This window comes from Melitaea cinxia, chromosome 14 (genome assembly GCF_905220565.1).
Source record: "Melitaea cinxia chromosome 14, ilMelCinx1.1, whole genome shotgun sequence".
In the NCBI taxonomy this organism is placed as follows: Eukaryota; Metazoa; Arthropoda; class Insecta; order Lepidoptera; family Nymphalidae; genus Melitaea; species Melitaea cinxia.
Window position 1 is genome coordinate 6,246,570 of NC_059407.1, and position 142,688 is coordinate 6,389,257.

At 34.2% G+C, this 142,688-nt stretch overlaps 17 protein-coding genes and 2 long non-coding RNA genes across 22 annotated transcripts in view; 12 read left to right on the top strand and 7 right to left on the bottom strand.

The window, feature by feature from the left end:
• Positions 1-5,543: 5,543 nt before the first annotated feature.
• Positions 5,544-15,679, top strand: LOC123659527 (splicing factor 3B subunit 3). The gene is made up of 16 exons (XM_045594738.1): positions 5,544-6,003; positions 6,255-6,425; positions 6,509-6,703; positions 7,188-7,662; positions 7,989-8,146; positions 8,226-8,402; positions 8,884-9,191; positions 10,365-10,520; positions 10,712-10,896; positions 11,088-11,254; positions 11,631-11,835; positions 12,286-12,425; positions 12,854-13,080; positions 13,274-13,721; positions 13,931-14,205; positions 15,486-15,679. The coding sequence occupies exons 1-16, from the start codon at positions 5,778-5,780 to the stop codon at positions 15,624-15,626; spliced, it is 3,654 nt and encodes a 1,217-aa protein (XP_045450694.1). The 5' UTR covers positions 5,544-5,777; the 3' UTR covers positions 15,627-15,679.
• Positions 15,680-19,930: 4,251 nt separating this feature from the next.
• LOC123659874 (myb-like protein X) lies at positions 19,931-27,623 on the top strand. The gene is made up of 5 exons (XM_045595038.1): positions 19,931-20,086; positions 24,017-24,425; positions 24,913-25,069; positions 25,277-25,428; positions 26,060-27,623. The coding sequence occupies exons 1-5, from the start codon at positions 20,020-20,022 to the stop codon at positions 27,621-27,623; spliced, it is 2,349 nt and encodes a 782-aa protein (XP_045450994.1). The 5' UTR covers positions 19,931-20,019.
• Positions 27,624-27,796: 173 nt separating this feature from the next.
• Positions 27,797-29,009, top strand: LOC123659875 (putative nuclease HARBI1). The gene is made up of 3 exons (XM_045595039.1): positions 27,797-28,060; positions 28,143-28,424; positions 28,509-29,009. Exons 1-3 carry the CDS (start codon positions 27,797-27,799, stop codon positions 29,007-29,009), a joined length of 1,047 nt encoding a protein of 348 aa, XP_045450995.1.
• Positions 29,010-30,011: 1,002 nt separating this feature from the next.
• LOC123659753 lies at positions 30,012-32,051 on the bottom strand. The gene is made up of 6 exons (XM_045594934.1): positions 31,554-32,051; positions 31,202-31,311; positions 30,862-31,087; positions 30,462-30,576; positions 30,318-30,375; positions 30,012-30,229 (listed from the first exon to the last, which is right to left on the bottom strand). The coding sequence occupies exons 1-6, from the start codon at positions 31,602-31,604 to the stop codon at positions 30,034-30,036; spliced, it is 756 nt and encodes a 251-aa protein (XP_045450890.1). The 5' UTR covers positions 31,605-32,051; the 3' UTR covers positions 30,012-30,033.
• A 487-nt stretch (positions 32,052-32,538) lies between these two features.
• Positions 32,539-37,877, top strand: LOC123659814. The gene is made up of 4 exons (XM_045594984.1): positions 32,539-32,679; positions 32,764-33,014; positions 36,634-36,788; positions 37,660-37,877. The coding sequence occupies exons 1-4, from the start codon at positions 32,539-32,541 to the stop codon at positions 37,875-37,877; spliced, it is 765 nt and encodes a 254-aa protein (XP_045450940.1).
• Positions 37,878-40,715: 2,838 nt separating this feature from the next.
• On the bottom strand, positions 40,716-54,286 carry LOC123659931 (uncharacterized protein At1g10890-like). Its single transcript, XM_045595094.1, has 5 exons — positions 53,928-54,286; positions 53,170-53,655; positions 51,780-51,920; positions 51,549-51,654; positions 40,716-42,573 (listed from the first exon to the last, which is right to left on the bottom strand). The coding sequence occupies exons 1-5, from the start codon at positions 54,117-54,119 to the stop codon at positions 42,512-42,514; spliced, it is 987 nt and encodes a 328-aa protein (XP_045451050.1). The 5' UTR covers positions 54,120-54,286; the 3' UTR covers positions 40,716-42,511.
• A 193-nt stretch (positions 54,287-54,479) lies between these two features.
• LOC123659903 lies at positions 54,480-57,598 on the top strand. Its single transcript, XR_006744097.1, has 2 exons — positions 54,480-54,514; positions 57,083-57,598. It is a non-coding gene; the product is annotated as an uncharacterized LOC123659903 (long non-coding RNA).
• On the top strand, positions 54,751-55,758 carry LOC123659900 (uncharacterized protein C7orf50 homolog). The gene has a single exon (XM_045595063.1). It carries the CDS (start codon positions 55,052-55,054, stop codon positions 55,742-55,744), a length of 693 nt encoding a protein of 230 aa, XP_045451019.1. The 5' UTR covers positions 54,751-55,051; the 3' UTR covers positions 55,745-55,758.
• LOC123659901 (thioredoxin, mitochondrial) lies at positions 55,753-58,278 on the bottom strand. Its single transcript, XM_045595064.1, has 2 exons — positions 57,993-58,278; positions 55,753-56,114 (listed from the first exon to the last, which is right to left on the bottom strand). Exons 1-2 carry the CDS (start codon positions 58,175-58,177, stop codon positions 55,850-55,852), a joined length of 450 nt encoding a protein of 149 aa, XP_045451020.1. The 5' UTR covers positions 58,178-58,278; the 3' UTR covers positions 55,753-55,849.
• A 3,510-nt stretch (positions 58,279-61,788) lies between these two features.
• Positions 61,789-63,534, top strand: LOC123659877. The gene is made up of 3 exons (XM_045595040.1): positions 61,789-61,847; positions 62,757-62,963; positions 63,356-63,534. Exons 1-3 carry the CDS (start codon positions 61,811-61,813, stop codon positions 63,532-63,534), a joined length of 423 nt encoding a protein of 140 aa, XP_045450996.1. The 5' UTR covers positions 61,789-61,810.
• A 4,821-nt stretch (positions 63,535-68,355) lies between these two features.
• LOC123659912 (eukaryotic translation initiation factor 3 subunit L-like) lies at positions 68,356-69,485 on the top strand. Its single transcript, XM_045595077.1, has 3 exons — positions 68,356-68,496; positions 68,875-68,970; positions 69,044-69,485. The coding sequence occupies exons 1-3, from the start codon at positions 68,470-68,472 to the stop codon at positions 69,233-69,235; spliced, it is 315 nt and encodes a 104-aa protein (XP_045451033.1). The 5' UTR covers positions 68,356-68,469; the 3' UTR covers positions 69,236-69,485.
• A 146-nt stretch (positions 69,486-69,631) lies between these two features.
• On the top strand, positions 69,632-76,870 carry LOC123659911 (eukaryotic translation initiation factor 3 subunit L-like). Its single transcript, XM_045595076.1, has 7 exons — positions 69,632-69,849; positions 69,962-70,094; positions 72,679-72,819; positions 73,263-73,550; positions 73,858-74,043; positions 74,530-74,766; positions 76,680-76,870. Exons 1-7 carry the CDS (start codon positions 69,632-69,634, stop codon positions 76,812-76,814), a joined length of 1,338 nt encoding a protein of 445 aa, XP_045451032.1. The 3' UTR covers positions 76,815-76,870.
• On the bottom strand, positions 76,871-87,045 carry LOC123659909 (pentatricopeptide repeat-containing protein 1, mitochondrial). 3 transcript variants are annotated; one of them, XM_045595073.1, is made up of 5 exons: positions 87,035-87,045; positions 78,296-80,346; positions 78,054-78,223; positions 77,527-77,698; positions 76,871-77,137 (listed from the first exon to the last, which is right to left on the bottom strand). In XM_045595073.1, exons 2-5 carry the CDS (start codon positions 79,826-79,828, stop codon positions 76,898-76,900), a joined length of 2,115 nt encoding a protein of 704 aa, XP_045451029.1. In that variant the 5' UTR covers positions 79,829-80,346; positions 87,035-87,045; the 3' UTR covers positions 76,871-76,897. The 3 variants fall into 3 exon arrangements, with proteins under 3 accessions (XP_045451029.1, XP_045451027.1, XP_045451030.1); XM_045595071.1 differs by lacking the exon at positions 87,035-87,045 and having other exon boundaries at positions 78,296-80,677; XM_045595074.1 differs by lacking the exons at positions 77,527-77,698; positions 87,035-87,045 and having other exon boundaries at positions 78,296-80,677.
• Positions 85,526-89,114, top strand: LOC123659910 (glutamate-rich WD repeat-containing protein 1). The gene is made up of 7 exons (XM_045595075.1): positions 85,526-85,956; positions 86,032-86,200; positions 86,417-86,635; positions 87,710-87,846; positions 88,184-88,338; positions 88,553-88,770; positions 88,954-89,114. Exons 1-7 carry the CDS (start codon positions 85,643-85,645, stop codon positions 89,089-89,091), a joined length of 1,350 nt encoding a protein of 449 aa, XP_045451031.1. The 5' UTR covers positions 85,526-85,642; the 3' UTR covers positions 89,092-89,114.
• On the bottom strand, positions 89,104-97,451 carry LOC123659908 (mismatch repair endonuclease PMS2). Its single transcript, XM_045595070.1, has 8 exons — positions 97,215-97,451; positions 96,861-97,020; positions 92,490-92,633; positions 92,197-92,398; positions 89,877-91,394; positions 89,599-89,797; positions 89,370-89,519; positions 89,104-89,249 (listed from the first exon to the last, which is right to left on the bottom strand). Exons 1-8 carry the CDS (start codon positions 97,302-97,304, stop codon positions 89,169-89,171), a joined length of 2,544 nt encoding a protein of 847 aa, XP_045451026.1. The 5' UTR covers positions 97,305-97,451; the 3' UTR covers positions 89,104-89,168.
• Positions 97,452-103,461: 6,010 nt separating this feature from the next.
• LOC123659363 (WW domain-binding protein 2) lies at positions 103,462-109,058 on the top strand. Of its 2 annotated transcripts, none has more exons than XM_045594582.1 (7): positions 103,462-103,668; positions 103,984-104,158; positions 104,229-104,388; positions 106,076-106,206; positions 106,775-107,021; positions 107,590-107,672; positions 108,486-109,058. In XM_045594582.1, the coding sequence occupies exons 1-7, from the start codon at positions 103,613-103,615 to the stop codon at positions 108,531-108,533; spliced, it is 900 nt and encodes a 299-aa protein (XP_045450538.1). In that variant the 5' UTR covers positions 103,462-103,612; the 3' UTR covers positions 108,534-109,058. The 2 variants fall into 2 exon arrangements, with proteins under 2 accessions (XP_045450538.1, XP_045450539.1); XM_045594583.1 differs by lacking the exon at positions 108,486-109,058 and adding an exon at positions 107,083-107,129 and having other exon boundaries at positions 106,775-106,898.
• Positions 109,059-114,585: 5,527 nt separating this feature from the next.
• Positions 114,586-115,150, bottom strand: LOC123659937. The gene is made up of 2 exons (XR_006744100.1): positions 114,883-115,150; positions 114,586-114,767 (listed from the first exon to the last, which is right to left on the bottom strand). It is a non-coding gene; the product is annotated as an uncharacterized LOC123659937 (long non-coding RNA).
• A 13,006-nt stretch (positions 115,151-128,156) lies between these two features.
• LOC123659878 lies at positions 128,157-133,600 on the bottom strand. The gene is made up of 7 exons (XM_045595041.1): positions 133,375-133,600; positions 132,636-132,735; positions 132,191-132,267; positions 131,273-131,458; positions 130,725-130,896; positions 130,564-130,643; positions 128,157-128,386 (listed from the first exon to the last, which is right to left on the bottom strand). Exons 1-7 carry the CDS (start codon positions 133,598-133,600, stop codon positions 128,178-128,180), a joined length of 1,050 nt encoding a protein of 349 aa, XP_045450997.1. The 3' UTR covers positions 128,157-128,177.
• Positions 133,601-134,176: 576 nt separating this feature from the next.
• Positions 134,177-142,688, top strand: part of LOC123659879 (muscle M-line assembly protein unc-89) — a 10,542-nt gene continuing 2,030 nt past the window's right edge. The window contains exon 1 of the mRNA XM_045595043.1: positions 134,177-135,755. Within this exon, the coding sequence (XP_045450999.1) occupies positions 134,201-135,755 (1,555 nt within the window). The 5' untranslated portion in view covers positions 134,177-134,200. The remainder of the gene's footprint in view (positions 135,756-142,688) is intronic.

Sequence of the window (142,688 nt, forward strand, 5' to 3'; positions counted from 1 at the left end):
TATTATAATAAACCTTGTAAAACATAGAAAAATGCAGATCAAATTCTCGTAGCCTCTCATAGCTCGGTATCCATAGGATAGTCAACTGCAGGACTAAATATTTGTTGATACACACCTTGAAGTGTTTCCCGAATAGTTATTAATTATACGATTTGTTATATTATGACTCAATATATAGATCAATCAATGATATTATTCAATTTCTAAAAAGGACTGTCCTCCCTTGACCATGGTTGCTGTAAACTGTAAAGCATCTGGCATGTAAAAAACCTGATAAACCGCGATAAAATCCGAAAAAAATCTTTCATTATAGTAAGTTAAATTCGCGTAGACATTAGAAAACAGCAAATAACAGTTATTGATATATCAATGTTATCTATTATTAACTAGTGTCGATGCTGCACTCAGACCGGTACGTATTATTTACCAGTCTTCCACCGATGGGACACCCGATGTTAACTAATTGACATAATCAGTAAGATCGCAGCTGCGATAATTGCACCCGCGCTTAATTATGCCTACCACTGCTTTAAACACTTCAAATAAAACCAAATAACGAAGTGATTATGTACTCTTTGAAAGTCTGCAAGACCATATTACACTGAGTAATTACCCAGAATATAATTATAAAGATAGCATGTCCTTAGACATCTCGAATTTAAATTTATTTTGATGCCGAGACACGAATGAGTCAATCACACGAAAATAAAATTAAATTAAACGAAAATGTTTTGATAGACGTAAATTTTTAAAGCGCTTTTGAATCATCATTTCATGATACGAGTAATAACAATTATAACGCCTCAGCCTGTAATATCCCACTACTGGGCATAGGCCTCTTTCCCCACGTAGGAGAAGGATCAGAGCTTAATCCACCACGCTGCTCCAATGCGGGTTGGCGGATATATTCCCTACTATGAGTAACGATCGCTATCAGGTGTACATGATAACAACCGGGACCGACGGCTTAACGTGCTCTCCGAGGCACGGTGGGGAGACCCACAAGGACTGCACAAACACCCAGACCACGGTAAACACTTGTATGGCCAATACAAATGTTTGTCATGTGCGGGGATCGAACCCGTAACCGCCAGCGCAACAGATACAATCCATGGCTGTAACCGTTGCGCCAACGCGGCGTCAATAACAATTATATGGTATTTATTATTTTTGTAAGGCTATCATGTTTTTCAGTATTACTTCAGTGATTACAAGCAAAACGACAATATGGTAAATAGGAAAATAAAATAATTTATTACCTACCTATTTAAATTAAAAACATGACATATTGCTGTGACAATCCGCGATTATCAGCTAGCAGTAACAAACATTGAGTAGGTACTATGACAGATGACAATAACAATTGGATAATATTCTTCGATATTGACTGATCTTCAAAATAATATAGAACTATAAATATGAGAATTACATATTTGAAAGGAAAGGAAATACTTGTTCCAAGCAATTGTTTTTCCTAATTGAAAGTGTATATTGTATAATAGCTAAAATTTCTCAAATTTTAAACACTAAGACAATACTTTTGATTGCAACATGGCCTTACATTAAAATCTTATTTTAATAAGTAAACGTTTAGTTATAAATACTTTAAATGTAGAAGTCTTATAAGAAGATCTAAACGAAGTCACTAATCCTCTTACACTAATAAAATATAGCTTAAAAAATCTCAATAAATACATTCTCGAAGTCTTCTCAAAGGGACACGAAAATATAAATTTAAATACAAATATGTGTAAGCGGACATAGATCCCATTTTTAAATATGCCCAATATTTTACAATTTACACTTTGTACGATGCTGAGATATTTTTATTGTAGTTATTGGTTGGGAGTACCGTGTAGTAAAGATTTTTCCCGTTTGAGGCGCGCACACGTGCAGACTGCAGGGTCGTCGGCTCGTGATTCATGCGCGTCAGGTATACAATAAAACGGAATACGCTAGAGCTAGTTTCTTTATGTGGCTCTCTGCATTTTCATATTCAACGTTCGTTTTATATGCGCTGCAAATTTCTACCGAGCTTTTAACACTACTATCATATTGTTATTATGTTATCGTCATAATAGAAACCATTTACTAAATTTACCTAGCTCAGATAAAACGTAATCGTCGTTAATAGTAATTACCGAAAGGTGACTTATGGAATAAAACAACAAAAGAAAAGATATAGTACAATGCGACTCCTGATTTATATCTAATAATTATTAATTACTTGAGTAGGTAATTTATTACATGACGCAGCTACTAAACATATTTATAATATTAAACTAATAAAAAAGAAAACAAACACTAAATGTTTGGACGGTGACCAATATTATATAAATATATAAAATTTCTTGTTGACTGATGATCCAATAAAGAACGCGGCGTCTCAAAGTGAAATGGGTCCAAATACTCAGGTGCGCCGGCGCAGCGAACGGATACATTGTGATGCCGCGCCGCGTCGCACCGCGCGCCCAGAAAATAGAATTAAAAGACAAGCCACAATGGACTCGGCCCTTACAATACACGTACAAATACGGAGCTAAATCCCACCAAAATACTTTAGGTGTTCGTGTTTATAGTTAATGCCAAGGTTATACAGCTCTGAATGTGAAGCCGTTGTTGAGACATAATAATATACGCAAATGTTTTCATTTAGAGAGGTAATAAAATACTATTATGTTGTGTATTGTTTTTACTGTTTTGTTTTACAAACTTACCTAAAAGTACCAATATCTTAAAGTATGAAAGTATGATCTCTAATAATGAAAATTGAAATATGCGTACAGAAACTACTATGATAAAATAGGTACTAAATACTATACTTAATGAACTGCCAAAAAAATGTTTTTGTTTGTATCTCATACAAATAACTTCGTTACTAATGATGCATAATATACGTGTTTGATCTCATAGGTACCTATAATATTTTATTGCCTTTTTTCTGTGTATTATACATAAATTACTAGTAGTTCCTGAGATTAGCGCGTTCAAAAAACAAACTCTTCAGCTTTATAATATGATTTATATATTTTTTATATATTTATATATGTATTATTCATAAGTATGTTTATAAAAAAAAATGTAGCTATATACCAGTCGGCTGTTACCTATAATACAAGCATACTTTAGGAACAGACGACCATGTGTGTATTGTGTAGATATTTATTATTATTAGTACAGATGATAAAACTTAAATATAATAGGTACGCCAACTCAGAAACGAAAAAAAGCGTAGCAACGCACGCAGGGTACACAGCTAGTTACGTACATACATATAATGGGCAACGGACAAATATTTTCGGTTTCTAGATTTACTGGATATTAAATTTTTGAACTCAATTATTAAAGATTCCACCCTACAAACATACATACATACATAAATACATACATAAATACATACATACCTACATAAATACATACAATAAATATACATACATACTTGTATACATTGCAAATAAAATAAAAGCTATAAAATATAAAAAATAGGACAAAATGTAAAAACCGTATAAAATAATTTAAAAAATAGGTTTATTTACTTTTCTTCGGTGTGCAGAAGTTCTTTATTTATGCGAGGTGACGATGTGCAATCTCTCACAGCACGTATAGTATCAGTTCAGCCTATTGCAGTCCACTGCTGGACATAGACTTCCTAAAGTTCGCGCCAGACATCTCGGTTTTCCGCAATCCTCATCAAGCCTACACCAGCAATCCTACGTAGATCGTCGGTTCAGCGAACCGGAAGACCTCCCACACTGCGTTTACCAAGACACGGACTCCAGGACACGTCTGCTCCAACGGCCATCGGTCCTGCGACACAGGTGACCAACCCACTGCCCCTTCAACCTCCTAATTCTGTAGGTACTTGCTAATTCTGTACAGATCGTTTGAACCATTTTAATTGCTTACAAATTAAAACAAAGCCGCGTCAACCCTAACAGTCGTGTCCCGAGAAACTAATTCGGGCGATATTAGACGACTAAGTAGACTGTGCCCAGGGGCTCTGGTCACTCTGGTCACAGTCTCTGGTAAGGTCGAGGTACTTCTCCAGTCGGGCTGCTCCAAATTTTGAGCAAGATATTTCCCTACGTCAGATATTAAAAAATCTAGGTATTTGTTAACAAATTACGGGTGTTGTTTTTTTAACGCGAATCTTTATTGAGTACAGAGAGTAATTAAAAACAAAAATTTCTTAATTTAATTAGGTTTCAAAAGCATTTATTAATAGATTGAAATTTGTGATCTTGACTTGTTGGTAGTTGGTAGCACTAAATCTCGCGAGGTTATATGTCCTAAATAACGTAAAATATGCAACAGGTTTTTCTTTATTGTTTGGCTGGACTTGCTTTAACACCGCTCCAATACCTTCTAATAATGCATCTGTGTATATATTTATTGGCAATTCCTGATCAAATATTTCTAATATTGGTTGTGAACATAGTAGCTGTTTTATTTTTTCAAAAGCTTCTTGACAGTCCGTTGACCAAATTAATTTTTGATTTTTTAAATTGTACAAATTATATGGTTTTGTCGATTAGGACAGAAAGACTTGTTTATATAACTTAACTAGAACATTTTACGAAGTGTAGTTACAAATATTTTAGTAAATTTTAGCTTTATTGTGTGTTTATTAATAATTGTGTTTGCAGGCAAACGAAGAAAAACCGACTTCAATTATATCGACAAGTAATACAACGTACGTAGACGAAAAAATAGTCAAGTAAATACGCATTATCAAAGATTACTCCAAAAGTTGTAATCAGATCTCAATGAAATTTAAATGTGACCACATGATTAACATCGGCTTTCGATTAAATTAAAAATCATCAAAATCGGTACACCCAGTAAAAAGCTATGCGGATTTTCGAGACTTTCCCTCGATTTCTCTGGGATCCCATCATCAGATCCTAGTTTCCTTATCATGGTACCAAACTAGGGATATCTCCTTTCCAACAAAAAAAGAATTATTAAAATCGGTTCATAAGAAAAAAAAAGCCACAAAATTTTAAATTTTACCATGCTTAAGTGAAAGCTGAAGATTGTATTGTTAATTGTAATAAAATGAATATAAAAGCTAAACTTTTGTAATTACAAACGAGTGACGTCGTTGAATTCACTGCCATCTCCTGGGTACTAGAAAATATTTTCCTGTTTAAGTGCCATCTTTTATCGAATAGCTAATAATATTAATACGACTCTGGCGGCTAAAAATAAAACAAGTGTGTGTAAGTAGAGACATCTATTGGTAAGATTTAAAATATTTCTATATGCTTAGTTTTCATTATATGGCAACCCTATCACTATAAATATCAGCGCCATGTTAAATAATGCTCTATTTTGATTGGTCACTTCAGTTGGCGCTATACTTCAATTCACAAGTTGACATGCATGCAGTAGCGTCTTTTAAACCGGCGGCGGCCATCTTGCCGTCATATCCCATTGAAGGCGATACTGAGAAAATTTATCCGGCCGTACTGCGGCGATCGGATTCTTGTTCATTACCCTTGCAAGTAAGTTCTATTTTAATGCATTTCGTCTAATGACTCCATACAATATTTTTATTTGCACTACTAGGTATCTCCACGAAAGATTTTAGGTGTCCATCGTGGTCGTTGTGAAGTGCTAAATCAATAAGCTCACCCATTCGAAAACACCTACGCATTCTGTTTTCGTTAGTTACGAGCCTAACATTTCTCTTAATAATGTCTTGGAAAAAACGTGTGCGCACACATCCTTCACTAATGTTCCAATTGTTCCAGGGCGGATAAGACTGATTCAAAATGTATTTGTATAATCTTACATTGCAAGGCTCTACGGCCATTACGCATGCTGTGCACGGTAATTTTTCCGGCACTAAGCAGCAGGAGATCATTATATCTCGTGGAAAGACGTTAGAATTACTGAGACCAGATCCTAACACTGGAAAAGTGCACACCCTGATGAAAGTAGAAATATTTGGCGTCGTACGATCCATGATGGCATTCCGCCTAACCGGCGGCACTAAAGGTAACTGACCTTTCATACCACGTGGTTTCACTTATTGCATTGTCTTGCTTCATACTCTTTTTATATAAAGGTGTATGGTATAACTAAATGCATAGATGGAGTCCATTACGTCGCTCTTGACCGCTCCGTAGCGGCCGGGATGAATCATGTTATGGGACATTATACTATCCAAATACTGTTAGTTTTAAATTAAAATAAAATACAAAAAAAAAAATTATATTGTTAATTCTACAATGAAACTTTTTTTACAGATTACATAGTTGTAGGATCAGATTCTGGTCGAATCGTTATATTAGAATACATTCCAGCAAAAAATATACTTGAAAAGGTTCACCAAGAAACATTCGGAAAGTCTGGATGTAGGCGAATTGTACCGGGACAGTATTTGGCTATCGACCCTAAGGGCAGAGCTGTTATGATTGGTGAGATGTAATTCCTATCATATGTATTAATTTGCCATGCTATTTTATTGCTTAAGATATTTATTGTTGATATGTATTTTTAGGTGCTATTGAAAAGCAGAAGTTGGTCTACATTCTTAATAGAGATGCTGAAGCAAGATTAACTATTTCATCTCCCCTAGAAGCTCACAAGTCAAATACTTTAGTTTACCACATGGTCGGAGTAGACGTTGGATTTGAAAATCCCATGTTTGCTTGCTTGGAGATAGACTATGAAGAGGCTGATTCGGACCCTTCAGGTAATGACAGGAAAACTATTATTTATTTATCTTGTTTTGTAAATCAAAGCAAAATGCAAACTTGTCAAATGGGCATATGCTTTTTAAGTAAGTTTTAGTAATCCCTTAAAACTTGAATAAATTCTTAACTTGTGATCTATGTCAGCCAATTTAAAATTTTGTTATTAGTGTGCATATTGTATAACATTGAATGTTATGTGGCTAACATAACAAAATATATTCACTGAAATTATTTTCTGTTGTGCAAATAATTGTATTTTCTTGAGAATCTGTAAATAAAGCTTCATTCTTTGATAAGAGAAAGATTAAAGAGAGAAAGCTTTTGCGATGGGCCCACACAAGAACAATGCTGTAAATGATTATTCTGAGGTCCGTGTTTCTGACTGGCAGTGACGTAAAACCCTCATTTTATGATTTATTTGGTGTCAATCTACATACTTTTATATTGTCAAACAAAACTAATCATTTTATTAATTTTGTACAGGCGAAGCAGCTCAAAAGACGCAACAAACATTGACATTCTATGAATTAGATTTGGGTTTGAATCACGTAGTAAGAAAATATTCAGAACCTTTAGAAGAGCATGCAAATTTCCTCATAACAGTACCTGGAGGCAATGATGGGCCTTCGGGAGTGTTGATCTGCTCGGAAAACTATTTGACATATAAAAATTTAGGTGACCAGCATGATATCAGATGCCCAATTCCCAGACGGCGAAATGATTTAGATGATCCAGAAAGAGGAATGATTTTTGTGTGTTCAGCTACACACAAAACAAAGTCAATGTTCTTTTTCTTAGCACAAACAGAACAAGGTGATATATTCAAAATTACCATAGAGACTGATGAGGACATGGTGACTGAGATAAAACTGAAATACTTTGATACTGTCCCTATAGCAACTGCCATGTGTGTTCTTAAAACTGGTTTTCTGTTCGTGGCATGTGAATTTGGTAACCAGTAAGTATTTTAACATTATTTCAGATTGAATTAAAGTAATTTATGAAATTTTAAGAATATTTAGTTATGAACAAGGATTTAGAAGAAATATGCATGTGGTGTTTGTGTGAACGAAATATTTATTTACACTATTGATCCACATGCAATATAATGTATCTCTGAACCAAGGTCCTCCCTTTATAATGGGGTGAGTGCACACTGATATGAGATAAACAAAATAATCACATATTAAAAGGGAAATAAAAGTACAATAAATAAGTTTAGGGACAACACTATTATTTTTCTTTCGATTTAATATGAATGCTTAAAGATTATTTTTTTTACAGTTATTTATATCAAATTGCACATTTGGGTGATGAGGATGATGAGCCGGAATTCAGTTCAGCCATGCCACTAGAGGAAGGAGACACATTCTTCTTTGCTCCCCGACCTCTTAGGAACTTAGTCCTTGTAGATGAATTAGAGTCACTTTCACCAATTTTAGGTAAGATAGAATAACTAGTTATTTTCATTTCATAAAACTACTAAGTAAAGTCGAACATTAAATAGAAATGTTATTTCAGCGTGTCATGTAGCTGACTTAACTGGTGAAGATACCCCACAAGTTTATTTAGCTTGTGGGAGAGGACCACGCTCTTCCCTGAGAGCTCTTAGGCATGGTTTAGAAGTGGCTGAGATGGCTGTATCAGAACTGCCGGGTTCTCCTAATGCAGTATGGACTGTACGCCGACATAAAGATGGTAAGTTACAATAAAAATACACTTATTGCCTAGTTAGTACAAGCCAAGCCAATCAATACAAGAAATGTTGAACAACAGTTTAGTTCATAGTAGTATCATTTTACTCATTATTTTTATTTTATCTTATAAGGGACATGCAGGCATACTGAGAACATAACCCTCAGAATCAAGGGAGCTTAATGATTATATTTCTGGTCCGTGTTACTGACATACTGTGACGCTACAATAACCACTTATGAATGCTCCTCTTTATCAACAAGTTACTAATAAAACCCTGGTTGTTTGTCATACATAAACACCAGTGGTTTTTCTTTTCAGAATCTGCTAACGAGCGATGACCAAATTGAAGTCCTCTGATGCACAGGTAGGCACCGATACTCCATGCACTTCACTGGAGGCTGTCACCATAAGAAGACACTGCTTAAGTCACTACTTAGGACTGTAGAATAAAGTACTATTAGTGTTTTTTCTTTGGTTGCAGATGAGTATGATTCATACATCATAGTATCATTCGTAAATGCTACACTTGTCCTCTCTATTGGTGAGACTGTTGAAGAAGTGACTGACTCTGGGTTTCTGGGAACAACACCAACACTCAGCTGCCATGCACTGGGTAGTGATGCCTTAGTACAAGTTTACCCTGATGGTATCAGACACATTAGAGCGGATAAAAGAGTTAATGAGTGGAAAGCACCTGGCAAAAAATCAATAGTCAAATGTGCTGTAAATCAAAGACAAGTTGTTATTGCACTAACTGGAGGGGAATTGGTCTATTTTGAGATGGATCCTGTAAGTAAACAAGACAATTTTATTTAAGCTTTTACCCGACGTGTTTGCAAGATGTGGCTTTCGGGCTGTGTCTTGTGAGAGTGGAGTGTAGCTGCCTACATATGCAGTGATGAGCCCACAACGTCGTAGATCATGTCTGTAGTTGACTCACACTTGTGGTTGACAAAGGCACTTGGCATATTCCATAGCCAAACTGGAGTCTATCAGACTGTGAAGGTGGCAAAACCATGCCATGGACAAACAATTTAAAAAAATTGTTATATAAACTCCATCCAAAAATAAGTCCTATTTTGTAAACAAATATGGTGGAATGGGTAACCATAGACTACTATAGAGCTGTGATGTATGTTGATAAATGTCGATGTCGGTAAATTTAAATTTAATTGACAAAACGAATGTCAAATTTGGCGCGTAGCGACTAGCGCGACGCTGCATTTCCCGATCTCAGTGTTACCAGACCAGAATTTAGATTTAGAGGGTTGGTATCGTTTATCAGGTTTTATTCATTCTTAAGGATCTTTTTCATTTCTAGCCAAAACCATGTATGTGCATGGTATACTAGGAAATCCATATAATATTATCTGATATATGTTTTTATATTTTCCTGTATTTTTTATATACAAATAGTTTTTTTGATAACCCGTACGAAATTGAATGAGATTTAAAGAAACTGTTACCACAGATAAAGACATACGGTCTTATCAATAAAAAATGAAGTAATGCCTCTCTCAGAGTCTCTTTAAGTAAGACACTATTTAACTTTAGTGGCCGTTTTAACTTTTTATATTTATAAAAAGTTCGAGCTAAAATGCTGTTTTTTTTTAAGTATTTTTTATTTTTATCGATATCAAAGAATGTCCCCGCCCTAAAAACCAAAGACAAGGCAGAGTAATGATAAATGTCACTTGTAAGTTTGAGGTTACAGCAAATTCGTTTTTGTGCAAAAAATATTAGTTTGACGATGAAATACACGTATAATTACAAAAATAATGATACTTCATGTAATTATCCAGATACTACAATAATTATCTAGTAGCCATTGTGTGTGATTACACAGGGAATGCGTATTTTTCTTCCGGTAAGGGGTTTGTTTACATAATAAGACTTATTTTTGGATGGAGTTTACCTATGATATACTGTTGGAGTTGTACTAATATAACATTTTATTTACAGACAGGACAGTTAAATGAATATACTGAAAGAAAGAAGCTGTCATGTGATGTATCTTGCATGGCATTAGGCTCTGTAGCTACTGGAGAGCAACGAGCATGGTTTTTAGCTGTTGGTCTCATAGACAATACTGTCAGAATAATTTCTCTAGATCCAGCTGTAAGTACTAATCGTGATTGCATATCAAACTTAGCAAATTTTGTGTTTAAATGATGATAAAAGGACACCACTGAATTGATGTGATTACAAACACCCAAAAATGCGTTATTCTCAAAATTTCTGATAGTATTAATTGTCTATTTAAAATTATTGCTATTGTCTACACGTCTAATAGAAAGCAATTTTTTTAGGATTGTTTAGCCCCTCGATCAATGCAAGCCCTACCAGCTAGTCCAGAATCTTTGTGTATTGTTGATCAACCCTTTGAATCTGGTGCAAAGTCAGCCTTACATTTGAATATAGGTTTAAGTAATGGAGTGCTTTTAAGAACCACTTTGGACTCTGTTAGTGGTGATCTTGCAGACACCCGAACAAGGTAAATATTGAGTATTTTACTTGATTTTTCAACTGGCACCAAATTCTATTTTCTATGATGTCAACATTTTCGCTCCGTGTTTCATCTGAGAGACAGTGACGAGTTTTAACCAGATCTGAGATAAAAATACATAAGCTTTTCAAGAGTACATTCATTATCTTTTCCTATTGAACACAATTCTTTGTTTTAAGGTACCTCGGATCTCGTCCTGTGAAACTTTTTAAAGTCAAAGTACAGTCTACTGAAGCTGTATTAGCTGTTTCATCAAGAACATGGCTGGGATACCAATATCAAAACCGTTTTCATCTAACTCCACTATCATATGAATGCTTAGAGTATGCAGCTGGCTTCAGTTCTGGTATTTATCTAAAATAGTCACATAACTCCTTATGAGCAAGTTAAAAGTAACAATTAAATATTTATATCGATGTATTATCAAAGAGTGCCCTTTAGGGTGCACTTTGGTAGTGGCGGTATGTAGCTGTACTATGCAGTGATTGAACCCGCAGCATCGTACATAATGCATGCACTCTTAGTAGTGTAGCACTCGGCATATTCCATAACCAAACTGGAGCCGCTCAGGTTATGAAGGTGGCAAAACCATGCTGTGGACAAATACACAAAAAAATCTTTCCTTTGTTTCAAAAGGATTTAAAGATTTTAACATCTTTAAGTAGCTTAAAATTCTCTTTTGTCCATTTCAAATTCAACCTAACTAAATATTTCTATTTTAGAACAGTGTACTGAGGGTATTGTGGCAATCTCTTCAAATACATTGAGAATTTTGGCATTGGAAAAGTTAGGAGCTGTATTTAACCAAACCTTTGTACCATTGGATTACACACCTAGAAAATTCATTATTAATTCTGACAATAATCAAATCATCATCTTGGAAACTGATCACAATTCCTATACAGAAGAAATGAAGAAGCAAAGGAGGTAAAAATTATTCTTTATATCGAAGTAGTTCTATTATAAATATATATATATATATAAATATATATATAAATTTCATGTCACGATGTATGTGGGCCATAAACTCCGAAACTACTGAACCAATTTTTATAAAATTATGTAAGCATCTGTAATTTGGGCAAACTTGGGAGATGAGGTAGTTTTTATCTTAGTTGGACCCGGTAGGTGGCTCTGCTATAGTGCTGTTTTCCGGTCAGGACAATGTCTGCTGGGTCTACTAGTATATATATATATGTACTAGTGGTTAAAAATGTGTCATGTATTTTTTATAACCTAAATATTTAAATGATGACAACATCACACTATCTGAAAGCAATGCTGATACCCCTGCAGTGCTGATTTTAAATTTAGAGAAAGAAGATATTATGCCTTTTACAAGTAACAATAAAATTAACTCTTAAAATTTTTGTAAAGAGTTCAAATGGCACAAGAAATGAGAGAAGCTGCTGCTGGTGGGGGTCCAGAAGAACAACAACTGGCCAACGAGATGGCTGATGCCTTTCTCTCGGATGTTTTACCCGAAAATATATTCTCATCACCAAAAGCTGGAGCAGGTTGGTTACCTTATACACATTGAATGTGTTACAAGTCCATTTCTCTCCAAGTTAATTTCATATTTCTTATATAGCCACATTCTCTGGGCAAGAGCAGAATATGTTAAAAGCAGTCTGTCTCTAATCGGATGTGGCCAAATTAAATCCATGCATTAATCCCAGATGGCTATTTCTAAGCCATTTGATTCAAGCATTGGTAACATTTATTTTACATGATGTGACAAAGTCAAATATGTCTATTAAAAACAAACATTAATACATTTTTTTTTTCATACACAATATTATTTATAAAATACTGTAGTGCTGTTATGTATTAGCCAATAGGGGAAACTGGACTTATTATCGTAATTAATTACAATATAATAATGCATTATAAAATTGTATTTTTTCCAAATAAAAATATAAAAAAATACATCTCTCTATAATAGGTATGTGGGCATCCCAAATCCGTGTGATTGACATGAGTGTGAGTGGTGCTCAGCCAAGTACAGTGCTAAAGTTACCGCTAGAACAAAACGAGGCAGCCGTGTCTCTATGTGCTTTGCGATGGGCGGCCCATGCAGAGCACGGTGCTTTACATCTTGTTGTCGGTGTGGCCAAGGATGTATTACTGTCACCACGCTCCTGCACTGAGGGCAGTCTACATGTCTATAAGGTACATTAATAACTAATTAACAAAGCTGAAAAAATGGTTGTCTTATTATTAGCATTAAAGATTTTACATTACTACCTAAAATTATTTATCTAAAAAATATATATAGAAACATTGTAAAAAAAATTCTACTGTATCTTTTTTACTTAAATGTTTCAGCAAAAATTTTCACTTGCATTAATTTTTTTTTTTACAGGTGTACAATACAGGCAAGTTAGAGCTTGTTCACAAAACCCCTGTTGATGAGTACCCTGGGGCATTGGCTGCATTCAATGGAAAATTGTTGGCTGGTGTAGGTCGCATGTTGAGACTTTATGATATCGGTAGAAGAAAATTATTGCGAAAATGTGAAAACAGACACATTCCTAACCTCATAGCCGATATAAAAACTATTAGACAAAGGATTTATGTCTCAGATGTGCAAGAATCCATATTCTGTGTTAAGTACAAAAAGAGGGAGAATCAACTCATAATATTTGCAGATGACACAAATCCTAGATGGATAACTAATACCTGTGTACTAGATTATGATACAGTAGCAATGTCTGATAAGTTTGGAAATATAGCTGTGATGCGATTGCCTCAGTCAGTCACTGATGATGTAGATGAAGATCCTACAGGAAACAAAGCACTTTGGGATAGAGGTCAGTTTTAGTTCTTTGGATCTAGTTTTTATCTCTGTAAATAACAGTAAAAAGAAAGTATTAAAATGATGAAATGAATAAAAATCACACATGCTAGACTAATGAAAATTAATGATTAACTTATTCTTTATCTGAATATTTCCTTTTACAAAGAATTTTACTATAAATAATATTGTATTATGTTATTCTAAGTTAGAAATTTATTTCAGGTCTGCTTAATGGAGCATCACAAAAAGGAGATATAGTTGTAAATTTCCATGTTGGTGAAACTGTTACATCTCTTCAACGAGCGACGTTAATTCCTGGAGGCTCTGAAGCACTGCTCTACGCTACAGTCAGTGGCTCTCTAGGAGTGTTTTTGCCTTTTACATCGAGAGAAGACCATGACTTCTTCCAACATTTGGAAATGCACATGAGAAGCGAAAACCCACCTCTTTGTGGCCGCGATCACTTATCGTTTAGGAGTTACTACTATCCAGTAAAGGTTAGTAAAGTTAGAAATTGTGGTTATGTTTTAGGGAAAAAATTTAAGTAAAGTTGTTGGTGCTGTGTGTGAATAATAAATAATGTTACTGCTAACCCTGTATTTAGCATCGCAGCAATAACATAATGTTACCTTATATCTAAAAATTTCATGTCACAATGTTAGAAACGGCTGTACCGATTTTTATGTCTGTTAGTTTATTGTCTGAGAATCTACAAACAACTCTTTTTTCACCTAAGTTATAGGGGCAGATTGAGGGGGTTAATAACATATATATGACAAAACAACATTTGCAGGGTCAGCTAGTTGTCTAAATAAAATTAATCTATAGCAATAATAAAACTTAATTATTGTGTCACTGTTTTGTTGCTCATGTTAGCCAACAACACGAGAAAACCTAATATCCAAAGTGTAGTCAACAAGTACTCTTATGGAGCATTTGTGTTACAACATTGGTAGAGTGAGCCGCCGAACGCCGCACACGCGCGCTCCGTACTGGACGCGCGCGTGCTGCGGCGCCGCCGGCCGTTCCTGAGAGTCGGCCGCCGTACTACGGCGCGCCGTAGTATTTGGAACACACATTTACTTGGTCTAAAATCTGGCATGTACAGTACTTCTCCAGTACTTTGCAAAATAATACATATTACATCGTATATCCGATATCTATCGTATAGGTTGTCTATTTAATTCGCGTCCAGACAACATCACATAAGTAGTAAATAAATTAAGAAGGTAAATTAGTTTTGAATAAACTGTCGTTTTGCATTGCTTACGCGCTATTTGGATGAAGGACTTTCTTTACCTTAGGACAAACGGCGTAAGTACCTGGGTATCCAAGCTGGTTACGCTGTTCAGGGTCGCTAGGGTCAATATAGCACTAGTTATTCCGAAGAAGAGAGAATATAAATTCATTTTTTATATAGTTATCTAACCCTTTTACTTGCTACGCAATCAGCATAATAAAATAGTAATTGTTTTTTTTTTCTGAATTGTTTGAGCAGCAGTCAAGATAAAATTTATGAAGTTTTTTCATGTTACGTAATTTCTTTAATTACAAGTTTATAGTTAAAAGTTCGAATATAAATTTTGGTTACTTCAGCTGGAATAATATAATAAAAAAACCTAAATTATTTTTGTCACAAATAATAACTTACCTAATTCAAAACTAATTAATCGAAATCTATAATAAATTACACTAAGCTACCTATTCTAGTAAGTTTAAACTCCAAATATGTAATTTTAATAATTTGATTTATTAAACTTTGGTTGTGTTGTTTCAGAATGTGATCGATGGAGATTTATGCGAACAATTCAACTCGCTAGATCCTGCAAAACAGAAGGCGATAGCAGGCGACCTGGAACGTACACCCGCCGAAGTGTCAAAGAAACTGGAAGATATAAGAACTAGATACGCATTTTAAGTTTAGATTCGTGATTGTACTAATTATAAGCAATAAATTATACCTCATTGGTATTTTGACTTTTTTTCAACAACCTTACGTTTGTAAATATATTTAACTCTAACCGCCATCGCAGTAATATTATATTATTATGTTGACTGCTTACTGAATATTAATATATTTCGTATTTTAATACTTTATTCTTAACAGTATACATATTTTAGCTAATGAAGTAATTAATGATTCTTAATTCGTGATACGTCTAAATATCTACCTACTTCACCAAACCCGTGATTTTAAGTAGACTAATTTTGTACCACACATAGTAAACTTGATGCTATATTTGTAAAAAATATCCTATTTTTTATCAGACCATCAACTAAATATTCATTAAAATTTCAAAGTAATAAGTTAAAATGAAATAATCTACAGATATCAACAAAGAAATATAAATTATCGACTAGTTAGTTGTAACTAGTCATATTTTGAATAAACGGCTGCACTAGCGCCGTCGCCGTGATAACGTGCTTACTTTATGATTAGTTCTTTACTAGAGTAGTCGATGATGTTATACGATGACGAAGAACTAATAAATATATTTCAGCAATCAAGATGATATTTGTAGTAGGATTTCAATTGCAATTCAACGGAGTGATAACGAATCAGTAGGTTATTTTTTTTCACGTCTGATTATCCTACTGTCGAAAAGACAGCTAGTATGTCAAATAACAGGTAGCTGATTACATTTTTAACCGACTTCCAAAAAAGGAGGTTCTCAATTCGACTATTTTTTTATGTATGTTACTTCAGAACTTTCGACTGGGTGGAGCGATTTCGACGAATTTTCTTTTAATCGAAAGGGTGTGTGTCATTTGGTCCCATTTAAATTTATTTGAGATCTAACAATAACTTTTCGAGTTAGGTATATCTAATAATGCGTTATTACTTGACGCTTTTTTCGTCGATCTACGTTGTATTATACCGCATAACTTTCTCTGGATGTACCGATTTTGATAATTCTTTTTTTGTTGGAAAGAGGATATCCCCCTAGTTTGGTACCATGATAAGGAAACCAGGATCTGATGATGGGATCCCAGAGAAATCGAGGGAAACTAGAAAATCCGCAATAACTTTACTGGGTGTATCGATTTTGATAATTTTTAATTTAATCGAAAGCTGATGTTTATCATGTGGTCACATATAAATTTTATCGAGATCTGATAACTACTTTTTGAGTAATCTTTGATAACGCGTAGTTACTTGACTATTTTTTCGTCGATCTTCGTTGTATTACTCGTCGATGTAATTGAAGTCGGTTTTTTTTTCGTTTGTGAGCAAACACAATTATATATAAATAAAATATATTGAAGATTAATTTATGTGCACTTAATAAGGAATTAACCTTTGTTACTATACAGTACTGTAACATATACAACATTATGCTAAATTGTACCTAAAAGGTTGCTGGCGCTAGACGCATTCCACGCGAATTATGACATGGCGGATAATGGGTTAAAATACAAAATTGAGCAACATTCAATACAGCAAATTCTCTTTCAAAATAGTTTTACATCATGTAATGTTTTACTCTTTGATGTAATGTAACTTAGATGATTAATTATTATGTCACTGTCAAAAAAAAGTGTAAAAATAATAGTGAACGTCTCACACTCATCAGCTAGGTACCAGTAGGATTTACTCCTGTGTCGAAAGTCCGGAAACAAGCACAAACATCTGTATATCCCTGTGGAAAAACTCCGATATAAAATGTTGAGTTCCATTGGGGATCCTGATGTCTGGATCGAAAAATGCCCTGATAAAATTTTTATTTTAACGTATCAAATTTAAATAAAGTATTTGGAATCCCTGTTTCAAACACAATAGTTTACAATAACTTCCCATCAGTCATAATTTCTTGTTTGAATCTATCTGGAACTTTCAGCTGGGTAGCCAATACAAACGCACGCCATTAATTTAAGTAAGACTAAATGCCTATATAGCTGACTAAATCAAACTTGCTCCGTGTCACGATAACAAATTTAAGTATTTTTATTGTACACTACAACTAAACGAAAAGTGAATGAATGGCGATTATTGATATTGCGAAAAGAGCGATGTCCCGGTCGAGACATGGGTGAAAGACATAAAAGAAGCTATGTACATAATTATGTTTGCTTACAAACGAAAAAAGAATGATTTCAAATACAATGACCTATAATACAAAGTAGGTACATAAAAAAATAGTCAAGTAAATACTCATCATTAAAGATAACTCAAAAATACACAATCATATCTCTTATTAAATTTAAATGCAACCTAATGACAAACACCAACTTTCGATTAAAAAAATAATCATCGAAATCAGTCTACACAGGAAAAAGTTATTAGGCAATAACACAAAAAAAAATACAGTCGAATTGTGAAACTAGTTCTTTTTTGAAGTCCGTTAATAATCACTTGAAACAAATTTGTAAGCAGAAAACTTACCTGAAAACAAAAACAATTAAATATTAAAACTGACATTGTAATAATGAAAGGCTTTATTTAGTATTATGAAATATGTACATTTACACTTACGTGGGTAATAATAGTGTTAAGTACTTAAATGTGAACTTAAAACGAAACAAAAGGTATTTGGTTACCAAGCGCATATCAGTTTATGCTGTCTAGAAATTATGTTCGTACTCCTGTATAAAAAAGTTTAAAATTCACTTATCATCATAATCTATAACTAGCTTCTGACTGCGACTTCGTCTGCGTGGAATAGGAACAATTTTGTCATACAGGATATTGGTGAAACACTATAGTATTTACGCAGCGCACGCAGCGGAAGCTCTCAAAAGGAAAAAAAACGCCCGATTTTGAAACATTCTTAAATGGTGCTCCGCTCCTATTGGTCTTAGCGTTATGTTATAAGGAAGAATGATACAAAGACTTTTTAAATCGGACCAGTAGTTCCTGAGATTAGCGCGTTCAAGCAAACAAACAAACTCTTCAGCTTTATAATATAAGTATCAGATATCGGAAACGTTGAACATCCAATTAATTTTCGTTGGGGATGGGTATCATCGGTGATCATCATTTCAGCCTATCGCAGTCCCCTGCTGGACATAGGCCTCCATAAATTCGTGTCAAAAATGGCGTGAACTCATGTGTTTTGCCCATAGTCATCACGCTGGGCAGGCGGGTTAGTGACCGCAGGGCTGACTTTGTTGCGCCGAAGACGCTGCTGCCCGTCCTCGGCCTGTGCATTTAAAAAGCCAGCAGTTGGAATGGTTATCCCGCCATTGGTCGCTTTTTAAGTTCCAAGATGGTAGTGGAACTGTGTTATCCCTTAGTCGCCTCTTAGACAGCCACGATAAGAGAGGGGTGGCTATGTTGTTACTGCCGTAGCCACACACCGCATCGGAGATCAAGGGCGATGAACCTTAATATGCTGTGTGGTTAAAGCAGTAAAAATCTGTTTTATGTATTATCCCCCCAACCCTGGAGCTGAAGGCTCATTGCTATTATATACATTGAGTAATTTTTATTTCGTTTATACTGTCTTATTATGGCTGGTAAAAATTAGCACCGACTTGATCGTACCTTTGTTGTTGATTAGGGCTATAAGCTAACAGGCGCAGTTTACGAGTACCTACATAATTATGTGTTTTGTCGTTTCAGAAAGGTTGTATAATGGTCTAGTTATCTGTATTTTGATTTACGTCGATATGTATGTTGTTTTCACATTAACAACAGTCTGTCTTTTGTCTTTCTAAAATTCTGGTTTAAAATTCGCTATAGATATGTTTTATTTTTTCTCAAGTAGAATTGAAGTTATCATGTAATGGATAATAAGGATTGTCGAGTATACCTAGTTTTAGTTTTATTCCATTATTTTCTTAATGAACTTAACATTGTTTTTTATGTAATAATTATAAACTTTCGCTTTCGTGGCCTAAATGCAAATGAGAAAAAGGCACATTTCCTTACTCACACGTAAAACAAACGTTACTATGACAATATCGACCGGGGGCTTTACCGAGGCTTTCGTCTAAAGTATCCACATTGCGTGTCAACCGCTGAAATAATAACGCCTGAAAATGTCTAGACATCGTGACTGTGGATAGAGGAGGCGTAGCGGGTGGTGGTGCCAACAGTATTAAATTGCCCAAAGAAACAAAACGCTGCTTATATAAAAAACATTGTTATTGTAGTATTGTCTGCGTATTCAGTAGTTCAGAATACGCAAACAATGAGTGCACGAGTGAAGCGAACCGCGTCGCGCACCCACCTATGCGCGGGCGTCTGCTTTTAAAGAGCACTCCGGAGCACTCATTAGCCGGTGCACCGTAACTGTGCTGTGATTGGGAGGAAACGCACCGCGTGTACAATACAGAGCGTTAGAAAGTGTAATGTATATTGTAGTGCGATGCTGTCAGTGGGCAAGCCCGTGTCTCTAGTACAGCAAAAGAAACAGCAGTGGGCACAGGAAAGAGGTGCGTACCATATGTACATCAAGTGCTTTGCTATTGAGCTATGCGCGTGCACGCTGGCTTACGCTATTTTGCAACAATTCACGATCGCGATTTTGTCTAGAAGAAGCAGTCAAACTTAAACTTAACTTTACTTTTACTGTACCATTGTCGCGCTTAACTTTTACTGTACCATTGTCGCCGTCATAGTGAAGCTGCTAGCACGAAGCACGTTGTTGAATTACGCTTGATAAGAATCTTTTATAAAATTGGGTCGGTACGTACCTACATATATACAACTGTGTTGAACCAAAATAATACTGCTACTTTTTTCAAAAGATTTTTTAAGAAGTTTACTTTCTGTAAAATATTAACCTAAAAGCGAATACAAGTGAAATATTATTACTTTTGTTTTTTCTCAATAAAAGTAACTTCATGTGAGTGAATGCATAAAAATAGGTAAAATCATTTTTTTTTTTTTGATAATTTTATTAAAAATATTTTTTTAAATATAAAAAATAAAACAATAAAAAAACTATAAATTCTGCTTTAAATTAACTTCAATTTTTTTAACATAATCTAAATGAATATAATTTTTTCCTCTTTACTTACGTATTATGAAAGAAAATTATCAGTAGGTACTTAGTATACTCGTAGTACAACAAATCGTTAATTTTGTCGACTTCAAAAAAGGAGGAAGTTACTCAATTCGACTGTATATATATATATACTAGCTGACCTGGCGAACTTCGTATCACCTTATTTTTTTCTGAAATATAATAATAACATAATATATCAAAGTAAAATATAGCCTATCTTTTAAGTTGGATCAAACTGCACACGGTATGCAAATTTGACTAAAATCGGTTAAGTAGTTTAGGAGTCCATTGAGGACAAACATTGTGACACGAGATTTATATATATTAAGATGTTAATGTATGTTCGGGGTTAACTTCGTCGTTTATGAACCGATTTTGATAATTTTTTTTTTTTTGTTGAAAAGAAGATATCCCAAGTGTGGTACCATGATAAGGAAACCAGGATCTGATGATGGAATCCCAGAGAAATCTTGGGAAACCCTCGAAAATCGTAGAGACGACTAGTGCGCTTGTTAATTTTTTTCGTCTACTTACGTTGTATTACTTGTCGATGTAATTGAAGTCGGTTTTTTTCGTTTGCGAGCAAACACAATTATGATAACTAACATGATCTAGGTTTCTTGATAATATATAAAATATATCTATAAGTCCGATCACGCATCAATTCTATATAAAATACTTAACAATTAGAAAGCAAATCATAAGGCTACTTGTTACTAATTTAAATCTTTATCATTACTCTCATATTATTATTTTTTTCCTCATTTACAGTGTTTGTTTTTGTTGTAAAGATTTAACGTCAATGCCAATTTTATTCTTAAAAGCCTTAAAATTTACTATTGTGACACTTCCCGTCATTTATTTGAATGACAATTGGTAACTTCCGGGATTAGAACCGGAAAAATCTCGTCACAATACTCACAATTCTTGCCAATAAGAACAAAATATATTTTTAGTCGCTGTGACATTTAAACGAAAATCAAATAACGTTGTTTTGCAAACATAAGCCTAATTGATTGAAATAAATGTGACCTACATATTATTTTACTTAGCAATAATAAAAGGACCTGGGTAGGTATATAAAATGTAATTTATTTGGATTAACATAGGTATACTATGTTATACTATACTATGTTATACTATCCTATGTTCTACTCGTAATTAGGTATATGTCCTAAATTTTTTCGTATGACAGTTTTAGATGATTTTAAATGAATTAAAAAAATACATATTCGAAGTCCAGAATATAAACGACCGTAGATCTTACACATAAATATATAAATACTAGCTGTGCCCGCGGCTTCGCCCGCGTTGAAATTAGTGTGTCACAAAGTTTTCCCAGCAAACTTCCAGTGAAACTCTCATTAAAATTGGCTTAGCCGTTCCGTTGATTCGAGTTGATTTCTAAAGATACATCATTTGGTCACCTTTCTACCATATATAGAGTATACATTTTAAATTTCAAGTCTCTTACTTAAAAAACATAGAACTTTCATACAAACTTCCAACCCCCGTTTTACCCCCTTAAGGGTCGATTTTCGTAAAATCAACTCTTAGCGGATATTTACGCCCTATATGGAACTTTCCTGCCAAATTTCAAGTTTGTAGGTGTTATAGTTTCGGAGATTTCGTGAAGAGTGAGTCAACCTACCATCCCCCGTTTTAACCCCAAAAGGAAGTTGATTTCTCAAGATACATTATTTGGACACCTTTCTACCATCTTTAGAGTATACATTTATATTTCAAGTCTCTTACTTCAAAAACATAGGACTTTCATACAAACTTGCAACCCCCGTTTTACCCCCTTAGGGGTCGAATTTCATAAAATCCGTTCTTAGCGGATGTCTACGTCTTATAAGGAGCCTACATGCCAAATTTCAAGTTTGTAAGTGTTATAGTTTTGGAGATTTCGTGATGAGTGAGTGACCTTTCGCTTTTATATATATTATATATAGATTATAGATATAATGTACTTCTAATAAACTTGAAGTGTAGGTTAAATATGATATGCTGATTTATGATTGATTAAAATTAGTGTCCGACCAAAAGTTCGGTTTCGGTTTCGGCCGAGTTTCGGCCCAGCCCCAGCACTTGGCACAGCGGCCGCAACAGCCGTGCCCGGTCAGTATCTGCGCCAAATGGAACGACATCGCACCATGTCGTCTTTCGACCTAGCCACGTAGGTTGAGCCGAATTGCCACCAGCACCCGAATCACTTCCGGGTCCTCCAGGCTCGCCGACCATTTCCGAAAGAGGTCGTCGCGAGCCGCTTTCCTCCATCGAAGATACCTAAAGCCTTGTACAGACAGAGACACTAGTCCTAGCAATTTTTATATCCTTAATCGAAAGACCCCATTTAAAAGGAACCCTTAATCCTATTTTTTTTTTGCTGTTTTATGCTCATAGCATCTATATATTATTGGTATACTGTTTACGTGGCGTGGTAGATATACATAAAAATACTTAGATATAAGCGTTTTAATACAAATTAGGAACCTAAAACCAATCTAAGAAAATAATAAAGAAAATAAGTATTCGAGAAGAATGAAGAGGTTTATTATGTACGATTTTATTTTTGTGTTACCCACACATTAGACGGCGCCACGGTTCGCTTAAACCGAAAATAAAATCATCATATCAAAAGTTTCGATATAGCGGGTACATCGTTCCATAGCTTATTTGGCTAGAGCGCCGACACAGTCAGTCGGAGACGCGGGTTCGAACCCCGCTGGAGCGGTCAATTTTTGATATGATATTCAAAAAAGGGGTTTATCTCAACTAAATAGCTAACAATAAGTATCTATTTCCATTAAACATATAAAATTTGACGTAGCGTTAAAATAATAATTCTTACAACAATTTCGCTCGTAAATTTATTGCGCGTGAAAGCGTAGCGAAATGTAACTAACAAAATATACCTACCACAATCTAGTTGATCTTAAAATACATTCATCTAATTAAAGTAACAAAGACGTATTTTTAAACATAGAAAAATTAGATGGAATTTTTTAACGTAATTTGAAAGTATATTTCTATTAATTTTTAACTTGTGTATTTCGAAATTGAAATAGAAATGGCAATTAAAAAAATGTTTTGAGTAATAAAATCTTATCAGTATAAGTCCATTTTCATAAGTAGGTAACAAGTTGGCGTGCATTCCTTCCGTTGTTCTACTTACATGCTTTATCGACAAAACATAAGACCCTTAAGTAACTATGTAAAGGGGAAAACTTGAATAGTTTTCTTTACCGAATAAAAAAAATATTCATTTGAATACCACCTTTGGATCCGTCTATACCAGGAGCACATACATACATTCGGTAGATTCTATAACCAAAATTTAAATCTTTCACAGAAGAGATGTCACATCTTTACCTACCCTGGGGATCTGGCGAACGGTATAAAAATCGTTTGCAAGTACGAAATCAATTTGCTAGTTCTCTCGAATTACATAAACAGTCCTCATACGAGTACCACGAGCCAATTCAACGCCAAAGAAGTCCAAGTCTGCCACCAATTCATAATATCGAAATAAAAAAATCCGAAGAAAATAGAAGGCATAAGGAGGTTGTAAATAGAAACGTTTCAAGCGCAAAGAGATTTGCGTTTTATGATGAAGATGGGGAAGGAGATACCTCAGGCTACGGCAGCGAAACAGTAAATAATATGAACATCAGAAATCAGTGCAGAAACTTCCATGACTTTACCAATAACAATAATAATAATCCCGTAGTGGCTTGGCAACAAGAAGAAAAGGAGAACAAGTAAGTTTTATATGTACATACATATCTACTTTTTAAGCATCTTTAACTGATTCTAATAACGTACTTGGTTTACGGTATATTTAAAAATGAACAATTATTTTTTTATTTAGTAACGGTTAGGTAATAGAAGTTTCTTGGTATTCGACCTTAATTGATATTTCAAATTGAGAACAACCCTTTCCAGCCAATGGAAATACTGAAAACAGGGCCTAGACGGTCAAGCGATTAGACCGTGTAACCGGTCATTGCACTGTAACAATTAGTAGCTTAACTTTTATTTCGATATTTTTATTTTATTGTTTCGTAGATAACAAACGCAGTGGTCAATGTAAAAAAATATCCAAATAATATAGGTATTAGAAATACATAGTTGGGTGTCTATTACAATAAACATAACGAATTGTTATAGAGAGTAGTACGTATTTTTAAAAATGAATATACCTATCGTATAAAAAATTGCACTTCAGGATGCTTTGTTTCTTGCTAGAAAACAACCTTCAAGCGGGCGGTCAGTTATGACAGACGGTGCTCTGTCTGCGCGAAGTACGTCTGGCCTAGACGAAGGTCGTCCTCGATGGGGCGACAGGGGAGTCGCTACTGGCCGACTATGGGAACCCACTGCCCCCACAGCTAGATTACCACAGGTAATCACAAAAAATGTATTGATTATTACTTTTATTAACTCAATGTCAATGTTGACTCATGTCCATTTTAAATTAATGGGTTAATGAAACTTTTAGAAACTAAGTTTTTCTACTGCTTATAATATGAATAAGGGAAATATATTTCAAATAATACTACCTCAATTATTATTTGTTCATAAGAAACCTTAAGTCTCCGTAATTTTTTAGATGCAAAACCAAAAGAAAGGTACACCATCGTGGGTAGAACGTGGACTTAATATGATAGACAGCGCATCTGACGTCTTAGTCGTGGATCAAAGTTCCACAAATTCTGGATTGGATTATGATCGATCTTCATATAATGGTAGTGACGAGGGAAGGTTCGTACTCGTATACCGAGTGAGTTTTTGAAACACTTGAGACGTTGAAAGAGGGCATTCAGTAATCTATTATCGTTCTAAATAATTAGAATTTATAGGAATTCAAACGTGGGAAAATTAAAACATAAATACAGCTCGCTTGCTATTTTTTTACCGACTTCAAAAAAGGAGGAGGTTACTCAATTCAACTGTATATATATAAAGTAAGTTCGGCGATAACTTCGTCGTTTATGAACCGATTTTGATCATTCTTTTTTTGTTGGAAAGGAGATATCCTAAGTGTGGTACCATAATAAGGAAATCAGGATCTGATGATGGGATCCCAGAGAAATAGAGGGAAACCCTCAAAAATCCGCATAACTTTTTACTGGGTATACCAATTTTGATGATTTTTAATTTAATCGAAAGCTGATGTGGTCACATTTAAAGTTCATCGAAATCTGATTACAAATTTTTCAAACAAACACAATTATATTCTTAACTGACAAAAAAACAATTTGTTGTAACGAGCTAGACATTAATGGACAATGTTACATATTCAAATATTTGTAATTTTCTAAATGGTTAAAATTTTCGGTCACTGTAAATAATTTCATTAGTTGTAATGACTGTTATTTTATCTTATTTTTAGAACGTTTCTTAGAGGACAAAATGTACCAATAGAACCAGAAATTAAAGCACAAAGAGAAACAAAACGTATTAAAGCTTTGGAATTACAATCTGCTATATTGAATCAATTAGAAGAACAAGAAAAACGACGACAAGAGGAAAGGGAAAGAAAACTGAGAGAAGAGCGTATTGAAGAATTGAGAATTCAAAGACAGCAAGAGGAAGATCGGTTAAGATTGGAAGAAGAAAAAAGAAAAGCGAAAGAGAAACAACTCTTTGAACATCGCAAGTTAGAAGCCTTAAAAAAGGCACTAGAAGATGCCGAAAAAAAAGCAAGACAAGAAAAGGAGAAAAAGTTTAACTGTCACCGACAATCGAGTAATTTGAATGAAAATGATTCGAAGGAAGGTAATAAAGTTGAAAATTGTGAGACAGAACTACCTAGTCCAACAAACACTTGCAGTCCGACAAAGACTAATAGAACTTATAACGTACAGTCATGTCCAAATAAAGAAAGTAATTCGCAACAAACGACAGCGTTTAACTCGCCACGATCCCTGCCAGCAAGTAACTTAAATTTATTCATCCATAATGTGCCACCTCTTACTTTAACAGATAATCAGTATAATATTGTGCCAATTGGAATTACAAATGCTGCTGAATTAATGAATAATCAGTCAAACAATATACAACTTGCCGTTTTAGTGCCACAAAATAAAAATGTGTATAGTGTGTCGTTAAATTCTATTAACAATTTGCACGAGTTAGAGGAATTAGAAAAAATACTAACTCCTAGCAAATATCGCACTCTTAGGACTAAAGACGCTTATACTCAAACTGATATTGATGCATCAACGCAAATATATGAAAGAATAGAAAATGACGATATCACACGATACGTTGATAAAAATTATTCTAAAATCGATGAAAACGCACCTCAAGATTTTCATAGAAACGCTACTAAAAAAGATCGCCGCTTAAGGTCAGAGGAAAGGTACAAAAAAGATATAGAAAATCGGCCTAAATGGGGCGCAAATAAGCCGGTTGCACAGTATAAAAAGCAAAGCGAAAAAGATCCTTTTTATACTCAAAAAAGAAAAATACGTCAGAAATACCGACAACAAGCAAGACAGTATATGTCACAATCTAGTGATGATAGTCGATCTCCAAGTCCCCCTACAAGAAGCGATAAGACCTTTGAAAATAATAATAAGCAACGAAACTCACTAAGTCAATCATATTGGAGAAATAAGCGATCTAGTCAAGATTACGCAACTATTGTAGGTCAAACTAATAATACGGAACCAGAATTTACTTCGTTAGCGCAAATTACTGGAGACGAGAGGGTTGATCAAAAAAAGTCTCCAAATCTGTCTCCAATAAAACGACTAACTTTGTCTCAAAAATTTATAAATGACAAATATGGTAGCAAAAAGCTATGGATAGATGATATTAATGATCGAAATTCTAGATACACTTTTCGGGACCTAGATAATAATAAGCGAAACACTGTCCGCCTTATTCCAAAACGAAGACTAAATATAGTACCGAGTTTAATACCAACTTTAATTCATGGACTAAAATAAATGTTATTACAAAAACGAGTTTAACGCTAATACGAGGATTATCTGTAGTACTAAAGTTAAACCACTGTGACCCCTAGTTTAACTTCAGTACTAACCTCAAAACGTCAAATTCTCATTTCTCAGTTGTCGTAAGCGTTGCATTTGTATTTTATTTTAAATAAAAATCGACAAAAATGGACGTGAACTCGATTGATTCCATGGATTTCGAAGACTTGGATGTGTTGGAAGCATACCGGCGATCTAACATACCTCGTAATCGCGTGAATCCATTTGATTTAAATGATGATGAATTCCGGTATAAATATAGGTTCAACAAGAGGTTTGGATTAAAAATAATTGATTTAATACGCGACGATTTAGCTTACGATACTCGTGGACAGGCTCTTAGTCCTGAGTTGCAAGTAGTTTGCGCGATACGCAACTGGGCTCGTCATGAAGTAAGTATAAAAACATGATATATAATACAAACAATGCTAGCATGTCTCAAAGGCTAAAAGGTAATTTTTGTATTATTCACAGATTCAAGACGATACTGGTGATTTGCATGGAGTATCCCAGTCAGTAATAAGTAAAACATGCAAAAAAATAGCAAGCATTTTAGCACATATGTCTCAAAGATATATAAAAATGCCTACAACTTTGGATGAACAAGAAGAAAGCATGCGGAAATTTCGTAGCATTGCCAATTTCCCAAAAATAATAGGCGTAATAGACTGCACTCATATTCAGATTAAAAAAATAAGAGCTGATGGAGGTCTATTGTACATTAATCGGAAAGGATTTCCATCAATTAATGTACAGGTAACTAAAATAATTCACTTTATGAAATAACATTATTTAATTTAGTGTAATTAAAAAGTGTAAATAATTATTTACAAATTTCAGGTAGTCTGTGATGCAGATCTCAAAATCATGGACATTGTGACACGATGGCGTGGCAGTGTTCATGACTCTAGAATCTTCAGGGAGTGCCGTTTGAAACAGAGGTTTGAAGCTGGTGCATTCTCTGGCTTACTCCTAGGTGATAGTGGCTATCCCTGCACACCATATCTTTTTACCCCATTGTTGAACCCACAAACAGAGGCAGAACAAAGGTACAACAGGAGCCACATTCGCACCAGGAACACCATTGAGAGATGCTTTGGTTTGTGGAAACAACGATTCCGCTGCCTGCTAAGAGGCTTGTATGGGGATATCGAAACCGCCAGGAAGACTATTGTTGCATGTGCTGTTCTTCACAATATAGCCATTGACATGAAGGAAGACCTATTTCCTGGTGAAAGGCATGTTCATACTGAAAATAATATACCAGTGCAACCATATGTTGCAAACCCTATTAGAGGAAATATAAGGAGAAGGCAGTTTATTGAAACATACTTTTCATAACTATAATAATTAATAACATATATATATATATATATATATATATATATATATATATATATATATATATATATATATATATATATATATATATATATATATATATATATATATAAAATTTACAATATATATATATATATATATATATATATTGTAAATAATAATTATAATTATGTACCTTAGTTGTTATTTTTTTTTCTTTTTTATAATTATTTTGTTTGATATGTTATGTTTTAATGTATGAAAATTGAATTTTATTTATCTCTGGACTAGGTTTTGATTAATTTAATGTTTTAATTCATGACAACTTGACTCTGACTTGTCCTACTTAATTCAGTTTCACTTACAGTTTAATATCTTTTGATTTGATTTGATTTGATAATTTTTGATTTCACTGATTAATTCAAACCATTATGTATCTTGTCTGAGCTAAGTGTAATTTGAGTTCATTTTATGAATTAAGTTCCACTGATAAATGTTCTTGTAAGCTTTACTATTTTGGCTTAGTCAAATACTGGCTTATACAAATTTCTGCATACTAATCTTGATAATATTTCTCTTATAATAATATGTTACTGTTTGGCACCACAAAATTTAAAGAAAAAAAAATTCATCTTAAAATTTTATGCCTTATTTTTGAGCTCTTGCTACTGTTTGATCAAGTTCTCTACTATTGTTACATTAACAGGATAACTATGCATGTCGTGTTTGCTTTAATATGGTTGTGCATTTAGAAATGTAGTCTATGATAAAATTAATATTGTAATGTATTATAAATGTAGCAACTGCTAGCAAACCTTATTAAATAAATAAATAATATTTGTACTTAAATCTTTATTTATATTTATAATTATTTCTTTTGCTTTAATTAAATACATACTTTAATCACAGGATAAATCTTTTCAAATATAAGAACCCAGCATTTATTATAAACAGTAGTAAATGTGGCTACATGTTATGGTACTATTAAATTTTTATTGTTATCTGAAATTTTAGTTATAATTTTACATAATCACATTTTATTTTTCTAACTGTTATTTTTTTCTTGTTCTTTAGCAATAGATATTTTTTGATTTTCCAAAAGTTCAATTTCTAATTCAAGTTTCTTAATTTTTAATTCCGATATTTTTACACTGAATTTGTGCTCCACCTCCAACATTTCCAATTGTTTTTTCTTAAAATCTATGTTACTGTTTATTATAGCTTGACGGCCTTGTTCACTTCTGTAAAATTAAAATATTTCATTATTAATTGTTTTTATATTTAAATTTAAAGTGTGAATATATTATTTATTCAAACACATGTACATACCTATTATGAGAGACCTTTTTGTCCTTCTTTTCAGTATTTTTAGGCATATCTATAACAGCTTGAAAAAGAAAAACAAAGATAAATAAAACCAATTTTCTTACAAACATTAGTCTAGGAATATAGTCTAGTAGGAATCTAGTTTACCTTTAATTTCTTTATTAGTTGAGTTAATTGTATTATCTGCAGATAAAATTGGTTCTTTGTACTCCGAACTAGAGCCAGGCATAGGACTATCATCTATCTCGGGTGGAATTGTAATCTGAAGGAGGTATTACCACAAAGATTACACTTGGATATATGCAAATCATTTCTGTTTATAAAAAAATTATCAATTGAATTGAGGAGATTGGAAGTTTTTGGAAACACCAAAGAGATATGCATATGTATATATTGTACAGTACAGCATTTTTTAAACATAGACATATATTGTGAGTGCTACTCACATTTTTTTATTATATATATATATATATATATATATATATATCTTTTGTTTTTATAAATAGAATAGAAATTCTTTTTGTATGCTTTAACACTTCTTACTTACCACAGCATCACTGTCATAATTATTTACGTCTACGACAAAGTCACAGGGAGCAATCGATTTAATTTCCAAGTCCACTGGAGAAGGTGATGGGGGCTTTTGACCACCTCCTGTCTGGAACTGTTCTCTTCTGTGAAGAGACAAGTTAGCCTTGGCTGTCAACTTCATTCGTTTCCAAGCCAATTTTACTTCTGTGTCAGTTCTTGCTTTTCCTACAATTTCATTTAGCCTGAAAACATGTAAAAAAAAAAAATAATTATTGCCAAAGTAACAATTTCATACATAGTATAGCCAGGTATTTACAGGTAGGCCAGTTAAATTACATACGTTACACATTACTTACTTCATGGTTACATTTTTCCATTCTTTAGATTTCAACATATTTGTGTTCGTTTTTGTTGACTTATCTTCTAATATATGTGCAGACTGGGAAACAAGTTGACGTAATATTTCCTAGTATAACATGAAAATTCGTATTAATTATATTGAGAGGTTATTAAATGAACTAGATGTATGTTGATTTGAACATTAAAAATAATTCCTGTGACATCCTTAATAAGTAATTTAACATTCTATTTCTGTAATTTTGTTGTATTGTATTTTGTCATTGATATACTTATTTTTATATAATATATAATAACTCTATTTAATTCTGATATGTTTCATGTATGTTTGTATTAAATAAATAAACTAACCTTTTCTTCAGAAGTCCAATTATCACCCCTTTTTTTCTTTTGTTTATCCATTTTACAGCACAAGTAACGTTCGTCGCACACAAATTCAGAACAAAAAATATTATAGGTACTATTCTTAAGAACAACGTACCGTCTATTAAGAATCAATCAAGAATCAATGAACAATAGCGGCTGTGTTTTTGACGCGACACGTTACAATAACAATATATAAATTTTCGAAAATTTTCGTTAACATAAAACTACTCGCGCTTTGTATTTCATTCCTTCATACGCTAGCTATCTAAAAAACAACTGAGAAATATACGTGTGTCATAAACAAGAATTAAATTCAAACTATTTCTAAGTACAAAGTAATAAAGATTTCAGATGTTTTAAATAACATAATAAATTTTATTAGCAAAAATATTGATGTATTCTTCATTATTTTTATTACACATTAGCAAGTTTTGAATGAAAAGGAACGGTGTAACATACTAATCAAATATTGAACGAACGAATGAATGATTTGTTGCTCATCAATCTGTGGATACAATTTAAGCCAGGGCGATCTTTGGTACTTGATAGACCACGATTGGTACTCGATTTGTAATAAGAATGAATTTTAGTCCGAGGTCTATCGTTAATACCGTAACAAATCAGGACTTCTTAGTCTTGATTTAATCTCGGTACTAGGTCAGTTTTTTGTAATAAGATTATGTAGGTTTACAAGAACACAACTTTGAGCACGAAAATTCAAAATTAAAAACACAAAATATCAAATTTTAGTTTATAATTTTACAGTAAAGATAGCATTTGTTTTCTTTTAATCTTAAGAACTTATTTATACTATATAATAATTTAAGTAAGACTCTTTTGAGTTGCTTATTGATTCAACAGTTACTAAGCTATAGAGCAAAAGCAAGTTAAATCAATAACTGAAGGCTGCATGCCTTAAGTTACGGGTTGATTGAAAATTGGGAAAATTATTCTCATTGTAAATTAAAAAATGTCCAAGCTGGATGACTTATTTGATAAAAAGAAGGATGAAGCTCCTATGCTCGACTTATCTAAAGTAGTAATAAATACCGCCGAGGAATATCGAGAAGTTTTAGACAAAGTACCGGACTTTAAAACAAGACCAGAAAAGGTGGCCATTTATTATTTAATATTTATTTATTTTTTGTTTTTTTTTATTTTTGTTTTTAAGTAATATTTTAAATCTTTTATTAAGGTTAAACCCGAAGATGTCAAAATTAAAGATAGACCAGAAGATCATAAAACGAAAACACCTAAAAAGGAGATCAGGGCGTATGAAAAACTAGGTACACGTGGATATGAGGAAAAGCAATTTACGTTTATGGATCCGATACCAGTAGAAATGCAATTGTTAAAATTCGACGAACTTTGTACAGTACCTATCGAATGGCGAATGCTCACTTCCATTAGACCCAAGTCGAAACTGGACGAGGAGTATTTTAATAGGTAAGTGATTAACTTGCTGGTAATAAGAGTGTCTTTCTTTTAGTTTATATTGCCTAGTGTACCTAGATTAGACAAAAGTATTCCGCAATTACTCCACAACTTACTACTTCAATATTTGTAGGTGGATATTTTTGTCTAAGAATTTATTTTTAAGCAATCTGTTTACATTATGATATACCACCACCACCGAATACGAGATAAATTTATGCACAAAACTAAAAATAAATGTACCTAATTAACTTGAAACTATCAATCGTTGTTTTCCGATCTGTTGCCGAGCTCTCCACAGTTACAACTCACAAAGAACATGTTGCTTTAAATATTAAATTATATCTTACTAAAAGCATCTTTCTACTGAGCAAACAAAGAAAAAATTAAAACAAATTATATTATCATTAAAATTAAGTCTATATAAGATTATTTGTCTATTGTTGTGAGAGTACAAATTAATATACTTGCGTTTACTTGCGCTACTCTAAGATTGCGTTATCAAAGAAATTTATTAAAATTAAATATTTTAGCATTATTTAAGGATTACAATACACTATAAATGTTAATCGTACAATTTTTCCGTAAATTAAAGAAATGACATTTAAAGTTTATTATTCTATTAGTACTCTTCTCCACAAATTCTAATAATTATAAATCTTATATATAAAATTCTCGTGTCATGATGTTAGTTACAATTCTCCTCCGGAACGGCTGGACCGATTTTCATGAAGTTTTGTGTGCTTAACCAGTAGGTCTGAGAATCGGCCAATATCTATTTTTCATACCCTTAAGTTATAAGGGAGGGGGAGGGGGATTAAAGGGTTTAATAACATATATGGCAAAAGAAAGTTTGCGGGGTCAGCTAATAACTAAATAAGTTTTACAACATTCCGTCTGACATCGTTTTATCTCTTTTAATTTAAACTTTAGTGACAACCAGCCAGGCGTGCCATAATTTTACGAAAGAGATTCTATAAGAATTGCTTTTATTTATGAAGTACAAGCGCCTATTAAATCACGCTTAATTTCAAAACCTCATAAAATATTTTACATAAGTAAAATAAAGAAAAATGATATCGAAAGTTGTAATATATTTATTTCTGAAATAAAATAATAAAAAAAAAACGTAAAACGCTTCTGCTATTATGCCAAAAAAATAAACACTAAAAAGTTGATCTTAGGAAACTGGTCGCTCAAGATGGCCCGAAAAAATATTAATAGTAATTGGTAATGTAATCATAATCAACACTTATACAATTTTGTCTAAAAATATCTAAAGAAAAACACACCCTCCATTCAATATTATACATAAAAGTCAAAAAATGAACCAGAAATTTAAATGTGAGCTATCTTAAATCTATGAAAATAATAATGACTTATAAAATAAAAATAAACTTCTGAATTAAATATATATTAACTTGTACATCAACTATGAAAATAACTTATCAAAAATAAAAATAATTCAGTTCTTTATTCGAAATTTTTTTTTAATGATATTCGTAGGCTGGTTATCTTAGGTATATTGAAAATTAAAACATACTCTGGGATACATTATAATATAGGTATTGACTTAGTTAAAACATATAAGACTCTCCTGTTTATACCTACACTCGTAACAAATAAATTAATTCAATAAATAAAAAAACTAGAATTAAAAAATAAAACAATCTAGAGAATTAACTTATTAGCTTAAAGAGATCTTTAATTATCTTACTCCTCCTCTTTGGTTAAACTCACACAGATCACTATAATAATTTAATTTTAACCGTGTTTATGTCCGTTCAAACATAATACAAAACAAACATATACACGCTACATATACCAGAATAATATTTTTTACACTTTTTTTCTGTGTCTGTCTGTCTTTCTGTCTGTCTGTTTGTTCTGGCTAATCTCTGGAAAAGCTTTTATGAGATAAATAATAAGATTATGACGGAATATATACATAAATAAATATGTTAGTATAGAGGCAATTTCAACAGTTGCAAAGCAAAAATGAGATAAACACCGATATTTTTTAAATAACATGAGTTCAAGATTTTTTCATTAAAAATGTAACTTAAAGGAAAGTCCCGTATTATTAAAATGTTCAGTGAACTATTATATCAATAATCCCTGAAAGGCCCGGGATATGTTGGGGACCTATATAGTGGGCCATGATGGTAAAATAAAAAAAAGGTAATAAAATAATAATATCAGTTTGAAATACCAAGCCTAAGTTTGTACAGTCCAATGCAAGCGAATCTAAAAATTATTAGACTAAGCATGAATAAAGCATGAAAGTGTAATTCAGCATTTCGTAAGGTATTCTTATTTATAACCTGACCGGAAATATATAAAACCTGCAGGTGTCGCCAGTGTTTCTTTTATACGGTATCACTAGCTTTACCCATGATTTCCCTGGATTTCCCCTATTCATGTCTTTTTCCTTTTTCTTCCCCTCTGGACCCTGATTTCCCCTCAAAAGGTCACTGTCTGTACGTCCTAAATTCTAGCGCAGCTAGTGGCAGAAAAAAGAACTAAGATCTGGTTTTATTGTTGTGTACAATGAACATGAGAAGTAATAACAAAATTGTAACTCCAAGTTTCCGACTGCGCAAAGTAAACGTCTCCTTTCGGGGTTATGGTATTCGCATGTATAAAAAACCCTACAAACAATTTTGGAATTGTCTCAACATAAATTTAAAGTTTTTATCAAAAAAAAAATAGATTATTATTCGGTGCAGGATTACATAGTTGATAAAGATGTCTGGACTGTATTTATGCAACATCACAACATGTTACTAATTTTGTACTAAAACACAGTTTATATATTATTTTTGAAAAGAGTAACTGCGGAGTTTCTTGCCGATTCTTTTCCGCAGAATTTACATTCCGAATCGGCGGTAGCTTAACTTTTGCAAAAATAATAATTTATTTGTAAAGTTTTAATTTGTAAAATGACGATTCGAAATTGCTCTTGGGGCCTATTTAAATAAAGCTGTTTTTAATTTTGATTTTGAATACTATGGAAAAGTCGTTATATGATTTTGATTTTGAATACTATGGAAGTATACCGTTCGGACTCCTTGTCCTCCTTGGTCCTTGGCCTTCTTCTGCGACAGTACCTTGTAATTACTGAAATATCTACAGATTGTTCGACTTCTAATTACGTTTCTTCAAAAGGAGGGTTCTGTAGATGAATATGTTAACTACATTCCACGTGAAAAAAATCCTAGCCCTTTTTAAAATTTTACTTTGTCCTAATATACGAAGTGCTCTGTCCAATACTATTTTTCTTAACCCTAAAAACGTAGATAAAACGAAATATTAGTAGTAACTGCCGCATACAACTAAGGAATCACTTATGAAAACGATTTCTTTTTCTAGTAAAATGCTTTTTATTGTAAATTATAAATATAATGTGCCTACGCGCTCACAAAAGGTATCATACGGAACGAGTCTATCAAAGTAGCTCGTCTATTTAAACAGTCAAGTTTAAAAAAAGCGTTTAGGATTTTTTTACACGCAACTTCATCTATTACACCTACAGAACCCGCCATTTCAAGGGACACAGCCGTCGAACACCTTATATTACCGACTGTGTGTTATTGTACAGAGTCCATGTGTAATACATATTTTATTGTAGATTGATAGAACTAGGTAAATCTGAATTAAGAACCAAAGCGAAAGACAAAAGGGAGTATGCGAAAAACAATATGATTAGAAAAACGAAGACCCGTTCAGGTGTGACAGAAACACGCATCGTGTCATGCTCCGAGTGCTGCGAAGAGTACTGTAATGGTGCGTATTATTCCATTTTTATGTTAAGTTTGTAATGCGATGCTTTTACCTGATATTAAAACAGTTTTACTTATGAGGAACTTATTGTCGTTGCCATTTTGAAATTGTTGATATTTCGGTGAGCGTATTTAAAAAAGTCTTTTTAGCGACCGTGATAGTTTAAAAACACATAATATTTAAATAGGTAGTCAAAGAAAGACACTTGAAGTAAGTAACCAAAACGTATTCTTACGATAGAAAAAGACAACAAAATAAAAAAGTAAATCGTCCATTCAAATTTTTTTTAATAAAATAAAAAATAAATAATTTATCTAAAAATTAAAAAATAAAATTTAGGGGTGGACTACCCTTAACATTTAGTTGGATGAAAAATAGATGTTGCTCGATTCTCAGACCTACCCAATATGCACACAAAATTTCATGAGAATCGGTCAAGCCGTTTCGGAAGAGTTTAACTACAAACACCGCGACACGAGAATTTTATATATTAGATTTTGCAGCGGGATCTTAGGGTGAGGACAAACGAGCATAATTTTGTGAGTTGTCAGTCGCGTAATTTCGGTCGCAGAAATTCTGACTCATTTTGCGTCGCCGTGTGGCACGAACTGGACTGTTGTATGAAACACTCACTCACTATGACAACTCACAAAATTACGTTCGTTTTTCCTCACCCCTAGGCTATTAAAGCTTTTTGTGAAATAGACAAAATTTTATTTTGTTTATGTTTATTTAAAAAAATCTGTTCATAAAATTACCTACCAATTTCAGGTATGCTTACGTCTTATTACTTAATGGGATAAGGTCGCCTTCTGTACTTTTTCTTGTTGTTGTAAATTTTTTTAGTGTCCAATAAATACATTATTATTATTAGGTAAAATGTGCACCATAACGAACTACGACATGTTCGCGCGACTGAAATTGGAAGTAGAGACAAAGAGCAGTCGCGTACAGGCGCCGCCCGCGCAACTAAGCAAGCTGCGTCGCATGCGCCGCCGCACACGCCGCAAGCCGCGCAGCAAGAGCGCCGCACCTACCTACCACAAGCCTGGAGCCGCTAAATCAGGTGCCAGGAGCGATACCGAATTATAAATCACATCACTTCAGCCTATCGCAGTCCACCGCTGGACATAGGCCCCCCCAAGTTCGCGCCAGACATCTCGGTTTTCAGCCTACACCGGCAATCTTACGTAGATCGTCGATCCAGCGGGCCGGAAGACGTCCCACGTACACTGCGTTTACGAAGACGCGGTCTCCACTCCAAGACACGATTATACATATATTTTTTAAAATTTTCAGAAGTAAAACTTTTTACGCACGCTTGACTTAGGGAGTAAGCTTGTGAATGCGATGAGAGCGTTACGAAAAGTGTGATCGGGTGAGGCGAACGGTAGTTGAGAAGGAGATATAAGTTAGATGGAGCTAAAGATATTTTACTTCAGTCGTTTTTACCAGATGATGAGTTAAAAATTTCGAATTGTAGTCGTTTTCTACGAACCAAAATTAAAACGCTATAAAGATTATTATCTATTTTTTCAGTACGTACAGCTATGTTCATCATATTATGATAATGTCATAGTTCCAAATAAAATACAAACCTTTCGTCTTGAAATCCCTGTAACCTAACTACAGATAATAGATATAAATGATATATAATATTATGATTCCATACCTATTGTTATTTATAAAAAAAAATTGTATACATAATAAAAGAACACAAAAGGTTGAACGGGCTATTAGATACAAATACTATAAAAATATTCCTAACATACCTACGAATTTGTGAATATTCATATCTTTTAATAAAGCTTCAGTCCGTGTTTTCATATTATATCATACCTGCTCACAAAACCCGTCGGACGTTTTTAAATATGAAAATTACATAATGAATTAATAATAGCCAGAAAAACTTACGTTTAGATACTATTATACAAAATTGGACAAAAGTAAATTCTAAAAAACATACTCAATTAGGTATAAGTAGAAACTCATTATTTTAACTTCTCGTAAGTAGTTTGTAAGTATAAAAATTACCAACTTACGTATTTAAAATTTATGCCCCAAGTAGACAGTGGCGTAGCGTGAGGAGACGGGGCTTCATGGCCTTGGGGAGAATTTTAGTAAAAACAAAAAACGGCTAGATTTTTCCATTAAAACTGCCAGTGGCATATTTTGTCTGATGTGGCTGTGTCACAATGTGTAAAGCACACAAATTTTCAATCGAAAATTCTCACGTCAAAATAACAGCTTTTTTTAAAAAGTCGGTAGACTAAATGACTCTAAAACTCATTTAAATCTCTTCTTTCTGATGGTGTAAAAAATATACATTACTAAATATAAATAAATGTATTACTAAATATGGTAAATGTTTTTAGAAAATACAATGTCATCGTTAAGAGGTAATTTAATAATGAGATTGTTTCTATTTTTTCAACTATAAGTGCAATAAACATATATAACAACGTTAAACAAATGAAGATTTTTTAAAGTAAATTGTCCATTTCAAATTGAATAGCCTAAGCCTACTAGAGGCATGCTTGTAAATCCGCCTCTGAATCCTATTTCTACTCAAGTAATGTTGATGAAATAAATTAGTCCGGTCAAAATAGTCATTTATAATAACAAACATTTCGACAGACCTGAATTTTGATAGACTAGGTAAAAAAAACTATTCAAGGTCAACGGTCAATAATTTAGTTTTTTGTTGTCTCGAAAACGGCAATCTTAATTAAAACTATAGCTCAGGTAATAATTGTAACAAAAATAAACGCATATCTTTTCGGTAGCCCTGCGGCAAAAATCTACGCTACGCCACTGAAAGTAGGTAGGTCTAATTATAGGTAATTGTTAATATTTAAGTTACGTATTTTTGCTTTTTATTAATTATTACCTCTACATTACTCAGTTTTCAATAACAGTATTTACTACGATTATTTATTGGTTCTAACAACGATACCTACATATTAGTGTTTTTTCATGTATTTGAACAAGCGCTAATTTTATTATATTTTTAAATTTATTGGCATTAAATTAACAGTAAATTAATAAATAAAAAAATCGATATTTAAAATTATTGAAAATACATATTAAAAATATTGAATATTTGAAATACACATAAAATTTATATTAATTTCAATGTTTGAAAATTGATTTTAATGTAAATTTTGCGACGTTTTCGGGTCAAAAGTTAGTTATTTAAGTTGAGCGTAACCAATTACATTGATATCAACAGTGTAATTACTTATCAATCAACATTAAAGGTGACTGTTAAAATGAACTTATGTAGCATTCAACTATGAAACCTGCCTTTAGCATTAGATAGGTTTAATGATAAGACCTCGCACAATTTTTTTTACGTTAAGATTAAGGGAAATGGTTTTTAAGTCTAGTCGACATGTAAATTACCTTTATACAGTAATTTATAATTTCAATTTTTGTACTAATTGTAAGATACTTTTGCGAACATAACATGTAAAGTCAATATATTCAAATTAATAAATACCTACTACACCAAAATTCTTTGTTTCTTTATTATCTTTTCGCTGACCCTGATCTCGCTTTTATTGCATATTTAAATATAATACTTTTTAATATACAATTTTTTTTCCAATACTATTAATTTTGTCTTATAAAAATAATTACGAAACATAAATAGTTTTGTAAGTATATGATATTTATTGAAGCGTTAGATATTTTTAAATGTTTCTCAAGTGAGTGGTAACTATTTTTTGTGAATGTATATAAAATTGTAATGTGATTTATGTGTCAAGGTAAAAAATGCAACACAATTTGATATTAATTTTCAAGCATTTGATTTCGAACAATTTTTTTAATAAAAACAACATTCTTTGTTATTAGTAATTATTTAGTCAGCAGTTATGTAACTATTTCAAAATAAATTAGGTAATGAATGATGAATAAGACATTAGATTATTAATATCACTCTTTATTGATTTTAAAAAAATATTTATATTACGCATTCATTACATTTTAGAGCCTATAGACAACATCCCACTATAGACAACAGTGATAGTACGACAAAACTCTCTAACTGAATCGTATAGTCTGCGAATACAAAGTCGACAGTATAATTAATCTAACTTTTCTAACGACCAACCAATTGAATGAAGAATTTCTTTAACTAAAAGAAAAATTTAGGCCCTAAATACAAATGTCTAGAAATAAATAACTGAGCACAATTTTAAAGAAATACAAACAACTGAAAATAAACCTCTTCAAATAAATTCCCTATTTTAAATTTACCTATAGCAATACATATAATTAATTAACAATAAAAATTAGTGGTTAAATTCCGTAAGTGCACTCAACGGAATTTCACTGTTACAATAATAAATCTTACTTAAGTTACTTATTGCAACAAACAGTTTCCTACAAATTACCCTCTGACACAAACTGATATCACAAGATAAAGAACGCGAAACCAAAAACAATAAATAACATTAGACAATCCGAGGTCAAGATCATTGTAGGTCACAGAAAACACAGGTATTTAAGCCTTTAACAGTTATAAATGGTAAATCGAAATAATTACAGTAGGTAACAGACAGTTTTAAAACGAGATAAATAATAATATAATAGAGGCTTAAACGTGAATTTATCCAAATTTTGATCATTTAAAATAAATTAAGTATATTCTTCAGACAGGTAAAAAAGATGTTCCATTGTAATTACTATTCTTAACATTATGCTTAAATCTAATATACAAAACAGGAATCTGCAATACAATCATTGATGTGTCGCTACGTATTAAGAGCTACAATGACTTCACAATAACAAATTATAGATAATACAGGTATTGTGTCAACACTGCAAGAATAAAGCTGTTGGAATATGGACGGAAAATCCGAAATATGCTTCTAAGGTGGAAAAAATTGTATATTATTTCAAGGAATTTATAAAAACATATTGGTCTATTTATTTGCACTAATAAATGTTACATATATTTTTTTTTTTTCTTTAAATTATAATTATATGTTAGTACTTTATTACAAAATAGTAATGAATTTAATTCATAGGAAAAATTCGTTTCATGATTATTAGAAAAAGAAATATACAAAAATGGAATGGAGTCAAGACACTTACCGCTATAAGCACCAGGATTTTAAATGTTATATTGAAAGGTTAAAAATTATTATCTACGTAAATGCTAAATCTAAAGATCTACAAAACTGTTACTTTTTACACCATATTTCACTTGAAAACTTAGAAATCCTTTAGACATTGCTTCAAATTGAGTCACATTAAAGTAGTAACACCAAAAATATTGCAGATTCCGAAAGATTTCTCTCATAAAAATATAATGACTCTTTAAAAATGTATAAAACAATTTGTATTATGCTTCAGTGAAAACAAATAGTTAAATTATTATGAAAAAAACAAGTCATAACATAAAATATGAAACTAAAACATGGACGTAATTAATCTGAATGTGTAAGAACAGTTACATAATTATAACTTAATATAAATTCACACCATATAAAACTACAGTTTGAAAAGTCACATTCACATTATCATTCAATTAACATTAATTTGATAGTTCAATTCTTTATAAAGTAAGGATTTTCAATAATAAATAAGATAAAAAACATTTTAAGTATGTCACATAAATTTTATGAAAAATAAAAACCAGGATTTGTAGTTTTATGGGTGATGTGAAGCATTGAGCTAGCACTAGGGAGGACACCCGGCTTAACCCTGTTGGCACCTCACTGGTCTTTGCGGGGTTTCTTTTTACTCTTTTTAGATACTTTAGCATCTGTCCAAGTATCTGAAAAATAAAAATAATTAATCATGTGAATCGTTCAATAAGTCAGTCTTCTAGTTGTATCTACAAATGAATTTTGTCTTTAAAATATATCTTGTGCTTAACACTGAAGAAAAACTACACATGTTAGAATAAATTTCGAAATAATATGGGCCATATTGAACAAAAGACGATAATGAAGTGTGATAAGATGAACTCTTATTTCCATGAGTGGCTTTGCCTGTATAAATTATACGAAACATTTTGAATATCATATCAAAAATTGACCGCTCCAGCGGGATTCGAACCCGCGTCTCCGACTGACCGTGTCGGCGCTCTAGCCAATTAAGCTATGGAACGATGTACCCGCCAGAGCGAAATTCTTGATATGATGATTTTTATTTTCGGTTTAAGCGAACCGTGGCGCCGTCTATAGTGAGTTCTTTACAGAGACCCGTAACTATTCAAAGTTTCATATTACAATGAAAATCTTTGACAGGAGACGACACCATGCTATTCTTAATATGTACGATTTTATTTTTATGTTACCCACACATTATGGATTCTAAACATTTTGAATATCATATCAAAAATTGACCGCTCCAGCGGGATTCGAACCCGCGTCTCCGACTGACCGTGTCGGCGCTCTAGCCAATTAAGCTATGGAACGATGTACCCGCCAGAGCGAAATTCTTGATATGATGATTTTTATTTTCGGTTTAAGCGAACCGTGGCGCCGTCTATAGTGAGTTCTTTACAGAGACCCGTAACTATTCAAAGTTTCATATTACAATGAAAATCTTTGACAGGAGACGACACCATGCTATTCTTAATATGTACGATTTTATTTTTATGTTACCCACACATTATGGATTCTAAACATTTTGAATATCATATCAAAAATTGAACGCTCCAGCGGGATTCGAACCCGCGTCTCCGACTGACCGTGTCGGCGCTCTAGCCAATTAAGCTATGGAACGATGTACCCGCCAGAGCGAAATTCTTGATATGATGATTTTTATTTTCGGTTTAAGCGAACCGTGGCGCCGTCTATAGTGAGTTCTTTACAGAGACCCGTAACTATTCAAAGTTTCATATTACAATGAAAATCTTTGACAGGAGACGACACCATGCTATTCTTAAGAGGAAAGGGTACCGAAGAGACTTTTCAAAAATAGGTATTTGAATAAAATGTTTCTGTCGCGCTGCATGCCGCTACCGCGCCCCGCGCCATCTCCGCCCCGTTTTTTCTGTGTGACTGTCGTGTTGTTAGTGTGCGTGTGCCGGCTATTCAGCTATTAATTGTTGACGATATTTTAGTATTCGCATCTTTCGTTTGTGATTGACTACGAGTACATATAGCGCATAGTGCTATTTTTCTGAATTTGGCTTGTTTTATTGAATTTGTTCTGCATCGTATTGCTGTGACTCGGCTTACTATTATTGAATTTCGTAAACTACTTATTATTTATGTTTTATTATTTTGAATTGGATACTCTTTGTGACTTGATACATGTCTATATTTTTGTGGGTAATTATCGAAATACTTAGGTAGGTACTTTATTTATGAATTAGGTATGTAATTACATGGTTGAGGTGTGTGTAAGAATGGGTAATGAAATACATACATAATTATAGTGTATACATGTAGTACATAGTATAAGTGTAAGTATAGTATATATATGTAATGTAGTACATACACAGTATAAAATGTTTGCCTTAGTACCTATATAATTTGTAATGTCTCACGTTTGTCGCAGTTATTAATACATGGGTATAGGTTATATATATTAATTACCATATAATTGCGGCGATATAACAATGGTTAAAAATAATATTATAAATAAAAAAAAAACAAGAAACGCCGCCTGCGTGAAGAACAACTATTAGAAAGTCAATTGAAAAAGCTGGAACAAGATAAAAATTCAATAATTACACAAAGATAGCTAAATAAATTACACCAATTTCAAACATTATGTACTGTACACTTACAAAAATCATGAAGGCGACTTTTTCAATTATTATTTTATTTATGTTTTTTTAGTTAGGCAAATTACGTAATCGATTGAATTTTTTTAAAGAGTGGTTGATTAACATGACATAACATAACAATACACTTTATTGAACACCAACAGAAAATAATAATACGTATCAGATTGATTTTTAACCGACTTCCAAAAAAGGAGGAGGTTCTTAATTCGACTGTATTTTTCTTTTTTTTTTGTATATATGTTACTTCAGAACTTTTGACTGGGTGGACCGAGTTCGACTTGTACGCAAAGGAAAAAAAGCCGACTTCAATTACATCGACATGTAATACAACAAAGGTAGACGAAAATATAGTCAAGTAAATACGCGTTATTAAAGATTACTCAAACATTTGTTATCAGATCTCGATGAAATTTAAATATGACTACACGATAAACATCAGCTTTCGATTAAATTAAAAATCATCAAAATCGGTACACCTAGTAAAAAGTTATGCGGTATAATACAACGTAGGTCGACGAAAATAGTCAAGTAAAAACGTATTATTTATATTACTCGAAAAGTTGTTGTTAGATCTCAAATAAACTCAAGTGAGACTAAATGACACACACCACCTTTCGATTAAAAAAAAATTTGTAGAAATCGGTCCACTCAGTCAAAAGTTCTGAAGTAACATACATAAAAAATACAGTTAAATTGAGAGTTTCCTCCTTTTTTGGAAGTGGGTTAAAAATAGAAACCGATTTTACACGTCTATAGAATTCCTAAGTCGCCAAGCTTGAACAGTGAAAGATTTAGTATAAACGAAAGAGGAGTGAGAGGGAAATTCAAGAAGTAAGCTTTCCTCAGAACGAAAACTGCGTTCATTGGAATCACTAAGAAACTTAAATCGTCTTGACGTGAATAAGACTAGTGGACCTGACGGTATACCTGCGCGCGTCTTAAAGGCCTGTGCACCTGAGCTGTCTCCTGTTCTCACGCGCCTGTACCGCCTCTCTCTTCAAACTAGAACGGTGCCAAAATCTTGGAAGCTGGCTAATGTGCAGCCAGTGCCCAAAAAGGGTAGCCGAGTGAATCCCTGCAACTACCGACCAATCGCCATCACCTCCATGCTCTGCAAAGTCATGGAAAAGGTACTTAACAGCAAGTTGCTGAACTACCTAGAGGACAATGAACTCCTCAGTGACCACCAATACGGCTTTCGTCAGGGGCGGTCTACTGGAGATCTTCTGGTGTATGTCACACACTGCTGGGGCGAAGCCATTGAGAAACATGGTGAGGCGCTCGCTGTATCACTAGATATCTCGAAGGCCTTCGACAGGGTTTGGCACGCAAGTCTCCTTAGCAAACTTCCTGCTTACGGCATCCCTGCTGACTTTTGTAGCTGGATTTCAGACTTTCTGAGTGAACGGTCGATCAGAGTGGTCGTGGACGGCTGCTCCTCTGACCTGATGGATATAAACGCCGGCGTCCCTCAAGGTTCTGTTCTCTCTGCAACTCTTTTCCTGCTCCATATTAACGACATGCTACGACCAGGCATTGTTGGATACGCAGATGACAGTACGATTGTTGAGAGATATTTGTCCAGCGCAAAAGACAGCAGGGACGTAATACGTTCTCAGAGAGAGGCCATGGTGGAACGAACAAATTCAATACTGGGGCAAGTATCCCAATGGGGTGATTGCAACCTGGTCACGTTCAACGCCGCCAAAACGCAGGCCTGTTTATTCTCCACCAAACGGAGTCCTTTCAACTTGACTCCTACTTTCCGTGGTACACCTGTCCCTATGTCCGATACCCTCGACCTCCTTGGCATAGAGTTGAATTCTAACTTCAACTTTGGCATTTACATTGAGTCCAAAGCGCAAACTGCGGCCAGAAAGCTTGGCATCTTAAATAAGGTTAAGCGATATTTCACGCCTAAACAGCTTCTTACGCTATACAAAGCTCAAATCCGATCGTGCATGGAATATTGTAGTCACTTGTGGGATGGCTCAGCTAAATATCAACTCGCCACACTGGACTCAGTGGAACGCAGAGCCAAGCGGCTTATCGGTAATGCCAGTTTGGTGAAATCTCTTCATACTCTGGCTCACCGAAGAAAGGTTGCCAGTCTAACGGTCTTTTACAGGTTGTACTTTGGAGAGTGTGCCCTGGAGCTGCACGAGCTCATACCCCCATCTCCTTTCTTCCATCGGACTTTCAGACGTACCGCAGGCTTTCATCCCTACCTGATTGATATACCTTTCATACGTACAAAGCGCTTCGAATCATCTTTTTTAATGCGCACAGCCAAGGAATAGAATTCCCTGCCGGCGTCTGTATTTCCGAGTTCATATAACCCGAACATGTTTAAAGCGCGAGTGAACAGGCTTCTTCTGGGCGAACTCGCTCCATCTTCGACCTCGTCTGTGCTCTAGAGCTAGACTGAGGTCAAGAGTAAGCCCATATCGTAATAAAAAAAAATCGTCGTTTTAGATAAGCAGGTACAACAGGATTAAAAAGAATAGAGTAAAGTAAGTTGAGAATATACGTATTCCCGAAGTAGGGAATTGGGTGCCACTCAGGGCGTAACTACTGCCGTATCAGCCGTATCAATGATACGGGGCCCCCTATTTACAGGGCCCCTAAGGTGTGTAAGCAAAAATTAGTAAAATGCTATCCACAATGTCACTTAATCTTGTGCTTCCTGGAAAAAAGAATAAAAAAACTGTCATACATACCTATAGAGTTTTAACTTCAGAAATACTGAAGTCTGAAAAGCAGTCCCCTTTTATCCGAGTCAAGCGTGCGCCCAATTGTTGATAACATTCTGTATCGTTTATTTCGGGATTCAGTTAATCATTATGAACAATGAATTAATCTTTTTTATATAAGAATGGGGCACACAAGCAGACGAAGCCATCTGATTTATAACGGCTACCGTCGCCCATGGCCTTTAGAGAAAAGATGTAGACACTAGACGCTTTAAAACCCCCAAATTTTAGCAAGGTCATTCCACACTTTGAGTGTACGCGGAAACATTGCGCACGAAGCTCGCACATTGGTTGCAAACCACTGGTGGATACAATTAGCACCACTAGACTTCTTGACATCGAAATAATGCAGAACACGACACTGCTCATAGTGCACATTACGCATCGCGTGTTCGCACCGTGGAATGCTCGGTGGTGCTTTTCCCTCATCGTCAAGAGTTGAATTCGACGCAAAAAGAGTGCAAAGAATTTCGCTTACTTTTTCGCATAATATGCCAGAGAGCCTTCAGGTTCGCGCAATGATGGAAGTGTAGACTAAAAAAAGTTACCTTCGACAGCTTTTGTAAGAAACAAAAGGCATGGGTTCCATTTGGATAGCCCAATAGTCTCTCGCCAATTCTGCTGTGTTTGAACTTTGCCCTAGCGATTTACTACCTGTAAGACCTGGAGGCAGCGTTGAATCTCTTCTTCAGGTTATGCGCCTGTGAATCCCCCATATAGATGCGGAAGATTCATAGGAATTCACTAATAGTATTGGCCTCACAGGCTGAAGCGAACGATCCCCCGCATCTATTGCTGCAGGTCAAGGCTAATAACTCTCCAGCTTGGAACTACAAGCTCTTTAAATTAGCTTAAAATCCGAAATTCAAAACATTCATTCCATTAAAGAACTCATGGAATTATTAGTGATAAAATTCAATAGCCTTGCATCCAATTTTCCGGAGGTATTAACTTGATGTTTTTCAAAACTAAAACTGATAAAAAATTACCTAAGGATTTCGATGGAACAGGAACAGCTACAGCAGACTACACTCACTATTGTCTATTCTAGGAGGAAGTTATAACTTATAATCAATAAACATTTATTTTAATTCAATGCAAGCATTTTTTGTGAGAAATCTTTACCCATCATTTGCCTGCCCCCCCACTAATTTTGATACAGGGTCCCAAAGTTCCCGGAGTTCCAAGGAATGCTACGCTAGTGGGGCCACTTGAGTTTTTTACGCAATTCAGAAATATGATTCTATTTGCGAAGTCCAAATACGAATCGCATAGGTACATAGATTCGACCAAATTTAATAATCTGCTCCTCAGTAATGTCAAGAAAACAACTAAGCAATTTTTTACCGATGAAAAAAAACAGAGAAGGTTCTAAAGTCGCTACGTACCTATATTTATTTATGTTTGACCATGCATAGCTTTTTACAAAGTATTCCGAAATTGATAAAAAAATATATTGGAAAGAGTAAACCCCGAAGTTGTTTTTCGCCTAGGAGGCGAGGAAGAAGCGCGGCTCGCAGCTTGCTTGGCATAGGCATGGGAAAGAGCAGTCCTAATTTTTTAAACTTTCTTATTGTATTTTTTATTAGTATTACGGTAATAATAATCATAATATACTTTTTTGAAATCCTTGTATTGAGCCCTTTTGATACCAAAAACAAACAACACAGTTATTTACCATAATTATCATTGTTATTTGTTAGCGAAACCCTTCGTTAGCCCAGGTTTGCACAGTGTTACAATAAAAACCGCATATACAAATACGGTTTTATTGTAGTTATGAAAAGAGAAATTATTTAATTTTGTTAATACGAATTTTAGAAAATATCGACTAAAAATAACATCACTAGTGTATCGATATAATTGTCGACTATGAGGCATCACTTCGCTGGCGTATATACGTATTGCTTTGACCCTTCCCTCCCCCAGACCTATCCCCCAAAAAGCAAGAAAGGGACAACTGCAGCTCAGACCGTTTTAGGTATATAATTTTTGACCAAAACAGTGTTTCGTAGTCGACTGTTTTCTCCTCAAAACATGGCAATTTTTAAAAAATTTTTTTTTTAGAAAATAAAAGAAGACTTCGGCTATGCCCCTATGTTTTCATTTTTTTGAAAATATGCATATATTTTTTTTAATGAGTGTCTGAAAATGTACAAAAAATTATGCAATATTTCGAGTTTTTGAAGTCTCCTAATTCCTATGATAATAAGAATATGAAAAAAATCAAAACATAGGGGCATGGTCATGGCAGCAAAGAGTTCTATGTCACAAAAATATTTGATCTAGTGTCATTATCCAGGGAGAAAACAGTCGACTACGTTTGTATGGAGAAAGACCCGGTACCCTTTCCTCTTAATATGTACGATTTTATTTTTATGTTACCCACACATTATGGATTCTAAACATTTTGAATATCATATCAAAAATTGACCGCTCCAGCGGGATTCGAACCCGCGTCTGGCGGGTACATCGTTCCATAGCTTAATTGGCTAGAGCGCCGACACGGTCAGTCGGATGGTTAAATGGATAAGGTTATTAACAGATGTCGATACAGCTATATTAGTTTACTTCAGCTACTTCCATAGTATAATGTCCTATGGCATTTTGCTATGGGGCAATGCGGCTGATATTAATGATAATAATAATAAATAACTTTATTGCACACAGTAACATATAAAAATTACATAAGAATAAAGCTTAAAGGGAAAAAAATTACGTCGCATGCAACAGGCGGTCTTATCACTAGATAGTGACCTCTTGTAGACTACCCACCAGAAAGGGGCTTGTTGAATTTAAGGGCTTGTGCAGCTTAAAAATTTAATATAATCTATAATTATATAATATATACAATCCATATAAATACATACATATATCCACAAATGCACAATACTCACAGTGACCTTGGAAATATAATGTACATACGGAAAAATAGGCATTTATTTGTTAGTCGTAGTGATCAACATGCCTCACATATGTAACACTCGGAAACGACCACAAATTAATATTTCCTAAATGCCGGCTCAGGAAAAAAAGTAGTTCCTTTATAGGAATGTCTATCTTATTATACAATAAGATTCCGGCTGCGCTTCAATCTCTACCTTTACTGAAGTTTAAAAAAATTATTAAGCGAATTTTATGTAGTAAAGCCTATTGTAACATCCATGAATATCTTAATAGATAAAAAGGCATGGGATTGAATAAAGCTTGACCAGGCTATGTCTTTGATCTCAATCTGTAAATAGATATAATTAAAATATTGTGAGCAGGTGACATGTGGTGGTTTTGACGCACACGATTGGCTGTCTCGTGTTTGTCCTGATCATTTCATGGTCATACTGTTACTTTTTGTCTTGTATACTTTTTGACTTTAAATTTTTAAAAGAGTACCCAGTTTTTTCTTCTATCTTTTTTTTCTCTCGGCCTACACTAGGGACATTATTTTATCTTATTTATTGTAATATTTAATAAAGCCGATGACATAGTGGAAAGGTAATGTCTACCAAGACATTAGAAATTTAAATTAACTTAATATTTTGATTATTTCGACTAAATTAAGGTTGCACATAACACTGGGTATATTAAGTAAGTTTGTAATGTACCCAATGTTGAGATATAAATTTTTATTTTATTGTCTGTTTTTTTGCTGCCTTAACTTTCTTTTATTATTGTCGAGTTTTTTTTTTAATTTATTTGTATTTTTATTTTTTAAATGACATTATTTTGGCTTTCGTTAAGTGTGTATATCAATTTATGAAGAAATAAATGTTTTCATTTCATTTCATTTCAACGATTTTCATGATATTTAGTATGCAGGTGATTTTGGGGGCGATAAATCGATATAGGTAGGATTCATTTTTAGAAAATGTTGTTTTATCCCTATTTTTAGGCAATGAAAAAATGGCTAAAATATCGTTAGAATACGAAGGTAAATTTCGCAATTGTCAATCAAGTTTAGCTCAGGTGGAAAATCGGCCGGTCGGGATTGATCGAGAAGACCACAGTTCAAATCCCCGTGTCTCCAGATCGATCGTTTTTTCTTTTTTTTTTTTCTAATTGCACTCACGATCTTTGAATAGCCAGTTCATATTTTTTATTATTATGTCGGTAAAATAAGAAAATATTTTCAAATTTCAATTTTATCAATATGTAATTCGCATTTAAATAGGATTTCCCAAAAACACGATTTACTAAAAATACCGAGATAAGCTCGGTCACCCAAGTACTTATTTTAAAATAAGCTATATACTTTACCTCCAAGCTCATCAAACACTGGACCACTTGGTTTATCTTCTTGCTTATCAGAAGATTCCAAATTTTCATTTTCCTCCTGTTTCATGTTCTTAGCGACTGCAGCAACCTAAAAAAGAGTATTTTTTTTGTCAATACTTTTTAATATTACAACACATCTCAGCAAATTTTGCAGGAAATGATTAAAATGTACAATTATTATACAAATAAAATGTAAATAATTATGTAATTTACCTCATTTGCCTTTTTCTTGTTTTGTTTTTCCTTGTTTTCTTTTTTCTTGTTGCTTCTGAGATCTTTTACTTCAGTCAATTCATTTTCTGGCACATCATCCTCTTCAGCTGCCCCATTTTGTGCTTGGTTACGACGTTCTGCCTAATGAATAAACATCACCAATATTATAAAACTTATGTGACATATTGTGCGAATGTCCTGTTTTATGTTAAAATATGGTAAATTATAATCTTAACCAATAAATAGGCTCTCTAACATAAAATACATTTTTAAACTTAAAGAATCTCCAAAATTAGAAAAGCATTCAAAAGCAAACACAAGCTTTTCTGTTAATAATTAGTGTAAATTAATTAAAACAATGAATTTGTTTAAGGATAACAAGACAAACTAAATAGTAACCTGCATTCAAAATGTTATCAATAATTTACTAATTATGCTGCTACATAAGTGATACAAGTTGAAAATCATTTTCGACTTGTATCATTTGTCACATTTTACAGGAGAGCAAAAACAGTGTTAAAAAAAAATCCTAGTTCATAAACTAGGGTTCTAGTTCGTGGACTAGGTTCGATTGGAGTATCTTCTTTTGTAGAAAAAACATTCTCTTTCAATACACATTTAAGTTTTTTTGGTAAACATTTAATTTTAAAGGTAATATATATACAAAAAAAAAACTTTTGAGTTGTATCTTTTCTCACAATTTTATTAATTGCTTAATTTATGATAAATGATATTGAAAATAGTGTTAAGTCACTTTATAGCTATAACTTTTCTTTGTGTAACTCTAGAAAAATGACTCTAGCAGAATGTTCCTCAAATAGAAGATAAAGATAATTAGTTATATATTTTTAAAAAGTCTTAAATTTTTTTTTTTTTTTTTTGTTATCACTCCTATTCACTTAATTTACTTGAAATTTACCTGATTATGAAAGTTTTAGGTTTAAAAGGATCTAAGGATATAACTCTAAATAGATTCATGAATCAGTATTCACGAAAATAAACTGAAAGTTGTGAAATTCAATAATCACACTTAAATCACACAGCACAAAAAATAGTGTTGAACACTTCCAATGATTAATTACTGACAAAGTTCCAGTGATTAATTACTGAATTTTTTTTAAGTAGTTACAAAACTTGAAAAATATCTATTTTCACGAATTTTTTTAACAGTTATAAAACTTTGCCAGAAAAATATTTCCATAACTATAGCAGATAGATAAATGTGTAAATGTAATGTGTAACTCGACTATCACTTATAACAGGAGACACAGATATTCTTTCTGAACAAAGTGGAATTCTTCTAATCTAGAATGTAAAAACTTGTAATAAAAGAATGGGCCATAGGATTCTATCATTAGTGTTCTACATTAATGAAAATTGTATAAATTACCTCTCTAAGGACTCGTTCTACCTCCTCTACTTGAGCCTGCAAAGCTTTAGCAACATCGTCATCTACATCAGGGCCTTCAGCACTCAGAATTTTAAAAGATTCAACTTGCTCGACATCCTCAACTGGCTGAGCAGCTTCAACATCTGCTTCCTTAACCTTCTTTTTATTTTTCTTTATTGGACTTTCTTTCTTCTCTTTTTCCTCCGACTTTACTTTTTTCTTATCACTCTTTTTAGGAACCTCCTCCCAAATTCCTTCATCAAAGTCAGCTGGTTTCTCAATCTCAATTGTCCCTTTCCCTTTCTTAGATTTTTTTGCCTCTGATACCACTTCCTTCTTTACAACCTTATTCTCTACCTTTTCTTTAGGCTTAGGTTTTTCCACTTCTTTTACTTTCTCTTCTTTTTTCTCCTTTGCTGGAGATTTTTTAGTGCTTTCAGACTTCGGTTTGGTATCTTCATTAGATGTACGATTTGGAGAAGATTTCTAGAATAAATTATACAGATTTATTATACGCGAGCTGCCTTGCAAATTTAATTATATTATTAATACTACACTTGCACGTTTTCATTTACATTTAGGAATAATTAAAGTAGTTAAAATTAATAGTTGATTACTAAAGTACTAATTATCTAAAGAAGTTTTGTAGCTGTAGCCTGTATTTTTGAGTTACCGTCATATGTTAACAAGTTAAAAATAAAACGAGTACAAATTGCATGTGCAAGATTGTCGGCAAGATCAATTATTGTATTACTAACCTTCTCCTTTGTTTTCCTCTTCTTGTTTGAAGATTTCCTGTCATCGACAACAAGAGGCAGTTTATCGAATTGCGGCTGTTCCGCCGTGTGGAACCCGAATATAAATACAAGCGCAGCGCATACTAAAACAACCGCTACAGCTGCCGCAGGAAACAGAAACTGCGTATTCGACACTTGCTGTAATAATTCCATGTTAAAAATAATTTTGGGACAACCTTTACTTTACAGTCCACATAAAAACGTTTCGATAAGGTATGATTGTCGAATAAATTAATTCCCAAGCGATAAAAGCAGACACGGAGACATGATGACGCGGCTGTGACGTGCCAAAAAATTGCGACCAGGGTGGCCAGTTAAATATTAATGTTATTCTTATTCATTATTATTACTTTAAAAGTCCCAAAATCAAAATAGAAATAAAACCGAATACCGTTAATAATTCGGTAGCGTTAATTTTATTCGGCAGACTTATATTTTTATTTATATGATATATTAATATTAATTACAACATAAAGTAGTAAGAACCATTGTAAAACAAAACGTGGATAATTTATTCTCAACACAGGCTTTTCTATCAACTTATCAAGGTATATTACGATGCTGTTATTTTATTATAATATCTCAATTTACAAATAAGAATTATACAGAATATATACCAAATTTTACACGTTCTCATTTAATCTATTTAATTAGAACGTTTGCAAAAGTTAACAAGTGTATAAAATTATTTAATAATATTTATAATTAATATAGTATCACAAAAAATAACGGTTTATTGCTAATTAAAAACTATACCTAATTTTTTTCAAAAATAATAATAAGTTTTTTTTTGGGATTTTATATAATAATAAGCAATGGTCAACAACAGACTATTGTGAAACGATATCTACGATTTTGACATTTTGAGGTTATGTAGTATATACCTTTAAACACTTTTTGGTACTTATCGAAGAGTATTTATCGTATTTATCTTATGGCGTGTCGTGAAAGACGTGGTTGTATTGAAAAATCGAATTAATGGAAAAATAAATTAAATAACTACTAGAACAGTAGTTGCTATAAATAGTTCTACTTGTATAATTTTATTGTAAATTTACAATTTAAAAAAATCACATTTGATAACCATGGGAGGAAATAAAAATAAAAGTAAAAATCAAAATGAAAACGAAAATGCAGAGTACGTAAAGGTTAAGGAACAAAATATTGACAGCCTTGAGGATGGGTTACACCAAAATAATGAAATTTTTAAAAGTGAAGCCGCAAAAAGACCTCATACTGATGATGACTCAAATTCAGATTCAGAAAAGCCTAAAAAAGCAAAGAAGAAAAAGAAAAGGCAACTGGCACCTGTAGAAGAGACATCAAATAAAAAAGGTATAAAATCAATACGTCAAATGAAAAAAGAAAAACATCTTCAGCGACAAATTGACGCGCAAGCGTCCGCTAAGGATCAACTGAAATCTCAGTGCCTCAATTACTTATCACAATGGAAACATGACAAACAAAATTGGAAATTCATGAAGGCGAAACAGGTGTGGCTTTACAAAAATAAGTTTTCAGCACAACTTGTACCCAATGAGGTCTGGCCAGTGTTCTTAGAGTACTTTGAATCAGCTCAAGGAAACATTAAAAAGATGCTGCTTGATGACGCTCATAAAATTATAAATCAAATGGATCAATGGACAGAAACACAGAAAGAGGATAAAAGTGGAGATAACCATGAAGGAAATATTGAAGACGAAACTTCAGAAGTAAATAAACCTGATGAAATAATATACAATAGAGCAAGAAGCCTAATACAATGTTTACAAGAATAAAACGGTTGTTTTAATTTTTCTAAATTTTATTTCAACTACATTATTAGAAGTAACAAGAACAATAGATTATATTAACAAGTATTTCAGATTTGTCCATCAGACAAGCTAGGCATTAGCTTTGACCTCAGATTCCTCAGAAGAAAACTGCTCAATCCATTTTCTTAATTTGTCAGTATCTTGCAATCCAACCAGTTTGTGTTGCACTTTTCCATTCTTGATTGCCACAAGAACTGGTACAGAGCTCACTTCATAGTCAAGAGCTAAATCTGTTTGTTCATCAATGTCTACCTTTGCTAAGAGCACTTTGCCTTTATTTTCTGAGATAATTGACTCAAGTCTTGGTGTTAGTAGTCTACAGGGATTGCACCACCTAAAACCATCATATCAAATATTATGTCTATGTTGAATTATTGCAAACATCATTGTACTTCAATATATCCATTAATCAATCAAACTGCAATATTTATAATGATAAAAACTTGTATATCTATTAATTTAAAATATTTTTTGCTCACAAATCACAATAGTTTTTTTTTTTTAATTTTGATCCACGGGCTCTAAATGCCCATGCCTTTTGTTAATCATGCATGCATTATAATATTACCATGGTCGATATTTTTTTATTACTACAGATCGACAGTCCTGTGACTGTCTAGTAAAACTAAGACGTGGTCCGACGCTGACGGTTTTTTTTTCATTACTAAATACTGTTTATGGAGAAGTATACACATAATTCCTTTCTAATTTCTGAACATTATTATTTTTCTTATCTATGTCTATATTTACACTTACTTGCTAGTTATCATATATGTACACTTATTTCCTAGTTACCACATATGTACACTTATATTAATAATAACCACTTACAGTTAACATAGATGATTAATATATACTATTGCACTCAAAACACATGTAGAAACATAAAATAATAATAGGGTTTTGTCAAAGGAGGACTTAACTCTGAAAGAGATTTCTTCCGGTCAACCCATGGTCATGAATGTTTCATATAGCGAGCCAAACAGTGCAAGAAGCATTTATTTAAGAATAAAAAAAAATGTAACATACTAACAAATACATATAATGATACATAGCAAAATACAAATACACTTATACATATACATAAACATATACATTCTCACTGTAATATAAATTATAAGTAAATACATACATATTCTGTACAGATGATTACACATTAACTAGTGAAAGCAAGTGTTTCTTTAATTTATATTTAAAGGAACGAAGGAAAGGACTAATTTGAATGATTCTTGAGAGTTTCTTCCATGGTATGGATACTGATGAATTTAACTTGAATTTTATATTACATTTCTGTACTTCTAGCACGGCTGCAATGCCACCTAGGACACTTGGGATTGGTAGAATAGGGCAGTGGATGAAATTGGGATCGAAAATATGACGGTGCATTTGGATCATGAAGGGTATTAAAGAGAATGGATAGGGTGTGCATATCACAGGAAAGACGAATACGGAGACAGTTAAGTGAGCACGATGGCGAGAGATGCATTCAAATTTTTGCTGGCCAAAAATGAATCTTATGGCAAGATTTTGGAGTCACTCTAATTTTATAAGTAGCTCCTCAGTGACATCCAGATAGCATACATCAGCATAATCAAGGGCAGACAGAAGAAGGGTTTGCACAAGCATAATTTTGGAGTCGCTCTAACTTTATAAGTAGCTCCTCAGTGACATCCAGATAGTATACATCAGCATAAACAAGGGCAGACAGAAGATGGGTTTGCACAAGCATAACTGATTTGTAAAGGAAGAGTATTTTTCTGAACAACATGGAACTTGAAATGTTAATTAACAATACCACATTACACAATTTTTATTTTATTAAGTATCTCATTAGCATGACAACTTTTAAATTAAGTTTTTAAAATTAGAATTCCTATTAATGATCTTCATTAATTAAAATATTAATGATCTTAAATTTCAGCATTGTCTACGGGTGATGAAATAATTTATCAAATATCATTAAAAAATGTCTTTCCTATAAAAAATTCAGACTAGGCTGTATGGATTATAGTCCTTTGCCTTTCCCTATTGGGGATAAATTTTAAAACAACAACTGTCTTTCCTATAAATATAAACATAAACGTCATTATGCAGTGGTGACGAAATAATTTTGAAAAATTTCATTTAAAGTAAATGTATGTTTTCATATTATTTATAAACCATCTTACAAGGACTTATTAAAAAACTATTATCTCTAAGCCTTAGTACTTACGTAGCAAAGAAATCAACAACGACTGGAACTTTGCTATTGATGACTTTATCCTTAAAATCTTGCGTGCTTTGAATTTTTATGATATCATTTTTTACTGGCGTTACAGATATATTTCTCAAAATTATAGAAGGCTTATGAAAGTATGGAGATTTTAATAAAAACGTAGTTGCACTTCTTCCAATCATTTTAATACTTTGAGAAAAATCTGCGAAAAATCGTGAGAACAAATGACAATATGACAATTATTTTTTCCACAAACGTCAGGCTTACCGCTTATGTCATGGGGTTGTCCCTGACCTTGCTATCAATAATATTTAGTAAATTGTGAAATTTCGTTAATGAGAATGAATGAATGATTGAATAAATTCTATTTCAAGTTTCAATTCATTTATTAGCGCCTCCTTTCTCGCGATTACTTGAGATAAAATGTTTAAAAAAACGAGTGTGCCTTAGACCACACGACTAAAACTTACGAAACGTAACTCTGTCTTTCCATTTTCATTAACTTACACCTCCTTCAAAACTTCACGCCTTCAATAACCGAACCACGCAGGACATTCCACTAAGAGAGAGATTTGTAGGGCCGGAAGTTTCGGCCCATTTTTAGCCTAAATCGAATCTAAACTAAGGCTGAATCTAGATTTTTTGCTCGAAAAATACTTTCAAATGCACAAATGGTCAATCAAAAATCGTCTTACATCTCTATGGTCAACCAGTGTCTCACCTTCACCTCCCTGAACCTGGCGGCTGAAAAGTTATTTTTACTATTTTTGAAGTGAAACTTCTTTATGGGCATCAGGGTAAATTTTTTTACGGATGAAACGCAATAATAATAATATTAGCGTCACGAAGACTTGCAACGTTTTTGTCTAACAACAGAGCCACCTAGCGTGTACTATAGAAATTACAGAAGTTGTTAGATTACTATCGATTGTATTACATTGCAAACTAACTAGATGGCGCTGGAACGGAAATATAAAGCTTTAGATTTGTATAAATATAAACGAGACTTAAAAATTAGTTTCCCAAAGAAGTGTCACTTCTGCCATGTGTACTTTGTGTTTGTATGTACGCACTTTTTTTATAAACAAATCGTTTGTTCGTCATTTGTTGATTTGTTCTTATTTGTTCGTCAAAAGTTATTATTTGTTCGATTGAAGTTTATTTTTAAAAAATTTAAAAAATTCACTCTTATAAGTTGGCGCAACATAAACAAAATCTAAATTTTTTTAATGTATAACTTTTTTATCGTTTTCTCGATTAGGGAACATCCATTAACTACATGAGCTGTTTTTCGATCAGCTTAGGTGAGATTTGGTTGGACCCCCCTTCCCCTTACGTGATATAGATTCTAAAAATGATTTAAACTAAATTTATTTTTATTATGCGGGAAAATAATAAGCATTTCAGGTATACTATAGTTAATTTAAATTAAATAAAATACAAAGAAAAATGAGGTAAAACGACACTTCTTTTTAATTTTTACTCGATCCATAGAGACTCATGTACTTTTACGTGTAATAATTTGTATTGTTACGTATTAGGGTTCGAAGGATTTGGAGAGAAAGACCTGTTGACTCTTTTGGAGACTTTATTTACTAGCACTAGGTCCAACACAAAGCACTAGGTTCAAACACTAAGCACTAACGATGTCCTAAGTCGTAGCCAATGTCGTAGGTTTCGCTGGTATCATTCTTGATCACTAATTTTCACTTTGAAGTCGCCTCGAAGATCGCTCAAACTCAACCAAAGAGTAAAATAACTTGCTTATACAAAACTCAACTGAACTCGCTCTTTTTTTTTTCGAATTGTGGAGTGCTGTTGGCCCTAGCGGCCTTTACAGCGTCACCGGTGAGAGGGGCCGGGCACTTAGGCAAGCCGGCCGCAAAGGAAGAATGGGAGCCCTCTGGGAGGGGCTCGGGGTAAAAAACGCCCGCCCTAAGGGTGTCTCCTAGCGAGATCGCACCTCGGCTTAGAGCGTCGTCGGAGTGGAGGAGGCGCTATGCGGAGCACTGAGACGGCTTACGGACAGTCAGCTACGCACCTAGGCGCGTGCGAGCCGTCAGAACGCAGGGACCTCGCCCTCGCCGGTGGGGGCGGTATGTGTGTGTCTTGTGTGTGGTGGTGTATATGGCGTTAAGCGCCGTGATCCTATCGTCAGGGTCGGTTAAGACGTGCATGGGACGCCTTTGTACGGTCTGTAAGTTACCTCTACCTACGTATTTGCAAGCCTCTGCTACAAGAGGATTTGGGTGACTGCGTGCTCTCTCAAAATACGCTGTAGCGAGCATTTTGAGGTGTTTCGCGATTGAATCGACCTTAAGGTCGCGATGTAAGTCGACATTAGGCACGTACCACGGCGAGTACGTGGCAGTGCGTAGAAACTTGTTCTGAATGATTTGGAGCCTATGGATGAGGGTTGGCTCCACATGAGCGAAGACGGGGCACGCGTAGGTCATAATAGGTCGTATGCAGGCCTTGTATAATGTCGTCTTATTTCTAAGGGACATTTTACTCCTTCCGCATAGCAGTGTGTGCAGTCGGCCTAATACGAACGCTGCCCTGTTTCGGACCCGGTTAATGTGGGCTTTGAATGTAAGTTTACTGTCGAGTATAACGCCTAGGTATTTGGTTTCCTTTAGCCAAGGAATCGGGGTGCCAAATAGGGTTATTTTTCCGGGTCGACCTTTTGTCCAGAAGACGCGTCTGGTGTGCTTAACAAAGTGCACTGCTGCACTCTTTTCGGGATTTACTTCGATTCTCCATTTCCTAAACCACTCGCCGAGGGCGGTGGCCGCGGATTGGAGTCGAGAAGTTATAGCCTCGACGGAGGTGCCGGTCGTGAAGATGGCCGTGTCATCGGCGAATAGGGCCAGCTTGGTGGCTTTATTTTTTTTTTTAGTACATACTTGTTACTTTTTGATAAAAATTAATGATAAATATAAAATACTTTTCACACTTTTTCCACCAATTTATTAATACAAACTGTTTATATTAATAAATAAGTGGAAAAAGTGTGAAAAGTACTTGAATACTTACTATCTTTCTGATTAATACTAAACAGCGCCATCTGTAGTATTATTATAGAAATAAAATTGTACGTGCACGCCATCTGTTGGTGGGGGAGGTCGTGGTACATCAATTTTTATTTCTGAGTGGCGTATCTATACCAGTATATAAGTGTATAATCTATGCCCTGACCTACTACCAGGGGGGTGACACTTCCATAGTAATTGAATTTTAGATAGATAGTAGCGTCCTCTATTTTTTGGCCCCTAAGTTACTTTGTTCTCAGTTTTTTCTTATCGTCAATAGATGGCACTAAAATCATGGATTTTGGGAAAAGTAGATGATTTATAGTTATTGAATCACAATTTTATGACTATGACATTTTATCCAAAAAGTGAATATTTTAGAGACTACAAATAATTATTTTTTTTTAAATATTAAGGTGTATCTAATTTTTTTTATGCAAAGAGCACTTAATTCCTGGCTTGCAACTTCCATAGTGGCAACACAGGCAACATCGGTCATCAACAAAATGGCGAATTGTTGTGTTTCGGTGTTGTGTGTTGCGTATGCGCATTTCGTTGGTTTTTGTGATATTGTGATCTTCCTTGTGCCAATTCCACATCTTACGTTGAGTCGAGCCCCCGCTCCTCCGTGGTGTTGAGTTCTGCCTTTGGATGAATTCTCTGTCTGAAGATTCTGACGTTGAGTTGAGCCTGGTGGCTTCTCCGCTTTGCGACAAGACGCTATTGTATTGTGCAGTTATCGTGCTAAAGACGCTTTTGTGTTCGTTTTTGCAACATTATAACATGCCGAGATTATGTGCATTAAAATGTCCACCCTTGGGTAAGCCATGCTTTACAATATTTACATTTTTTGATATGATAATAAAAATATTAATATTTACATAGTTTTATACAGTGTAGAGCCGGCTCAATGCTCTATAGGTATTAGGTTATGTTCTACTCATTTCGAGATGCTTACAAATAAAAACAACTCATGTTCCCCTATAGGAGGAACGGATTTTCTCGTAGACTCTGTGTGACATAAAATATGGCTCGGTAATGATATACAATCCCGGCGAGAAATTTATGGGGTTGGGAGGAAAGAGGGGGTGGGAGGGAGTGTGGGTTTTTCATCCCGCCGTATAACTATTTTCGTGTAAACCCCGCTGTTACAGAGATATCGTGGTTGAAGTTTTGAGGTTAAAATTAACCTATCACCTTTTAGGTTAGAGTAACGCTTGGCTCCGGCTTAAAAAAAAACACTAGGGGTAGGGCAGACCAAGACCACGTGGACAGCGGGGTGCTCTGATTCGGTTTTGGGTATTTTTCGAATTTCTATTCCTATATTCCAGCACACAATGTTATTATAATTAATGCACACAATGTTATAATAATTTAATTTTATTAGAATATTATGTCTGACGCGTTATTTTGTTTAAAAGTGTCTATTTGTCAGTCGTTAAAGGTCAGTTCGTATCGTATTTTGATCTTGCAGTAAAGATCGTTTTTACGTAAATTTGTTCGAAAATAATGTGTGATAGTCACACTATGGAGCATGAGTACACTTACCGCAGAACCGGAATTAAGGTAGAGTCAGAAATAACAAAAATTTAACCTCCCAAAAAAAATCTACCTGTATTGTACATTAAATCCTATGGCTCATTTATTCCTACTTACCCCTTATAGAAAAGTTCTTAATCATAGTGATCACTTTATTGAAACTATAACTTTTATTTTTTATTTTTTCAAGGTATCCCCATGCATCGATTCCCCAATCCTGAGAAGTATCTGGAGAGATTTAAAAGTTGGGTCACTATTGCTGGTGGAAATCCAGAAAGTGTTTCAGACTATGAATACTTCCAAAAGCAGAGACTGTGTGACAGGCATTTCACCGATAAAGATCGACTCAGATTTAATCGATTGAATGCCCTAGCTGTCCCATCACTACATCTTACTGGTAAGTTATCTAATCATGTTATTCAGGCTTTTTTTAGGCTTGGCTTTTATTTTGTTTGTTTAAGCCGGTTGTGGCCAGTAACCCCATGCAGTCAACAGAAAATAATGGAAAAACCATATTACATTCCAATTTATAGAAAGTATTTTCTACTCTGGACTGTTTATAGTATTTTTCTTACTGCATACTATGAAAAATTGTATTTAGAAAATATGTTTCCTTGATATAGGTGGTTTTCCTAGACGCTTAATTATTATAAATAGAAATATAAAATGAAAATTCTTCAGAGTAAAGTAATAAATAGATAAATGAAGCCTAAGACCCAAAGATTGTCAGTTACTAATATGGCTATGAGCTACTGCACAGAACATTAAGTTATTCTTCTAATTTTACAGGCTTTACTCCAGCGGCTCCTGCCATGGAAGCAGAAGCATCAACATCCCAATCAATGGATATAGGTAACACGAATTCTTTATTTAAAGTTGCTGAGCAAATACTAAGTTTTAATAAATCCTCAGATCGAATCTTAGTTTTTGCTACCTACAGCTTTATGATAACTGCACAGAATATTTAGTTATTCTTTTAATTTTATAGGCTTTACTCCGGCAGCTCCTGCCATGGAAGCGGAAGCATCAACATCCCAATCAATAGATAAAGGTAACTACAGATTCTTTATTTAAACTTGCGGGTGTAAATTACTGACCTACTGGCCATAAACTCTGATGCTATGTGGGAGTGAAAATTGGAAGCAGTAATAACCAAACAAAAAATGTGACATGTCTTTCTGGTTCCCACAACATAGGGTATCCTAGAGTGCGGCTAGAAGTACTTTATGTGCCTGTATGTAAATGTTAAAATTTACTTAATTTGCCTATGAAGCAGAGCATTATCCACTTGACAAAAGGTATAAAGCTGAAGCATTCTTTGTTTTCATTTAGTCGACTGCTTTGTGCATTGTCTTTTGTTAATTACTATTGAAATAGTCCGAGTAGAGTTAAAATATCAATTATTACTTTAAGAAAGAATTCTTACAACATATTCTCAATGGTTGTCATTGACAAGTACAGAGCAGCTATCAAGAAACATTTATCATTTATTTATTCAGGTTTTTAATATTTTCCAGGCAATCTCGCTAGAACAGTTCAGAAGAAATTGGAAAAAAGAATATCTATCGAGCATAGTTATTGCAGGCGTTTGTCTGAAACAAATGTCTCAAAATCAAGTAAGTACACTAAAAACATGTTAGAATTATAAATACATTTAATACATAAGTTTTTGTATACTGTGGCTTAAAATATAAAAATATTTGTTGGAGTTGTCAGAAAAAAATAAGCCATCTGGGACCTTTTAATGAAAACGCTGCCTTAAGCCCTTTGAGATATAAGAAAATAGTGTATGGTGGAACTATGTATCTTATATAGGTCTACAGAAAAGTCCGCGATGGCATGTGTCTCTCTATATAGATATAGACCAAAGATATAAATATAACAAAATCAAAATAATGCACAATAAAATTAATTTCATGTCGTGATTCGACAAAGCCGCGCAGGCGCGATTGCAAATTAAATTTAAAATTTTTATATTTTGTATTTAATAAAAATGAATATTTATGTAATAAAAAGTCATTATTTTCCTGTGACGGCTCTTTTTTTTTCATATAAAAGGAATTGAACCCACATATAAAAGTACTTTCAATACCGTTAATATCTTTCTTTACAAGTAACTTTCACTGCTTAATTCATAAAATTAGGTTTAGTCAATCTCTAAAATATTTTTGAAGATGGTGAATTAATATTTCTGTTACTTTCTTACAGGTGTAAAATCCAAGTTGCCATCATTGCTGCTGAACAAAATAAAAGTCACACAGCGGCAAGTAACGCAATTGAATAGAGAAGTCCTCCGATTGCGCAAGCGAGGTTTAAGTTTGAAAGCTAGACTAACAAACGCAACAAAACTCAACAGAAGTGTTGCATTTGAAAAAGTTACAAAAAACATGACAAATCCGGCAAAGCTATTCACAGGTATGCAGTGCCTTTTGACAACAAAGAAACCAAAAGGAAGGCGTTTCACTATTCAAGAGAAGGTCCTGTCTCTGTCATTATATAAGAAGAGTGTCAAATGCTATGCTTTATTGGCTAAGTATTTTACTTTGCCTTCTGCAAAATCCCTGAAAAGACTGCTAGCCGAAATTAAGCTGCAACCAGGTGAAAATAAATTGATCCTCGAAAAAATTAAAAACACAGTTAGTGAAATGAATATTGAAGATCGCCTGTGCACACTGATGTTTGATGAAATGTCTATCACGCCTCAAATTCATTTCATTGACCAAAATGACCAACTCAAAGGTTTTGCCGGAATTGGAAAAAGCAAAATTGCCAATCACGCCCTAGTATTCATGATAAAAGGGATAAGGGCGAATTATAAACAACCAGTGGCATATTATTTCACAAGTAATATGAACAAAACAGAATTAAAAATTGTCATAAAAGACATCATACGATTGATTCAAGACACTGGCCTCAAAATATTATGCACAGTGTGTGACCAGAGCACAGTCAATGTGGGCGCAATAAATGACTTACTAAGTGAAGAGAAGGCCAGATATCAGAGGCGAGGTATGGAATGCAGAAAGGATGTTTTCTTTGTGCAAGGCCAAGAAATTATTCCAATTTATGATGTTCCTCATCTGTTAAAAGGTTTGCGGAACAACCTCCTAACGAAGGACATGATATATAGAGATTTTAATGATGAAGGAAAGGAGAAAGTTTTTAAGTGGCATTATTTGCAGCAGCTCTACGCTGCCGATAAATCTTTCGGAGAATTGCGCTACCTCCATAAGGTCACTGAGGAACATATAAACCGCGACAAACTAAAGAAGATGCGTGTAAAAACGGCAGCACAAGTGTTCAGCCATAGTGTTGCTGTAGCGACAGAACATCTGACAGCACGTAATCTTTTGCCTGAAGAGTGTAGAGAATTAATACCAATCACATTACTTATCGATAAATTGTTTGATTCCTTGAATAGTAACACATTTCATGTGCCAGATGGCAAAATGTATAAAGGATGTGTTAAACTATCGTCACCCCACCATCAACTGTGGGAAAAAGCAATAAAAACCTTAAAAACTGTTAAATTTATTAAAAAAAAGAAAGTTGGTGACAAAATGCAAATAGTGGAAACTACAGTCCCGTCAGTGGACAATTTTATTAAAACAATTGAAGGCATGAAGGCACTTTGGAAAAAATTAAATGTGAAATATGGTTTTGATGCTATGCTAACCAGACATTTTAACCAGGACCCAATCGAAAACTTCTTTGGGAATATCAGGAGTTATGGGGCGAGAAATACGGCACCCGATGCTGTTGCGTTTGAGGGTGCCTATAAATCTTTGTTACTCAATAACTTTAACTCGCCCCACTCCCTACAGGCAAATTGTGAGAAAGACGAAAACCAGTGTTTGGAAACTTTACATTTTTTTTTAAACGAAAGCAAAATCAATGAGCCTGTACCTGATATTCCTAATGAAACAATTGAGTTCAACAATGAATTAATCACATTAGTAGAAGAATGCGAAGGAGACTCAGGTCAGAGAAATTATGTGTGTGGTTGGGTCTTGAAAAAATGTTTAAAAAGTATAGTAAAAACATGCCGTACCTGTCGGTCGAAACTAATAGAAATTAAGAATAAGCAAGATACATTTACTCGCGCGAGGGAGTATGCAAAAGAGAAACAATGGTTAGTATACCCATCAAAAGACCTAGAAAAGTGCTTTCATGAAATACAAAATATAGTGACATCATTTTTAAAAAAAAATGTCCCAACAAATGGTTTAAAAAACAAAATAAAAATGTTCACGGATGTTTTGGTAGATTTCCCATTTGATTGCAGCACCCACAAAAAAGAATTGACAGAATTTTTTCAAAATTTAACAATAAAAATATTGATTTACAGTTGGTGCAGATCAATAAACAGAATTTTAAATGGTAAATTGACATATGAGGGTGACGATGAGTTAAAAACCTATGCTCAAATATATTATAATAAACATATTAGGCATTTCAAACAATAACCCGTGTGTAAATAAAAATGTACCAAGTTTTGACCGCTTTATAGTGTTTTGTCTTTTTCACTCTAAAATGAAAGAGAGAAAACCTATTATAATAGTGTTATAACTATGACAAGTTATTTTTATTTTATTTTATATCAGCGTTTATTTGTATGGGGGTAATCTAAAGGTGCAATTACGTAGCCGAGCTATGGCTAAGAACTAACATCTTGGGCCCTGTTTAATAAATGTTACAAATTGTAATTGTAGATTACAGGCTACAAGTCTACAAGTTTCTGTTTAATAAAGAATAAATCTTACAAGGTTACCATGGTGGAAAACTTACAAAATTGTACCAACAATTTTACATATTTCTGTTTAATAAACATTTTCTCTTTACCAGTGATAATTACAAATTTGTACGGAAAACTGTTTTATTGAGCACATAATTGTAATTACAAGTTTACATATTTTGTAAATTGTAGTACAATTCCGACAGGCGGACTCGTCGTGTGTCAGAAATTTACAATTTAGTGCCTCCTAATTTACATTTTATATAACTTGTAACTTACAACTACAAATTTTAGATACAATTATTCATCGAAATCTACAGGCGTTGTCTACACATAAACGTTTATTAAACAGCACTTGTAATTAAAATATTTGTAAGATTAAATATGTAAAATTCTTAGTTATTTGTAAGGTTTATTCAACAGCACTTGTCATACAACTTAACAAATTTGTCACTTATTTACAAAATTGTTGACTTGTAACGTTTATTAGACAGGGCCCAGATGTATGTAAAACTTATGCTTCTGACAGTATCTAAATCGCTATGATTTTTGGTAAGACTGATAAGTTACCATACATTTAGTGAGACGAAATCTAATTTCTCTAGTGTGTAGTTTCTATAATGTATCTGACTGACTGTTATAAATAAACCTTAAAGTTGCAATTTGAATCTTTTTTTAATTAACACATCACCAACCTGCGTTTCAGGTTCATGAATGTAACTGTTTAACGCCGAGTTGCACGAAAATAAATTAAAATTTAAGTAGTGATTAAACTAATTTAATCGCAAGAATTGTATGAAATTCTTGTGGTTAAATTGTTACATTCATGAACCTGAAGTCAAAAACCTATACATTCCTATCTATAGATACTTATACATATAAGTATATATATATATATATATATATATATATATATATATATATATATATATAGAGCTTAGTACTGGGGCCAAAATACAGTTGTCGCTAGCATTCAAACTTGGTTGCACTTTTATACCATGAGAGGGCTCTCTTTTCCTGTATGCTTATATTACTCTTTGCCTACTACTCTTTGCTTTCTTAATTCTTTAGTGATTCTTTACGTCAAAAATCACAACGCGAATAGTTGTGCCAACGAAGTACACTTAGTATACTTTTATGAAGTCAAATTGAAATAAAATAATTTAATATGTATTCAAGTGACGATTACAATGAGGTTTGTATATCATAGTCATGTAAAAAAAGTTAAAACTCAATTTACATGTTTCGGTGTAACTAACCTATACGAATATTCTGCATGGTTATTGTTCTTATTTTGTGTACAATACGGATAACGCTTTGGTGCAATAGTCGTAGCAATTGGCTGATGCCTTAGCGTTTAATTGGTCGGTCCCTAGACAACAAATATTTGCATAGGCCATTCAGATTTTTGTTGTCATCTAGCCGTTTATACGTTTGTATTGTGTTTTCAAAGCCCTAACACAGGATTCAAGTCCTACTTGTTGGCTGCGAGACGTTTATTTATTATTATTTTCAAGTTTACATTATCTAGATTTGTATATTTACGTCAAAATCTCGAATGTGTTTATTTCAGGGTGGGTATGAGTCCTACGGTGATTATGAACCCCATACAGGAGACCCACAATACGATTTGGAGTATGATCGATCCTATTATCAAATGCCGGAAATGGTAAGTCTTTACACAAAACAAAATTTGTTTATGAAACAGTATTTAAAATAAAGGCAAAATTAATATTTCTCAGGTAAAAAAATTTCTAGTCTACTTCCGCAACATGATCACTGAGGGAATGACTTTCGAGATTCTGAATTTATATGAAAATACATTCCCTAAGCTTACTGAGCAGTATTTTGAAAATACACCATGGCCAGATGAGAAAGAAGTTGCACCAATAGTAGACAACGATCCTGTAAGTAAAAATAAAATGTTGACTTAATTGATATTTTTTTGAAATATTGTTCAGAATGTAAGTAGTTAATAAATGTAGCTGTGCAATTGCAATAAATATTTCACAAAAAAATGCAATAAGTATTTCATTTAAAAATTTGTAAAATAAACAATGACATACAGGAATGCTTTTATTCTAAAAGTCTGGTGGAGAATGTCTTAAGTAACACACAACTTCTGTGCAATATAACAATGTGTTGTTTAATAAAGAATTAAATAATTAAAAACATTATTTAGTATTTTGAATTTTATTGTAAATCGTATCTCTTACATTATTCCTTTTGGTGTTTTATATAAAGACTATATAGTCTGGACAAAATATTTCAAAAATTTTAAATATATAATAAACTTTATTTTGTATGCTTAATTATTGTTTCAGGTCTTCATGATTCTCTACAAAGAACTTTATTTCCGTGACATATATGCCAGAGTGCCTGGTGGTCCTAAACCTGAGCAAAGGTTTTTGTCATTCTACAATTACTGTGACCTGTTCAACTACATCTTGTCTGCGGAAACACCTGTTCCCCTAGAGTTACCTGACCAGTGGCTTTGGGAGCTCATTGATGAATTTGTGTACCAATTTCAATCCTTTGCTCAATACAGGTAACAATTTTCTTTAGTTTTAAGAATTATGTTTCTATTAACATTAATAGTATAATTAAAGTTTTATTAAATAGAGATATAATTAATAGACAGAAATTTCAATCAATTTTAGGTCACGTACATCAAAGTTAAGTCAAGCTGAAATTGAAGCTCTTAATACAGAGAACAAGGCATGGAATGTTCTTTGCATTCTTAATGTGCTACACTCTCTGGTTGATAAATCTAACATCAAGCGCCAACTTGAGGTATTGTATAACTATTTCATCATATGGGTCATAAAGATTGATCAATACATATAATAAAAATGTAAATGTAATATGTTTGTGCACGCTAATCTCAGAAACGGCTTATCCGATTTTGATGCAGTTTTCTCTAATATATTGTGGTAAGCTTCACTTAATATTAAGCATTTTCTCATGTCAATTGGTTTATAAATAAAAAAGTAATGCTAATTTAAAGAATCATGTTGAACATGTAAATACCCAAATGACGGTGTTTATAATCCAAAATAAATCAAAAGATAGATTGATTGATTGGTTTAATGGCTTTAAGTTGTGCCAGAGAAGCACGGTTGATTCCACCAATGTCACGTAGAGTGGAGAACACATGTAGGAGATTGATTGATCGGTGCAGTTGAGATAACAGCCTCAATTTAATTTTGAAAACAAGCAAAATAGTCAGACTTTCATTGTTACACCTTAGCCTAAAACAACACAAACATTTAATGTTAAACTAAGACTACCACATGAGTTCACATTATTTTTGGCGTAAACTTGTGGAGGCCTATGTCCAGCAGTGGACTGTATAGGCTGTAATGATGATGATGATGAAGACTACCGCTGTTAGTAACTAAACTAATACAAACTAATTAAACTAGGACAGACACATGATTTATTTAAAACTTAATTTTATTTATTTCAAAATATTTACACAACAATGTACAATGGGGACTAAACACCAACATTAACAAACATTGAACATTTATAGGGCGGGGAATATCACAGGGAAGGATGTCATATATAGGATGGAGGAGTTTGGGACAGGTAAAAATGATGTGGGAAACCGTGCCTTCGTCAAGGCCACATTTACACAATGAGTGGTCACGAACTCTGATTTTGACCAGATGAACAGGTGTACACGCATGGCCAAGACATAAGCGTCATATGCTGAATGTGACCCAGCGACTAGCATGTCTATGAAGAGAAAACCAAGGACGTCTTGGGATGTCTGATTGTATATTTGAGTAAAATTTACCCTTTACCAATTTTGTTGAACTCCAAGATAAATTCCTGGACTTGTCCATATGGATTTTGGCTAGGAAACGGAGGTCTTGGCAGGAGTTTTTGTAGTAATCAAGGATACCAGTTTGGATTGCAGCTTTAGCACATGAATCTGCTGTGTCATTGCCGGCAATGCCAGATTGGCCTGGTGAAGAAGGAGGTTGTGTTGAGGAAGTGGAAGTATATACAGAGGGAGTGAACATTTCCTTTGTTATCTCTGCATATGACCGACGAACAGGGGGATATCGAGAGGATGCTTCTATATAGGATATGTTATCTGTGGACATATCAGTTTTAATTTTAATTTGATGGAGGTATTCAGGACAGTCCTTCTCGGTTGTAAAATGCCTACCAGAACAATGTAGGCAGGTTGCATTTTCTTTAGACACGTCGCATGACTCACCTGTGTGCGATTGTGAACACTTGTAGCACCTTGACTGACCTGCATTGTGTCTTAATGTGGCCAAAACGGCAACAATTGAGGCACTGTATGTTAGGTAAATTATAGCTCTCAACTGGTAACGAAGTGTGAAAGGAAAAAACTCTATTTGGGAGAATTTGTCCTCTAAGAGTTAGAACCACTGACTGGGTTGGAACTCAAGTAACTAAGCCTTCCTGAATGTTTTTGCGATTCAGCCTTCGAGCTTTCATGATTGAGCCACAGCCAGAGCGGAGCTCTAATGATTCCACTAATTTCTCCATTGACCAGTCAACCGAAATACCCTTTACGAGACCTATTCGAGTTATATTGTAAGTTGGTACAGTAGCATTGAACTTACACATTCGTAATATAGGGTTTTTTAAAAAATCATTTGCATCTTGAGGTGAAACAAATTCAATAGAAACTTTGTTTTTGCCTACATTTTTAACGCCGTCTTTTACAACTGAGCCAATTTTATGAGTGTGTAAAAATTGGCCGAATTTCAAAGCGCGAATAGTAGTTCCTGGGGCTGGGTCTGGTGTTTCACGGGCAACATGGACAATGAAAGGACCTTTATCGTCATCAGAGTATCTATAGTATAGTATATAGATCGTAACTTTTAGGGCCTTCGGAAAAGGATGGATGGGTGTAAAGTGATTGTATTGACGGACTAGCTGTGGATGGATGAACAATAGTTTTTTTTGGAAGGGGCATTGCTGGAAGGGTCAATAGCGGGGCGTTTTCTTAAATTTTGCTGAGAGGAAGAGGATTCGGAAGTATTTTCATTGTCAATAGTACCACCCGTATCTGGCGGGTCAGGAGGACGATCAAGATCCATTTTAAAATTAAAAATATGCTCTTAAAGTATGATACAATTACAACTAAAAAAACACCAAGATGACTAAAGCACCAACCAAAAAATATATCCAAAAAATGCTCTCCAAAAGTCACTATTCCAACCAGATGAAGTCGTGGGCACAATTAGTCTATAATAAAACTGAAAGTATTCTCACTCATGTGAAACATTGTCAATTTATTATTATTATATATTACACAAACAAATTTGATTTCAGAAATCTTTTATTTCATTATCCTAGTTTTAGCCATGATTTTTTATTCATTTAACAGGTTTATGTGACTGGTGGGGATCCAGATTCCGTAGCTGGTGAATTTGGACGCCATTCTCTTTATAAGATGCTTGGCTATTTCTCCTTAGTTGGTTTGCTGCGTCTGCATTCTTTACTCGGAGACTATTACCAAGCTATAAAGGTAACTTGTTATAACTGTTACTATCTTAATATATATAAAGTATTTGTCACATTGTTTGTCCACGATGGACTCCTAAACTACTTCCGATTTTAATCAAATTTGTACACTGTATGCAGTTTGATCTAACTTGAAAGATAGGCTATATTTTATTTTGATATATGTAATTATTATATTTAAGAAAAAAAAGAAGGCGGTATGAAGTTCGCCAGGTCTGCTAGTTAAAAATATTAATTAAATTTGTTTCTATAGTGATTATATCTGGTCTGGGTTTCCCTGCAATGCACCAGTTATCAAAGAAAGCCTTAAGTTCTGGTTTTTATTATAATTAATTAAAAACAATTGTTATTTATAATAAGGAAATAATCTATTAACCCACAGTAGGCTGTTATCATTATAAACTGTTTTAGTTTATTATTACATGGAAATTAAATTTCTTCAAACAGGTGCTTGAAAATATAGAGCTCCACAAAAAGTCTCAGTACTCCCATGTACCGGCGTGCCAGATATCCACATCATATTATGTGGGTTTTGCATATATGATGATGCGTCGTTACGCAGATGCTATCCGCACTCTGTCTTCAGCCCTGCTGTACATGCAACGCACTAAGCAATTGTTCTCAACGCGTTCATACCAGAATGATCAAATCAATAAGCAGACTGAGCAAATGTATCATCTGTTGGCCATCTGTTTGGTGCTACATCCTCAGTGTGTTGATGAGTCTATACAGCAGGTTAGTGATTTATTTAATTTTTTTTTACATGTAAACTCTATGGAATCAATAAACTGATTCTATGAATTCAAGACAATAGTTATATTATTTTAATTTTGTTCTTTATTGTACACCACAAACACATTAAAAAGTACAAACAAAGCTTAAATATAATATTTGTAAGTTTTTTTTGTACATATTATGAGGTACAATTAGGGCAGACTTATGGTTGATTAGCCATTTCTTCCAAAAGTTGTTTGCTATAAAACATTATGATGCACAACAGGTCTAATAATGATAAATGTGTAATCAATTATTTACCTCTTAGGTACTTCGTGAAAAGAATTACCACGAGAAGATGTTCAAGATGCAGTATGGTGATCTTGGAGAATTCGAAAGCTGCTTTACATTTGCATGCCCAAAATTCTTGTCGCCCTGCCCACCGCCCATCGAGCCTGGCTCCAACTACGGCAAGGATGCTGTTAAGCATCAGACTCAAGTTTTCATGGATGAAGTAAGTGCAACCATGTAAAATGTTACATTAACATTACTTGTATTGTTAAAAGTAGATAACTAGATATAATACTGATGACTAACATCTAATTTTTTTGATCAATAATCTAATTCTAGTAGATACTAACTGATAACAAATCATATATTATGTAATTAAAAGGAAACCAGAATATTTAATATAATTTTTAGGTACATTATGTAAACATAGTATTTGTCTGATTATGTGTATGCACATAAAAAATGCTACAAATGATTCACTCCCACCTCAGGCTGTAAACCACGCTACCATTGGCCAAGCTAGTAATAATAAATTTATAATTTTATTATCAGTTATGCATAACACTGAATGTAATATTATATGTGATGTATGTAACATATTATAATAAGTTAATAAAATAAATAGTAAATAATAATATTAATTTACATTGTATTTAATTATTTCATGTAAATATTAGTGTATTTTCTAAATTATGAAACTATAAAATAGGTCCGTCAACAAAAAATGCTGCCAACGATTCGCTCGTATCTCAAGCTGTACACCACGCTACCACTGGCAAAGCTGGCAGCCTTCATGTCTGCGGCGCGTGGAGGCGGTGAGCGTGATGCGGCGCGCGAGCACGCAGCTCTCGCCATCCACCTGCTGTGCTTCAAGCACAAGATGAAGAACGTTGTCTGGACTAAAGGACCGAGCGGGCTCGACGGAAAGTTCCAGAGCGGATCTGAGGTTGGCAATGATTCTAATGTCATTTTTTTAATCACTAATTTTATTCGTTTTGTCAAATTATTTTGCCGCCAGTTTTGTGTAGACATTCGTCATTGCTGCAGGGTTGTCACAATATAATATATATTTTATATCATCCCTTCTACAATTGTGTATTCGTATTTGTGTGTGTAGAGTACGAGGAATAAAATGAAAAAAATATTGAAGTACATAATATGACGAGGTTTATTATAAAGAAATACAAAAAATTTCAAATTAGATAGGCTAGTACAACTAACACCTAACATAATTATTATTATAAGCAGATGTCCTTTTAATAATATTCTCAAGATACCAAAATAAAATAAAAAAACTACTGATACGGATTCTTTTAAAATCTACAAATGTGAAACTAAAAGGTATTTTCGACATTTAGATTTGCTAGTTTGCAGATTGCGATTGTTAAATTTGACGATGTAGTAGATTCTCATATGTAGAAACAATTTTAATAAAAATTCAGACGGGAAGCAGGCGCATAGTTTTGTATTAAAATTAATGTTCTTTAAGTGTTGATATAATTGATTTCCAATACTAAATTTTTGATTCTTATTTATACGAGATGATGACATGCAGTCTCTCATAGCACATGTAGTATGAACCATTATAATTTATAAATACGCACAACTCAAAATACTTATAACAATGAAATTAAAAAGCGTCAACCCCGACTGACTTGTCTCAAACGAGTGTATGGCAGCTTGGACTCGCTACCGCGCTTCACTCACCCTGCAAACCCCGCACGATTGCTCTGTCTAGACGTGACCGTTGGCCAACTGTATGTTTCATAGGCTGTGGTTGTAGTTTGTAAGCAACAAGTCCAATTTAATTTTTTTTTTAGATAAGATATTTTAAAGATTATGTTGTAAATATTTCGAGGTCTTTTCTGGTTCAGAAATTAAAGCCTTTAAAATCGAGGATGTCAATAAGAATGTTCCTTTTTATTATATGGTTCATCTTTACATAAGCTATTCTTACAAGCTTCAGATAAAGCTAGATGCGTAGTAGCTAGTATTTAATGTAATATTTCATTTTTTTCCGAATGATATAGTCTTACAAAATATCACATGAATATATTATAATTATTTACTTAACATGAAATTCATTATTGTGTGTTTATAATAGTATTTTATATTAGTATTTTGTGTAAGTATAATTTTTAACAGACTTTAAAATAAGCACTCTTCATTCTCATAATTTTTTTCTGGGTGAGCTGATTTTAATTGAAAGGTACTCATTGTGTAGTTGAATGTAATTTTGATGGTGATCTGACGAGTACTTTTTGAGCTATCCATAATAATGCGTATTTAATTTATTGTTATATTGCCTACCTACATCATTTTACTTGTCCATGTAATTGAAGTGGTTTTTTAACCGACTTCTAAAAAAGTAGGAGGTTAGTCAATTCGACCATATATATATATATATTTTTATGTATGTTCGGGGATAACAACGTCGTTTATGAACTGTTTTTTTTTTTTTTTGTTGGAAAGGAGATGTCCCTACTTTGGTACCATAGGCCGATGCCGAAAGCTGATGTTAATCATGTGGTCACATTTAAATTTCATGGAGATCTGATTACAACTTTTGGAGTAATCTTTGATAATGTGTATTTACTCGACTATTTTTTCGTCTACATACGTTGTATTACTTGTCGATATAATTGAAGTCAGTTTTTCTTTGTTTGCCTGCAAACACAATTATTTTTTCTTTTGAGAGCAAACTTCATAGAGTAGAAATACTAAATTTAAGTTGTAATTTTATTAACTTAATCACTTTAGCCTATCGCAGTCCACTGCTAGACATAGGCCTACCCAAATCATAATGTCTGGCACGAACTCATGTATTTTTAAAACTTAATACTACTTTTTATTTCACAGCTGGATTTCTACATCGATAATGACATGATTCACATTGCTGACACAAAAGTTGCGCATCGTTATGGTGACTTCTTTATTCGTAAACTTCTTAAGTTTGAAGAACTGAACCGAAAATTGCATCATATTAAAATATAAATATCATTTGTAATATGTGTAACATAACATTTTTATCAAAATAAAAGTTAATAATATACTCTGTTTTATTTCATATATTTAATTTACACTTTAGGTTTGTAATGAATAAATTTACGACTCCTCTTATAAAACTTTTTGGGTTGAATGATTCGGATATTTTCTCGCTGTACTGTTGTGGGATGTGGTTCCGTGAATTGCTTCCAGGGATGTTCTGGTTTTAATACTTCTTCAATGTTAATTTCTTTTAGCCATTCCTTATAAATATTGCTAAATCTCGTAAAGGCTGCCTTAATTGTGGGACTCTCATGCTGTTCGTTTTCATTCTGAAATATATATTAATTTTTTTTTATATTGACATAGTTATACGATGAGGTTATTTTAATTTATTCTTGTATTTGATACACTTCTTAACATGTCAAATTGTTATATAAAAATCTAGATATGACTATGCACACTCATATAAACCATTCAAAACCGTTGTAATGTTTAATTTATACTAATATTCTAAAGCTGAAGAGTTTGTTTGTTTAAACATGCTCATCTCAGGAAGTACTGGTTCGAAATTAAAAATAATAATTTTAAAGGATAGTCCATTTATCGAGGAAGGCTATAGGCTATATAACATCACCAATAGAGCTCCTATAAATAAGAAATATTAAAAACGGAAAAAAACGAAAACGGAAAAAAGTAAATGATATATTTTTCTTATTACCTTCTCTATAAGTTTGACACATTTAGCATTAAATACCTCCAAATGCCTTATAAATACATCATTCACTCTCAATCTTTCTTGTTTTACAACATCCATTATGTATAACACATATCCAAATTGTATTTTACTAGTACCATTTCTCAACAAGGTACCCAAAATTTCTATATTGACTCTGTAAGGTAAAAAATATTGAAAATTAGTTAGTGTTATTAATATATGTGTGGTTCTTATCTATGCTTGGTAAAAATCGATCTAACAGTTGGAAGAGTTCAGGTCTTTTCCAAAATTTTATAGGGGTTCATTGAATAAGGGTTTTAAATTTTTAATTTAATAGTTAGAAACTTAGGACTTCATTCTATTAACAGAAGAGAATTTCTTCCCTTGATATTCTTCAGTTTTAAGTACACTCAAAATGGAGTAAGTTCGTAATAATCACCAGAAATACAATTTCAGATGGATTCTTATGCTTGTATAATATGCAACATTCATTAATTATTTATATAGTGATAAAAACAGAAAATACTTACTTCAATTGATTGTCTTGCATCTCAGTAAGTAATTGCTCTGCTTTTTCCCTTGTATTACAAGTCATGGCTAGAACCCCATAGGTCATTATATTTGCTTTTAATTTATTTTTTTTGTTCAATGGGTGCCGTTTACGTTTTTTGTTTTCCTCTTCTATCATATTCTTCACCTCCTAAAAATTAAAAATTGATTTTAAATAATTATTAAAACAATCAAAAGATGACAATTTTACTAACCTACTTACAATTGCATTTTCATAATCCATTCTAAGACATCTTCGTTTTATTAACATGTTATAAAAGTCTATATCAGCTTTAACTTTATGGGCTTTCATTGATTCAATTAATTTGTTCTCAGCATCTGTGTTATCATCTATGACATAAAGCATCTGTGAGAAAGTTTTGATATCTGGTGCAACCGAATAAGACTCCATTTCTTTTAGGAAATCTTCTTGTCCACCTATCATAGCAAATCTATCCTGAGATGTACGTGCCTCTTGGAAAGCTAAGACTTCATCAATTTGCACAATTTTTGAAAGTAAATTTGGTAGAATCCTTTCAGGTATTTTAGGAAGGGCTTTTTGATGGTTTTGTACCAATTCAAAACTAATATTTTGATTCACTGTAGCTACATTTGAGCTGCTATTTGTGGTAAAATCTGTCTTAATATTATCTTTATAATCTTGCATATTAATTTCAGATTTGTTATTTAATGGTGATTTATTCTCTTTAAAATCAGACAAATTCAACTCAGTTTTTGAAATATCTTCAGACTGATTTTTATCTGAATGCAATTGACTTGTAGGGAGATTAGGTTCACAACTTTCAATTTGTAATTGTTGTGGCTTTATATTAAAGAGCAAATTATGTTCTTGTATGATACCAATAACTTCAAGCATATCTTCTTTAGATCCTAAATTACAATCTTTAACACATTTGAGCATAAGATTAAATGAATAAAGATTTGGTTTCTCTTTCATTTTTAACATTTTTCTCCAGACGATAAGAGCCAGTTTCAAACCTGAATCTTTATTAGCAATGCAAGCTTGAAGTAAGTGGTTAAAAGTATGCACCCTTATTTTAATTTTTTTTGACATCATCTCATCAACAATTTTAAAAGCTGTAGGCAAATCTGATAGTCTACCAAATGTCTTGATCATAACGTTAAAATTTGTTATATTTGGTTCTACACCCTTTTCAATCATTAGATTTCTCAAATGAGTCGCCATTTTCAAACCATATGAAGGAAATGGGCAATTAATACATGATTCAAACAAACAAGTATAAGTATCTCCTGTTGGTTTAAGAGCTCTTCTTTTCATATCATTATATAACTTGAAAGCTTTCTTAGTAAAACCCACCTCGGCACAAGCACCAATTAGTATATTATAAATATAATTTTCAGGCTTAACTCTATCTTCTTTTATCATTCTTACCTCTAAAACATCAATTGCTTCTTTTATTCTTTTGTATTTCAAATACTGCTTTATTAAATCTGCATATTGTTTCGTGGATAATTTTTGAGAATTTAATGGAATATTTTGTAAAAAAATTTCTTCTTTAATATCGCCATCATCTTCCAATTTTTCGTCAATAATTCGGCCACTTAACGTTCCAAAGGTATCAGGATCGCCAAGAAACGCTATATTGTCTTGTTTTCTATTTTTCTTAATTTCGCTATATTTGTTTTCGGTAATTGATGTACATAGCATGTTATGTCGTAATATAACACTGCTGTATCTGACTGTTTTTAATAGATTTAAACAACGAAATGCCATTCTAAAGCTTTTGTATTGAAATAATCTTAGTTATTATATTACTTCTGCGTTCATAGAACTGCAAACGAACTAAATACTACTAATCAGTTTTAAATAAATACGATATGGTGATTAAGTAATTAGTAAACATTTCTTTTCTTTACTTTATAGGTAATCTTTGAAACACTCTTTAAAAGTTAAAATATTTGAATTCTGAAATAACCTCAATAATTATGCGTTAATTAGTAGTGAAAAATAAACATCTTTTTTTTTTAAATATATTTGGCATCGCGTTGTTTGCGCATATGCCACTAAACTAACTAAAAAAGGGAAACGTTTATCACGATTTAAAAGGACATTACTCACGGAATTGGAAAAGGATCAGATAGGATTACTATGATAGGATAAGTATAAGGATTTATAATTTCAAATTATTATTTAACAGGAAAATAGATAAAGCTGTATATATATCAGGATTAGAACATGAAAGAAGAGATTTGATAGAAGTAGGAAATGGTACATGGATGGAGACCAGATGACTATAAAAGGAAAAAACGTCATTCAAAGGGCAGGTATAAAAAATATGATTAAGATCACCCACATCCCCACAAGCACACAAATCTGAATCAATTATATTAAACCTGGCCAAATGTACAGGTGTGCATACATGACCCAATCTCATTCGAATAATTGATGAAGTAACTTGTTTACCGAACCTCAGAGATGAAAACCATGGCTTACTAGGAATATTAGGTTGTAAAGACTTAAAAAAAATCCCCTTGAACCTCCCACTAGTTTCCCAAACTTCATCCCAAGTTTCCTTGAGATAGAGCCTAGGCAGCGTAGTCAAAACATGGCAGTAATCAATGTAAGGATGAATGTCACCGCACACCACAGCCTCATTAGCTAGACGATCAGCTAGAACATTACTAACAATATCCACGTGTCCTGGAATCCCAGCAAACATCACGACATATCCTCTTAAAACACAATTATGTAAAGCAGTTCTAATATTAAATATTACAGGATACATGGGTTTAGATTGAAATGGATATCTTTGAATCGCCATTAAAGCGCTTTTAGAATCAGATAATATAAGGGTTTCATTAACAAAATGTATTCTAATGCTTTGAAGATACCAAAACATTCCCCTGTAAAAACAGATGTTTCAGGAGGAAACTTAATTTTTTGGACTAAAGTAAATTGTTTATGATAAACACCAATTCCAACACGAGAAGTATGTTTCGCAGCAGTCAGTGTAAATGTGATGCCAATCTTGGAAATTATCATCTATCACAGAATTAAATTCATAATTAGCACTAATGATATCTCTGTTGATGCCCAAGTTTAAAAAAACATTAGGTGAGATAGTCAAACTTTCAAAACTACTGGAGAACAAAGGAAGTGAAGGACAATGATAAACAGGAGATTGAATGGACATAAATTTTCGAAAACTAATTATTAAACGGGGTAAGGACTTATGTCTCCAATAAGCGGAGGTGTTAACTATTTCTGACAATAATTTGAGTTTATTAAAAAGTGGATGATTAGGGTTCTGTACAAAGTGGAAGAAGAAGACGCAGTTCTCGCATCGGTTGCTCAATACAACAAAAAAAAAATCCCAAAGAAAAGTTAAACTCAAGTCACCTCGGAATCGGTGGAACTTCCAAGCCAGTGTATGTTTCGGAACACTTGTCACCAGCTAATAAAGCTCTTCACGCAGCCACACGTATAAAGGCCAAAGAGATGAATTACCGTTTTACTTGGATCAGGAATGGGAGAATTTTTATACGTAAGGACGAATTTAGTCAGGCTAAGCTGGTTAAGAGCATGGATTGCCTTAATGCTGACAACTAGCATCATTAGGTCCGTCAATGTTACCGTTGTTGGGTTGATATAATGTTTGATATATATTATCACAAAATATGAGGGGGTTGAGAACAAAAACGAACAATGTCATGGAAAAAATATTAAATTCCGATTATAAAGTTGTAGCTTTCACTGAAACTTGGTTAAATTCATCAATTTCTAGTAATGAACTGTTCGATTCGCGAAATATAGTATACAGGAAGGATCGTTTTTGTTCTCCCTCTAACTTTAAAAAAGACGGAGGAGGCATATTGATTGCTATATCTAAAGATTGATTGATTGGTTTAATGGCTTTCAGTTGTGCCAGAGAAGCACGGTTGATTCCGCCAATGTCACGTAGAGTGGAGAACACACGGAGATTGATTGATCGGTGCAGTTGAGATAACAGTTTCAATTTAATTTTGAAAACAGGCAAAATAGTAAGACTTTCATTGTTACACCTTAACCTAAAACAACACAAACATTTAATGTTAGACTAAGACAACCACTGTTAGTAACTAAACTATTAATATCTAAAGATATCTCTTCGTGTCGAATGTCACGCTGGGAGACTGATGGTCAAAATATGTGGGTAGTATTAGATATTGTCTGTGATCAGTTTGTAAAAAGAATAGGTGTCTGTGTTGATCTGAAAGATTGAAACCGCCAAAAGTTTGAAGGTATAGATACTGTTATAAATCAAATTTATGACGTTATAATAATGGGTGATTTTAATGTGAGTTTTATTGATTGGAGTGCTGGAGACAATTTTTCATGTATGTCTCCATCTAATTACAATAACGTGCTCGGTTACTCATTAATTGATTTTCTAATCTACTAATGATTTGCATCAATACGTAATATATTAAGAACTGTGATGACAGACTTTTGGATTTGGTAATTAGTAATATGGCTAATGTGACAGTAGTTGAGCCTCTTGACTTGTTGAGTAAGCTGGATTTGTATCACCCTAGTCTGTTGATAAGATTCTCGTGTTCCAGCCTATCGTACCTCTGTCCCAAAGTCTGTATGCATTTAAATTTTTATAGGGCTGATTATGCGGGGATTATTGCAGAGTTAAACAATATAGATTGGTATCACAGATTTGCTAATTGTGAGGATGTTAATGCCATGGTTACGATTTTTTATAATGTACTGTACGATATAATAGAGCGATTGGTACCCAAACGGAAAAATCGAAACTCCAAATACCCTAACAGGTTTAAACACAGTCTTATTAAATTGCTAAAGGAGAAGGAGAGGCTTCGTATCAGGTATCGTAAGTACGGTAACCCTAGGGGTAAGCTTGAGTATGAAATACTACGTGGTCGTTGTCGTGATTTGTTTAATAATTGTTATAATGACTACAAGAATAATGTCGAACAAAAAATTTCAAGGAACCCATCGTCATTTTGGAATTATTTCAAGAGTAAGCGTAACACGAAATTTCTGCCAACAGCGATGTCGCTGGATGACGAAAGTACTGGTTGTGGTAGGGAAGTAGCGAATTTTTTTGCCACTCACTTTGCGTCCGCCTACCGAAACAAAACTATGCTTACGAATATAATTTATCCAAATAATTTGCATAACACTCCACTCGCATATAGCTCTTACTGTATGACTGCTTTTAATAAAATAGCTATATAATAAAATGCTTTTAATAAAAAGGTGATCGAGCGGACGTTATGAACTACCGTCCAATTTTTATCCTCTCATGCTTTCCCAAGCTGTTTGAGAGCCTTGTGTATCCCTCACTCTAAAATATTTCAGCAACATCATAACACACTCGCAACACGGGTTTAGGCATGGTTTATCAACGCAAATTAATTTAACGGTTTTCACTTCGGACTTGGCACTGGCGATAGATGGGGGGACCAGGTAGACGCTATACATACTGATTTTAGCGGCGCTTTCGACAAAGTAAACCATCAAATACTTATTAATAAACTACAACAGTATGGCATTGGGAATACACTTATTGGATGGTTTCAATCATATTTAACACAAAGACCTCTTAAAGTTGTCGTTAATGGCTTTGAGTCCAATACGTACTTTGCTGACAGTAGGGTTCCACAGGGCTCTCATTTAGACTCCCTTCTGTTTCTTGTTTTCATAAATGACATAGCCCAGTTTATCAAACATATTGTAGATGTTCACTATTTGCAGATGATTTAAAAATATACAAAATAGTTAAAACCAATTCGGACATAGATTCGGTGCAAAACGATCTCAATAATATAATAGAATGGTGTCCTCACAACAAAATGACTCTTAACGTAGGTAAATGTTTCCATATAAAATTTATCCGGAAGAAAAGGCCGCTTGTCTCTAGTTACTCTATTGGAAATGTTATCTTGCAAGAGAAATCACAAATTAAGACTTAGGAGTTATTATAGACGCACGTTTAACTTTTGTGGCACATGTTGATAATATAGTTGTTAAAGCTGCACGAAATGTTGGTTTTATCAAGCGGAACACACGGGGTTTCTCAAGGCGAACAAAAACGATATTATATAATTCTCTAGTGCGCAGCTGTCTTGAGTACGCCAGTGTTATCTGGAATCCTCAGTACAGTATACACTCTTAGCGTATTGAGAGCATTCAGCGTGCTTACACGAGGCACCTTGCTTTTTACGAAAGTAATAATTTTTCGCACAGACAAGTGTACGGGGAGCCTTTGGCAAGGTTCCACATGATTTCTCTTCGGAGTAGGCGTGAGGTTTCAGATGTGACTTTCCTGCACATTATATTAAATAATAGGGTTACCAATTCTGAAATAACAGAGTAGATACTCATATCGGTTCCCTCTAGGACACACAGAAGTATTCATGCGCACAATATATTTTACATTCCATGCGTAAAGTCTCACATTGGGAAACAAGCTCCCCTAGTGCGTTTGTGTAACAAATATAATAGTGTCAGTAGATCGATTCCAAACATTGACATTTTTCACGACTCTCTCTCTGTCTTTAGATATAAGGTGGATATGTTACTTAATTATTATAAAATGCATTATTAGTTTTAAAAATATATTTAATTTATTTTAATTTATTTTACAGTGGCTTTGAAATACACAGGCCGAAGACGGGCAGCAGCGTCTTAGGTGCGACAAAACCAGTACTGCGGTCACCAACCCGCCTGCCCAGCGTGGTGACTATGGGCAAAACACATGAATTCATGTTATTTTTGGCGTAAACTTGTGGAGGCCTATGTCCAGCAGTGGACTGTATAGGCTGTAATAATGATATTTTACAGTAATTTTAACTTTAATTTTGATTTTAATTGTAATTTTAATTTTGATTTTGATTTTGATTTTAATTTTATTTTAATTTAATTTTTCTATTTAGAATTATTTGACTTTTGTTATTTCCCTATCCTTAATTAATTAATTAATGATAATTTGTTTCTTATCGTTATTTTGATTAAATTGTTCAATTGTTTAATTTTATAAATGTATATGATAATAATATGTTCTTTATTTTTGATTTTGATTATTTTGGTTATGATGATGATGATAGGGTGTCACTCTCTTTTTTTAAATATTGTAAGTGTTGAACTATATTAATGTAGGTATAACTAAAGTTCAAATATTTTAATTACTTGTGATTTTTTGTGCTTTTAAACATTGTATTCCAAAATGTTATGTACACTTGTAAGTGACATGCATATCAGATACTTTGTTATTATATATTTGTAATTTTAAAATTTTTATATGTATGTTGGAAGTGTGCTTTTTATAATAAATAAATAAATAAATAGACACTAGGCTGGAATCTATTCTATCGTATCGAATTTCGATTGATGTTGTCAGTTGTCAGACTGACAAATGATAACAGACATGAGACAATTGGACGATTCCTCGGTCGGTTTTGACAGTTACACTTATTTATGTTCAGTTGTGCGCCGTTGAATATGTGCACGTGTTTCTGAAGTTCGAATTTGTGTAGAACATTTATCAGTTACATTTAAAGTTTAGGTATATAAAACATGTCTAATGAACAAGAAGACTGTATGGAAGGGAGCTCGTCTGGAAGCGAAGATGAAGAAATGGAGGAGGGTGAAGAAGGAAGTAATGATGAGGATTCTCGTCCAAAAACTTATTTGCCGGATCAGCCTTTGAAGGAAGATGAGCATTTGATATGTGATCAATCGGCTTACGTTATGTTACATCAAGCACAAACTGGCGCTCCGTGTCTCAGTTTCGATATTGTCACTGATAACCTCGGCAACGATCGACATGAATTCCCAATGACCACATATTTAGTAGCCGGCACTCAAGCCTCAAGTGCTCATTTAAATAAGTATGACCTCTTTTTGTTTTTCCCAATTTTCCACAATGTTACTTAAATTCTATTTATATTTATATATCTGTTTAGTATTTTAGTTGTAAAAATGTCCAATCTACATCCTACTTCCAAACTAGAAAATGAAAATAACTCAGAGGAAGATGATGACGATGATGAAGATGAGGAAGAAGATGAAGAAAATAAACCTCAGATGACATTCTCATTTATCAAACATCAAGGATGTGTCAACAGAATAAGGGTATATATTTTTTACTTAACATTTTTATTAATTTATTTAAACTTTATTGTAAAACTGTATACAGACTTAATACAGCTTTACTACCAGTCAATCTTACAACTCTCAGGAAAGAATATTAAATAGACATATAAATTAACATCAAATAGAGATAAAAAAAAAATAATAATTATGAATTAATTAATTACCGATAAACATTAATATGTATAATGTTTTCAGGCAACCAATTTTAAAAATTCTGTTCTGGCAGCAAGCTGGTCTGAACTTGGCAGGGTGGATGTATGGAACATAACTCAACAACTTCAAGCTGTTGATGAACCAACTTTACTTGAAAGATATAATCTTGATACTGTTAACAATCCTGTAAAACCATTATATTCATTCAATGGACACCAGCAAGAAGGATTCGGTATTGACTGGTGTCCTACCGAGCAAGGTGTAAGTAAATTATTTTTTAGGGTTCTGTACCCAAAGGGTAAAAACGGGATCTTATTACTAAGACTTTGCTGTCTGTCCGTCCGTCCGATAGCTCATCATCATCACATCAGCCTTTCGCAGTCCACTACTGGACATAGGTCTCCACAAGTTCACGCCAAAAACCGGCGCGAACTCATGTGTTTTGCCCATAGTCACCACGCTGGGGAGGCGGGTTGGTGACCTCAGGGCTGGCTTTGTAGCACCGAAGACGCTGCTGTCCGTCTTCCGCCTGTGTATTTCAAAGCCAGCAGTTGGATGGTTATCCCTCCATTGGTCGGCTTTTTAAGTTCCAAGGTAGTAGTGGAACTGTGTTATCCCTTAGTCGCCTCTTACGACACCTACGGGAACGTCCGGCCGAACGGGGGTGGCCATATTCTTTATTCTTCAATGCCGTAACACAGCATAGTCGCGATAGCTAGACAGTGAAATTTTCAAAAATTATGTACTTTTGTTGCCACTATAACAACAAATACTAACAAAAAAATAAAATAAATATTTAGGGAGGGTTCCCATACAAAAATACATTATAATGTCAAGAATTTTGAAGACATGTATATTATGAATCCAAATCCAAAATTAAGAGGACATTCTCAAAAACTTACAAGATCTCCTTGCCATAGCAACCCCAGATGTCACTTTTTGCCAAATCGCGTAGTTACCCAATGGAACAAGCTGCCAGAATCAGTGATTAGTGCACCATTAGTAAACACTTTTAAAAACAGACTGGATGAACATTTAAAAACTAAGTAGAGAGAACATAAGTGCAGTGATATGCACGCATCAGCTCCAAGAGCCGCTAGTGCATTATAAAAAAATAATAATAGTAATAAAAAACGCTATTTTTGTCTATTTTGCTTGATATCAATAAATGGTAACAGGTGAAATTCACAAAATATTTAGTTTTATTTAACAATTAATTCTTTTCCTAGTCAATGGTACAGAACCCTTTGTGCGCGAGTACTACTCGCACTTGGCCAGTTTTTAAATAAATTACACATGAATAAAGCAAGTTTCTAATCAGAGGTTGATATCTAGGTACTTGCGACTGGTGATTGTAGAAGAGATATTCACATATGGAAACCAAATGAAGGAGGCACTTGGACAGTTGACCAACGTCCATTAATTGGTCACACTAGTTCTGTCGAAGACATACAATGGTCACCTAATGAAAGGTATTAAAAAAAAACCTATTGTTTAGTAAAGATTTAAGCAATCAAGCTGTACTAGGTTATTTAAATGGTAAAGATGTGTGTGTTTAATGGCAGTCGTTCATACAGGATAGACAACTGAATATGTTATGATTATACATTAGATTGATTTTTTTAAAGTGTAAGGGTAATTGTTGAGTTTCTTATCGATTTTCTCAGCAGAATCTCTACTACAAATTGGTGGTAACTAACTAATATGAACAAATTTGTTTGTCTTGTAAAATGACAATTTAACAATGTTTAAAAAACCTAGTTGTATAAATTAATTTTGATTTCATAACAAAAATATCAATCCTTACAGAAATGTTTTAGCATCATGTTCAGTAGACAGGACTATAAGAATATGGGATACTAGAGCACCGCCGCATAAAGCATGTATGTTGACAGCCGAAAACGCTCATGAAAATGATATCAATGTAATTTCATGGAACAACAAAGAGCCATTTATAGCTAGTGGTAAGTTTTAAAATATCTATCAACCTTTTAAGCAATTTACTTTGCATGTTTTCTTATATGAATATATCCTAAAGACTCAATCAGTTCATCTTTAGTGGCATCTTTTAGTTATATTACTTTTCTCTGTGGTGGCATTTTGATTTAACAATCATCACATTGACAATAATTTAAATAAATTTAACATTGTTTATAAAAGTAAGAATTAAACTTTAAGGTGGAGATGATGGTTTTCTTCACATCTGGGATTTAAGACAATTCCCAAGCAATACCCCTATAGGTACATTCAAACACCATACAGCACCTATCACATCAGTTGAATGGCATTGGTCCGAACCTAGTGTTTTAGCTTCGGCTGGAGAAGACAACCAGGTTGCTCTCTGGGATTTAGCAGTTGAAAGAGATGATGAAGAAGTTGTAGATGAAGAATTAAAGGTAAATTATGCATAGCAAAACATTGAAGCTATTTTTAAAATTTCTTGCTATCATGTTAGAAAAATACAAGTAGTATTCAAGTAGATATTGTTATTATAAAAATGTTGCCTTTTCACAAAAAAGTTTATACTTTGATGATTGTGATTAATATTGCATTTTTTTTTAAATATTAATTTTTTTCAGAATCTGCCACCACAACTATTATTCATTCATCAAGGACAAACTGACATCAAAGAACTTCACTGGCATAAACAAATTCCTGGGGTCATTGTGACCACTGCACATACAGGTTTTAATATCTTTAAAACTATTAGTGTATAAAAAATAAAATCATAAAAAAAGAATAGTTTTAATTTTAATACACAATATGGCGCATTCATGATTTATAAATGATGTTACTATAAAATTCCATCTTCATTAGTTTGAACCATTGCAAGATTTACAAGATGTCGAATTGTAGGTCTTCCGTGTGGACAGTTCTGTAAAAAATACATTCACATAAATCAGGACAAATATATTTATATAATATAGTACAGACAGTACAAAAATTAATGCATTTATGTGGAATTTAATTTTCCAATTAAAAATAGTAATATTACCCAGGGCTTATCAATTTCAGCCATGTGATCAACCAGTTGACGCATGTCAGCTTTCCCTAATGCAGTTCCTATCATGACAGATTTTCTACAAGCTCTTGATGCAAACATTGCTCGCACTCGACTCGGTCTACAATATTCAGACTGACTTTCCTTGAAATAAACATAACAAATTAATAAGTTATGAATTATGTATTGAAAATTGATTAAAGTAAAAAATAATTATACTAACTTTTAACATAAACAAAAGTTCTTCAATATCATCTTTGCCAAATATCCAATTCTTGGACATTGGTATGGTTATCAGTTTTACTCTCTTAGTAGGTGGAGCACCCTCATCGATTTTAAATGTAAAACCATTCTTTTTAAAAACTTCTAGATTATCTATTAGTATTTGTTCATTGACTCCAGTTAACTCCAGTTGTTGAGGACTGAAATAAAATTATTGTTTTTATATGACTAAAAACGTTTTTTTCTTACTTAAAGTTTAAATTAGATAGATTTACTTACATAACAAGTTTTTGGCTAGTTAACTCAGTTGTTTTTTGCAATGTTTCAAAATTATAAATTTCATCAGTAGCATGTTGGTCTATAATGAAAAGGTCATCTTCTAATTTGGTAATTATGAAACCTAAATTAAATTGACCCACAATGGACATTTTTTTAAAAGACTCTTTAGATATTTCTCTACTTAATTCTTCTTCACATTTCTTATTAAATACTGGATTTATCATAGATTTAAATTTTATTCTATCAGGGTTAGTTTTAGCATCATTTTTATTACACAAGTCTGCTAACTTTTTTATTTGTTCCATGGATGTTTTTAAATTAATAGTTTTTCGTACATGTTTTCCTAAATCTTCTTTATCTGTTACCACTTTATGTATTTTTGCTTTTGGTGTTTTTATTTCTGAAGTTTTGCAATATATGGTATGAGACACTTCATGAACAATGTCTGAGGTACTTTTTATTGAAATATCAGATGAATTACAGTGGACTTCTTTGTTTGTAATATTAATTTCATTTGTGATATTTTTTTCATCTATTTTTGTTGCATTTTGATTGACTGCATCATTTCTGAGTTCTGATGAGTCATCATTTTTTGATGTTTCTAATTCAGTTTCATTAATTTCTTCAGATTCTATTGATGTTTCCTCATAAAGAGTCTTTTCATAAGAACTCTTTTTTACAGATAAAAAATCATCTAAAGTTGTAATGGACTTTCTCTTCAGTTCTGATTTAGTAGGAGAATTATATTGAATGTCTGAAGATTCTTTTGGTTGATTACTAAATTGTTTTATAAAAGAGTTAAAAATTCTTGGTTGTCTAAGTTCAGGTTCAAGTTTTTGACTAGCAAGAGTAGTTGAATCTATTTTTAATGTTCTAGGGACATGTTCAAAAAGTTTTAATAATGAAGCTCTAAGACAATCAAGAATATATTTTTCCTTAGTTAAAAATACTTGTCTTTTATCAGGTGTAACATTAACATCTACAGATATTCTATTCACATTAATATTAAGAAATACAAAGGGGTATTGATTAGGATTATACTGTCTGTATATTTCATTTACTAGTTTGATAACTTTTGTAGGTTCGCAAGGTCTAGAGTTAACGTAAAAAAATTGTCTATCTGCACTTGAACGTCCAATACCGTGTTCACAAGATGATATGTATCCTAAAAGTTCTACTGGATCGGGCATATTCCTATAACCTTGAGACTTTTGAGTACTAGTAATTATTTCTTGAGAAGTTTTGGATTCATCATTTTGTGCATCATTTGAATCTTCAGATAAATCTATTTCTACATCCTCTATATTAATGTTTTCTTCGTTATCTTTTACTTCTCCTGATAGTCCTTTAAATATATTTTCTTTTATATTTGACACTTTTTCAGTTTTAATTTCAAATATACTTTGTAATTGTTTAATGCCAAAAACACAAGCGATATTATCCTTATAGGAGTGTGAACCCTGTGTGGCTACAACGAGTGATTTATTTGAAGCACTAACTTGATTAGTGCATGTTATTCTGGAAGTGAAAAAAAATAGTAGCTTAGATATTCATAGATTTCATAAATTTCTTTAGCAATTTAAATAAAAATTTAACCAATTATTTATTTATTTAAGTTAAATTTCTAAATAAAAAAAGTCAAAACTGTACATTGAATATTTTTTTGAAAGAATACTTGGGGTGTGATCTACAATCGATACCGAAGCCAAAAATATAGTTTTTATAATTTTTATCTGTATGTCTGGGATAAACTCAAAAAGTACTGCATGGATTTACTTCAAATTTGGCACAAATATTATTAAGAAGTTGGTTCAACATATAGGCTACATCTTATATTATCACGCTATCGCCTATGGGGAACAATCTTTATTTCTTCAACGCACGTCTTTAATAACGTGTAATCTAACGACGCATATTTGAATGTTGTTCTTATTATTGAGAAGTCCTATAAGTATGTATTTTTACCATATTCTGTATTATATATTATACTGTCACAACTTATGACTTAATTTAGCTGAATCACCATAAAGTCATTTATTCAAAGCAGGCTGAAATTAGGCACTTTTTGACAGTCAATTTTACAAAAGATAGTCTCCCTCTATTACTGCACTTTCTGTAGATATGACATGTAAAGAAGAAACGGGTATATGAATGTTATTTTAAAAGATATAATTTTATATGGCGTTGTGGGCAGCCCACGCAAAATAGGCGCACTAGGACGTCGAGTTGCGGAGAATAGCCCGTGGAAAATCAATCAATGACGTTTTGGGCAGCATATATAAAATGAATACAAATACTATAATTTTATTTTGTAACTTACTTAACACCCACTGATACTAAACAGTATGCATACAGCAAATTTGTCATTTTGTTAAATTCTCTTTTAGCATTCTTGTGGAATTCCTTTTTCCTCACTGGTAGTGAACAAAATAAATTAGTCAAAGTTACAGTTGTCCCAATCTGACGAGAACATGGTGTTTTATTTTTTATATTTCCTTTGTGATCATATTCTATTTTAGTAGCTACAAAATGAAAATAAACTTTTTATAAGAGTATTTAAACTATAAAGTTGTCAAAAACGATCAGCTTGTTCTTTACTAAAATTATACATACCAAATTTACAACTTTCATGTCTTGTAGTGATTGTCAGATCTGCTAGTGAACATAAAGAACTTAATGCTTCTCCCCGGAATCCAAAACTCGAAACTTCGAGTAAATCAGAGTAATCATTTAACTTTGAGGTGTGATATTTTAATGCTGAAATGTTTAATTTATTTAATTTAAAAGAAATAATTATATCTTACTACTGGAGAAAGAAATATTATCTAGATAACATTACACATTAATTAGTATTTTATTAAATGAATATAAGTATATTTAATGTATTTTCTTCGGTGCGACAAAGCCAACCCCGTGGTCTCCAATCCGCCTGCCCAGCGTGGTGACTATGGGCCAAAACTCCTATGAGTTCGCGTCAAAAGTTTGGCCATCAGTTCACGGCTGCTCCACTATTCCCGGCTACGGCAGCGGCCGCGGTAACGGTGGGGTAGAGGGTGCTAAGAATCACCGGGTTACGGGAGGCTGTCAATCCAAATTACACCTGGCTATGTATAATGGTCGCACGCTACGGTTGGACCGATCACCTTACCGATCTTAAAGTAGAATTGAGTCACATTAAGTGGAGCATACTGGGGTTGTCTGACTACGCACCGCGCGGCGGGAAAAACAGGTTTCGACAAGTTTGGTCGAGCGCGCCGGCACTTGCAGCGCGGAGCGCGTGCCGCGGTGTGAGTGAAACAAATATAGCTTAGGTGTGGCGCGTGCGAACGGGAAAACTGCACTGTATGAAATTCACTTCACATTGTTTTTGTTTTGGTTTTTGGTTTCATTACTTATTATCGGCGGTTACGGTCAAGAGCTAACGAGTGTTTGTTTTGTTTTCTTGTCTTTTCCTGCTAAATTGCGTATTTATATGGGCTAAGATCTAGATTAGGTAAAACCGAATTAGGAAAACCGAATTATGGGGTTTTTGGGTGTGGAGGGTGGAGGGTGTAGGGGAATCTATACAAGGTAACACTGTCACACCTCAAAACCCCATGGTTATGGAGATATCCATGGTTAAAGTTTTGAGGTTAGAAGAAGAATTTAAAGCTATTATAATACCTTTGAGCTCGTACTGTTTGCATTGTGTGACAAATCGACACTTTTAAACAAAATAACGCGTCAGACATAATATTCTAATAAAATTAGTAACATTGCGTGCTAGAATATAGGTTTAGAAATTCTAAAAATACCCAAAACCGAATCGGAGCACCCCACTGTCCACGTGGTCTTGGTCTATCCTACCCCTAGAGTGTTTTTTTTTTGTGCCGTGGAGGCGCGGAGAGAAGGCAGCCCTCGCCCGCCGTGCGAAAGCGCGCGAACGAATGCGTAGAGGAATGCGGAACGGAGCATGAGTGAGCGTGCTTTCGCACGCAAGGGCGGAAGGGCTGCACTTCCCGCAGCGCCGGAGCCAAGCGTTCCTCTAACTTTCGAAATTCTTCTTCTAACCTCAGAACTTTAACCATGGATATCTCCATAACCATGGGGTTCTGAGGTGTGACAGTGGTACCAGGGGTAGCGTTCCCCACCCTCTCCCCCCTTCCCCCCACGGTCCCGAAATTCGGTTTTACCTAATCTAAAGCTTTACCTTTATATGAGCAGTGCAGTTGGTGTGGTGTAAGTTTATAAATAAAGTGTGTGATCATTAAAAAAATATCATGGATTCAGATTCCAGTGAGACTGAAGAAAATCCATGGCCACATTTGAGTGAGTATGTTGATTTTGTATCCAAATCTGGACAACAAATACTCTTTGTGTGTAAAAGATGCTTGCCTAAAGAAACAAAAATAAAAGTTCATACATCGAGCCTCAACAATTTAAAACAACACATGAGGAGAGTTCACGAGTCCCAATACATACGGTTTGAAGAGATTATCAGGGCGGGATCTAATCGGGGCAAGCCTAAGAGGAAAATCGTTGAAGCTGAAAATAAAAATGACGATGATAGCACTGCAAGTACCAGTAATCCAGGTAAAAAAATACGTCAGAGGAGCATTGGAGAATCTTTCGGTATTGCATCTACCGGTAGTGGTGTACCTCAAACCAAAGTGGACAAATGTATAGTAAACTTTTTTATTTCTAACATGATTCCGTTACATGTTGTCGAAAGCGAAACATTTGATATGTTGATAAAGGCGATCAAGGCGGAACACCGCAGCGGAAAGATGCATGGGAATGCCGACGCACTCTCACGAAGGCCGTGTTCGGAAGACTGCAAACATTGTGTTAAGCAAGAATCTAATGAAGTAACATTAAAGCTAACAAGAACAAGTCCTTTGGGTATCTGGGAGAATGATGCTATGAGGGAAGCTCAAGAAAGAGATGACGACCTTCGGCACATCATCACATGGAAGAAACGGGGTGACGTAAAACCAATCTGGAGTGAGGTTGCACCCACTGGCGCTGTCACTAAGGCGTACTGGGCTCAATGGGACAGTCTGATACTTCAAAACGGAATACTCTACCGGAAATAGGAGAAGACTAACGGCAGAGAGTTCCACCTTCAGATAATTGTCCCAAGAACGAAAGTACCATGTTCCCCGTGAAATACATGATGGCGTATCAGGAGGTCATCTAGGTGTCAAGAGGACGTTAACAAAAGTGCGTGAACTTTACAGAATGGTCTGGGCCTCGTGTCGGCCGATATAAATAGCCGCAGGTAGGCGAGCGAGTTCAGTTTGAGCGATCTTCGAGGCGACTTCAAGAGTGAAAACTAGTGATCAAGAGTGATACCAGCGAAACCTACGACATTGGCTACGACTGAGGACATCGTGAGTGCTTAGTGTTTGAACTTAGTGCTTAGTGTTTGAACCTAGTGCTTTGTGTTGGACCTAGTACTTGTGAATAAAGTCTTGAAAAGAGTCAGCAGGCCTTTCTCTCCAAATCCTTCGAACCCTAACACGTAACAACTGGTTTTTTAAGTCGGTAACTACCCAGTGCAAGGAAAGGCCAACGAGGCAGAACTCTTTGAAGACAAAAGCTCAAAGCATAGTCAAAATGTGGCTAGATACACCATCCAAGGACTCACGATTACACGACACAAGATATTTTAGTACCGAAAAGAGCATCTCTTTCTGATGAAAATTTTAATATGTTGATGTTCATGAAAGGGAACATGCACATAGTGCCGGACAGCTAAATTTAGTTGAAAAAAGATGTTCAACTCCAAATACAGAATGCAAATTTAGTTAAATCAATCAATTGATTTAATTAAATTTGGATTCTGTATTTTATTGTTTTATAAAAATAATTAATAAATAAAAAATAAAATAAAGTTTATTTCTTTAACTAGAGCTTACAATAATATTTTACATACTAGGGAGAACTTCCATTAAGCAAATTAAAAAATTTGCCTTTATACTTCATTCTTTATCGGTATTAAATAATCAGCAATTAATATAATGCTTTTTTAGTCATATGTTAACGATTAACTTTAACTTGCGTTAAATCTTCTAAAATGTAGCGTTTTAATGTTTAACGAAACTAATTTTTGTATTAGCGGAATAGCGATTAACGAAGCTAACCATTTGATTAACGGTGCCCAGCTCTGGTACCTTGTACTTAAACTCACTGACATCTCCCTGAAAGTGATACAGGTATATGCGCCGACCTCGGCATACTCTGACGATGAAGTCAAAGCCTTGTATGAAGACATTACAAGGGCCATACATGACACGACTTTGACTTTTTACTGCATTGTTATGGTAGACTTCAACGCTAAAGTGGGAGTACAAGCCCGCGACGGATCGAGAATCGGACCACACGGATTGGGGCACAGGAATCGCAGGAGGCAAATGCTTGTCAACTTCCTCGAATCAGAGGGGCTCTTCTTGATGAAATCATTTTTTGAGAAGCCCCAAAGTTGGTGGACATGGCAACACACAGATAGCCAGGATGTCTCCTTGGTTAAGTGATAAAATGGTGCAACTTACCTTATAATCATTATATTGTTATATTGGCCACTTTGTAGGCTGAAGAAGCTCGGTAAGGCTTTAGATTAAGAACAGTCGAATTATCTAAGCTCAAAATTTGACTGTTTATCGACACAATTTGTTTACAAAAAAAATAACCCTAACCTATCTAATTATCAAATTAGACTGTTTATTGACATAATTTGTTTAAAAAAAAAAATAACCCTAACCTATCTAACTTCAAAATGCAGTTCTAAATCTAAACCCGAGCCGAAAGCTCCAACGGTTAAGTAGATTATTAGAATAGACTTGTATTAATACTTTACCAAAAGTATTGAATGAAACTATTAATGAAGTATCATTAATAGTTTGTTTATACAGAATATATTTTTTGTTTTAAATTTATTATTACAAATAGTAAAGTTAGTTGTAAGAAGAAAAAAAACGTAAGAAACTCATAATGAAAACATACTTAAAGCTTCAAAGTTATCTTCCATTACACCAGATCCATTGTCAGATACTTCAATCAAGTCAATTCCATAATTTTTCAATCTTATATCAATGTTCGTGGCTCCAGCATCAAGGGAATTTTCCACTAATTCTTTGACTGCTACTGCTAAATTAAGCACCACCTAACACAAATTTGTTTATTGTAACTAATTCTTATGAAAACAATACAATTTTTTTTAAATTCTAGTTCAGTATACATTTGTTGTATATCTTCGTAACACAAGACAGATTTTTTATTATATAGGTATATAGCAATAAATAATATTTCTTACTGTTCAATTATTTTAAGTAAATTGTATTAAAAGAAAAAAGTTACCTGTCCAGAGCATATTCTATGGACAGTGTCGGTATTCATCGGTTTAATGGAGTTTATTTTTAAAGCACTGAAATCTTGAATATCTTCCATGATTACTATTTTTTATAATTTAGTACTTAAAATATAATAATATATAAATTTAATAAATATATACAAATTTCTACATTCGCGGGCTTACATCAAGCTCACATCTTCACCCAAAGAGTATATGTCTTCACCCCAAAGAGTATATAAAAATAACCTTTATTTATACTGTTTATACCAGGCAGTGTTGCCAACCCCAGCATAGAGTTAAACTGTAGATAATTAGATATGCCAGAAAAAAACTGTAGAAAACTGTAAATATCAAATTAAGCTCTTGCTACACGCAGGAACTTGATTTACTCTACTATATTTAAAATTTTGAAATTCGAATGGACCGATTTCTCAGAGTCGATTCGAATCGGTACCGAACATGGTTGCTTTTGCTTTATATGCTTGTACTCTTTAAGCCTTATATGTATATGATTCGGATAAACTATCAGCACTATCAGCTAAAATAAGCTTATATTAGATGTCAGCCACATGTCAGCTCTCGGTAGAGAGTACCTACTCTATTCGATTACATGATAGGTATTAAATTTTGAAAGAAGGTCGATTGGCGTTAGCTGTGGTTAACACACGTGTTAGAGAGATCTAATTGTTTATTTTGTATTTTCAATTCGGTTTTATTTGTTTGTCAGTGGAAATAGTTGGTATTTTGTTTTTTTTAATAGCTGTTACTAATATTTATAAGGTTTGGTAAGTTTTTTATTTTTATTTTTCATTATTATATATATTAGGTTATAATTATTTTGTAAACTAAGTTTTTTTTTTTTTATATTTTATATTTCTTTATTATTCATTCTTGAGATGGATTTAGATCGCCCTCCGGATCCCCCGGATCCTGATGGACCACATCCCTCGCGTAAGCGTCTGGCAGTTGATGACCTATCCATAACTAATCCCTCACCCAAAATCACCGTGAATGATCCATCTACCGCTATCCCGTCTATTCAAACTATTTATGTGCATCCCTCTTTCTCCGAAGCTCCTAAGAGCTACTCAGATGACGACAAAGGCCCCTTTTTAGTCCACGTCTCGAGAGAAGCCTCAGACCCGGCTGCAGGAACTACCATCCGAGCCATTAAATTTGGACAATTCCTACATACGCACAAAATTAAATCCATCATCAACGATGGAGTTAAGAACATTGGGCGAAATAAAATATCTGTCGAGTTTTCATCAGCTCAGGCAGCAAACTCTTTTATGTCAAATCCGATTTTAGAAATGTGCAAGTATAAAACTACTGTACCGACGTACAATATCACAAGAATGGGCTTGGTTAAAGGCGTACCAGTAGACTGGTCTATGGAGGAACTAGTCGAATCTCTGGAGCTTCCTTCTGGTTGTGGTCAGGTCATGAAGGCCAGACGCCTAAATAGAAAAGTTAATAATGAAGGTTTGATAACCTGGGTTGCAACTCAATCTGTCGTCTTGACTTTCAGGGGGCAAATGCTCCCGGAAAAAGTTTTTTCCTACCACACCTCCCTTCCTGTAGAAACCTACAAGTTCCCTACAATCCAATGCCTGAACTGCTGTAGGTATGGCCATATCAAAACACAGTGTAGGTCGAAGCCTAGATGTTACAAATGTGCACAACCCCACACAGGTGAGTCATGTGATGTTGCTGAAGACAATGCCACATGTCTTCATTGCTCAGGTAAACACTTCACAACACACAAATCATGTCCTGAGTTCTCTCGCCAGCAGTCCATCAAAATTATTATGTCTCAGGAAAGCATCTCTTACCTGGAAGCATCTTCCCGCATCCCCGCTGCTAACAGATCCTACGCAGAGGTAGCAAAAGACATGTTTACTCCTATTATATACTCCTCTAATATTCCCCCTAAAACTATATCATCCTCTCCTATTATCCCGATCTCTTCACCATATAGGTCCTATCGAAAAACAACGGTCCGAACTCATCGTCCCCAAGCTTCTTTAAGCAAAGGGTATGATATCCAGGCCCATAAAGCCATCATTGGTAACTGCCCCTCTTCTCAACCTAATGGCTGTGCCCTCAACATCAACAATAATCCCATCCCTTTATCTAATAATCCCAGTCTCTTTCAAAATTTAATCCTATCCCTTGTTACTTTCTTTAGCACACATACTGACTCTACTTTACCGACCAACGTTGCCTCCCCTATATGTCAACTTTTAAATGCCCTCAATAATGTCTCAAATCAATCTCCTTCAATGGAATTGTCAGAGCCTACGTCCCAAGAAACATGAACTCCTCTCATTAATTAATCTCCATAATCCCGTTATTATTGCCATTTCTGAAACATGGTTGATCCCGGGCTCCCGTTTTCGGTTCCCGGGTTTTGCCTGTTTCAGGGATGACAGAAGTGACGGCTATGCTGGCAGTGCCATTCTTGTCCGGTACTCCATTCCCTTTTCCCATATTCCTCTTCCCTCCTTGAGTTCTAGTATCAACGCTGTTGCTATTAGAGCTTTTAACATTTCTTTTCTTTCTCTCTATATCCCTCACCCACGTACCTGCCTCGGTCCCGAACTGCGGTCCATTATTTCTTCCCTTCCCAGTCCTATCGTTGTTATGGGAGATTTCAACACTCACCATACAGTGTGGGGTAGCCATTTTTGTGATGGCTTTGCTCCTGTTTTGGTGGACATCATTGATGATGTTAACCTATGCATCCTCAATGATGGCTCGCCGACGCGGAGAGTTCACCCTCACCAGAATCCCAAATCGGTAGTTGATCTCTCTCTTTCCTCTGCTTCTCTCTCTTCTCTAATATCCTGGAAAGTCCTATCATCTTCCTGTGGCAGTGACCACTTTCCTATCCTCTTGTCCATAACCCAAAGCCCCTCCCCACGTATTATCCCTAACCCTTCTCTTAAACAATACAAGCTCTGTGACCCAGATTGGCATGCCTATGCTACATTTGTTGACAACATATTAGATCACCTCCCTGGTTTTGTAGATGATGGAAATGTTCTTATTTACTACAGCAAATTTTATAACGCGATCATTTCTTCTGCAAATAAATATTTCAAAAAAATTAAATTGCAAAAAAAATTATTCATTTATAATCCTTGGTGGGACGAGGAATGCAGTTCCCTTATAAAAGAGAGAAAGAAAGCTGAGCAAACTTACACACTATCTATGACAAGTGAAAATTTTATCAAATATCGACATATTGAAGCAAAAATAAAAAGGGTATTCAGTAAGAAGAAACAAAATGCCTGGACTAGGTTCTGTGAATCCCTTAGTCCCAACTCTCCTGCATATCTAGTCTGGTCGAATCTTAAGAAATTTCGTCGGTCTCTCCATTGTGAAAATCCTACATCCAATGATCCAGCTGTATGGCTTAACGATTTTGCCGATAAACTTGCTCCTCCTTATGCTCCTTCCCAGGACAGCTTTGTAACTTCAACGCCATCATCTAGTTCTGATGAGATGGATGCCCCCTTTTCTTTTTCAGAATTACTTTGTGCCCTAAATGGCCTTAAGGACTCATCTCCCGGGGAAGATGGCGTCCCCTATTCTTTCATTGTTAACCTAAATGATAAAGCAAAATTATTTTTTTTAAATATTATAAACGCCTGTTTCACTTCAGGAATCGTCCCACAACCATGGAAACGTCAAATAGTTATCCCAATACTGAAACCAGGCAAAGATCCCTTAGACTCAAATTCTTACAGACCTATTGCTTTGTCATCTACGTTAGCCAAAATTGCTGAACACCTTATTAAAAACCGCCTGGAATGGATAGTGGAAAGCAGAAATATCCTCTCGCCCTCTCAGTTTGGCTTTCGAAAGGGTTTGAGCACCATGGATAGCTTGGGTATTCTGTCCACAGACATTCGTATAGCTTTTGCTAAGGGCGAGTTCCTGGTGGGGGTATTTCTCGATATCAGATCCGCTTATGACAATGTCCTTCTTCCGTTACTCAGGCAGAAAATGCTCCATCTGAGTATACCTCCGAGGTTGGTTCATTTCATTTGCAATCTGTTATTTTGTAGATCCATAGTGGTTAAACACCTACATCACTCTCTCCCTCCAAGACTTGTTTGGAAAGGTCTCCCCCAAGGCTCAATTCTTAGCCCTCTTCTCTACAGTGTTTACACACATGATCTCGAATTGTCTGTCGTCAGTTTTTGTAATGTCCTACAGTATGCGGACGATATCGTTCTGTACTGTAAATCAAATTCTCCGACTATTATTAGTACTCAACTAAATTCTGCTTTGCACTATCTTGACCAGTGGCTTTCTAACCATGGCCTATCCTTATCAGTCCCTAAAAGCCAAGCGGTTGTGTTCACAAGAAAGAGAAGTGCTCCTCCTTTTGATTTGTTATTGGGGGATCAACGCATTCACCTCACTGATAAGGCAAAATTCTTAGGCATTTTCCTCGATAACAAACTGAGCGGATTTTCTCATATAGATTACATTGCCAAAAAATGCGAAAAAAATATAAATGCTCTCAGAGCCGTTTCAGGTGTTTGGTGGGGAGCACACCCTTACACACTAAAATTAATATACAATGCCATCGTACGGAGCCATTTCGACTATGGTTTATTCATATTAGAACCCCTCATTAAGAAATTTTCAGAGAAATTAAATAAAATCCAATATAAATGCCTTAGAATTATTCTTGGTGCTATGAGGTCCACACCCACAAATGCCTTACAGGTAGAGTGCGTTGACCCTCCTTTACATCTCAGAAGAAGAATGTTATGCGATCGTTTTGTCATAAAAGCTCTGCAGTTGTCGTCCCATCCTCTGTGGTCCCGTCTTATCGAATTATCCTCTCTTTGCCCCAAACGCACGAAAAGATCCCCTTCCCTCCTTTTAGACAGCTTTCTTAAATTCACCAGTCTTCCCCATCCCTTAACATCATTCCCTTTAAATCCTCTTTTCTGCACTCCTTTCCAAGCCCTAGTTTACATCCCTCCTGTTATCACAGATCTTGGTCTAGTCAAAGGTGCATCTGAAACAAAAATAAACTTCCAACATGTGGTCCATCAAAATTGGTCAGACTTCCTCCACATCTATACAGATGCATCTAAGCTCTCCCCAGATAGCTGTGTCGGTGCTGCCTGCTGGATACCTAAATATAAAATTATACTTTCGTACAAATGTCCCCCTCTAACCTCGGTATTCACAGGAGAAGCCGTTGCTTTATTAGAAGCAATTCGTTACACGCTTTCTCATAACATTTTGAAAACAATTATTTGCAGTGATTCCTTAAGTTGTTTGTTAGCAATTAAAAATAACCCTTTCCGTAGTAAATTTAGAATTTCCATCATTTTTAAGATCAGGGAGGCTCTACTCTCATGTTATCAAAATGGTTTACAAGTTGTCTTAGTATGGATCCCAGGTCACTCCGGTATTCCAGGTAACGAGACTGCTGACTCTTGTGCTAAATCAGCAATCCATCTTGGCTCCTTAGACCATTTTTATAACACATGTCTAGACCTGCGGGCTCTGGCGCAAACTCATCTGAACCAATCGTGGAATACATCATGGGCTGAGTCAAAATTGGTTAAAGGCAAATTTTATGCCTCCATCCAACCTTCTATTCCAAGACGCCCTTGGTTTTTTCTTCATAGACATACAGATCGCTGGGTAACATCTACAATCTGCCGTTTGCGTCTTGGACATTCGTGCACTCCAGTTCATCTGGCTAAGATTAGGGTGCGTGATCATTCCCTGTGTGAATGTGGCCTACACGAAGGTACACCATCCCATATCCTTTTCAACTGTCCAAAACTCGTTTGTCCCATCTATGATGTCCTTCCTTGCAAAATCCCCCGTCCTGTAAATATTGAATGTCTGCTAATGCTCGTGTTTAGTCCTTTCTGTCCCTTCTTATGTAAATATATTAAACGAAATAAAATTAAACTGTAAATTTTTGTTGATGGTTCTAACATTACTTAACTATACATAGATTACTAACAATGTTTGGATGTGTTTGTTGTACTCTGTATGTTTGTGTCGTTTTAGGTTACGGGCTAACTATTAAATACCTACTATTACTACGACCTTCAATAGTCTATTGATGCCGTATTCTCAACCGCACCGATTAATCTCCTTCGTGTCTTCTCCATTCTACGTGACATTGGCGAAATCATCTGTGCTAGTTTGGCACTGTTGGAAGCCATTAAGCTGAATGAATGAATGAATGAATGAACCTACTCTATTCCTTGGATGTCAGTTGTGACAGCTTTAAAGCTTGAAACATTCTAGATCTAGATTCATATTTAATACGCAGTTTTATTATCGATTATTAATCAAGCAAGGAAATAAAACATTATATATTCAGTTCTTGGTTCGTTCTTGTCTAACCATGTCTTTAAATACGGCTCATGCTGACCACGGAGTGCTGATACATGCTGGCGAATGGTAAGTCTTCGTCATCATAATTACACAAATATGATAACAAATAATATACTTGACGTAATCAGTATATATAAATTATTATTTACAACTTATGACTCATGATTGATTTTCGTTAAAATTCGCAGTATAAATTTGTTTTTTTCCAAGTCTTCCTAATATATACAGATTAATATTATAATGTTGTTGATTCAAAACTAAAAATCAAATGTAAAAGATCGAAGTAGAAAATCTTTAAAAATAATGTTTTAACATAATTTTTGAAAAGGACCTAAGGTTTAACTTGAAACATTACTTATTTTGTTAAATATTTAATTTCAGTATCATTTTGTTTTCTGATAATGTTTCCGTGGAATTCTATGGAAATGACCAACCTGAATTCAAAGGCACAAAAACGGGTCGTATGTATCTTACAACCCATCGCATGATTTACAATTCAAAGACCAATTCTGATGCACTTCGTTCATTCAGTTTTCCTTTCATTGCCTTACAAGATGTAAGTATTGTAAAATATTTTTGAAAAGATTTCCCTTAAGGCTAGAAAATTTATTATATGAATTTTGTAGGTGACTGTGGAACAACCTATGTTTGGTGCAAATTACATAAAGGGCAAAGTACGAGCACAACCAAATGGAAATTACATTGGTGAAGTGAAATTCAAACTGACGTTTAAATCTGGAGGAGCTATTGAATTTGGGCAGGCCATGCTCAAAGCTGCACATCTTGGTAAATAGTAAATTATATTTTAAAAATAATATCATTTTTTTTTTTTTTTTTTTTTTTTTTATGTCACTAGGTCGGCAAACAAGCGTACGGCTCACCTGATGGTAAGCGATTACCGTAGCTTATAGACGCCTGCAACACCAGAAGCATCGCAAGCGCGTTGCCGACCCAATCCCCAATCCCCAGGAGCTCTGGTCACCTTACTCACCAACAGGAACACCATACTGCTTGAAAACAGTATTATTTAGCTGTGATCTTCTGTAAGGTCGAGGTACTACCCCAGTCGGGCTGCTCCATATATTGAGCAGGAAATTCCTGCTGTGCCCTACCTCAGTTAAGTATTAACTATCGCATGATTTAATCAGTTAAAAATGTTACAGTAGCAGCTTTTTATGCTGCTATCCTGTTGAGTCATACTCGTAGTCTGTGTTTACACATTATATTATATTTACTTTTATGTTACATTTACATTATCTTTTGCAATATTAACACAATTTAACTATATGAAAAAACTACTATTAACAAATAGCAAAGAAAATGTAAATAGTTACAGATTTTATAATTTACAAAGATTATGATTACAGTACCTTTTAGATAACAGAAATAAAAGAGATTAAGAAAACTAATAGAAATAAATATTTTTTCTTCTCTTAAGAATAATTTTAAAAAGTCAAAGTCAATAACATCTCTATGTTGATATAATATGATGACATAGTAATTTTACCTGTAATCATCTCATTTATTTTTCCACCTCTGGACTTAGTCATAAAGATGTTACTTGATGTTGCTAAGCTGATGTTTTTCTTTTTAATTAAAAATTTGGTGTTTTAATTTAATGTATCTGAATTAAACACAAATCAAAAAGAGGTAAATAGATAAGTATAAAAAAATATTCAAAGCAAGAATTAGATAATTATAAGCAATATTGCTATGCAAACAAACATATTTCTTGTGTAGCTCCTAATAATCAATAGTATTCTATAGTGAAAAAACAATAGTTTGCTTTGTTTTTAGTTAATTTTTATTATTTCCTACACTCTATTCGTTCACTCCACCCAAATGTCTAGATGATTGTCTTATTTTTAGAATCAGCAGTGTTTTTAGGTTTTATCATTGTTATGTAATTCTGTATGGTTATCAGGATGGATATTAAGTGCTGACCTTAAATTTTACTTCAAACATTTTATGGGTATTGATATTTAATGAATACTAAATGTTGTGTGGCTACGTCATTGAAGAATATAGCCACTCCCTCTCTTCCCGTGGGTGTCGTAAGAGGCGACTAAGGGATAACACAGTTCCATTACCACCTTGGAACTTAAAAAGCCGACCGATGGCGGGATAACCATCCTACCGCTTGTTTTGTAGGCCGAAAATGGGCAACAGCTTCTTCGGTGCGACAAACCAAGCCCTGCGGTCACCTTCCCATCAGCCTAACGTGGTGACTGTGGGCAAAACAGATGGGTTCACGCTATTTTTGGTGTGAACTTTTGGAAGCCTATGTGCAGTGGACTGTGATAGGCTGAAATGATGAAACACTTTTACTTTTTATTTATTTTTTTGTTTTGTAGTAAACAAACTATGCTGTTGACTTCTGCACGATGCACAAAGCGGTCTCAACTATGACAGCATAAATATTGTTTAATAAAAAAAGTTGACTAATTAATAATTTAATGTATTACTATTTTAGCATCAAGGCATATGACTCCGAACGCTCCACCGCCACCATACACTCCGCCTTCTGGACCTTGGTACGCCGCTCCTCCTCCTGCATATGCTCCTCCCCCACAGGGATATTATGGATGGGTACCCCCATACACAGTGAGTTATAGAAACGTCAAACCTATTAGTAGGTAGTATTTTATTGAAGGTTACTTAGGTTTGCTTAAGAAGATGTGATTCAAATTAAATCTTTATTAAGTGCTAAAATTTTATTATAAAGGCATTAGCTCAAGCTCAAGCAGGCTCAAAGCGATTATTTTGAATGCAAATGCAAAATATCGATGGATTATTTTGTATGATAATATAAATGTAAATACTCGCAGCAGTGCTGCATAACATAGATATTTGGAGTGTGTGGATAATCACGTCGGGGTCACTAGTTTGGGGGATGTGTGAGGAACAGGGTGTAAAGTTCCTCACCTACCATTGAAAAGGGAGGATCTGGTGGGCTACTGACCTGATGGTCGTTGTCGGGTTCTTGTATATATTTTCAATCTTCGGATAACTTTAATATCGCGATGTAGGATACGTCAGTTCTTAGTTCGTATGTTGCGAGATAAATGTCGCTACAGATATACTTGAGAGTTTGCTCTAGTCTTTACTCATGTAAAAAACTAAAATCGTTGCTCTGAGTAATTTGTAAATGAAATATAATATTTTATTACAGGCTTTTCCCGATCAACCATCTCCAAACTCTGTGTTTGTATCAAACAGTCCCCCTCCTTATCCCGGTGTAATGGGTTCTACATATCCTGCTGGAGCAGGATTCTCAGGTTCTGCTAGTCCTACAGGTGCGCAAACCAATGGCTACCCGGGTAATATGCCACCTCCGGGCTACCCAGGTAACTCTAATATGCCACCACCCGGTTACCCCGGCGGCTTTGCCCCAGGTGCACCCAGTATGTCATCAAGAGGTGAGCTTTTATTTCTTTTTATTTACAATTTAGTTATATAAAATTATTGACAATTTTACAGGTTATTATGTACCACTCGTGAAGTGGATTCGACTTTACTAAATAAAGGTATTATAACATTTGAAACATAGTCACTGTAATGGGTTTTATGAAGTGTTTAAGGTTTAATATGCTAAAATGATTAACTTAAAGCTAAAATGTGTATATAGTTTTCATATATAAGCTTAACTCATTATACACATCCATAATTGTGCTTACATCTTAATAGCACTTAGGTGATCAAATATTTTATTTCTTTTGATAATATTTCTTAACCTTTGCTATTTTTCGAATTTTTTATTGGCATTACAAATTGTCAAAAATTTTATCTAGCTCTGACCTATTTTTAATTAACATTAATCCACTTTTGATATTACGTTTTAGATTTATAACTAAATATGTAGATATTAGAGAACATTGTTGTTAGTGTAACTAATGTATTATATTAATAGTACACATTTATTATATCAGATTTAAACTTAATTTAGACTCTGTAAGGATTATGCAGTAGTTAAAATAAACTTTTCAGATGCTAAAGCAGCAGAAGCAGCTCAAAGTGCTTACTATGATCCAAATAAGCCCCAAACAGCTTATGTACCACCGCCTTATAATGTAAGTAAACTAGGATAGTGTTCATTTAATTTAGAAAAATAATAGAATCATTGTAAACTAATTTTATCAATCAAGTCAAGATAATTATACCTACTTTAACTTTTGCCAAAGTGTTACACTCCATTTTACCAGCAACAACAAAAAAGTAAAACCTTATTAATTATAACCTTTATTGTCTTTGTTGTAATTAAATATATTGTACATATATACTAATGTACAAAATGTTTGCACTAAACTAAAATGTTTAGTTAATTTTTAATTGTAATAAAAAAAACCTTCAATAAATATCACGCTAAATGATATACCTATCTACATAATTCATAAACACTAATAAATCTGCTGAACGGTTTTTATGAATATAATTTAGTCCAGTATTTAGTAGCAACAAAGTATACACAACCTAAAGTTACCAACTCATAGCGAAACAATAGCATCGTCGACGCGTTTGTAAATGGGGGATGAAGTCGTTATTTGTGTTAATAATTTTAAATATGTTTATATAATTAAGAATAAGTTCAAAAGACCTTTGTTAGGGTCCACCAATGACTAGTCCAGTGGAGCTGGTGACACTTATCTAATTTTATGAGCATTAGGGTTGTGTGTTCGATATCTGCCTCGAGACTAGGTTTAATATTTGTATTATGTATCTGATTTTTTTAAATTGTGTATGACATATTCATATTAGTTTGCTGTTACCTAAAACATAGGTGGTAAGTTGTCTACCTTAGGAATAAATAGGTACCTTAGGTCTAAACATAAAAAATCGTTTATAAAAATGTGTACTTAGTAATAATTTTTCTTTTTAATTTTAAGGATCAACCGCCGACTTATCAGGAGTCTACGTCAAAGAAAGACAACTAAAGCACTGTCCACACTACCATATGAATACTCCACGTCACTCTTTTTACTTTGATTCAATAAAGAAAAACTAAGCTTTTAATGTTGTATGAAATTTTAGCATAACATTTATTTTTTCTATAACACATTCCTATATATAATGGTGGCTAGTACGAGTGCTTTTAGAAATTATAAGGCTGAGTAAAATCACATATAAATGCAGTTACCAAAGCAGAAAATAAATTGTAAACAATGTTTGTAAGTACTAAAAGTATTATAATAATTATAACAATGTAGATACAAAAAAATTAATATTTTTTGAGATAAATATCAGTATTGTTTTAATTTAAAAATACAACTGAAGAGTTTACTTCTGCTTCATTAATAGTTGTGTTCCAACATACTATGTAAGAAAATATTTGTAACCAGTAATATTCTAATGATAACAAAAGATAAATATATCGTTATAATAGTTTCATTGTTGTATAGAATTGTGTCTATTTATTTAATAAATTGAAAATTTCATTAAATAAATTATATTCTCGAGAACAAGAATGTTTTATTACATACCCGCTAGCTTGTCACAGATAGTAATTTATTGTAATAATATGACTAGTAAATAAATCTCAATATTTTTAAATTATCAAAAAGATTAATTATTAAAGTCCGAATCCGCGACGGCCAGCAATCTTAAGCCAGTGCCTTGATGACTCCACCAACACGTCGTAAATTATGGTTAGGTTAGTAGAAAATAGCCTATAGTCCGATAATCATCTAGTTTTCCTCGGTAAATGCGCTATCTAACATAAAAATAATATTTAACTCGATCCAGTAGTTCCTGAGATTAGCGCGTTTAAACAAAAAAACTTTCAGCTTAATCATATATGAAATGGATACATTTTTCCTGAGATCCCAAAAAGTATCTATAGGTACCAATTGTTCTTGAGGAAACGATACCTACCGGCTCTTTCTCCGTACAAATGTAGTCGACTGTTTTTTCCCTGGATAATGACCCTAGATCAAATATTTTTGTAACATCAAAAATTAAACAGCTATGACCATGCCCCTATGTCTTAGTTTTTTTCATATTCTTATTATCATAGGGATTAGCAGTCTTGAAAAACTAGAAGTATTGCCAAATTTTTATACATTTTCACACTCAATAAAAAAACAACTTATTTACAAAAAAACGAGAACATACGGGCATAGCTGAAGGTTTTTTTTAGTAATAAAAAAAAATTGGACATTTTTGGGGAGAAAATAATCGACTACGAAATGCAAGGCTGCAAGCATGCATTTTGGTCAATAATTATTTACCTAAAACGGTCTGAGCTGCAGTTGTCCCTTTCTTGACGCGGGGCGCGATGCCGGTATACATCGAGACAGGAACATTGTGTTAGAGTATTAAAAATATGGATCAATTATCAAAACATTTATTTTAAGGTTTAGCAACACTATCATTTTAATATCAGTAAAATCGGTTAATTGCCAGGCCTTTGATAGCTCGTTTGTCATGGCAACACAGTTGACACTTAAGAGGGGAATGGACGTTGACGGGGAATTATTTTATTTTAGCTTTGGCGGTGGTAGATTAAAAGCAGAGAGAATATATACTGACTACGGATCAGACGTAAAAGGCGGTCTCGATACTACTTAGTGGCGTTAAGTACTGATGTCTTAATTAATAAACTTTATAATAGTGCATATTGAGTTTTTCTAACAGTCAGAAGTGACAAAGTTAATCTACGTGCCCGATGCTGCGGTCTCCTCGATCTTGGATGTTAAGGTCAGATCTTAAAGTGTTATTTGACTTTCATGTGGCTACGTTAACATTTGCCGCCTCAAAATCGATATCGAACCAAAGCGAGGAAAATTCTACTAGCGAGCTACTGCGAAGTCCTTCAAAATTTAAATTGCTCCTGATTATCTCATTCGCATATCTCATATGCAGAAGGTACGCGAGCGGTAAACAACAAACTGCACACATGTTTTTGGAAGTTTAGTGAAAGTGATCTATATAATACCTAAACTATAATAATCAGGTCAGCGTTGGTGTTCTTTTTTTAATTTACAAGTGAAAACTATTTAAGCTGTTATTTGTTGTTATTATTTTTTATTTTTTCTTTTGAAGTACCTACACGTAGACTACGCGATGTGTTTCGAAATATAAATGTACAATTATCGTTGATCTTTGTTTTTAAACTGTTATTATTAATCTTATATGACTTTTTTTATTATTAATTTAAACTACATAGCTATTGGTGTGTTTATATATCTTAATTGAGGTTCCATGTACCTACTTATTGCCGCTGTTTCCGGATTTACTGCCGGTGTCTATTAAAACTGTGTTTAATATTGTGATAGTATATACGAGTATATTTAGTTTTGTTATATATATAAAATTTTGTATTTATTGTTCCTAAGTATATCTTGAATCATTTACTCATTGCATCACTAGTGGAGATAATGGGAAAATCTAAGCGAAAACGGCGGGAATCGAGCGTAGATAGTACTTCTACAGATTCTAGTTTTAGTGATAGTGACGATTATGAACGTAGGTCACGACGTAGAACGAAACGTAATCGAGGTCGTAAGCATAGCCATAAAAGACATGGTAAAAAACAAGCGCATACTGAGCGTCGCAGACATAAATCTCTCAGTAGGAATGTTAACCGGGGGTCGACTAAAACTCCCCCGTTGACATCGCCGATTCGATTAAATAGGTTAAATATACCCATTGCAGTTAATGATCAAACTGATCTTTGTTTGTCGAACAATAACAGCGCAACAAATAATGTTACTAGATTAAATAACCCTAACAGTAATTCTGCGCCAGTAACTTCAAATTTTTGGGCTCAAAACAATTTTCCGGTGGCGTTCAGTGTTGTTCCAGAATTTGACCCTAGTGAAAATAGTCAAACAATAGAAAATTGGATAAACAAGGTTAACGAATGTGCGCAGATTTATTCTTGGAATGACCGCCAAATATGTCATTATGCTCTTCCTAAATTAAGTGGTTTAGCCAAAAAGTGGTATCAGGGCTTATCCTCAGTCCTATATAATTGGGATGAGTGGACACAAAAATTAAAATTAGCATTTCCCTCAAACGAAAACTACGGTGATTTATTAACAACAATGTTAAAACTTAGGTGTAGGTTTGGCCAACCTCTAGAACATTATTACTATGACAAAATTGCGCTTATAAATAAATGTGAGATAACTGGTAAAAAGGCAGTCGGTTGCCTTATACATGGTATCGATGACAAGTTTGTACGAATGGGGGCAGGTGCCTGTATGTTTGAGGAACCAGAACAGGTCCTTAACTACTTGCGCACGGTATCTCAACATGAAACCAACACGCCATCCATCAATAATCGCAACCGGAATATTCATCAACAATCCAGACAGTTTAATAAGGTAGCAAATGAACAAATTAAAGGCAATAATAGCACAGATACAGTTAGATGTTTCAATTGTAATGAAATGGGACATATAAGTTTAAAATGTAATAAACCAATAAAGACGTGTAACTTTTGTTTAAAATTAGGCCACGAAACTAAAGATTGTCGCAAGAACAGTAATAATACTGGCGAAGCTAATAAAAACAATAGTTCGACGGAACGAACTAAGAGTGTCATGCGTATTACCAATAGTGAGTCCGATATTGCAAAATTTTACAAAGACGTCAAAGTGGGTGATATAACATTGCGAGGATACGTTGACCTAGGTAGTAAGTGTACTCTTATACGAGAATCTGACGCAAAACTCTTGCATGATACTTGGGCTACTGATAACTTACCAATTTTGCAGGGTTTTGGCAATTCTTCTGTAAAACCAATTGGTAAAGTAGTAGTCACTTTACAAATAGGCGCCGTTAAGGCTGAAACGGAAATTCTAGTCGTAGAAAATCATTATTTAAAAACATCAATTCTGGTTGGGCAGTCATTTACGGAAAAACCTAATGTAATACTTTTGAAAACAAATGATGATTTAGTTTTTATACAAACCCCAGGTGTGACCAATAGTGATTTAAAAATTAAAGTGTATGCAGAAAGTGATTACGTTATTGAACCAAAAACTACTATGCCCATTGATGTCACTACAAATAGTAAATACTCGGAAGGGCTATTTGTTCAATATAATCTTCGAACTTTACCTAACAACGAATATATTGTTCTACCAGGTATATTTCAGTTCAAAGCAGGTAAAGGGTATCTAATGCTAGCCAACTTGTCACTTAATGATTTAAAAATTACTAAAAGAGCTTTGTTAGCTCGGGGACAGCAATACCACGAAATAAATAAAGAATATGTAGGTATAACTACAGAAACCAAACAGTATGAACCTTTACCTTTAGCGGATGTAAAAATAAGTACAATAGTGACCGAGGATCAGAAACAAAAATTGTTTAAATTAATCGAAAAATACAGAGATTGCTTTGCAATGAATTTAGGAGAATTAGGTAAAACAAATCTAACTGAAATGGAAATTAACCTAACTGACAATAGACCTGTAGTATATAATCCATATAGAGTTTCCCAGAGTGAACGTGAATACCTAAATAAGATTATAGAAGATTTACTCTCCAATGGTATCATACGTGAAAGTACTTCTGATTATTCAAGTCCAGTTATTTTAGTCAGTAAGAAAAATGGCGATAAACGCCTATGTGTCGATTATAGAGCCTTAAATAGAAAGACACTTAAAGATAAATATCCTTTGCCTCGCATTGAGGATCAATTAGATAGGTTAGGGGGTAATCAATTCTTTACAAGCCTTGATCTAACATCAGGGTATTACCAGGTGCCCATGTGTGAAAACAGTAAACGGTATACTGCATTTGCAACACCGGATGGTTTGTTTGAGTTTGAGAGAATGCCATTCGGGCTTGCTAATGCACCTAGCGTTTTCCAGCGTATCATTAACTCTATGCTGAAAGGTAAACAAAACCTAGCATTAGCATATATGGATGATCTTTTAGTGACATCACAAACAATAGAAGAAGGCTTAGACAAGTTGGAAAGAGTTTTTCAATTGTTAAGATCAGCTCAACTTAAGTTAAATATAAAAAAGTGCGATTTCTTTCAGACTCGAATAAACTATTTGGGGTATGAGATCAGTTCCGACGGTATACGCCCTGGGGTAGCTAAAATTCAGGCGGTAATTGATTTTCCCATACCTAAAAACGTTCACGAGGTTCGACAGTTTGTTGGGCTCACTAGCTATTTCCGACGTTTTATTCACAATTTTTCAGTGATAGCAAAACCTCTGACGAATCTTACAAAAAGGAATGCTGTGTGGTGTTTTGATGAGCCACAGATAAAGGCTTTCAATGAATTAAAATCTAAATTAACCACCAGACCCGTTTTAGCATTATATGATCCCCAGGCCGAATTAGAAATTCATACAGATGCTAGTAAAATCGGTATAGGCGCCATATTAATGCAACGTATAAATTTAGAGACTTTCCACCCTATAGCATATTACAGTCGTCAGACCACATCAGACGAAAGCAAACTACACTCGTATGAGTTAGAGACTCTGGCAGTAGTTTGTGCTTTAATTCGATTCAGAGTCTATGTTTTAGGAAAAACGTTTAAAGTTGTTACGGACTGTGCCGCTATACGTAGCACAATGACTAAAAAGGATTTGATTCCTAGAGTAGCTCGCTGGTACTTAACTATGCAAGAATACGATTTCACAGTAGAGCATAGAGATGGGGCTAAAATGAGTCACGTTGATGCCTTATCGCGCAATCCCAGTACGTCTGAATCGAAGGTCGTGGTAGACGTTGTCGATGTTTTAGCAATAGATGATGATGCGTGGCTGAGTACAGTGCAGGAACAGGACTCAGAGATACAAAGAATAATTAGCATCCTAAATGATCCAGACACTAAAGATATAGCCGATATTCATAAGAACTATACAATAAAAAACGATCGTTTATATAGAGTAGTAATTGATAAAAATAATGAAGTCAATTTAAAGTGGGTAGTTCCGAAATCGGTAAGATGGCAGGTAGTTCGTATGAATCACGACGATGTTGGTCATTTCGGTTTTGAAAAAAAACTTACTGTAGAGTTAATCAAATTTATTGGTTTAAGAAAATGCGACGATTTATTAAAAAGTATTGCAATTCTTGCTTAAGCTGCGCACATAACAAACTACCGGCCGGTGCTAAAGAAGGGGAGCTCCATCCTATACCTAAAATTAGCAAACCATTTGATACGCTCCACACTGACCATTGCGGTCCATTTCCTATAAGTAAAAAGAAAAATTGTCACATTTTAGTAATCATTGATGCCTTTACGAAATTTATATACATAAAACCAGTTAAAAATGCTAAGAGTAGCACCACTATTCAAGTATTTACAGAATATTTCTCGCTGTTTGGAGTACCACGCCGTATAATATCAGATCGTGGTACAAGTTTCACTAGCAAAGAGTTTTCAAACTTTATTAATGGTAGAGGTATCAAGCATATTTTGAATGCTGTTGCCTCTCCCAGGGCAAATGGCCAGGTTGAAAGGTACAACCGGACTATAGTCGATGCCATAACTGCTGCTAATCACGGTAAACCTGAAAATGAATGGGATTTATGCTTACCACAAATTCAATGGTCACTAAACAATACTATTAACAAAAGCACCAATCGCACTCCTTCTGAGATGTTGTTTGGTGTTCAAACAACAGGCGTTTCGGACGGTATCATGAACCCTATAGTCGCGGATTCTCATTCCGCGTTAGATCGAGTTAAGATTAGGTCTGATGCAGAGTCCCGAATTCAAATTAATCAGCAAAAACAGAAAGAACGTTTTGATAGGTCTCACAAAAAACCAACACAATATAAATTAGGAGATTTAGTAAGAGTCGAGAGAGATATCCGTTCAGATCCGGGACAGAGTCGCAAATTATTGCCTAAATGTGTAGGGCCATTTCGAATCTCAAAAATTATCGGTAATGATCGCTATGAGATAGAGGATACCCCCATTACTAGAAAAGAAGGTTGTAAACCATATAGGTCGGTTTTTGCTGTTGATAGGCTACACCCTTGGCTAGTTTTTAATGATGCAATGACAAGTGATTCAGAGTAGAAAGTGGATTTGGTTATAACTAAAGTGATGGTAGGTGATATAGACCTTATATACTGTTATAGAATAAATTATTGATGTATGTATGATTTTAAAAATAATGATATCATGGTAATAAAAGACAGTTATTTATGTAATACCATAAAAGTGAATATCTAATTATATGTCAAATTATATGTACAATTGTATGCTGAGTGAATTGTAGTACCGATGTATTATAGATTACATTACGTATCCTGTATATGATTATACTATATTAAAGAAGTAAATTGAGAAAAAAAAAGAGTAAAGTTAATGTAAATTAATTATAAGATCATTAGATAAACATATACACTTTTAACATGTAACAATTACGAAAGTTAACCATAAAAGTGATTAACAAAAAGAATGAATGATTGTTTAACATATTGAGAATAATAAAGAGAGATAATTATAATATATGGATAGTAGTAATATATACTTAAATTACTGTATAGAGGCGGATCATCTTATTTCAATACATTTAATTTACCAGAAATATATAAGAGAGTTGTGACAAGCGGACTTCTAAGAGATGTTAAAAGAGTGAGTCGCTATGGGTGAGAGTGCCTATAGTGGATGTTAGTTTTAAGAGTGAGTCGCTATGGGTGAGAGTGCCTATAGTCGATGTTAGTTTTAAGAGTGAGTCGCTATGGGTGAGAGTGCCTATAGTCGATGTTAGTTTTAAGAGTGAGTCGCTATGGGTGAGAGTGCCTATAGTCGATGTTAGTTTTAAGAGTGAGTCGCTATGGGTGAGAGTGCCTATAGTCGATGTTAGTTTTAAGAGTGAGTCGCTATGGGTGAGAGTGCCTATAGTCGATGTTAGTTTTAAGAGTGAGTCGCTATGGGTGAGAGTGCCTATAGTCGATGTTAGTTTTAAGAGTGAGTCGCTATGGGTGAGAGTGCCTATAGTCGATGTTAGTTTCAAGAGTAACTCGCTATGGGTGAGAGTGCCTATAGTCGATGTTAGTTTTAAGAGTGAGTCGCTATGGGTGAGAGAGCCTATAGTCGATGTTAGTTCTAAGAGTTATTGGCTATGATTAAGAATGCCTGTTTTTTTCTTCTTCTCTTATTTTATTGTCCTTTTTTTTGTATTGTGTTGTAAACGCGAGGCCGCGTTTGACGTCAGGATTAGCCGAATGTTAGAGTATTAAAAATATGGATCAATTATCAAAACATTTATTTTAAGGTTTAGCAACACTATCATTTTAATATCAGTAAAATCGGTTAATTGCCAGGCCTTTGATAGCTCGTTTGTCATGGCAACACAGTTGACACTTAAGAGGGGAATGGACGTTGACGGGGAATTATTTTATTTTAGCTTTGGCGGTGGTAGATTAAAAGCAGAGAGAATATATACTGACTACGGATCAGACGTAAAAGGCGGTCTCGATACTACTTAGTGGCGTTAAGTACTGATGTCTTAATTAATAAACTTTATAATAGTGCATATTGAGTTTTTCTAACAATTGTATTCAAAATTCAAATAACTATTTTTCAAAAGTCTCTCAGTTACCCTTTCCTCTTAACTTATTCTCCGCGGATCGTCTGGAAGAACAAGAAGTGGTCCATGAAAGCGGAGCGCAAAGTATGTGAGTAAATGATTCTCACAAAGCTCATTTTACTTTCATTCATTATTTTTGGTTGTTAAATTATTATCCGTCGTTTATGAACCGATTTTGATAATTCTTTTTTTATTGGGAAGGAGATATTCCAGGTGTAGTACCATGATAAGGAAACCAGGATCTGATGATGGGATCCCAGAGAAATCGAGGGAAACTCTCGAAAACCCGCATATTTTTTTAACTGGGTGTACCGATTTGAATGATTTTTAATTGAATCGAAAGCCGATGTTTATCATTTAAATTTTATCGAGATCTGATTACAACTTTTGGAATCATCTTTGATAATGCGTATTTACTTGACTATTTTTTCGTCTACCTAGTTGTATTACTTGTCGATATAATTGAAGTCGGTTTTTATTCGTTTGCCTGCAAACACAATTATTGTTTGCTTATTTTCAATTGAATTTCCTATTGCTATCGACAAAAATGCAAATGTTGTCGGTTACCTACCTACGCCTACGGAATTTGGTGAACAGTTGGAGGTTAATGGAAAATCAGACAATTTCTCAAACGGTCAATCATCATTCATCACTAAAAGGTTATGAACCAATGATCTATAAATCATTATATAATCATTATATCTTGGTAATCAATCAGTCTCAATAGTAGACTTTAAAAAGAAAAAGGTTGTTTTTAAAATTTTTGTTATAGACAAGAATGATCTTCATTAAATAGAAAAGAAGTGATAAAATGTCAGTATTAAAATTAGAAGATCAACTCCCTTTTGTGTCAATAATGGAAAATTCATGTTTCAATTTGTAGAACTGTAACTAATAAACATATTAAAAAAAAAACGTTATTACTATTAGAAATGAAGTTAATTTAGCAATATTTTCGTTTTTAAAATAATATGGGTAAGTTGTAATTATTTTAATGCGTAGAAAGTTGTAAACAACAGCTTTGTACAAAAAGCCAGCGACTGTAGATCTCTATCATAACAAAGCCAGCCTCTATAATATCTGCCACTCAAATATACAAAAGTTCAATCGCAGTTTCAATTATAATAATACTGTGAACATTTCGGTATAGGTACCTATTATTTTGCTACCAAAACAGGCGTTGAACTTTTGTACAAAGTTGTATACTTACAAATAATAGTTAATTTGATTATATTTAATTCTAAATAATAATAAATGCTAAAATAACCAAATCGGGTATGAAATGGAAATTGAACATAAAAATTGCGCATTTTAATTCTTGTTCACAAGTTCATTATTATGTATAGGTCATAGAGGTAGATGAGACAAATTTTAAGGAACACGTAGATCTATTTGCAGGTCCGCAAATAAATAAGATTTTTTTTTGCACATTTTAAATATCGGTTTACAAAGCGCTGTAAAGCAACGAAATGTGCCTTGCCTTTATAAATACCAAGACAGTTATTTTTTATATTCTATTCAGTACACTACAATACATTTATTAAAACTATATGCTATAATATCTAACAAGATTGCAACCTAAGTAGATATGTAGGCCTTTCGTTTAGTTCGTAGTCGTTTCGTTTCGTTTTATTTCACCATTAAATGTGATTTTTTTTTTAAAATATCAGTGTCTGTAATATATAAATTGGTAAGTACTTATTACCTTTTTCATTAAAATTATTATATGAGTGGCAGATTAATTGTTTTTATTCCGTAGGAAGTAATTTTATTTTATTTTCGCATTCAACTCAGGTATATTTGACTGACTTAACTACGTTTTCAGAGTAAACTACACCAATGGCTCCTTCAATACATCCACCTTGTACGCCATCGGCATCGTGCACTCCAGTAAGATGCCATCCTACACCGCCGCCATGCCAAAACCCAGAAAAATGTTTAAAGAAAACCACGTCAAAAGGCATAAGGCCATGTCGAAGCGCAGTGTCCATTATGGCTACGAAGTCTAAGACAAGTTGCGGTAGCTGTGGGAAGTTTAAAAATTCTACATCGGACCCGAGAAATGTAAAAGCTGTAGAAAAGTTTCTGAAAAAGAAGTCCAAGGAGGCGAAAATGAAAAAACATGATAGATTAACAGGCAGTCAAAGTTATACAAACTACTCTAAAAAACAGGGCAGTACGAGATCAAAGGGCGAATGTTGCCTTGGTAAAGGGCACCGAGGACGGTTAAAGAGGGAGAAAAAGTGCTGTGAAATTCTTTAAGAGAATATTTACGTTTGAAACAAAAAATTCCGTTATACCTTTAAATAAATAAAATATATTGGCATTTAAAATCTTTTATAAGTAACATTACTACCATTACATATTGTTGTTTTATTTAGGTAAAGTATTATACCAAGCTTATTTGTGAAAGGTTTAACTATATTTATTTATTTATACTTTATTGCACAATACATTAAAGAATTGTGCAAAAGGCGGGCTTAATGCTAAAAGCGTTACATAATATAAGCAATATAATCAAACTATATACGGTTTATAGGAATTAATTCACAAAGTAAAATTTGTAGTAAAATTTTCAGCTAAGGCAAATTAATTTGGATTTTTAGGATAACATACGTATATATATAGATCGATAAAATCTCGTCAGAATTTTTCACATTTGGTTTTTTTTGTATCTTTTGGTCAGCTTTTATACGGTCAGGTTGCCATTAGTAGTTGAGGTAATTCCCATTGGCGTAGCGGGGGGGCGGGGGGGGGGAGGTATCATGCTCCGGGTGTTATTCACAAAGGGGCACCAAATGGTCCGCAAAACAAGAAATTGCTGGGTGCTAAAAGGGCATTGTGCCCCGGGTGCAAGTTAAGTTCGCTACATCACTGGTACTTCCCTAGGCGGGCTGCTCCAGATTTTGAGCAAAACAAATCTTGCTGTGCCCTGCCTCAATGATGGTTTGAAGAGAAGGGGAATTAAGTTCTTTTCTCTTCATAATATTTTGCTTTCGTTTCTCTCATTCGTAACGTATTTAGTAATACGCTTCTAAGTTCTGAGATTAATTATATTGACTAGCGTAGTAGTTAAATATACATACTATTTTTTTCAGCCGTTAATTCTGCCAAAAGTCTTAAGCCCTGCATATCAGAACCAACATGTAGTGTTCACAAACATAGACCTCGACCTTCACCATGCCCAGACCCTGACAAATGTTATAAAAGATGTAAAAAAAGCAAGAGCAAATGTCCTAGTGCAATGGATACCGTAAGCCGTATTGGTTCACCGTGTGAATGTGCAAGGGTACAATCAAAAGATTCTCGCCTAAGCAATAAGAGAACTAATAAAACACACAAAAAACGGATACAAAAAGCATATAAACAACGTTCAATGGAATCACGATGGAGAAAACAAAAGAAATGCTGCACCATTTTATAGAACGATATAGTTTTACGATAATAGAGAATTTCATACTTTTATTATTATCGTGTGACCTTTTCTTGAAATAATAAACGGAAATCTAAAATATTATTTGCTTTTTGTTTATGTATTTAGATTTGCAATTAAACTTTAACATAAAGTTCAAAAAGTTACTTACATCAATGAAGGATATCAGTCAGTCAACCAGTCAGTCAGTCAGTTCAGCTTATTGCACTCACTGCTGGATATAGGCCTCCCCAAGTCCGCGCTAGACTAGTCTACAGGTTCAAAGTCGCACAACGTGCAATGGAACGGGCTATGTTTGGGGTCTCTCTCAAAGATAGAATCAGAAATGATCCGCTAGAGTACAAAAGTAACCGACATAGTCTGTAGAATAAAGCAAGTTGAACTGGCAGTGGGCTGGTCATCGGGCGCATCTGGCATTGGAAAAGTTTATTTTATTATTTTTAGCGCATTTGATGAAACAACTTTTTTCGGATTTTATCGTGGTTTATTATTAACTTTTGATTCCCGACGTTTCGGATACTTTACAGCAACCATGGTCACGGGAGGACTGGGAAGAGAAGATGGCTGGCAATTACCACCTGCTTGGGACCCCATTATTAATATAATTAAATCAAAAACCAAGCATAATTTACCACAGATTAAAGACTCAATTAGCACATTCTGCGTAGATAGGCGGCTTGCTCCGTAGACTAAATAAAATATTGATGTATGTCGGGTAGTTTCGAATAACTTTGTAACGTTAGGACGTCTGACACCTCAATCCTCCCGTGACCATGGTTGCTGTAAAGTATCCGAAACGTCGGGAATCAAAAGTTAATATTAAACCGCGATAAAATCCGAAAAAAGTTGTTTAATTATATGAGTAAAATTCGCGTAAACATTAGAAAACAATTTTTAGCGCATTTAAAATAAACGCTTGTTTTTTATAAGTTTACTTTTATTTATTTTTTTTACTAATTATCGCCGAACAAATTTCTTATAATTAGTATGGTATACTTAAGAAATCTTTTCATTTTTGATGGGGATTCACACAAAAATAAACGAAAAACTATTAGAGCTTACCATTTATTTATTTGCACAGAAAATCCATTCCGTCCATACAGATTCATCACCACTGCAGTCGTAATTTACTTAAAAACTTGAATTTGAAATTTCAATTTACGATAATACGACAATTTCACAGCACTGTGTCACTGTGTCGATCAAACGGGCAAAAATTTCTGGTAACACCTAACACTGGGCAAGAGCAGCAAAATTACAACAAAATTAGCATTCGTACAGTAAAATATTTAACCTACTCTATGCTTTGGCTCTATGAGTAAAGAGAAAGACTAAAATTTTCGTTAAAGAACGAGTGGCACGTAAATTATAGGCAATTAATTAAAACAGTAGCGTTTGTTTAACACAATTTTGATAAACTATATAGTATTTTATGTGTAATTTTTTTTTTGAATTTTATATACGAGTTTTGACTGGCCTGGATTATTGACGTTTTGTGAGTCGGGAATAGGCTTCCGAATGCTGTTTGTGTCGGTCTGTTGGGTGTGCGGTAGTACAAATATTTATTAGAAATAACAATTTAAATAACATTGTTATATATGTGATAAGTGCCAAATTGTGTAGAATATTTTATATATAAAATGTGGTTTAAATTAGCATTGATGTGGCAAACCGGATTGCACCAAGTCGGTGAAAACGTGACTCTGTTTTAAGGTCAGTATCGGGGTTTCTATTTTACTTCTAATAGTAAATATTTACAAGTATTATTTAATTACAATTAGCTTTACTTTACCGTAAAATTTGCTGAGTTACAACTACATTGAGTTGTTACAATAGTATTCATTACAATTTGATACAAACATGTCCTAAATAGAAATTGTAATAAATTAATACTTTTATTTTTTTAGAAATATTCCTAAAATAAATTAAAAAAAAAAATTAAAAGAAGGATATTTAGTAAATGTTTTTATATACGGGTTGCAGTATATATTTTGTATATTCTAGTATGACATCATTTCTGTATTAATTGTTTAAATAGCTTAAAAATGCAAAATTTAACCTACGTTTAACTTAACTTTTAAATATTATTTATATAATGATTCTTAATTGGGTAATTTTTAAAATTTAGTTTCAAATTTATTAACAAATAATACATTTATTTAAAAAATTTTTGGCATATTAAATTATTTTCTATAATTGTAACTTTTAAAAAAGTAAATCTATTTGTAATTAGTAAACTTGATTTCATATTGGCTCTTTCTTATTAGTTTTTCCTACTTATATTATTAGTCTTCTAAAATTACAATTCAAATTGCAACCAATGAGAATGATATATTGAAACAGTAGATTGATTTATTATTACATATTTTTTTTTAAGTTTTAATTAATTTTTTTTTTACACTTATTAACATTAGTTTACAACACAACAAACTTAATTCAATGTCAAATAATAATTAACAAGTCTATAAAATGTAATACTGTTGTGCTTATTCTTTATTGGGTTGTTAATATGGTTAAAAAATTTTGTTATTAAAGTCAACTAAAACATATATGTTTTATCAGAAAATTATAACTTTGCTTTAATTTAGTATAGTTTTACATTCTTAAAAATAGAAAACATAAAATTTTTAATATGTATTATACGGATAAAGATTCCAATTGATGTCTGGACGGAAGAGTTCGCACGATTATAACTCTGTACTGTAATGAGATTGTACATTCTGTGGAAGTGTGGTCGTCGAGGCATGTTAAGGGCTAAGACCATGCATAACAGAGTGCAGCCTCTGGGCCTACTTTGGAACGAGATGGGACAGCGCTACGTATGGTGATTTTTGTAGTGTGTGACAAAGGTCTGACCCCTTTATTCTTGGCCAAAATGGAATGACAAAAACCTGTCTCACTGAGCACCTATTATCGGAAGACCATATAGAGCTACAGTTAAAAATCATAGTATTTATTTCTTTTAAGACTTACTACACTTTATATGATGCAAGTACTTAGTGGACTATTAGAAAGATCATCAAGCTGCAAGCAGTAATTTGCTAATTGCAATAGATTATTACATGTGATGCATTTGATGCCGTTACTTCTGAAAATTTAGTTTTACTTCGATAAGAAGAATGCCCAGTAGTTGCAAGGAACTAATCTGCGTGTTTCCTTCTAAATTCATAACACACAGTATCTGCCTTATTTCTAACGAAGAACGACATAATTGGCGAATATCTGAAAGGGTTACAAACAAACATTACAATATACTAAAAATGAGAGAAAAAAGTTTTTTTTTTATATCACTAGGTCGGCAAACAATCGTACGGCTCACCTGATGGAAAGAGTATCGTAGCTTATAGACGCCTGCAACAGCAGAGCATTGCGAGCGCGTTGCCGACCCAATTCCCAATCCCCCAATCCCAGGAGCTCTGGTCACCTTACTCACCAACAGGAACACTGCTGCTTGAAAACCGTATTATTTAGCTGTGATCTTCTGTAAGGTCGAGGTACTTACCCCAGTCAGGCTGCTCCAGATTTTGAGCAGGAAATTCCTGCTGTGTCATACCTCAGTTAAGTATTAACTATCGCATGATTTAATAATAACAGAAATTATCAACAAAATCATAAAAATAATCCCATCAATGTCACAAGATTTGCTACATGGAACGTGAGAACCATGCTACCCGGATCCGAAGAATTGACGACATCAACCGTGACCGCCGCCAGCTCACCAGAGCTCAGAAAAACCACCATCGTAGATAGAGAATTTCTCCGGCTTCGTGTTGACGTAGCTGCTCTACAAGACACTCGTCTCCCAGACGCCCGACGAAAGTTGCCCTGAACACCGCAGCTATGCGCGACAAAAACCTATGTAAAGAACTAGAGAATCTGATGAAAGAGGAACTTTCCAGTGAAATATCTAAGATTTTTTTTTTTTTTTTGTGTTACCCACATTAGGAATTCTAAACATTTTGAATATCATATCAAAAATTGACCGCTCCAGCGGGGTTCGAACCCGCGTCTCCGACTTACCGTGTCTCTACCGCTCTAGCCAATTAAGCTATGGAACGATGCACCCGCTCGAGCGAAATTTTCGATATGATAATTTTTAATTTTCGGTTTAAGCGAACCGTGGCGCCGTCTATAGTGAGCTCTTTACAGAAACCCGTAACTATTCAAAGTTTCATATTACAATGAAAATCTTTGACAGGAGACGACACCGTGCTATTTTTAATATCTAAGATTTTTTTTTATTTTTGTGTTACCCACATTAGGAATTCTAAACATTTTGAATATCAATATGTACGATTTTATTTTTGTGTTACCCACACATTAGGAATTCTAAACATTTTTGAATATCATATCAAAAATTGACCGCTCCAGCGGGGTTCGAACCCGCGTCTCCGACTTACCGTGTCGGCGCTCTAGCCAATTAAGCTATGGAACGATGCACCCGCTCGAGCGAAATTTTCGATATGATAATTTTTAATTTTCGGTTTAAGCGAACCGTGGCGCCGTCTATAGTGAGCTCTTTACAGAAACCCGTAACTATTCAAAGTTTCATATTACAATGAAAATCTTTGACAGGAGACGACACCGTGCTATTTTTAATATCTAAGATTTTTTTATTTTTGTGTTACCCACATTAGGAATTCTAAACATTTTGAATATCATATCAAAAATTGACCGCTCCAGCGGGGTTCGAACCCGCGTCTCCGACTTACCGTGTCGGCGCTCTAGCCAATTAAGCTATGGAACGATGCACCCGCTCGAGCGAAATTTTCGATATGATAATTTTTAATTTTCGGTTTAAGCGAACCGTGGCGCCGTATATAGTGAGCTCTTTACAGAAACCCGTAACTATTCAAAGTTTCATATTACAATGAAAATCTTTGACAGGAGACGACACCGTGCTATTTTTAATATCTAAGATTTTTTTTATTTTTGTGTTACCCACGCTACGTACACACACTGTGTACGCTTCGGAAACATGGACTACTTACACAAGACAAGAACGCAAACTCAATGCCTTGCATATGCGCTGTCTGAGGACTATACTTGGGGTCACTTGGGGAGACAAAATGAGAAACGAGGCAGTTCGCTCAAAGATAGGCTACTGTAGCATCACCGCAATGTTGAAATAACGTAGATTGCGTTGGCTTCCACGCCAAGTAATGCTGGGTCAGATAGCGAACGCGAAGAGACCCGCAGGGCGCCCAATGCTACGGTTTAAAGACTCCTGCAGGCGGGATATGATCAGCTTTGGGATCCCGACCGAATGCTGGGAAAATCGCGCTGAAATGAGATCTGAATGGTGCCATGACATCAAAATCGGAGTTGCTAAGCATGACGAAGACTGGCTCGAGAATATTAAGCAGAAAAAGCTGCGCTATGCCTCATCTCCTCCAGCGGATTCGCGATTTGAGTGCAATCGATGTGGCAAGAAATGCCGGGCCGCAATAGCTATATCTATAGCCATCAACGACGATGTGGGATCCTACCAACCCACTAGCGCTGCAACAATCATCTACTATAGATGCTGTGGCCAATATGATCGTATGATTATGGTTGCTAACATAAGTATAAAAAATGTAAATAATGTCAAATCGGTGAATAAAATATCTCATTTCAGGGTCTCATTACAATTGTGTTTTGCCATAGTATGTTTATGTTTTGGTAAAAATGATAAAATAGTTATGACAAAAAGATTAAATGTTTAAGACATTCGTGGACTGCATTCAAAGATATGTGGGTAAGGATTTGCCGATATGAAGTGCATATCTACATAATATATCACACTAAAAGTATATATAAATAATATAAAGTTTGAGTCAACGAAGATATCACCGATTTTGGCTTAAAAAATTCAGCCTAATTTAGATTTTTTTTTTTTGTGATTTAAAAATGCAAATCTACATTATCACACATCACATATCTTCTGAAGTTTTCAGATGCGTCTTACATTTTATTCAGTAAGCTATGGTTTACGTTTACTTGTATGGTTTATGAAAAAAATTTCAATGGCAATTTTATTCATAAAAAAAAAACGCTTCGCGAGGTTTGCTTTGTAAACGCTGAACCGTGACAAAATAGGAATGTTCGATAAGAATATTTTCTTAATATGCTTATCTTTTGTCACTGAAAGTGGTCAGTTTTAAGAACTATCTATCAGTGCTTACAAGAGATTTAGCATTTTGACATTAATTCCTTATGAATTGTGTCAGAGCTCAATCTCTAGCAAGCAACATCATATTTTATAGGAACCAACCACAAGAGATGACTGGAACTAGATTTATTAGAAGATGGTGTGACGTGCCCAAGTGCCAACAAGTCGTCGACGTTCCGGGTCGCCCTTCGTTGAGCACCCTCTTTAAAAAACGCAGCAACTAAATTGTACTTATGTCCTGTTTCTACAAAGGTTTCTTTATTCTTTTTTCTATAATCAAAATATCTTGATTATAAAAGTCCTACTTTTGATATTTTTTGATAAGAATTTTTATTAACGTCGCGCCACAATATTTGCATTAAAATATTTATATAACCTTGTCTCTATCAATAACGTCTATGATCTCTTTAGTATATTGTATGACTAGCTGCGTCCGCGAATTCGTCCGCGTGGATTTAAAAAAAAAAATATTGTTCAGTTCGCAGAGTTAGAAAATAAATAAATTACTTAAATAAAAGTAGCCTAAGCTACTCCTTGTACTGTGTGGCTACGGTACTAAAGAATATAGCCACCCCTTTTCTTCCCGTGGGTGTCATAAGAGGCGACTAAGGGATAACACAGTTCCGCTACCACCTTGGAACTTAAAAAGCCGACCGGTGGCGGGATAACCATCGAACTGCTGGCTTTGAAATACACAAGGCCGAACACGGGCAGCAGCGTCTTCGGTGCGACAAAGCCAGCCCTGCGGTCACCAACACGCCTGCCCAGCGTGGTGACTATGGGCAAACACATGAGTTCACGTTATTTTTGGCGTAAACTTGTGGAGGCCTATGTCCAGCAGTGGACTGTATAGGCTGTAATGATGAAGCTACTCCTTATTACATCAGCTATCTGCCAGTGAAAGTTCCGTCAAAATCGGTCCAGCCGTTTCAGAGATTAGCCGGAACACACAGACAGACAAAAATTGTTAAAAATGTTATTTTCGTATACGTACCGTGTATGCATCCATATGCATTTAGTAAAAAGCGGTTATTTTAATATTACAAACAGACACTCCAATTTTATTTATTTGTATAGATTGTAATACTACGTAAAGTCAACTTTTTAAAAGAAGATATGTTGCTTTTTGCGATTTTATTTTTGAAAGTATCACAATAAAGGTCAGTTGACCTTGGTCGAGTCGGAGGTGAAGTGTGGTTGCAGCATTGGTAACCTGAGCCTCGTGTTCCAGATGGGCGAGCGCGCGCGGCGACCAAGGGGCCGCGCGGCGTCGGGTGACACGCGGTGTGTGACGCTTGCGCCATACACTGGGGTCCCACTTGTAACGTAGGTATTGGCAGTATTGGCACTATTACTAATAAATATTTCATATCATTTTATTTATTACTAAAATGTATAATGTTATAAGTTACATATTATATAGCCAAACGTACAATAAATATTTTTGTAGTGTTTACGTTAAAAACGTTTAATTGTTATTATTCCCATTATCAATTTGATTTCGTACACATTCATCGGGCCAATCGTCCTCACTCTCGTAAGGGTAGCCGTCAGAGTCGACGCAATATGTCACATCCCCTGAAGTCTGTGAATGCCGGTAGTTTCCATTCGGCTGACAGACTTCCGCAACACTCATTCCCTTTTCTGGGAAGTATACGTTGGTGTCACGAGCACAATCTGTAACAAAATTAAATTAAAAAAAAAATACCCGTAAATCGAAGGCACGTTGAAATAAAATTAGAAAAAAATATTTATTTCAAGTTGTATTACTTTGATATCGTAAAAATACAATTTTTAACTGTAAATTATATAATACTAGCGAACCACCGCGACTTCACACGGTTGCAAAAACTATCAGTGTTCCTCCAGTACATTTTTTTTAACCGACTTCCAAAAAAGGAGGAGGTTCTCAATTCGACTGTATCTTTTTTTTATGTATGTTACATCAGAACTTTTGACCGGGTGGACCGATTTCGACATTTTTTTAAATCGAAAGGTGTGTGTCAATTGGTCCCATTTAAATTTATTTGAGATCTAACTACTACTTTTCGAGTTATATCTAATAATGCGTTTTTACTTGACGCTTTTTTCGTCGACCTACGTTGTATTATACCACATAACTTTTTACTGGATGTACCGATTTTGATAATTCTTTTTTCGTTGGAAAGGAGATATTTTGTACCATGATAAGGAAACCAGGATTTGATGATAGGATCCCAGAGAAATCGAGGGAAACTCTCGAAAACCCGCATAATTTTTTACTGGGTGTACCGATTTTGATAATTCGATAACCGATTCTTTTAATCAAACGCTGATGTTTATCATGTGGTCACATTTAAATTTTATCACTTTTTGAGTAATTTTTGATAACGCGTAGTTACTTGACTATTTTTTCGTCGATCTACGTTGTATTACTTGTCGATGTAATTGAAGTCGGTTTTTTTTCGTTTGTCTGCAAACACAATTATTCACAAAAATGGTTAAATCTTGTCAAAAAGTAACGAATAAAAATAACTTCTAACGCTAATTTTCATAAGTTTAGAATAAATGATACCTGAAATAAATGAAAATTGTGAATATTTTTGTATTACTAGTCGCGGCAATTTTTTTTTGAAATAACACAAAAAATATTCACAATTTTCTCAGTGTTGGCAACCCTGACATAAAAGGTACATTTTCTTGAAGCTCAACACCAGGGCACTCCCAGTTAAACAATTATCCACTATTTACGACACATCATGTCATATTAAGTGTGCGAAGTTTCATATTCTCCGTCCGCGCATTTTTTGTAAAATTATTTTTTCTCCTGTTCGTATAAAAGTGACGAACTTTTACTCAACTATCCACTCATTATTTACCCCTTTTAGGTGACGATTTAAAAAAGTGCTTACCTAGATCATAATTATAAGACAATTATGTATAATAAAATAAGAAAGATCATTTTTACGTTATTACAATTTTATTTTACAGGTTTATGTAATTTAATTGTAAGAAAAGCCAAAGGTAAGAAGTTAGGTATTAAAAGACTGAACATAATTAAGTTATATTATCGATCGCAGTTGAAACCATTACCATATTGTCGTCCGACCTGACCTTTAGTACAATTCTTGAAAATACTACTTTCACTAGTATCAAAATTTGAACTTATCTTACATTTTTTGTATCACGTTTCCTTTATCAATGACTACAGCAACGTCACATGTCTGCTCCAATGTAAACAAGTAAACTCTGTGTTTCTCGGAAGCCGTCGAACAGTTATGTTTTGGTGAGAGAGCCAGTATTGCGGCTCTCGCATTCCATCTGAGCGTCAACCGAATGAATGGAGTACAAGTCGGGAATAGGGTCACGGTCGCAAACCGGTCGCCGAGAGTTTGCTCCGCAATGCATGTGCGCTAACGGTACTTACATACATTTCCGCGTTTATAACCTATTAGCATGTTAAATATATCAAATCCTTATCGATTTTTATATATTACCCGCGCGATGATAGATGCGATGTACCTATATATTCAGATACATTATTTTATATTACCCAAGATTTGCTTTAAATAATTTTCAAATTAAGACATACCTGATGACATAATTGATGTGTTGAATAAAAATAAAAATTGAGAAATGTGTAAGAAGGTAACGAAAAATGATAAAATATATATAAAACAGTTTAACAATTATATTATTAAGAATTAATTTGAAGACCGTATTTCACTCCTTCAATTCGATGTCATATTATTAGGAAGAACAAATCACTATCAAAGTACGTTTTAAATAATACAACTTCTTAAAACAATATCTATCATCATCATCACATCAGCTCACGGAATAAAAATATATCTAATAATAAACAATATCCTTACTGCAATTCATTCCTCTCATTTCGCTCGACACAGCTTGCCAGGAACCTAATATTTGACCGTCTCGACCAGTACAGTAGGCACTGAAATGAAAATAAATAATTTTAATAAAAGTATGAAAAATAGGATTCGTATATTTATCAATTGCTATCTACGAATCTTACATTCCGTTTTGAATTTGATATGGTCCATAGCTGCCGTCGTAATCACAGAAGGTTGTAGGGTTACCGAAGAAAGTAGTTCCATGGTCTACCTGTTCTTTTCTGATGGTGGCCAGTGCGAACACAATACTTTCGCATCTACGTAGATAACTTTCGCCAACTCTGTGAATGCTGTCTAATAAAATAATGAATATGTATAAATATGGAAAGAATACATAGAAGACCTTTCAGTGTCCTATCCCATGTCACTGTCGCTTGAGTGAATGTGACAGCGTTCTATTTTTAGCGAATTCATTATCGTGAAGAGGCGGAAAATTGTTATTATTATAGTAAAAGACATTTTGTTGAAGTAAAACTTCTTTACGTACGCCTGACTTGGGGAATAAGCGTGTGAATGCGTGACGGGGCTAGGCGAACGATAGTTGAGAGGGAGATATAAGTCGGTGAAGATAGCAAGAGAGAGAGAGTTACGCTTCGTAAGTTTTACTTCAGTCGTGTGGTGTAAAGCACACTCGTTTTTGATTAAGTAAAAAATATTTATGGATAATTACAACATGGGAGCAGTGTCATGTCTAAATCCGGTATCGGTGGAACTGTGGGTTGGCCAGTTCTCGGATTAGCGCACCAGCACATGCCGTCATCACACTGGAGTTGTTCGTAGTCTCCGTTACTGGAGCAGTGCAATGTCGAAACTCTGTTCTGAGATTTTTCTATTTCGTCTCGCTTGCGACTGCAAGCTGAAAAATATAATACACAACTTATTTATTAAATAATTGTGTTTGCAGGCAAACGAAGAAAAGCCGACTCCAATTATATCGACAAGCAATACAACTTAGGTATACGAAAAAATAGTCAAGTAAATACGCATTATCAAAGATGACTCCAAAAGTTGTAATCAGATCTCGATGAAATTTAAATATGACCACATGATAAACATCGGCTTTCGATTAAATTAAAAATCATCAAAATTGGTACACTCAGTAAAAATTTATGCGGATTTTCGAGAGTTTCCTTCGATTTCTCTGGGATCGTATCATCAGATCCAGATTTCCTTATCATGGTACCAAACTAGAGATATCTCCTTTCCAACAAAAAAAGAATTATCGAAATCGGTCCTTAAACGACGGAGTTATCCCCGAACATACATAAAAAAAACATATACGGTCGAATTGAGTAACCTCCTCCTTTTTTGAAGTCGGTTAAAAATAAAACCTCCATAGGTCGTTTTCGTGTATCATCTGTAGTCTTTTACGTCATTCAAATGACATTTAAGTCAAAATTATACTAAAATGATACACATGTATTTCCTATAAAATTCAAAGTGAATAAAAAAATTATTCGTCTATTTATGTTACTATTTTATTGAAAATGTAATAGATACATTATAGTGTTGTTTTACACATGACATTCACGATATGTTTAATTCTATGGTAATTATCACCTACCTTATTTGCATTACAAAAACTTACCGCACGTCATCTGACTGGCTTCGTTTCTCCACATTTGTCCAAATATTCGGTTTCCTTCTGCATTATAGCAAAAACACCTGTTTAATAGGTAAAGTAATACGTTTTAACATGGATCCGTTAGTTCAGTGAAGCATAGCTGAGTAATGACTGAATCAAAATTAATAGACTTTTTAATAAAAAAAAAACTGTTAAGTGCAAGTCGATCTCTTAGGAATAAAATGGCGTAGTACATATTATACACTGCATTAAAAAAAGTTAAAGCGGCTAGGAATTCCGGAGCATTATAACTGTTAATACGGATAGAAAAACTATTACTGGTTTAATGTTTTCTCTAATGAGTTGTGTGCGCTATTCAGTTGACTGTTGTAGTGTACGAAAAAGTAACCTCTTTGATAAGAAAAAAAATAATTAATATCTAACAAGAAAAAATCATATTATTAATTACCTTCCAGTAAATAAATCGCCCTTGCACTGTACGGGTGCATAAGTTCCGTCTGGTAAGCAATTTGCCGGTGGTCGACATTGTTGAGGAGGAAATGTATCATCTATATAAACCGATAAGAAATCGAAAATAAAACACAATACATTTAACTTCTTAAACTAATTGTTTAAAATTTGCTTAGAATTTACTGTCCTTAAATATATGACAAAATTTTTGGTCGAGGAGGTTCGATTCCCGGTCGATATTTGTATTGGTACAAGTACAAGCATGCTTGTCCTGGTGGGTTTGTACATCATCGGCGAGAACATACAGTCGGCAGTCTCGGATATTATTATGGACAACCAATAGCGATCTCTACTCATAGTAGGGAAATTATCATCAGCTTTCTCATATACATTAAAAAGGCCTTCGCCCAGCTGTGTGATGTTTATAGGCTGATACAGTTCAGGTCATACGATTAGAAAGAGAATTAACGACGCGTTGGCGTAGCGTTAGCTACGGTACGGTTTATAAGTAACAGCCGACTGGTACAGCAAATTTTTATAAATATTATAAAAATAATTCGTATATAAATATATAAATGCAAATATTACATAGAATTAGGTGGGAATCAACATCACAACCCTCGGAACACGGACACAAGTAAAAAAAAAACTAGTTTAGGTTCCTATTGCTCTCATGATGACCATGTAATTCATTTTTTTTTCTAAATGTATTTCATATACAACAATATGAAACTCACCAATAATTCCGTCGTCTTCGCCTCCACCACCTCCTCCTAGACCTTCCTCTTCGCAACCAGGACAACATCCAAATATTGCTTTATTAGGGGCGACTATAAATCCAGCCCCGCATTCTTCTTGTGATAGGTCATTCACACATACCTGAGCTATCTCACACTTAGGAGCACTCGTCTGACATACCACGTTTACGGTTGTTAGGAACAAAAGAATAAAAATATCTTTCATATTCAAACCTTTTAATGCATGTGTCGCGATGCAATGTAACAAAAGTACTGATTTCTAGAATTGATTGGTTATTAGAAAATTATCAATTTATCATCGGAATCTTATCAAGCGTATACAATTCTCGATAATTATTAAATTATTATCATGGTAATAACATTTTCAGTAAAGTAAATTTTAAAGTATATATTATCAATTTATAAAAATTGTTAATACTACTAAATGTTTCAGTAAAAATTAAAAAAAAAAAGTGTCAGATGTGTTTTTTATAATGTACAGTGATGACATATTACAAAATTATTAAAAATGCAACATCAGTTGTTTTATGAGTAAGGTGTTAGTTATTATCAGCGCTATCGCTATCTCTAGTTATTTAGTTATGTTACGTTGCAAACAAGACGGCTAAGACACGTTTGTCTCACTAGTGCCAACACCAACCGTTTACTACCTGCGTCGCTAGCGCTTATCTTTTATTATCAGTTTAACATTTGAAAACGCGGCCTATTTCTTATATTTGTATTAGTGTCATGAAGATACATTTCGTTTATTCATACTGGATAATTCCTTTTACAGACTGGATTGAAGCGGCCTTACTGGGCTAGTATGGAGGAGTGCAAGAAACGGTCTCACGGCACTAAGGTCTCTAAAATAGCAAACATTTTTCAAGGTATGCCCTCGAGGGACGACGAAGATATGCGTGGAAGTGATGTGACAGTAGTGCGAACTGAGAGCCATTTGGCGAGGTTTAATAATGCTAGAGCTTTATTTGAAAAATTAGGTGAAGAAAATCGTAATTTTCGCATTGAAAAGTCGCCTTCTGCGGCTGCCAGTTTTGCTGGAACAAGAGGCATACCAGTGATTCCTTCACGATCCCGTTCAAGTTCTGCAGGTTCTGTAAGTCCAACTCGTAACAGTGCTACTCCAACTTCTACTTTAGCACCAGCTGTTAACGGTGATCGTTTGTCTAATGGCGCTTCTCAACAGCCGTTACAGAAACCCGTAAAACCTAGTGTTCTTCCTAAGCCTGAGAAACCAGACCGGAGGTTTAATAAAGAACTAATTGAAAAGCAGAGAAATTGGACGGCTCATTTTAATAAGTCGCGACCAAATAGATATGAACAGGAACAACGGTTGGACTATAAATCCACTGTTGGCTATCAAGAGAGAAAGTCGCCAGAAGTAGCTGACAGACATGTTCCATCACGAGTTTACTCTCCACCCCTTTCACCAGGTGCCGGTGATTCTCATATAGAGCGTCCTAGTACGCTTCCTTGTATAGTTAATCGAGGTATACATGTTGCGAAATCCCCTAGTCCTGTAAAAAATATCGCTCCTGTATTACCTTCGCCTAGAACAAACAATAATATTTCACCCACCACAAGATCGGACATCGTAGGTACAACTTCTATAAAAAAAGATATTTCAAGTTCACCACAAACTTCTCAAAAAGCAGAATTACTAGAAAAGAAACGTGCAGATAGAGTTTCTATTTCCCCGGAATCGGAAAAGGGAAATGTAGAAAAAATAGATGAACTCGTTCTAAGAACAGAAAATAACTTCCAAATTACGAGAACAGGTGATTCAAGCAAACTACCCGTAAAGTGTTCGAGTCCTCCAGATGTTATTGATGTTGAAAATCCAAAATATTGTAACTTACCACCATCGCCACCAATTCGTGCTCCTAAGTCACCACCACCACTTATACCCACTGAAAACAAACTATTAAGCGAGGCAGCTATTGAAAAGTTTGATATTGTTGAAAATGAGAGTATAGCAAAAGAAAAAGAAGAAAACGAAAAAGTTATCGATACATCTCTTGAAAAAATTGAGAGGTCCCCTCCGTGTATTCCTTCTTTTGTAGATGATGTTATTGATGAAAAGAATGTTGACAATACTGATACTTCTGTAGTGACACCTGATGTATGTGATATTGTGTTGAGAACGCCTTCAAAGGTTCCCGATGAAGACGTATATGAAGCGTTACTTTATAGTAGTGATTGGGATGAAAAAATTAAACGTCGGTCGTCAACACCCGAATCGCCTACTCAGGCAGTTCAAGCTGAAGAGCCACCTAAATCTCCTCTCGCAACGCCGTTGGCCTCGCCAGTCCACAGTCTCCCGTATTCCTCATCTCCGGCATCTACTTGTCCACAACAAGGTGAGTTTTCTTTATTATGATAATTATAATTGTGTTTGCTCGCAAACCAAAAAAATGTTAAAATCATCACATCAACAAGTTATACGACGTAGGTAGTCGATAAAACAGTCAGTTAAATATGCATTATTAGGGATGATTCAAAAAGTACTTGTCAGAGTTCGATCAAGTCTAAAAGAGACCACATGACAAGCACCAAAATTCGATTTAAAAAACATTTTTTTGAAGTCTATAAATAATTTAACAACAGTCTCCTTGCTTGGAAATGAATTGTAAGAACACAGAATGACCCCTTATCTATTGTGTGTTACTTATAACATATCGCACCTTTAATAAAACAAAGATGTAACTCAAAATTTGTGGATTTGGAGATTTTACAACCAAACGTGTCTTCGTCGCGTAAAGAATAGGTAGACTTCGACTCCGGCGTTTTAACTATAAGATACAGAGAGATACGCGATTGTTGCTCTCTTTTCTATCAACTGGAGCTGACAAGTCAGTTCTTATAAAGTGGCGTGATTCAGAGATGCACCGGCAGTGAGCGTAGATTGAAGTTCTGTCGTTTTGAATAACATCAAATAATTCGATATTGGATTAAAAGGTAAATATGGAATATTTTATTATTTAAAAATAAAAAGATAATTTTTGTTATACTTCATTCTCTCAGAAAACGCATTTGATGACGTAGTGATGACATTTGGATTTACTTCGTTTTTGTTTTAAAAATTGACAAATTTTACAAAGTTAACGCCTAACACTTCAGTTTTATATTGAAATATATGCCTTAGTGTTTGGAGTAATTGATTAAGTATCACTTTATTGTAATAAATAAGGCTGTTTATAAAAGTTACTTTTGTTTACTTCTTTTTATTATTTAGAATGACGAAAGATAAGTAAAAACTTTCAACATTAATTCCCTTTTCGTGTAAAAGTTAAGAATAACTTGTAACTGTTGTGCTTATTTGTATAGGTTTTGAAAATTGTGTCGTCTTAGAGCTCACAAATTTTTTTAAGTTTAATACCACAATCAGAAACTGAACACCACAATGAAGAGTTACAGCGTATCGAGCGTAAAAGTTATAAGATAAACATAATAGTGTAATAAGTTATAATTTTTTTTTCATCTGATTACTGTAATAAATGTGAAAGTTTATGAGGATGACGTATGGATGGATGTTTGTTACTCTTTCACGGCAAAACGACTGAATAGATCATTGTCATTCAACAATCCTGCTACTTTGACGTTAAATAATTATGATTATTATTCACCCTTAAAATATACTACAGTATTATCAATTATTATTATTTTAGACTAAAGAAGTTATGCAGGTTGAAGAGGAAAATCAACAAAATACATATATCTCCAGAGCCCAAAAAGGTAACTGAAGAGCTGACGAAAATGATGACATCGACTCAATATTTTACTGTCACTTATGAGTTGACGAGAAAAATGACACCTAAATAATACCAGCCATTTACAGTCCTCTAGTTCGTCTTCAAGATCATCTTCATCTAGTTCCGATTCATCTAGCTCATCATCGTCAAGCTCTTCCAGCTCATCTTCATCCAGTTTTTCAAGCTCCAATAGTTCAATGCCTACCCAAGACCCTGCCCCACAAAACATTACAACGGATTGTAAAGAAAAGACGTCTTACACCAATTCACCACAAAATAGTGAGAGGCAGCAAATTCAGCTGAGAGAGCGACGAAATTAAAATAGTGTGGCCAGTTACAATATTTCTCCAGCATACACAGATCTAAGTGACGTCGACCTGAGTGACGACGATCCACTGTAGATTTTAATACGTTGTTTAATAAGCCTATCAACAGAAGAAATTTTATGTTTGAAAATCAAAGTTCTTCTGACTCTGACTGCAATTAAAAACCAAATATTTGTCAGTCAGTTCAGCCTATTGCAATGCACTTCTAGACATAGGCCTCCCCAAGTTCGCGCTAGACATCCCGGTTTTCCGCAATCCTCATCCAGCTTACATCGGCAATCTTACGTAGGTCGTCGGCCCAACGGGCCAGAGGACGTCACACACTGTGTTTGCCAAGACGCGGTCTCTACTCCAGGACGCGTCTGCTCCAACAGTCACCGGTCCTGCGACACAGATGACCAGCCCACTGCCACTTCAACTTGCTAATTCTGTGGGCTATGTCGGTTACTTTCGTTCTCTCGCGGTAGTCTCGTTTCTAATCCTATCTTTGAGGGAAACCCCAAGCATGGCCAGTTCCATTGCACGTTGAGGGACTTTATATTTGTGGGCCAGTCCCTTCGTCAGTGTCCATGTGTCGGCTCGGTATGTTAACACAGGCAGGATGTATTGCTTGAAGACTTTTGTCTTCAAGCATTGCGGAATCTTCGAAGTGAAGACTCGACGAAGCTTGCCAAATGCTGTTCTTTCTGTGCTTGTTCCCCCCAATCTAAGGTCTTAAAGATATCCTCCAGCGCAGTGGTAAACAGTTTCGGTGATATTACATCTTGCTGTCTTACCCCACACCGCAGGGAAATAGGTCTTGTTCTCTGGTCCTGGAAATGAACGGTCATCGTCGTTGCGTCGTACATACATCTCAGTACCACGATATATCGCCAGTCGATATGACATCTCTGCAGAGAGTCCAGGACAGCACAGGTCTCGACAGAGTTGAAGGCTTTCTCGCAGTCCACAAATTCCATACACAGCGGCTGATTATATGTCTCTGTCTTTTGAATAATCTGCCGAACAGTATGGATGTGGTCTACGGTGTTGTAGCCATTTCGAAACCCAACCTGCTCTGGTGGTTGGAATTCGTCGAGTCTTATGGCGAGACGATTCGAAACTACCCTCGAAATCAGCTTACATACGTGACTCAGAAGTGAGATCGGTCTGTAATTCTTCAGCAGAGACTTAACGCCTCTCCTAAAGAACAGCACCACCACACTCCTGGACCACAACTCCGGCGTAGTACCTCGGTGGATGTCAGTGTTAAAGAGTCTTGCCAAGTCTTTTAGGGCAGGTCGCTCTGCGGCTTTAAGAAGCTCAGTTGTACAAATATGTGTGGGGGCCGCAAAAGGTCACTAAACGTTGAAAAATGGCATCAAATTAGAGCAAAACGGCTCAGAAACATAGGCCAATCATATACGTCAGTGTCAAAAGCTCGTAAACAAATCCAGCTCGTTTTATAAAAGATACATGTACCGAAAAATGTAAATTCAAATGTGCAGAAAATATTGATTCCGACGGTATTTAACTTAGGGTTTCACCAACCAAAAAAAGGTCAGCGTGATCTATGTGTATCATATGATAATTCAAACAATGAGAAAAAACAATATAAGAAAGAAGAGACTGCTGATTTTTATACTATTTACTAGCTGACCCCGCAAACGTTGTTTTGCCATATATGTTATTAACCCCCTTAATCCCTCCCTCCTATTAACTTAGGGGTATGAAAAATAGATGTTGTTCGATTCTCAGACCTACCCGATATGCACACAAAATTTCGTGTGAATCGGTCTAGCCGTTTCGGAGGAGTTTAACTACAAACACTGCGACACGAGAATTTTATATATGAAATTATTTGTGGTTAGTAATTATTTGTGATTTTAGGAGATATTTACTGGAGACTAATTGTACCTAATTCTTATAATAGTATATAGCTTTTGTTTTGTTTAAAAAACAATATTTGTAGCCATAAAGAAATATATAAATATCAGATGATTCATAAAAATTTGTTTAATTTAAAAAAAAAGGTGATAATTTTCAGTTTTAGTTTTATAAAAAAATGATGCATTAGTACATACAACGTCATAATTACAATTAAATAATCATAAAACGAAATATTGTGATTTATTTTTAAAACTTTTTGTTATGTTTTAATACTAAAGACGATTTTTTTGAAATACTACCTAAAATATTAAGTAATTTTTGGCATAAAGAGATTTAAGTCGGAACTTTTTTTTCATCTCCATTTTACAGCTATTATAGATTTTAACACAGTTGTTTTTCTATTATTATATTAATCTCTGTACTTTAAACTCCTGATATCAATAGTAAAAGTCATTAAGAGCATTACAAATAATTGGTAATTTTTAATCAAACACAATGCGGAAAAAGTGCTAAACTTCAAACGCCAATTCCCACAAATTGCGATTTTTGAGTTACATCTTTGTTTTATTAAGGGTGCGATATCATGTTTGCCTGTTAAAATTTATTTTAACAAGTAATGAAACGTTTTATAAATAATGTACCATTGAACGCAACGTCACCAGAGTCACTGAATAGGACATAGTCTTATATAAGATGCACAATTAAATCGTAACGGTTTTTTATCTTTTGTTTATTTTGTTCTTACTATTTACCTACATGATACTTAAATTAATAAATTATTAACTTTTTATTTTTGGTGGTAATAGATGTAGAGGTGTACAACGAATATAATAAAAAGTCTCTAAATTATTATATACATGTAACTAAAATTACGACTGCTCTGGTCTAGTGGTTCGCGTGATGTGTCAGCGCCTACACGCCGGCGGTTGCGGGTTCAATTCCCGCTTGTATAAACATGTACAAATTTTTATTTCCGGTCTAGGTGTCGGTCCTTATGGGCCTCCCCACCGTGCCTTGCGTTGCGGAGAGCGAGTAAAGTTGTCGGTCCCGGTTGCTATCATAGACAACTGATAGTGATCGTTACTCGTAGTATGGAATATAATTATCCGCCAACCCACAGTGGAGCAACGTGGTGGATTAAGCTCCGATCCTTCTCCTACATGGAAAAAGGCCTATGCCCAGCAGTGGGATGTTACAGGCTAAATTGTATTATATATATTCTTTATTGCACTCTATTTCGATTATCGATACTTAAATTAATAGATGCAGAAGTACTCGTATAAAATGGACATAATATAAATGCTGAGTAATATTGTATATGTGTTGGAAATTCATTTATTAGGTAATTCATACAAAATTCATCATATATTTTGTCGATGTAAGTTAATTTCTATATATTTTTTTTTTTAATATCACAAAATATTGTATTTATTTTATGTTGATGTCTTTATATTTTTGTATTGTATGTGTGATGTCTTGTATGTGTTATAAGATATTTATGTTTATAATTTATTTATATTAAATACTAGCTCTTCCCGCGACTTCGTACGAACTACACCGCGACCGCGTGGAATTAAAAAAAAAATATATTGTTCAGTTCGCAGGGTTGCAAAATAAATAAATTTCTAAAATAATTGTGTTTGGTCGCAAATGGAAAAACCGACTTCAATTACATCGACAAGTAATACAACGTAAGTAGACGAAAAAAATTAACGAACGCACTAGTCGATAGTACGATTTTCGAAGGTTCTCTCGATTTCTCTGGGCTGGCATCATCATATTCTGGCTTCCTTATCACGGTACCACTCTTGGGATATCTCCTTTCCAACAAAAAAGAATCGTCAAAATCGTTTCATAAACGACAAGTTATCCGCGAACATACATAAAAAAAATACATATAAGTATACGATCGAATAGAGAAACCTCCTCCTTTTTTGAAATCGGTTAAGAAAAGTAAGTTAAAGCCAAGTTGCGCCTAAGTTACTCCTTATTACAACATATATCTGCCAGTGGAAGTCCCGTCGAAATTGGTCCAGCCGTTTCAGAGATTAGCCGGGACAAACAGACAGACAGACAGACAGACAATTTTTTTTAAAAATGTTATTTTTTATATGTACCTTGTATACATCCATATGCGTTTTGTAAAAGCGGTTATTTTAATATTACAAACAGACATCCAATTTTATTTATTTGTATAGATTTTATTTCAATATACAAACATTTATATTTATAACTAGCTGTGCACGCGACTTCGTCCGCGTGGAATTAAACATTTTTTTTTTGTTAACTTCTCAGAGTTACTAAATAAATAAATTTCTAAAATAAAAGTATACTAAGTTACTCCTTATTACATCAGCTATCCCCGTTAAAAAGCCCCGACAAAATCGGTTCAGCCGTTTCAGAGTTTAGCCGGAACAAACAGATAGACAGAAAAATTGTAAACAATGCTTTTTTCGTATACGTACCGTGTATACATCCATATGGATTTAGTAAAAAGCTGTTATTTTAATATTAGAAACTGACACTTCAATTTTTTGTATTTGTATAGATGTACCTGCTATTCAAATAACATCATCATCAAAATCAAAGTAACAGATTTAAAAGGAAATCGATAGCGAAAAAATTAACTATGCATTCGTGGACTGTGGGACGTAAATTATCTCAAGGAGTTGGTAAAAGTGGGCGTCGATTGACGTACGTTTGGCGGTCTCGTGCTCAGCGGGTTCAATGTAATATTGAGGAAGTCAAGGTATTTGAGTCGTTGCGAGAGTTGCGAGTCGATCCCGATTTAGATGCTCCGGCGCCGCCGTCTCCGCCGCGACGACGCAGTAACCCGAGCGACGTCGTCCTGCGCGCCCTTCCCTAACCTCTTCTTATTTCACGTTCGCTATTAGAACAATCGTTTCTACCGTACAACTGGCCTCTTAAATATTTATATCGATGTGACGTCTGTGACTGTGTTTATGTTAATATCGGCATGTGCAAATCGTTTGATTTCATTACATAGTTCGGTTAACACGACAATGTGTTGTATGTTTTGAATAATTACCTTATATTGATGCTTGTGAAAGTGATCGTTGTCTTTCAAACATACACAATTGCAACAGCATATTGCCAAGTATCTAAGTCAATCGTTGTCATTGCCTCTGATTTAGGTTAACGTTTTCTGTTTTTAATCACGTTGTTTTGTTAGTATAAACTACCGCATTATAGTATATAATTTAACGAAAAAATACATAGTAAAGTGAACTCTTAAAAAAAAACTTTGCTTTAAACGTAAATCCAGGTTCATTAGTATATTTTTATTTTTAAAAATAAAGAAAGAGAAGAATACTCATTTAGAGCG

Bases quoted from the DNA above. Each gene is read 5' to 3' on its own strand.
- LOC123659878 (XM_045595041.1), bottom strand. From the start codon at position 133,600: ATGAAAGATATTTTTATTCTTTTGTTCCTAACAACCGTAAACGTGGTA. The intron at 130,897-131,272 runs GTAATTATCCAT...TTATTTTATTAG, and splicing joins CATGACACTGCTCCCATGTT to ACAGCATTCACAGAGTTGGC. The intron at 128,387-130,563 runs GTAAGGATATTG...ATTTTGTTACAG, and splicing joins AATGAGAGGAATGAATTGCA to ATTGTGCTCGTGACACCAAC.
- LOC123659910 (XM_045595075.1), top strand. From the start codon at position 85,643: ATGTCTAATGAACAAGAAGACTGTATGGAAGGGAGCTCGTCTGGAAGC. The intron at 85,957-86,031 runs GTATGACCTCTT...ATATCTGTTTAG, and splicing joins TCAAGTGCTCATTTAAATAA to TATTTTAGTTGTAAAAATGT. The intron at 88,771-88,953 runs GTAAATTATGCA...AATTTTTTTCAG, and splicing joins TTGTAGATGAAGAATTAAAG to AATCTGCCACCACAACTATT.
- LOC123659911 (XM_045595076.1), top strand. From the start codon at position 69,632: ATGATTCTCTACAAAGAACTTTATTTCCGTGACATATATGCCAGAGTG. The intron at 69,850-69,961 runs GTAACAATTTTC...AATCAATTTTAG, and splicing joins CAATCCTTTGCTCAATACAG to GTCACGTACATCAAAGTTAA. The intron at 74,044-74,529 runs GTAAGTGCAACC...ACTATAAAATAG, and splicing joins CTCAAGTTTTCATGGATGAA to GTCCGTCAACAAAAAATGCT.
- LOC123659753 (XM_045594934.1), bottom strand. From the start codon at position 31,604: ATGGATAAACAAAAGAAAAAAAGGGGTGATAATTGGACTTCTGAAGAA. The intron at 31,312-31,553 runs GTTAGTTTATTT...ATGTTATACTAG, and splicing joins ATTGGACTTCTGAAGAAAAG to GAAATATTACGTCAACTTGT. The intron at 30,230-30,317 runs GTATGTACATGT...TTAATTTTACAG, and splicing joins AAAAAGGTCTCTCATAATAG to AAGTGAACAAGGCCGTCAAG.
- LOC123659363 (XM_045594582.1), top strand. From the start codon at position 103,613: ATGTCTTTAAATACGGCTCATGCTGACCACGGAGTGCTGATACATGCT. The intron at 103,669-103,983 runs GTAAGTCTTCGT...ATTTAATTTCAG, and splicing joins CTGATACATGCTGGCGAATG to TATCATTTTGTTTTCTGATA. The intron at 107,022-107,589 runs GTGAGCTTTTAT...TAAACTTTTCAG, and splicing joins ACCCAGTATGTCATCAAGAG to ATGCTAAAGCAGCAGAAGCA.
- LOC123659908 (XM_045595070.1), bottom strand. From the start codon at position 97,304: ATGGAAGATATTCAAGATTTCAGTGCTTTAAAAATAAACTCCATTAAA. The intron at 89,798-89,876 runs GTAAGTAAATCT...ATTTTATTTCAG, and splicing joins ACTAGCCAAAAACTTGTTAT to TCCTCAACAACTGGAGTTAA. The intron at 89,520-89,598 runs GTTAGTATAATT...GTTTATTTCAAG, and splicing joins AACTTTTGTTTATGTTAAAA to GAAAGTCAGTCTGAATATTG.
- LOC123659877 (XM_045595040.1), top strand. From the start codon at position 61,811: ATGCCGAGATTATGTGCATTAAAATGTCCACCCTTGG. The intron at 61,848-62,756 runs GTAAGCCATGCT...TATTTTTTCAAG, and splicing joins ATTAAAATGTCCACCCTTGG to GTATCCCCATGCATCGATTC. The intron at 62,964-63,355 runs GTAAGTTATCTA...CTAATTTTACAG, and splicing joins CCCATCACTACATCTTACTG to GCTTTACTCCAGCGGCTCCT.
- LOC123659901 (XM_045595064.1), bottom strand. From the start codon at position 58,177: ATGATTGGAAGAAGTGCAACTACGTTTTTATTAAAATCTCCATACTTT. The intron at 56,115-57,992 runs GTAAGTACTAAG...TGATGGTTTTAG, and splicing joins GTTGTTGATTTCTTTGCTAC to GTGGTGCAATCCCTGTAGAC.
- LOC123659931 (XM_045595094.1), bottom strand. From the start codon at position 54,119: ATGGAATTATTACAGCAAGTGTCGAATACGCAGTTTCTGTTTCCTGCG. The intron at 51,921-53,169 runs GTAATTTATACA...TTTATTCATTAG, and splicing joins TAGAACGAGTCCTTAGAGAG to GCAGAACGTCGTAACCAAGC. The intron at 51,655-51,779 runs GTAAATTACATA...ACTCTTTTTTAG, and splicing joins ACAAGAAAAAGGCAAATGAG to GTTGCTGCAGTCGCTAAGAA.
- LOC123659814 (XM_045594984.1), top strand. From the start codon at position 32,539: ATGTCCAAGCTGGATGACTTATTTGATAAAAAGAAGGATGAAGCTCCT. The intron at 32,680-32,763 runs GTGGCCATTTAT...TCTTTTATTAAG, and splicing joins TTAAAACAAGACCAGAAAAG to GTTAAACCCGAAGATGTCAA. The intron at 33,015-36,633 runs GTAAGTGATTAA...ATTTTATTGTAG, and splicing joins GACGAGGAGTATTTTAATAG to ATTGATAGAACTAGGTAAAT.
- LOC123659912 (XM_045595077.1), top strand. From the start codon at position 68,470: ATGTATTCAAGTGACGATTACAATGAG. The intron at 68,497-68,874 runs GTTTGTATATCA...TGTTTATTTCAG, and splicing joins CAAGTGACGATTACAATGAG to GGTGGGTATGAGTCCTACGG. The intron at 68,971-69,043 runs GTAAGTCTTTAC...AATATTTCTCAG, and splicing joins ATTATCAAATGCCGGAAATG to GTAAAAAAATTTCTAGTCTA.
- LOC123659527 (XM_045594738.1), top strand. From the start codon at position 5,778: ATGTATTTGTATAATCTTACATTGCAAGGCTCTACGGCCATTACGCAT. The intron at 11,836-12,285 runs GTAAAAATTATT...ATTTTTGTAAAG, and splicing joins GAAATGAAGAAGCAAAGGAG to AGTTCAAATGGCACAAGAAA. The intron at 12,426-12,853 runs GTTGGTTACCTT...TCTCTATAATAG, and splicing joins ATCACCAAAAGCTGGAGCAG to GTATGTGGGCATCCCAAATC.
- LOC123659900 (XM_045595063.1), top strand. From the start codon at position 55,052: ATGGGAGGAAATAAAAATAAAAGTAAAAATCAAAATGAAAACGAAAAT.
- LOC123659875 (XM_045595039.1), top strand. From the start codon at position 27,797: ATGGACGTGAACTCGATTGATTCCATGGATTTCGAAGACTTGGATGTG. The intron at 28,061-28,142 runs GTAAGTATAAAA...TATTATTCACAG, and splicing joins GCAACTGGGCTCGTCATGAA to ATTCAAGACGATACTGGTGA. The intron at 28,425-28,508 runs GTAACTAAAATA...TACAAATTTCAG, and splicing joins TTCCATCAATTAATGTACAG to GTAGTCTGTGATGCAGATCT.
- LOC123659874 (XM_045595038.1), top strand. From the start codon at position 20,020: ATGCTGTCAGTGGGCAAGCCCGTGTCTCTAGTACAGCAAAAGAAACAG. The intron at 25,070-25,276 runs GTAATCACAAAA...GTAATTTTTTAG, and splicing joins CCACAGCTAGATTACCACAG to ATGCAAAACCAAAAGAAAGG. The intron at 25,429-26,059 runs GTTCGTACTCGT...TCTTATTTTTAG, and splicing joins AATGGTAGTGACGAGGGAAG to AACGTTTCTTAGAGGACAAA.
- LOC123659909 (XM_045595073.1), bottom strand. From the start codon at position 79,828: ATGGCATTTCGTTGTTTAAATCTATTAAAAACAGTCAGATACAGCAGT. The intron at 77,699-78,053 runs GTAAGTATTTTC...TTTACCTTACAG, and splicing joins ATGCAAGACAATCAATTGAA to AGTCAATATAGAAATTTTGG. The intron at 77,138-77,526 runs GTAATAAGAAAA...TATATATTTCAG, and splicing joins GTGTCAAACTTATAGAGAAG to AATGAAAACGAACAGCATGA.